The following is a 137,401-nucleotide window of genomic DNA, read 5'->3' on the forward strand; positions in this document are numbered from 1 at the left end:
CCCTTGTTTAAATTGTATTGCCCAATAAATATTACTTAAGATTAGTCTTTCCTTCAGACATTGTTCGAGATTTTCTATATGCATGATATAACTTTTTCTAATAATAAAATTGGTATCAATTTTTTACTTAGCATTTGCTGATACCAAAGTTTTCTTTTTGTAATCGCTGCTCGTCTGTCAAAGAACTAACGTCTACCAAAGTCATGTAATTCATCAGGGTAACCAAGATCAACCTCAATAAAGTAATCGACATCAACAGGTTTTTTATGTCAGAATATCAACATCATCAACCCATATAAAATTGCTTAAAGGGATTGGCCGGATCATTGCCTTTTCATTATTCATACACCTTATATGTGTTAAGACAGACAATGTAATTTCTTTGTTAGGATCAAATATTTTATATATTCCTTGTTTGCAACAGGATGTTTCTTTGTGATTACACGTATTCTGCCTTTTGTATCAGCCTCAATAAAGTTAAACATTCTTGCATCTGGTAGTAGCTCCATTGTGGTACCTGTTATTGATAACATAGCATCTCAAGACAATCAAAGTGCTATGTAGTAATATGGAGGATCTAATGTAAAATGTTTCATGAATTCCTCAAATATACCGGATAGCAGCAGCATATCAGTTGTTAGATATAAATCATGATAGTCCACAATTGCTCTACAAGCGATATTTTCCCAGATACATTTTGCTCGCTGATACACCTCATCAGTTATATTTTCATCGTTGAGCTTACTTTTAAAAAATCACTTCCTTTAAGGTTTCCAGCTAGCATGGCCAACGATGCTGTCATAAATTATAGTGAATCAATAAAACGTCAATTGCTAAACGTGAATGACATATTTTTCACTATTCTTCGGATTACACTTAATCTTATGTTTCGGTATATTTGGATCACCGAAAGCTTTTACTATAAAATGTGCATCATAACCTCTCAAATTTCGAAATATTTCAGGAATATAATCAGGAAATTTAAAATTGGTATTGAATTTGCTATGTGCCGCGCCTCTGAATATACCTGTCAAATGACAATGATCTCTAACGCGATCGTTTAGACCAAGAGTCTCATTACAAATATGACAAGTTTTATCTTCGTTAATATCTTTTATTTCATCGTTAGTCATCGGTAATATTGGCGTGACATACTTTAACTTTCTTTTAATTTTTTCGTGTTTTTCCAACAAGCTCAATAATAGCCATTGAGCTGGATTTTCACCATGATATAAGTTAATAGGAACACTTTATTGCTCATCATCACAAACTTTATAGGCAACACTACAAGGAATATGATCATGAATAACTTTTGTATGATCTGTTTTTACCTGATCAGCTTTACGACCAGCGCTTCAAAATCCGCATAGATCACAAAAGGTACGTGAGTTCATGACGATTTTTTTTAATTTTACAAACATGTTTTCGTCGTAGGATGGCATATATATTCGTTGTATATGTTTGGAATACCCTTTATGTTTGTAAAGTTCTACTTTATTTGTAAATCCATGCAGACACCTGAAGCAGAAAATTTTTATATTATTATCTTTGTTGATTTGAGATCCAACCAGCCGTGAAAAAATATTATATGAAGCAATAATGATCCTGATATAATACTACATTTATTACGCTTTCATCTGCGGAATCATTAATATTTAATGGATCAACATCAGACTTGTCAGATATTCAAAACACGTTGATTGTGATTTGATCATTCCGTCTTTCAGATTTTGGAACATCTTTAACCTATACAGGAAATTGGATTCCATTAAAATTTAGTTTATGAGCATGATCAACGTATTTTGATACTTTGTTGGAATTTTTATGAGCAGGAAATAACGCTGCTAATACTGACCACTGAAAACATCTATTTTTATTAAAAACTTTAGTGCAACTTCTGATGTTTTTGATCTTGTTTGGTAAATCTTTGTATATACCGGAACCCCGTAACGGAGTTTATTTTTGATGTATTGATATGCACAACATCGATTTGATTAATAATCCAACCATTACCCATATGTGTATATTCATCAATTTTGTTTCGCAATCTCATCATGCAGCTGGATAGATATTTGAGCTAGATCATCCCCGGCAAAGATTCATTTTGTTTTTGAGCTGATCCATGGTTCTGATGTTGCAAGATTTTTTGCATGACGCTAAGCATCATAACGATTAATTTTATGAAACCTAATTATTTTGATGTGACTAGGAACTTTATGCTTCTTTGAATCGCCATCTAGCTTCTGACATTATTAAAATGTATTGAGAAACCCATAGAACGCCCGCGGTCACATTTTATGTGAATGTCACGTTTCTTTCCTGATATTATATTTAAAACAACCATTTTATTATTTGTTTTACAATCGCTTTCGCCTCTTTTTGCGACCTACAGCCCTAGTAAGAGGTCATTGTTATATTTGATGTTTTGTCAAATCCATTCAAAGTTGAGTCCTTGATAACATATTTTATCATTTATATCTTCTTATCAGGCAAATCTTTAAATATGACTATAATTAAATTTGCCTATAGTATAATGACTGAAAATTTGGATGCCGTAAAATAAGGAATATTCTTTCCTGGAAACGATGGACAGCAGATATTTTTGTCTACTCTTCGCACAGATAGTAAATCAGAATTTACTATGGCACATAATTTTGTTTGGGAAATATTTCGCGGACCAATACCGGATGATACTATTGTAGCTCACGCTGATGGTAATAAGAAGAATAGTTGTATTCATAACTTTAGATTACAGTATCGTTACAGAACTCTAGCGATATTTACGAATTACGAGGCTGTAGCAGACGGTGCTATAAGGCATAGAAAGAAAAAGAGACCGATTTGTAATATCAATAATCAGGGATATTTTACACTAAGTATATCAGCCCCAGGATAAAAACAAGTTTGTTATAAATCACATCGTTTTGTATATGAATGTTTTGATGGTATGATACCTAATCGATTTGATATGGATCACTTTAATAACATTAAATGTGATAATAAAGTTGAGACGTTATATCTGCTAACACCGGGTGAAAATCAGATAAAAGAGTATACTCACAGATCATTCGAAGAAATATAAGTGATACCAATAAATTAAGACACTGGTGAGGAATTAGTTTGGCAGTCAATGATCGATGCTGTAAAATATGTTGGTATTATTTCTAGCTTAGTAAAAAAATTATTTGATGGGGTCTTTAGATCAGCTATCACAAAATACAAGAATAATGCTAAAATTAGAATATGTTCATTAGTGATTTCCTCCACTGTGGCAGAGGGGCCCCGAGTAGCCGAGTGGTCTAAAGCGCTCTCCGTTACGGATCACTGCCATCTCACCTCTGTCTGCGTGGGTTCGAGTCCAGGATTCGACCAATGTGGGCATGTGAGAAAGCTTGAGTAGCTACTCGTGAGTCGGTGGTTCTTTCTTTCTTTTCTTCTTTCTGAAGAACTCCAAAAGAAACAAATATCTATATGTAATTTCTGATCTTTTATGAAACTTAGGTTTTTTTTATTGTTTTTTTAGTCAATTTTTCATTTTATTGTGCAAATATATAGCAAAAATCATTGGGGTTTTTTGGTCGGATTTCTTATTTATTGAGGGCAAAAACCCGAGCGTTTCTTTAATTGATTTTCTGACTTTTTAGAAATAATCTTTGGAGTTCATGATCTTAAATAGGAGAAAATCAATCCAAAATCTTTTTTTTGTCCAAGAAAACCCAGAAATTTTCCAAGAACTTTTAAATTTTTCTCATTGAGTCATTTAGAGAAGATTTCGGGATTTTACCCTCAAAGTATAAAGAAATCCGTCCAAAAAGCAGCTACTGCAGAAACTGCAATAATGCTTAAAAAAATATGTTTATTTGGATAAGTTATATATATATATATATATATATATATATATATATATATATATATATATATATATATATATAATGTTACCAGCAATAGATTTTTACACTAGACGAAAATCATTTTATTTTGCTAATAAGTATGTGGATACTCTTGCGTCTCTTGCTTTTAAGAAATGGAAAATATATAACGCTCCCATACCAGATTTCTCGCGGTAAGATTATGAAAAATCCAAGAACATTATTATCCTTGACACTAAAAATGGAAATATTATTTTGGATGACGAAGATACTTTTATAGATATAAAAGCACTCATCTCTACACTTCACACACAAGTAGATATTGTGTTAAGTATAACCTCGATACAAAATCTCAAGAAAAATTATCTTTCTCCTTGCGAGTGAAATTTTTTAATAACAGGCTGGAATATTTCATGAATTAGTGTATACCAGAAGGAAAAATCTTAAGTTTTCATTTTATATTGGCCAAAATAATTGACGCAATGGATTTACCTCCAGACAGAAAATCCGAGTTAATTTCATTTTGTAAACCTGTGAAATGCAAGAAAAGTTTAACAACTTACGAGAATGAATATATTATGGAAAAGAACCTTACTTCGTATAACTGATATTGAAACTACACAGGTATTGTTCGCTTCACTAATCATATCCATATCACAAGAACACTAAGCTTAATGAATGTTTCGCAAAGTATGTGTATGAGCTTCATCAAATACAACTAAAATGTTACAGTTATCTCCGATCACTTTAGGCATTTGTGTATATCGCTGAGTAACGTAAATATCGTCTGTATTTTTATGCCTGCCGTGGAAAATAATCTACCTGGATTTGATTATTTGTCCAGCATTATATCGTGGTATATTACAAGATTATAAATAAATATACCACCATCATCTACAGATGGAGTTTCATCAATATCGGTGATAAAATTAATAATATCCTCAACATTGTTATCCAAGAATTTTTCATTTTCATTAAAATCTTTGAATACATCGTAGTATCGCTGATCATCAACTGACGGAGCCACCAAATACAACTTATCCCACTTTAACCATCTCATTACCAGATGAAGCAGCACTTGCGTCTTACCAGACCCAGATTAACCTGTGATAATTACTGTCATATAATTTAGTAGCGCTGGATGATGTTTGACTGTCTCTTGTTTTCGTGTCACTGGAAAATCAATGATATCCATGTTGTATAAATATAATAAATTATATGAATTTATATTGTGTCCGATGCAGAGCACCTACTCCCAGCAGTTGATTAACAATAATAATAACACAAAATAAAAAGCTTTGCCGTTGCAGGCAAATCTATGAAATGTGGTTTTAAAAAGAAAAAAATTCTCCGGACACAAAGTGTCTGGTGGTGATATCGCTGCTTCATTAGGAAATTGCCAGGAGCTATATGGACTAAATACCCAGGAGAAAAACACCTTCCAGGATATAAGTATTGCGGTCCTGGCACGCGACTTGATGTCCGACTTAATGAGCGAGATCAACCAAAACCTGGTGAATATCCAATAAATTCAATTGATCTATCATATCATGTTCATGATGGGGCTTATACAAATAATGATTTACAAGAAAGACATTGCATATTTGAAGTTGATTGATTGGTTAAATTCCATTAAAAATAAATCTATCAGAGAAATGCTTCCTAGCTTTTTAGTAAAATCTATAATAAAAAGTAAACTAGTATTAGGAGCCGGTAATTAATCAACCGAATATTGCAAGTAATTTCTACATTTGTAAACTAGTGTTTCGAAGTCGATTACATTCTAGACAGGTTAGCATAAGATTTTTTCTTGTATGATCGAGATTACTATTAAGTCTATCTACAGTAAACCCTCCTGGTATATTATTTAAATCATTGTTTTTCTAGACAAGGGCCACGATATTACTGTACTGTGTTAAAGCTCGCACAATGATTATTCTTTTGCTGTTTTAGTGTCATGATAAATTCAACATCAAGATCAGTCACATTTATTTTTTGTCACATCTTTTATAACTAACCAATTGTTTCTTCGTACATCATCAACAATAACTTCCTTGTTGTTATCTTTCTGAGTTTGATTATTATGTCCTACACCGTTTATGATAATCTTCGCAGCTGAGGTATTCTTCTGACTCGAGACACTGCGAGAAACTAAATTTGATCATTCTATGCAATCATCAACATTCCTGAAACAATATCATTTAAAACAAGATTTCGTTTGCTTCACTCTGTACCTGGAATTTCAACTTCAATATTTTGTCGTCCAGTATCATATGGTCGTTAAAACAATGGTGCAGGTAATTCTAGAAAATTTTCTTTATGTAACTGAAATAATTGTCATCGAAATGTATCACTAATTATTTATTCTACTTGCAACTATCAACTCATCTGCTATCCACATATTCCAAAACTCATTCATATGAGTTTCTGAAATTATCTCACGCATTATTTCACAGTGAATTTTATCTGATTGTAGTCTGATTCATTTCTTAAGCTCACTTAATTCTCTATCAAGCACTATATGATCATCAGTTATCTTCTTATAATAACATACGAATTATTTCAACCATTCGTGCGTAAACAATCTAACAAAATGTGGTGGGTGACCATGATCACCACACATTTTCACAGCAGTATTTTTTCTCAACAACCAAACAAGAAATAGTTTTAATGCCTCTAGCGACACTGTACATATTTCATCCCACATAATAATCATGGACTATATTTCTCACCCATTCGACCTGGAGTCCATATATATCCCTTCCATCGAAAGAAGCTGTGATAAGCATCAGATTTCTCTCCTTATTCGTTCATTTCTCTGCCGAGTCTATGTGTAGGGATTAATACGATTATATCTACATAGTTTGAAAAACTCCGAGGAAATAATTGGATCGCATGCTTTTCTTTACCAGAACATACCGCTCCATTGAGATAATACAATCTTATTTCTGGTCAAAGGATCATATAGCCATGGTGCAGATGACAATTTTGATATATGATTCCTTTTGTAATAGATATATTTGATTTCAACGTCGACAGATTCAGAATAACTAAGTATCTTTTCTTGTTTTATTCTCCATGCACCCCGTGATGCATCAGAGTCCGATATCTTGTTGTTCTAGCAATCTGTTGTCTTTATATATAAAACGAATTTGTGGTGACTCTAAAGCGGAATCAGAAAATCTGTTTATCATCCATGATATATTTATCGAAGCATACGCGAGTGTGGAAGGTCCTAAATGAGTCTACATCGTTGATTCACTATCAATATAACTCACAATTGTACCTAACTATGTTGCTTCCTATAACTTAACATTAATGCGACTTATAAATATGTTAATCTTCGTTGTATCGGTTGTTATTAAATCGAGTTCAGCATCATCTGATTTTTTTAATAAAATTTTTTATAATGTTTTTCTAATATCATGTTTTTGTAATAATATTATTATGTTTCTTATCTTATAGGTGTTGTCTAAAGTTGTAAAGCGCTTAGAGCTTCTAAAGATTAGGCGCTATACAAAGTCCTCGTTATTGTTATTATTATCCTCTCTAATTAATCTTGTACAAAGTCGTTTATGATCATATGATCCTCATTTGTAAATTTGCCAATTAATTTTCTGCCAAGATCTTTTGCGATTTTATTGTCGAAATATGTTATATCAGTATTTTCATCATCAGAATATTTCTTTTGCTGTGGTAACGAAACTTGTTTTTGCGGGCTATATAATTGCTTCCTTTACTATTAACAATAATATTTTTACATCAAGCATATATCGTAATAAAACTATTGGTTCCCACATATTTTTTTCTGAAAAAAGTTTGCCAAAGCAGACATAACAAATCGGATGGAGACTTTCGGCAAACTTAAATGACTTGATTCAAAAGCAAATCCAGTTAGCACAAAAATCTGGTAATGGTCCGTTTATTACAATTCTTGTCATTTCGTGTGTTTGATGACCGAATCTCTTACAATACTCAGAACATTCTCCCATTCCGAGAAAACGTCCAGGATATCATGCAACAATATTAACTGAAATAACATCTCTATAATCGTATTTAGTATTCCACAATCCGACGTGTCCATATTCGATACATCTGTTCTGGATATTTTTAAGTAATTCGAATCGATTTGGTTTCCATGAATTTTCCTTCTAAGCAAAATGATCAACAGCTGACGGAATGGAAAAACAATTACTTATTAATTATTCAGCATCCTTATGGGTATATTTTGAACGCAAGAAGCTTCATTTCTTCATGGACAGATTCCTTACAATAAATATCTCTATAGGTCGTACAAACTTATCATAGTTTGCATCATCCGAACTTTGAAACAGCCAATCGGATACAGGATCGGTTTCACTCATATTTCATGTTTTAAAAATGTTTAAGTCATATCACCATTATGTCTATGGCAGTTTATATAGATGTCTAGCACTGGGAAATCATGGCGCAGGCATGTAGCATCATGCCCGAGAGAGTCATATAATCATTCCTGACACCAGGCTGACCAGTTCGAGCAATAACCGAATCAATACATTTTATGTAGGAATGTTGCCAAGAACTATTTGTAAACAATAATCTTTTAGAAAAGTTTTATGATGGTATGGAAATTATTTCACAGTAATTAAAGCTTTACATTAATTAATATGAAACTACTACAAAATTGTTGCGTGCTCTCTTCAACAGAAAGTCGTTTCATCAAAATTATGTTTGGAATGTATTAAAGATATAAAGGGATTGTTATTATCTCCCAAAGAGTTCTATTTCACAGTCTTACCGATCTTTCCAAATTGTAAATTTCATCATTCAAAGGTATGTGTAAAGTTCTATGTGACCCACTGTTATGTGTTGGGGTGGGATGCTCCCAATATTTATTTGAAATACTGTGGAATTCCCACCCTGGCTCGTTTTTGTAGGAAGTGAAATTGGTGATAAAATGAGGTAAAACTCCGAGCCTTCTGTCAGCAATACCGACAATTAAATGATTAAGAACACAAAGGTGAAATTCAAAAGAATAATTTAATACAAATTAAACGATATTAATTTCTCACCCAATCTTCTTCCTTTCGACCATTTAACAACCTATTTCATCACAAGATTATAGTGTGAGATAGCTTTCTCCTGTACATGGTTTCTACTCATCTGTGCTCTACTCTGCTAATTCCTTTCCTCCTTCCGGCGTTCTCCGTACTACGATTCTTCCTATCCTCTTCCCCTTTTGTCTCCTTTTCACCTCCCCCTTCTCTCTCTCTTTCTCCAGCAACTAGGCTTGTTCTCATCCTACTGCCTTGTTCTATCCTGTCTCTCTGAGACTCGGGAATTGACTACCCGGTAGTTCTGTCCCCAAAAGCTTCCTACGAAAAACACAAGGACGTTAGCAATTGTGTTAGCCATCTCGCCTCACACTACATCAACAATCAATCAATCATCAGAAAAGGCTATATACATCTTTGGTTACGCATTCGTGCACATCGAAAAACCCACACGTTCTTATAGAAACAACGTTGCAATAAGAGCGGTATCCTACTTATACAGAAATCACTAAATTGTGTCACGTCAACAACAATATATATATATATATATATATATATATATATATATATATATATATATATATTCTTAATCTCATTATTCTCAACAATATCACAACAATCAGACGCATTTCTGTACATTACACTCCCACAAGTGTACACAAATATTCAAATATCTATATTATTTAAATTTACACACTGCAACCATTTCCAAAGTTACAATTTAATTCAACAAATGCAAAATCTAGAATATCACATAAATAAATACCCTAGTTTACCACGAAGTAACTAAATAGCGAATTACAATATTAATTCTGACGAGCGAGCAATCTACGTAATTAAAAAATACAAAGGTAATTCTACGTACTAACGATTCTAGTAAGTAAATATACATACTGCACATAATTACAATTACAATGCCGTAACATCCTGCAACAATCGCGCAAATAACTCATTGACCTTTACAAAGCTTTCTGTCCTTGAATGTACCAAGGTTTCTCACGCCAAATCACGAATGGCTCCCGGAGTTATTGCTACAACTTGTCAGCAGGATGCTTCACAATGACTAATTCGTTCCCATCCCAAATGACTGAAATTCTGGTTCGAATTGATGGCCCCACCCTTCCCCGGTTCCGATTGGATATCAATTCTACCCCAGTCGGTACAGTTAAAAGACGAACCTCATGCCATCTGGCAAAGCGGGAGATTTACAACAACAGCTCAAACAAAGCTTTTAACGTCTTCATGTTAGTTTTGACACCTAACGAAGAGAACTCTTGAACAAACACAAATCGCCAGGGCAGTGCAGGGTCGACATGCTTATGGCGCTAACCCCTTCCTTTGTTCCTGACTTAACGTAATCGCGGGCAGGCAAACGTGACAGTACGAATGTTATTTAAGGTATTTGCTGCAGAGAAAGAATACATGAAAGATATAATAGGTCTAAAGGATTTTCACTATTGCCCTATTTAGTTACATTTCACTGTTATGGAGATTATTCCAAGCTGTTGCATTATGCTTTCATGCCATATTTTTGGAATTTAGACCTAAAAAAAACTATTTTAAAGGTAGGAAACGTCTTAAGGGAAGATATTGCATATGATTAATATTTGGAAGATATTTAAAAGTCTAAAATGATTTCACTATTACCCCATAGACTTATATTTAACAGTTATGGGAGTTATTTTAAGTTTTTTGCACAATACATGCACACTATTTTTGGAAATTTGATCATATAATGACCATTGCAAAGGTAGGAAAGGCGTTCAAGGAAGTGATAACAAACAAAATGAATATTTTGGAAGATATAAAAGGTCTAAAGATCTTTACCAATTCAGTCCGAGAAAGATTGATTTAAAGGTAGGAAATAAATAAATTTAGATAAATATCTAGATAAGAAAAAGAATACAGATAGAGCTAGAGGTGCCAAAACAGATATGAACATGCATTATATATAGAGAGAAATGGAATAATTGAAAAACGTTTGGAAAAATATAGATTTTTAAGTGTGAGAGAGAGAAAGAGAAATTAATAATGGCGCAGATTTAAAACGGTTTCCCTTTGTCTCGTGCTCAATACGCTCCTGGTTAGTGGAAAAGAAAACAACTTACGCATGCAAAACAAATGCTTAACACAAACAAGTTGCGCCCAGTGGAAAAAACACTGAAGACTGAGAAAGGGAGGGAGATAAATGTTGGTAAAAGTAATTGAATTAAAAAATAAAACAACCAACAACAGAACTGTTTAATTTAGTTTTAATCATGATTCAATGCCTAACATTTTTCTTTATCTACTTTTCCAATTAAGATCCAACGATTATGCAGATTTACGTATATACAAAGAAAACTAAACAAAGTAAAAATGCATCCATCACCAATAATTTCCCCCTGATTTTGAATGTGGGGTGTTGTGACAACTAACGTATGCTTCAACGATTATAATCATCATCTAGTCATCTTCAGATAGGGATGAAAGCATTTGACAAACGAACTTTTGAGGATGAATTGAGAATACTTATTTGTATCCATTTAAGTGTTTGCCAAGCAGTATGTATGCATCAGTTTCCTACAAATATCGCATAAACAACACAACAAACAATATTTAGTGTGGATCCTACAGTTTGGACATATCAATCATAATTACAATCAAATTATTGCCTTGGTTAATCATTAAAGGCATTTGCCTTTTATTTCTAGACACAGGTCAAATAAATATCAGGGGTCATATTAATAATAACATATACCGCAGCAAAATAATTTGGCAAAAATGGCACACAAAAAACAATCTTAGGAAAGCCAACTGCTTCATGATTGCCCTAGGCAAGCAAAAGCCTCTGCGGGCGTCAATGTCGGAAAGTTCCAGATATGTACAGATGCTATGATTAAAATGTTGCTGATAGGTTAAGATATAAATATTTATTCCTTATTTGTTAACATTTGCATTAAATAGTAATTACTTGCATTATCATGTCTGCATGGTATAATGTGACAGAACATGACTACAAAATGGAAATTACAAATTATACATCACAGAGTGAGTAAATAATCTGTGGCAGGTTATGTAAAATAAGAATGGAGTGCTTATAAATACTAAATAAAGATGATTACATACCCTGGTGAGGTTGTATGCTATAACATTACAGAATATAAAGCATTACAAACTAAACATGAGTCCTTTTATATTTTACCCAGACAGCTGATAGCAATTAATATATCTTGGTCCCAATTTCTTACAGTTTTTCTGGACAATGGGCAAGTAACTTCAGCTTGACCAAGCTGAAATTGAGTTTAGTGAATTTGCAAATTCCCGAACATGTACACCATAACTGTCAACTTTTTAAACGTCAAGTAGGGATATTGTTTCAAAAATAGGAAGACCGATATACCAGGTCCAATACGAGTGAAATTCTCAAAGGACGCACATTTTCTGTTTGTGACGCACCTTACTTTACCTTACACTTTTTATCACCTACTCGACATTTACATTTTTAATTTCCACTATAATACCTTTCATCACATATTTTTCAAACGAACATCATTGTTCTCCAGTATATATCCTCGTGTGCAAATTTAAATCTTCATTCCTGCTAAATATTTTATGACATTCTCCAGAAATAAACTAGTTCGACGACGACTGGAGACAAATAAGAAATATCTTCTCGTCATTGATTATGTCAAACAGCAGCTAGAGCAACATCAGGAAGGTCAAGTGGAACTTACAGAAGGTACAGAACAGTTATTTAAACCGACTGTCAAACCAGCCCTTAAAATTAATGCAGCACCTGAGAAAACAGAAACAGCTCTTGAGTTATTGCCTTCGGATATTGCTGGCAATCTTCGAACACCGTCACCATCCCAGCAATCTTCTCAAACACAGCCACCACCACAAGGTAGAGCTAACATAATATATAAATTTACTAGGGAAGGTATTACAGCTATATGAGACAATGACCAAATATTTGATATTGCCGTGTTGGAATAGGATCGTAGAAGGCATTATATTACGCACGAACATCCTGACTGTCTAAAATTTGCTGTTTGGGTTAAAGATGCATATCGCGTTGCTTTTAATATTCAGTAAAAAAAATGGAAAGATAAGAAAGAGTCTTAAGATCTTTAACCAAGCTGTAGAGGAAAATGTTACAAAAGTAGATCAGAGAGGGAAAAACAGGAAGAAATGGAGTATCATCTTCAAAATGTTGATACAGAAAAGAAAACATCTGATGTAGAAACCAGATCTGAAACAAACAAATAAATAATATAAATGAAAAGCTGAGTCAATGACACCCCGACGATGACCTCCGGAACCACAACCCTATCCGCAAAACGAATCACTTGAAGAAACAATGTACCACTCGCGATGTTCCAAAGACATAGTGGTCGTTAGACACAAACCTTCCAGGTGATCCAACATAAACTTTGCCCCGAGAAAGTCCTCGCAGGTGTTGATGGATTAGAAGTTCTAATTGGTGGAAGGCGAGCCAGCAATAATTCCCCCGAAATCGTCAATATAGCAGCTGCTATTTGCCAACGTTTATTCACCGGTGGTGTTGATGACAAAACCGTCTATTGGGCGATTATCGATGAATTTACAGACAATTATTACATCGATTGATCAATTGAATTGCTGATAACAAAATAACATGATTATACTCCATCTATTGAAAAAGCAACTGCACTTGGTGCTCTTGGAACCGAATTAAAGAAAGAGACAGAACAGGGCTTAAAAACATCAACAACAAAAAAAAACTCGGTCTGAGACTAGCCGAAACCCCTCCGTGGTACGGCTGCGTTGCAAGATTGCCATAATCATACACCTAAAACTGTCAATATTTATTATTGATTTACTTCATGTAGTTCAGCGATTAGATATTTAAAGCTTCATAGGTGTTTTCATTATCAATTATCTATAAAAAAAAAATCTTGTTGAAACTGATCTCGATGGAAGTTCTGGTCCAGGCACTCACTTGGTTGCATACGCGGCTGATCCCTTTGGTATTTGTTATTTTGATTCCTGTGTATTAGCAACACCAAAATAATTTTTTGAATATATCCTTGGTGGGTCTATCGCTGATAGCATACCAAACTGGTCTTTAACATTATCAACGAAGACGCTGACGGATCCCCCATGTACCGTCCAGAGGTACTCGTTGCACTTAGCGACCTAAGCAAAAACATAGTCGTACGTGAATATACAAGCGGCCGTTTTAAACTGGTTAATAATTTGGTAGATATTTACGGAAGATCTCACGCCGTTAAACTCAAAGAGCCTGTCTCCGAAGACATTGATTTAACAAAATATGCAACACGAGATAAGCTTGCTAAACTTGTGAGACTCACCGGAGTTGACTCAGATGAAGTTATTTTTCTTCAGGATCAGCATGGACGGCTAAAACCAAGCAATATTAGGTGGGTCGATATTATCCTGGGAGGTTTTGGGTGAAGCGATATCATTATGGTATTTACTGATGGTGTATGAATTTGAGGCTCAAACATATCAGTCTGAGAGACATTTAAATGTGTTGCTAAAACCGGCGATACATTGACCGGTGAACTCAACATGAGCGGAAATAAAATTACTCTGCTGCGAGGGCCGGAATCAGATGATGACGCCGCAACGAAGAAGTACGTGACAACAACGACAAGGACCTAGTTAATAACAATCGTGTTGGATTAACCACGTTTATATCTGACTATAATAATTATGTACCTGCTTTTACGAATTTTCGCAGAAACAAAAATAGAGTCACTACTAAGTTTGTCTATTAAAATAATCGTTTTAAACACAATTGTAAAGGACGAAAATTTCTTCGAGCGGGGTGTTGCTGAAATAGAATATTTTAAGATATTAAAGGTCTGTATGTGTTGCAACTATTGCCCCAAATAGTTATATTTCACTATTGGTGTTATTCCGCATTAAATCTTTTATGAAAAAATAATATAATTATGCACAAAGTACAACGTGGACCAGCAATTGTCAGGGCGATAAATTCACGATTACCACGATAAAGAACTTACTCACGCGATTAGTACAACGAAAAAGAGAACCCCAACTGATGAAACCACAACCACAGCCAGTAAAATTGTCTAGCACCGAAGTGATGCCAGCAAGTGTCTTTAAATAATAAATCAAGCTGCAAATGAACAGTTAAAGGAATTAGCGGGTAAAGAAGCCCAGACTATAAGTGCAAATCTAATTGCAGGCAGCAAGTGTCTTTAAATAATAAATCAAGCTGCAAATGAACAGTTAAAGGAATTAGCAGGTAAAGAAGCCCAGACTATAAGTGCAAATCTAATTGCAGGTAATGGTCTACGTCGTCATCGTCACTGTCCCGTCGGTGTTGGCAAGTTTTTTTTTTGTTATAGCAATAAACATAATTATATATTAATCGAAGAACTATGACATACCCTTAATATTATCGATGAGAAAAATTAATGGAAGCGGCACAACAACTGCAAAATGAGATCACCTATAGAACTGTCTTAATCATGAAATACCAACGCCAGTGTGTGGTCATAGATGATATTTGTAGGCTTGCTGCGGAAACATCCGTTGTTCTTTGTGTGATCGGAACTATGGCAACGAGAACCATCATCGCTGCACCAATCGGAATTACTGTTCGATCATTGCCGATAAAAAACTGTCTCTGGTTGTGCGTAAAAGTAATCTCGATATGTTTATATTCACAAACCATATATATTTATAACTAGTTACAACAGTACAACGTAGTTTTAATATGATTTGTAAACTGTTGTCAGTGGTTGATGAAGATGGAAAAAATAGCATGGCTTAGTTACCGACTATATTGGCTGTAAAGAAAAACCACCGACAATTCAGGAATAAATAAATTAGCTGTCGGATAATGGGTTTACATACAATAAAATCAGAATAAAACATATTATGCAAGTACCAAATACAATATGAAAGGATCGTTTCATAATATCATCATGGCTGTTTTGTTGGCTTCTGATTTAGAATATTGCCTTCCTTCCACACCACTCTTCTTTGAAAGGTGCACATCCGAAGTAAGGCCAAGCTTCTTTGGCCGCATTATTATATTATTTTCATTTGTAAATGAATATAACTTGTGTTTCACATACATATGTGGCCTTTTACCATATGTAAATTTCATTGAATATAGAGGCATTGACCTATATCAACAAAATCGTCTGAAACGTTTCCATTATTAAGGCAATTATCTCTATTAGTATGACAAACCTACCAACGTTACCAATAAACAAGTCATTGTTATATAATCTTGTATTGATACTAACAATATGCGATCCATTAAACAAGAAATAATAATAATAATAGCAATGATAATAATAATAATAATAATAATAATAATAATAATAATAATAATGTATTGCTATTATTATTATTATTATTATTATTAATATTATCATCATAACTATTATTATTATTATTATTATTATTATAAAATCCTAACTCTGCACTTCTTTGCATTCAAGTGCTGACTATATTACGTTTATGCCATTTGGCTCTAGTTATTATGTTTTTTTACACGGACATATTAAACGCAAGTACAATGCTAATTAAAGGAAATGCAGATTATGTTTTGATTCAGGTCACTTAGCTCTGAATCCCTTTTAGCAGATATAGGTGTAATTTTTGGAAATTTTATAACACATGCCGTTTATTCATTTTATATCTCGCTTTATCCATCGAATTTCCATTGAAGATTATTGTATGAATTCCTAGAAAATGTTTTAACGTCAAATTCAATGAAGTTCAAGTCACCTATCTCATGCGCCCACTCTAAGTCACTTTTTGCAGTTATAGGTGTTATTTTGGTGGAATTGACTACGCTTACCTTTAAATGGCGTTTACTCACTTTGATTCGCTCCTTGTCTATCGAATTTCTGTGAAAGATTATTGTACAAATTACTCAGTAGTATAAGTGTTTGGGAGGTCTGGCTCACATAGACCACTGCGTGGTCTAGTAGAGTGAGTATCCCATTCAAATCTACTACTGTTTTGTGTTGGTTTTTTTGCTCACTGCGTGTCCTAATTCTACTCAGTTTCTGGCTCACTTGTTCTCGTCTCCCTTTTTAATGGGAGGGTTACTGTTTTAGAGATATGATTTTGTAATAAAATGTCTCTTCCGTGTTATCCCAGGAATGTATATAAATTGGGATTGAGTAAGGAGATCAAAGATGCATGGATGGAATTAAATGAGTACGAGTGATTAAAGCGTGGGAAGGAAGTGATAGCATACGCGAATAAGGACCTGATTTATGTGCCTGAGATGATTTACTGTGAAGAGAGTGAAGAGCAGGAGGAGGAATGGGTGAAACGTAATCATGGTCATTATCGTCTAGTGCAAATATACAATTAGCAGTATTGCATGAAAATAAGTTGAAGCGTTTTCACATGCAAAAGCCACAGAGGGACGAGTTTAATTACTGGTTGAATAAGGTGACTCATGTTCAGCTGGTAGGTCGTGCAAAATTTATAAGATTTGAGTATGTGTTTAAGCGTATCTTTGAGAAGATGGTTCTTCACGTTCATGTAAGACAATCTCTGGGAATAGCTTGATAGAGGAGTATGATAAGATTATTTCGGAGGCGCTATTGAAGCCAAGGAGGCGGTGGAGATTATTAACGTTTCAGAGCTCGATGAACTTGTTTAAGAACGTGTTCATGCTGAAGAACTTTATTAGAGGAATTGGAGGATGTATATTGATGTGTGTTTTTTATGGAGATTGGGAACTATGTTTTTATCTTGGAATCTCCGAATCCGAATTAGTTCAGTTTTTTTTCGAGATGTTGTTGAGGGTGTGATTATAAGTGGTTCAGCGCATAAGGGATAATCGTTATGAGCGTCGTGCAGACGTGTAGGATACTCTACATTGACTTGCACCAAATAGCCCGGCTCATTCTGATATCATGCTTGTCTTTACTGGGTGAATTTTCTCCGGTGATCCCCCAGTACAAGTTTTTCCCCTAAAATTTAAACTTGTTTTTAACCAACACTATATATATATATATATATATATATATATATATATATATATATATATATATACATATTTTGTGTCGCCAGTGACCATTTGAATATGAAGCTTAGTGTTGGACTCCTTTGAGTAGATAAATGAATTTTATTGTGCCTATTAGATGCCTGAGATCATAACTGTAATAGATAAGGAGATTAAGATGCCTAATAATATCAGGATTTATTGCACGTACATTTGTTTTTTCACCTCACTTTTAGAAGCATCATTACACGCACTTTTAATCCATTGCATTAAATCCTTTAGCTGTTCTAACCCTTGCATTTTAAAAGTATACCATATCCATTGGAAATAGAGCATTCTTAGCAGAGAGATAGACTAAGAATTGAGTGTACTGTATTTGACTATTATTTTGTGAATTACAGAAAATCTTAGCCATAATATTACTGTATTATCACGAAATTCCTTAATTAAATTAAATATTAATATTTCTGATTTCATTCTCCCCACATCCCATTTTAAAATAGATTAGTATATTTCTGACGGTATAAAAAGTTAAAACTTGTTCTGACAGAGGGGATTGTGTCCTATCCTTCTTTTCTTTGTGTGGATTGTATCCTACACCCGATAACATATGAGTTATTAAATATAATGTGTTGGTATATCATAAGCAATGAATATGTATCTGTGGTGCCAGGAGTGATATGGTTTCTCACATGTCAGAAAAATAGCAGTACAATTTTAGTTGTAAGTAGTGGGAATTTTTTACACTTAATCCCAATAATGCAATGTAAGGTGTACACCCTGATATTGATGTTGCATGGGTCTTTCTTACAAAATAAACAGTGTTGAGTAGTATGTTCCCTGACTGATAGATAATGAATACCATAGCCCCACCTATTAGCTAGATATTTTGCCCACTTCTAGGTTTAACCTCCGAAGTTACACTTTTGAGCGTCATGCACATGCTTATATAATGGTCTAATGAGCTTCCGAAAAAGCCGTCTCAATATTTTCAACAATGATCACGGGTTTGCAATGCCTTACCGAAAGCACATTGTAATTATTGCAAACGTAATGCAGGGATTTGATGCTGGACAATGATGCTATTCACAAATCCAATATGGATATCATAGTGACCATTTTGAGGACTTTGTCATCACTTCTTGTGCTAAATGGATTTCTTATTAACATGTGGATTTTACTAAAAACTTAAGGTGTCCAATGAAAATGGTGCCACTCAGGCCACCATAGTGACCAATTTAATGGTCATATCAGCATGGTGTTTTAACTGAAAGACTTATTGTGATCTCTAGTTGGTCAAAAATGACAATGATGCTGAACTGATGAGCCAAAAGGTCATTTGGAAATTCTTGCTCTACTCTTCAATGGAAAGTCATTTTGAGATGGGTATTCGTCAGGAATTCTTTGATGTCTAGTTAGTCCTGAATGAAAACAATGCAAACTGACTCACAGTATGACCACAATGCTGGCCATGTTGAAATTCTTGTTATCTCTGCTCCTTCTAAATGTATGCCTATATCAACATAGGGTTTTCACCAACAGACTTATGATACCTAGCTGTTTTTAAGTGCAAATGTTGCCTTTGGTAGATCCAAAATTAATGTTACATTGGCTGTCTTGAAAATGTTGCTGTCACTACACCCCCCCCCCCCCAGCAAGGATGGTTACATTGTGATCGGGATTTCACGAAAAGACTTTCAATGTTGTCTTGTTACAACTTTATGGTCTTCAATTAAATAAAAGAACAGATACAAAAATCATCAAGTTTTGTAAAATTCAAGAAATAATTTATTTCCTCTGAATAATAGGAACTTAACAGTATTGTGAATTAAATCCCAAATAGTCCTATAAATTCTATCACATTTCCAAAAGTGCAATGTTCCAAATGAATTCCAGTGGTGTTCCAAATAAATTCCAATCTTGCATGTTCTGATTTGTGAATGGTCTTGAATTTGCAAATTCGTGCAACCTAGAATATGTCCTCGAATAAATTCACAATAATCCTTAATGAGTGATTTTATCTTAAAATCAATGAAAACTTTGTAATTCCAATGAATACTGGTAATTAAAATAATAAATCTCCTCAGATAATAATTGAACACTTCTAAAAGACCAATTTCACTAAAAATGTTAAGATAGGAATAGTAATTCTGATTTAAACAACATTACATGTATGATGTGTACACATTCCTTCTTGACCTATGTTGCAATTAACCATTTTTGGGAAATAGTCTGTCATCTTAGTAGAATTTCCATCAAATTTGTAATAAAAAAACCCACAAAAATACCCCACATTAGCAAGCTGTTAAGAAAATGGCAGGTAGATCGTGTTTTTTCTGAGGGGAATACCAATGTCCTGAATTCACATCCAAGTTAACATGTTTACAAACAAAATTACATTATCTTAAAGTAAAAGCCCACAATAATGGCCAAAATTGCCATTTAATATGTTCTTTACAAAATGACCCATAAGTGTATAATCATTAAAAACATAATATAGTATACATAACAGTCTACTTAGTCTGTACCAAAAAAATGGTATTGTATTAAATTCCTGGAAATTCTTCTCACTCAGAAAAGCATCAATCCATTCTAGGGACTCTTGTTATTTTTATTGTAGTAAAAGTAGTATTTGTTGTTATAGTTGGGAGATTGTTATTGTTGATATTTTCTGGAATATGCCAATGAATTGTGTGCATGAAAATTATACGTTACTCAGGAGTTGCTCTTATTTTAGCATAGTATACTCCCAGCAAGAGAAAAAAAATACTTCGATCAAAAAACATAACTGAAATGCGTGCTGCACTACATATTTTTCCTTTGTATATCCAAGGACGAAATGGTGCAGTTTGGATCTTCCAATTCACCTGTTTTGAAAACAAATAAAAAGTGAGGGATTGTTCCTTAATTTATTTTGAAATATTTTTCCAATGATAAACTAGCTGCAATTGGAATTTTTTACATGATAATTAAGTGTTGGTAGGTTTAAAACAGTATATTGCTGCATTGATTGGCATCATCCTTTCATTTGTTAGAATCACAAATGTGGGCACGAAAACCTCAACCAGTAAGCTGTTTTTATAATTTTAATTTTATCATTGCCATATATATAACTTGGACAGTTTCAACATTTAAATTCAAACACTAATGAGTTTCGACATTTATTGAAATTCAAAGATTATTAAGTTTTGGCATGTCAAAAGTGTTTCATATAATAAAAAAATGGTAGCTAGTTGAAATGTTGGAAACAAGAAATAAATGGGGAAAAAATTGCATTGTTAATTATTTTACAAATTCCGTAGGGTGCAAAGTGGTCTAAAGCGCTCACTGTTATGGATCACTGCCATCTCACCTCTGTCTGTGTGGGTTTGAGTCTCAGACTCGGCCAGTGTGGGTATGTGAGAAAGCTTGCTGGTAGCTTCTGGTGGATTGGTGGTTCTTTCTGGGGTTTTCCCAGGTTCTTCCTCCACCATTTATACTGGCTGCCATGTATAGCCTATCTTGCGTTGAAAAATGACATTAACCCCTATAACAACAACAACAAATTCCATATGTCATTTCAGACTGCAGGAAAGACTTCCATGGGCCATCAGTTTGAGACCTCTGGACTAGATACATGTAAGCTGTACCTTCTAGTAATGCATGGCAACCTTAATGTTTCTTCTTATCGTTTTTATACAACAACCATGTAATAATATTATATGTGCACCTGTTTTCCAGATGTCAGTCTACTTGTTCTTTATTTTCTTAGGAATAAGTTAGGCTCCCTACAGTCTGTGGTTGCCAATCTATTTGATCAGCATGCCTTTGGGAAAAATCTGATTAATTTTAGGTATCAAAAGTTAGGGTGACTAGGACTGAAAGACTGAAGATGGTTATCTACATGCATACTCACTTCTTTAACCAAACCATGTAAATTACCCACATAGGAGATGAGAAAGACACTAATTGATTGAGAGAGAATGCCCCACATGTTACATGGCACTTTTGTTGGTTATTGTTATCTAGGATATGATTGACTGTGGTGACATTGCCCAGAGTGAGTAAATAACAATGTCAAGTATGAAATTAATGGATGGAATAACAGAGATCTGAGCAGAGATATAGAATAGAACAACACAAGACGCCCCACCCCGTATTTAAAAAATAACAGTTTAATCAAGTACATAAACAATATGAAATTGAACATGACATTTGAAAGATACTCTTTCTCTTAGAAATAGAATTTCAAAATTTATAAGAAATGCGGTTATCCATTCTGTTATACTGATATAACAAATTTGATCATAGAGTCGAGTGAACAATATAACTCATTGCTCAGAATGCCGGCATAAACTTTTTGTGTCTCCTTCCAAATTCAGTGTTTGTGTGAGGTCAGAGTCGATCTAATCCTTTTACTCTTTTCTATCCCTCCAGCCTCATTTGGGTCTTTCGCCATAACCTGGTTGTCTGTTCTCTTTCCCCATTGGTTTAAATATAGAGCTCTTTTCCCCTTATGCTTTCCAATACACGCTTCTTTTCTATAACTGAATGTCTACGTGTCCCTCTCTTCCAGACACCCATCCCATGGACAATGTTTTAATGAGAAAAGATACTTGCTCTTTTTCTTGGAGTGGGGGCATCCACTTCCTCAGAATAACTTGAACTGCCAAAATGTTTGGGGAAGAATATTTAAAACATTGAATTTTGTCATGGAAGCACGCTCCTCACTTAACTTAGAATAATTCTTTCTGGTCCGCCTTTATTAATAAATCTTCAGGAAAAACTAATTTTAGACACTTGTTTCCATATGACACTAGACTGCTCCAATGGCTTAATAGTTAGTGTCCGCCTCAGATGCAGGAGTTTGACAGATTGAACCCCAGTAGAGTCACACCAAAGACGTATAAAAATGTCTCTAACAGCTGTATTTCTAGGCGCTTAACATTAAGAGTTTAGTGTTATGACTGGTCAGCCTACTATATGTTGACTGGGTGGGACATCATGCTACATGTCTGCGGCATGATATCCTAGTGCTAGACATCACTATAAACTTCCATACTGCAGAAATGTAGCGATACGACTATAAAATTGTGCAAGCTACATTAAAATTCCAAAATCACACGCACATAATCCAAATGGCACAGAATTGTCTCTGCTTTGTCTCTACGTTGTGTTTCCCGCCACTTAACCACACGTTAATGTTGTCTCTTCTATATCTTCTGACCATTATTCCAGCAGGCCCTAATTAAAAATCAATCATGCCCTATCCCATCTTTCACAGGCAGTTATTTATTGCGGACCAAGCCTATACACTAAAGTTAATTGTTACATGTCACCTTCACTGCAACAAGATTCCACTTAGTTATGGTACAATAATCATCTTCCAAAATTCATACTTTTACATTGCTTTTGTAGTCAGGGTCATTGACCATTTAGGGAAATATAGTTTACTGACAATATCGTCTGATTTTTTGTTACCTACTATAAACCAGAGATTGTGGATGTCATGCATTTGAGACTGAAGACACCTATTGATTTGGGGGCAAAGATCCCCAAATACAGTTTCAACAAATTACTTTAAGTACTCTATAACCTAATTTGACCAAATTTTGTGGATGACTCACCATTTAGACAAGGAATACATCTATTGATTTTGTGGCTTTGAGTTCAAACTCCAAGGTTACATTGACTTAAAGAATATATATTACCTGTCTTGACACATTTGAACTTGAGATCTGCATCCCATACTCTGGTCAGAATTATTTGTTGGCTTGTATTTCATGCTATAAACAAAGAACTATTTTGATATTGGAGTCAAACGGGCACAGTTACTCCATGAAGAAAATTGGGTTGACTGTGTAAAAAAAAGGAAAACTTGATTTATTTCCATGACCAAAATTTTCATTTGATTGCATTTGAGTTGAGAAAGATGAGGTATTTGATAATATAGTAGCAGGTAACGACTTTTGAGGTGCCACCCACCATAATGAGGTAGGATGGCTGCTACTGATTCTTTGGGGAATGCATTGAATGATGCTCATAATTCTGAGAATGGATGTTTGGTGTACCATTTATGGTACTCATCTGGTGATAGCAAAACAAAATTTAAAGTTAAACCATGTATCCCAGAACATGATCAAGTGGATTATTCCTACCCACCACGCTTTATTGTTTGTCAGAAGCAAGATATTGCCTTTTAAGGAGTTACGAATGGTTTTGCATTTCTAATGAGAAAAAAGTAAAGTGTCGTATAATTTCAGCGATATTTCATAATTTAGAGATGCTTCCATGAAAACTTTTACAAAATATAGCACGGGACATCTGTCACATTGCCATAATTTGCATAATATCAGGATCATATGGAATTGAAACTAAGTCATGCAAAATATCTTGCCTACTCAGGATGTTGGAATAAAGGTCTAGTGTGATGTCTGGTGCAGGAAAATGAGGCTTCTTGCTGCAAATAAAATGGCTTGGCAGACTTTGGGTGATACAGTAACTACTGACAATTTCCAAAATTGGCCAGATAGGTTTGTTGTGTTTTTGCTGCTGTAAACAACATATTACATTATTAAGTCTTGTTTGCGATTTTAATTTATGTATTAAGATAATTATCACTTAGAGATAATCATGTTTACAAATGCTGAGTTAAGGGTCTGTTTCCTTTTTAAATGAAGAATGTTCTGGAAGCAACCTTGCAAACTAATGCATGACATACAAGCAAACCTAACAACTTCCTTACCTCCTACAACAGAAAAACTCGATAACTGCCTGCCTCATTGCTCGACAAACATGCCCCAGCTACCAAGTGCAGAGTATCAATTAAAAAGTGTTCTCCATGGTATAGCAGTGTTATGGACCAGCTTCGCACTGCTAAAAGAGACAGCCGTAAAACTGAAAGGCTTTTGGCTTTCCACCAGGCTCACTATTCATAAGCAAATCTATGAAGTAGCTAAGAAGAATGTAACAAATATAATCCATGCAGCGAAATCATGCCACTACACTACTAAAATCATGGAAAGTTCCAGCTGAAAAGAGCTCTTTGAGATTACTAACAAGCAAATGTCAAGGAACAAATCAACACCACTTCCAACTACCTTCTCTCCAGTCGACCTTCCGGACATGTTTGCAAATTTCTTCCATGACAAAGTACAAACCATTACAGACAAGCTTGACACCACAATTTCAATTGACTCATCGTCACCATACAGTTGGGATACAGAATTTGAGCGGCAACCATTAGCAGCATTTTTGAACCTGTCTCTATGGATTTCGTACGTACAATCCTGATGAAGAATGCACCAAAGTCATGTGAACTTGATCCAGTTCCAATATCATTGCTGCTTGAGTGCCTAGATCCAGTATAGCCTTCACTAACTGATGTTATTAATACCTCTCTGTCATTAGGGGAATTGCCATCATTTTTCAAAACTGTCATTGTAAAGCCTCTACTGAAGAAACCAACACTCGACCATAACGATTTAAAGAAGTACCGCCGAGTTTCTAGTCTCCCATTCATACAAAAAATCTTAGGAAAGGTTGTTCTATCCCAGTCTGTATCTGATCTGAATTCAAGCAGTTTCTTTTAGCAATGTACAATCTGTATATCGCCTATGCCACAGTACTGAAACTACTCTTCTAAAAGTAGTTAAGGACATTATCTCTGCTTTGGATAGCGGAAAGATTAGTCCTCACCCTTCTTGATTTGTCTGCAGCATTTGACACAACAGACCATGATATATTACTTCACCGACTCCAGCATGTATTTTGCATTCACGATAGAGCCTTACTGTGGCTCAAGTCCTACTTGGTCAACAGGACACAAATTGTGTCCGCAAATGGAATACACTCCAGCCCAGTTAATCTATGTTGTGGTGTTCCACAGGGGTCTGTTCTTGGACCTGTTCTCTTCATTCTATACACTCAGCCACTCTCAATTGTCATAGATCATCATCCAGTGTCTCACCAATTGTACGCTGATGACACCCAAATATACAAATCTAGCCATCTAACTGAAGTTGACGCTACCATCCAAGGTGTAGAGAGGTGCATTACTGATGTGAAATCATGGATGACATGTAACCAGCTGCAGATGAATGATGGTAAAACTGAGGCCATTCTGATCACAACACAAAGACTTTCTCATTCACATCCTTTATCTCAAACAATAAATATCAGCAACGCCACCATTAACATCACACAATCAATATGAAACCTAGGTGTTACTCTGGGCACTACTCTCACATTGCACCAACATGTCACAAACATATGCAAGGATGCGTATCTTGAGCTGAGACGCATCACCTCCATTCGCAAATATCTTTCCGTTGATGCCACTAAAACACTTGTCAATTCATTAGACTAGTACTTTCAAGACTGGACTATTGTAATTCAATTCTGTCTGGTTCATCTCAATATCTACTCCAGAAACTTCAAAAAAGTTCAAAACACAGCTGCTCGGATCATACTTAGTGTACCATGATCAGAGCACACCTCCCCGCTGCTCTGTACCCTACACTGGCTATCCATTCAATTCAGAGTCAAACACCAAATTTGTTCTCTGTGCTATGTTTCAGTGATGGACTCCAGTCCAACATGCCTATCTGACCTCACCCATGTGTACACACCAGCAAGATACTTATGCTCCTCTTCTGACAATCACATACTCATTATTCCCAATAAGAAAACAAAGTCATATGGACAGCGATCTTTTGCATACCAGGGCCCAGCAACATGTAATGAATTGCCCACTGAACATAGACACAAAGACACAGTGATCCCATTCAAAAGTGCTCTTAAAACAAACTTATTTCGAATGCAACAAGAAACTTAAAGACCTAAAAATGTTTCCTACCTTAAATATTTTCAGCATGTTCTTTTTTATTTATGTTTTCTAATTTTATGGTGTTTGTTTTTGTAGTCATATACAAAGTCCTCATTATTATTATCATTATTGTAGAGCTACATCTGGCGTCTTTTTTGTAACACCACCATTTTGGTGCATCTTAAATGACCATGATGCTGCAGAGCTCGGAAGTAGGGTACAGCCTCATCATGCCTACAGGCGGGATTAGGACTGAATGAGTTAAATATCTTCTGACTGGTTTTCCTACCATTTAACAAGTGTGACAATATTTAATCAGACTTTGACTGTTGTTATGACAGTATTTCATCAGACTTTGACTGTTGTTCAGCTTAATAACCATTAGGTTTTCAGAGGTCTCGCTAATATTTTAAAAGTAGGAGTCCCACCAGCAATTGTTGCAGTCCCCTCCCAGAAAACTATGCAAGTTACAAGAACTATTGGTTACCATTCAGTTAAATTTCTACATTCTTTATACACACTGACATAGCTCTTGTTTGTCCATCAGAGTGAGTTCTGAATTTTGTCAATCCAAGGAAGGTCTTAATCAAAGCACTAAGCTAGGCATCACACACTTCTTACACTTGGCTACTGTCCCATCCAAACTATCAGATCTAACAACTTATCACTCTCTGAAAATCATTACTATTTTGTCAGTTTGCCTTTGAACACCAAAATACTCATTCAAGTCTAAGTCTCAACATGTCTTGATTCCGAGGTCATGTGCACTCCTTATTCGGCTACACTCAGAAGTGAACACAGTAAAGAAAGCTAAAGTTGTTTATTTGATTCACTGTTATAAATGACCAAATATATATCTCTTCTTCTTTCTGCCTCTGAATTCAATCACTGTAAACTATCAGTACATTTTCCCACCCAGCTGCCAAAGCCATTCATCTTGCCACCCAGCTATTACAGCATGTTCATTATGTACTCTTATAATGGCGACATGTAAATGGGGGGAGTAGACTTTCAGCCACTAAATTATGTCATTGCGAATATCAGCATAGCTAACTCATCAACACTTTTCCTACACAGCATGTGGCTCAAGCATGACTGGTTTGCCTTTGAATTGTGCCACCCACCTATTAAATGCATGGAGAGGCTCCCGCCTAATTGATTTTCTGCATCCCCAATAAAAAATTGGTGTCCAAATATGCGTGATTAGAAATCTGTGTAATCATAATATTTATTTATTGTAAAACAGAAATGGCTACTAACGTCATGCTTAGTTGGTAAGCTTGAAGAAACGTAGCCATTTTATACATATTTTATATCCAGAATATATGAGTATACAAGACACATCTATGCTACACAGTAAGTTCAATTCAGAACTGAAAAAATAAATAGATACTTCAGACCAGAAGAATGACAAACAGAATAAAAGGATAATAAATCATCACACTTACCTGTATCGCATATGAAATGCTGCCATTTCCCGCATATATTACAAGACAAAGCAAGTTGGTGAGGCCAGACATGACTATTGTATTTTACACAAGGATAAATCACCATTGTCACAGTTAACACAATTCAGTTATTATTATACCAAAATATATCCAATCGAAATGTCACTATAAAAACTGTATTTACTATAAATTAATATATAATTTACACCCAAGTAATTCTATACCAAACATCTTTATTAAAGCTTAGGATACAAACTGGCATGTAATGAAAATTATCAGCTCATTTATACAAATTTACAGCAAGTGGTACATTATTTTTCATACCTATTTCTTTCCATTCAAATTAGCGTGCATTTATTAACTTAATAAAAGTCACTTTAGTTATAATAAACAGTTGAGATATTTTTGGCTATTTTGCGGTTTGTTTTGATTCTTGAAGACATCAATGAATAACTATGATTAGTGGACATGACTACTAGTAGTGTGCCAACTATTGTTAAAAAAAATTCTGAGTTTTTTTTAATACAAATTTAACTTTTGTGGTAAATTTGATTTCTTTTTACTCAAGTTAGTGTGCATTTATTAACTTAATAAAAGTGACTTTAAATATAATGAACTGTTGACATCTTTTTGGGTGACTTAACATTGTGCTGGTATCTTCTTTAATTGCAGAAATCAATGGATAATCATGTGATTAGTGGTGATAATGACCATTAGCAATGTGTTAATTATTCTTTTAAAATGAATTAATTAGGGTCAAAATGTCCTATGCCTGGGGTTAAAATGACTTGGGGTCTAAATTTCTTGGGAATATTCTTGGGGTCTAAATGTCTTGCTCCCTTTCTCAAGGAATTTTGCTCAGTAACTTGGCATTTCAAATTGGTGCACTAGTCATTGGCTCCAACTTTGAATAAGCCATTTCCCGAAAGGTAAATGCAGCAACGTGAAATTTCAAATTCTCATAGGCATTAATCATCGTTGTGTGTTTGTATGTGTGCTCTGTACTTAGAAATTACATAATATAAGAATAAAGAGTCTGTGTAAGTACTATTCTGCTATCTAATATTTCATATCAGTTTTTAAGTATATATATATATATATATATATATATATATATATATATATATATATATATATATAATTCTCCATCCACCCTGGGGAACTTCTCAAGATATGTTGGGGCAAGTTCTCCATGGGACGATTTTACAAAAGGCATTGGTTTTCCATGGGGTGCATTCTCCACATGCTTTATCTAAATTTCCACTACATACTACGAGGGGGGCCCCAAGTGGCCAAGTGGCCTATACACTACTAGGCCACACAAAGGCTCATAAAGCCTAACAAAGTCTGACCGAGTCATGTGAAGCTAACAAAGAAAAGACTACAATGTATTTACATCGTAATGATACTAATGAATAAAAGTCAGACCAATTAGTTTGAAATGATTGCTTTTATTTTAAAATAATTTGATTAAAACACATTAACAGAATACTATATCTTTGTTTTTATCATTGAATTACCAAACATATGTTGACAAGCATTTTACTTAAATTATTTTTCTTCTGTATGAATTCTCATGTGAAGTTTTAAATCTCCACTCTGAATAAACATTTTATCACACATTTTACACTTATATGGTTTTTCACCAGCGTGAATTCTCATGTGCAGCTTTAAATGTCCACTCCGATTAAACAGTTTATCACACACTTCACACTTGAATGGCTTTTCTCCAGTATGGATCATCATGTGCTGTTTTAAACTTCCACTGTGATTAAACATTTTATCACACATTTTACACTTGAATGGTTTTTCTCCAGTATGAGTTCTCATGTGCAATTTTAGAACTCCGCTATAAGTAAACATTTCGTCACACATTTCACACTTCAATGTTTTCTCTCCAGTATGAATCCTCATGTGGAGTTGTAAACATCCATACCGACTTAATATTTTATCGCAAACTTCACACTTATATTGTTTTTCTCCAGTATGAATCCTCATGTGAAGTTTTAAATCACAACTCTGAATAAATCTTTTATCACACACTTCACACTTATATGGTTTTTCATCAGTGTGAATCCTCATGTGCAGCTTTAAATGTCCACTTCGATTAAACATTTGATCACACACTTCACACTTGAATGGTTTTTCTCCGGTATGGATCATCATGTGCCGTTTTAAAGCTCCATTCTGATGAAATCTTTTATCACACACTCCACACTTAAACGGTTTTTCTCCTGTATGAATCCTCATGTGCTGCCATAAATGTCCACTCTGCTTAAAAATTGTATCACACACTTCACACTTGAATGGTTTTTCTCCGGTATGGATCATCATGTGCTGTTTTAAAGCTCCACTCTGATTAAACATTTTATCACACACTTCACACTTAAATGGCTTTTCTCCAGTGTGAATCCTCATGTGCTGCCGTAAAGTTCCACTCCTCTTAAATTTTTTATCACATACTTCACACTTGAATGGTTTTTCTCCTGTATGGATTATCGTGTGCTGTTTTAAAGCTCCACTCTCATTAAACATTTTATCACACACTTCACACTTAAATGGTTTTTCTCCAGTGTGAATCCTCGTGTGCTGCCGTAAATGTCCACTCCGCTTAAAAAATTTATCACACAGTTTACATTTGAATAGTTTTTCTCCGCTTTGGCTCATCATGTGCTGTTCTAAAACCACATTATAATTGAACATTTTATCACAATTTCACACTTGTATGGTTTTGTCTGGCTTTGTCGGGCTTAGCAGTATTTAGTAGGACCCTATGGTTTTTCTTCAATGTGCATCTTTATATTCAGTTTCAAATCTCTTTTGTGATTAAACATTCTTTTTCACACTTATATGGTTTTTCTCCAATACGCACCACCTTTAAATATCCACTCTTGACTAAACCTTTTATCACATACGACACCACACTTAAATTGTCTTTCACCATCATGTGTTTTCATCTGCAGCTTCAAATCTCACTCCTGTTCCAAGTCACACATTACATACTTAAATGGTTTTCTCCTGTATGTATCATCAGTTTCAAGTCTCCATTCTAATTAAACATTCCATCATACAGTTTACACTTAATATGGTTTTTCTCCATTCTTCTTCTCCTGCCGCTTTCAACTTTCTCTGATTAAATGATTTATCTCAACACTTCACACTTAGGCCATAGACTGTTTCTTCTGTAGTATCTAGCATTCTGTGCTGTAGTGTTCAACGTAGATCAAACACATTTTTCACTAGTATATATTCCATGTGCTCATTCAACTTTAAATGTTGCCGACATGACTGGTCAGTTTATAATAGGTATAGTAATCCGCCATGTCCGTCCTAGTTATGGAAGAGTTCATTTTCGATACAGGAGTATCGATCCTGATCGGAATCGTAGTATGCCAAGAACAAGAGGAGGAAAGAAATGAAGAAAGAAAAAATGGAAGAAAAAAAAATCTAAAGACGATGGCCTAAAAATTAATGTAATTAGTATTTCAATATAAAGAGATACATATTAATGTGCTTTGTATAATAATGATAATGATGATGGTGATAATAACAACAGCACTACTACTACCACTGATAATAATAATAATAATAATAAATAATTTCTTGTCTAATGGGTCCCAGATTGTATTATTTCGATACAAGGTTATATGATAGTGACAATCATTTATTGGTAACATGTGCCTTAGTTAGTTTTGAGGTCCGGAAGAGTCCATTTTCAAGCACCGATCCTAGTCGGAATTGTAGTTGGCCACTTGTTAACATAGTCTGTATCGACTTTAATTATCATTCTATTTACATTTAATATGTCCGTGTCAAGAAAAGATGAAAACTAATCCAAAGACATATGACCTAAAATTATTGTAATCAATATGTGAATATAAAGAAATAAGAGTAATGATCTTTGTATAATAAGAAATATTGACTTTTCGCCCATGGACGTTTCGGGCCAGGACATTCCGCTCCACTTCAATGGACATTTCGCCCCACGTGGTACATGCGCGCTTCGCCCCGTGGACATTTTGGCCCAGGACATTTGAACTCACATTAATGGGAATGTCTGACATTTATAGAAATTCATCAGCATTACACCATTGTCCTCATTTTACTTTACTTAACTATTAATATTTCATTTCATACCCCATAATCCTCTCTCTCTCTCTCTCTCTCTCTCTCTCTCTCTCTATCTCTCTCCATTTCATTTACATTCAGCGTGCCGTTAGATCAGACAATATTTTCCCCTTTTACTTTATTTATATAATGAAAGACTGATCGGAAAATTAATCTATCGTTTTCAGTGATCATTGTTTTCTATACTGCAGTAGTTTAATTTTCGCTGTTACGCAAACTGATGTAGATCCCTTTTTACCGTTTATAGGAAACTGACCTATCGCCACTTATCAATCAAGATGTTCGTTTACTCAATCAACGAGCGTAAATTAAGCATCAGCAGAAGGGGCGAGCAGCCTCTTATTGACTCAGCCGCAAATCGCAAAAATAAGCCTTCCTGGAAATCGCAAAAACTCTAATTGACTCACTCGCGAAGCGCAAAAATAAGCCTTCTTGACTTTTGAGGGGGGGGGGGATAATGGAGAACTCCTACCCGTCATTAAATATTCATATATTCAGATATGCAAATGTACCCGCTAAAACAATGGCTTTGATTGGTTGTACAATACATTCTCTCATAAACAATCCCATAAACCATCAATTATACTTCCTGCTTCCGCTTGAACCAAAATTCGTGTGGATACCTTTCAAATTTGAGCAATAACAATTATTAATTGCTGCATCTTAGCTACAATTTTCTTCGTTTATATATATTTAAAAATTATCAGACATACAGGTAATTATAACTGCTGACGCTTTCATTTATTTGACAGCTTATTTTAGTGCGCAAATTTAACAAACTAGTTTGTATAGACCATAGTCACGTTACCAACTGCTAGACCAATTTGAATTTTCGTTTCATTCTTTTATCAGTTTGACTTTATTTTCTCTTTTTGTGAATATTGGTTGAATTTATTTGATATTGTACTTACATAGCTAAGTGTTTTGTTCATTTATATGTTTTATTGTTTGATTGCTTCGTAAGAAGTTTAGCTTGCTTAGTTATTCACATACTACTATAGTCTGAGCAGCAGAGAGGGTGAACAGACCATAAAATTCCGACAAAACAAATAAAACAAACAAAAATAAATCATCTCGTAGAAAGGTCAAGATTTTTACAAATGAACTTTTCCTTGAGATGTTTTATTTCTGTAATGACCGATTGTACTAATAAAACCTCAGTTCGAAATAGTAGCTGAAAAAATAAAGTACTCTACGTGTTTATTTATTTTTGTTTATTTTTTTGACGACCAACGTTGGTAGGTACCCTCTCTGCTGCTATTAATTTACCACCATACCAAGTTTGATGAATATTTTTCAACGCGTTCTCGCTGTCGTTTTTCCTCATCTGTTTCATCTTCATCTGTTTCATCTTTATTTGTTCTATGTTTCAAGTAATATTCAAGTTCTGATGGTGGTTTTTCTATTTTTGGATTTATGTTCTTTCTGTGTTTATAATATATCATCAAACTTCTGTATCGATCTCCACCGCAATTTTTGCAAATCTGATATAATCCTCTAACGCCGTTGTTACATCCAACACAACTTCGTGGACCAGCATGAAGGTTTTTCTTTATAAGATAATTATGTTTCTTGCAATATTCTCCACGGCATTTTTTATTACATTTGTTAGTGGTTCCTTGACGCAGCCACGCACAGTTGTTCATTATCTGTTTAATTTAATTTAATTTTATCATCACCCCTGTTACCCAAATATTTTATCAAGACCCACACGATATCTTGTTCTTGGATCATTTAAATTTATTGTTATAAATCCATGCGGAGTAGCTTGCGCTCGTGAGAAGAAATTTTTGAATTTAATTATATCCATGTCACCACCAAACCAAGTTTGATGAATATTTCTAAGTGTGTGTGTGTCTACGCCATTAAACACAGCTAAAATGTTGCAGTTGTCTCTGATCACCTTCGGAATTTGTGTATATCGTTGAGTAACATAGATCACGTCTGTATTTTTATGTCTACCTCGGGAAAATATTCTGGCTGGATTTGATTGTTTATCTAGCATTACATCGTCGTATACAACTAAATTATTAATAAATCCATCTATGGAATCTACGGATGGTGCTTCATCAATATCGGTTATAAACTCTATAACATCATTACCCTCATCCAGTAATCGCGCGTTTTCATTGAAATCTTTAAGTACATCATAACATCGTTGATCATCAGCGGATGGTGCTACTAAATACAATTTATCCCATTTCAACCATCTCATTATCAGATTAAGTAATAATTGCGTCTTACCCGATCCAGATGGTCCTATGATAATCATTCTGATGGAATTTGGTAGCGCAGGATGGTGTTTAACTGGCTCTCGTTTTCTTGTTGCTGAGAAATCAATTATATCCATATATTTTATAACATGAATTTATATTGTTTACGTTGTAGAGTTAAAACTCCAACTACTGATTTAGCTACGGTTACAACAAAAAATAGAAAAATAGCGTACGGTGGAAAATGTTCTATATGCGGTAGAAAGAAATTTTCGTTTTTACCTAATAAGCGCGGTGGTGATATTGCTAATTTGATGTCAAAGTTTCCAGGTGCTCCATGGGCTAAATACAGTGGAGAAAAACATCTACCGGGATATAATTATTGCGGTCCTGGTACCAGACTTGATATCAGGCTCGATAATCAAGATCAACCAAAACCAGGCGAGGAACCAATAAACGCTATTGATCGAGCTTGTCATGCTCATGATGTAGCTTATAAAAGTCAAAATCTACAACATAGGCATATTGCAGATGTGAAATTAATTCATGCATTAAATTCTATAAAAAATAAAAATATTAGAGAATCATTAGCTAATTGGTTAGTAAGATCCTCGATGAAAGGTAAATTAGCGCTTGGGGCTGGTAATTAATAATGGAATCGATTTATTATTCACCAAGAGGATACTGGAGAGGCAAAGCAGCAATTGGTAAACTTGCTGATGCAGCAGCGGTTAAACATTCTACTGCTAAAACGTGGTTATCCAAACAAGCAATATGGCAAATTTATCTACCACGTCCTAAACGAATTCAGTACGCGTATTTCGATGTCAGTGTTCCTAATGAAGTTCTTCAAGCTGATATTCTGTTTTTACCTCATGATACTATGCGTAGAAAAACGTACAAATACGCGCTAACCGTAGTTGATGTTGCAAGTAGATATAAAGAAGCACAGCCGCTATCAGCGAAAACATCATCTGAAGTAGCCGATGCGTTTGAACGAATTTATCAACGAGGACTCGGACCACAAGGTGGTCTGCGATGGCCACAGCTACTACAGGTTGATCCTGGTAAGGAATTTCTTGGTCCAGTATCATCGCTGATGAAACGACATAATACCAAAATACGACGAGGTCATACTGCAATTCACCGTGATCAAGCAATTGTTGAGCGATTTAATCGAACACTTGCTGAGCGGTTATTTGGATATCAATACGCGAGGGAATTTATTCAGGATAAAAGATCTCGCGAATGGGTTGCAAGATTACCAAGCGTGATAGCTGCATTAAATAATGAGATCACACGAACAACCAACATGAAACCCATTAATGCAATTACAAAAAAAATATACCAACACAACGAAAAGATGTTGAAAAACAAAAAATATTAGGTGATGTCACAGTCAGATATTTATATGAGCCTGGTGAACTTGAAGGTGGTAAACGAAGAGCGACTGATCCTATTTGGAGTGTTACCACACACAAAATATCTACCGTGACAAGATCCTCAGGTAGACCTGCAATCTACAGATTAGATTCGGCTGCTCCTCACCGTGGATTTACACGTGAACAACTACAAATAATTTCCGCGGATACACAACTACCGCCAAAATCACTTCAGTGATTTCGATCACTTAACTAGCACTATCGCCAAGGGTGCCTGCACCCCGACGTCGATTACACTCAAGACAGGTTAACATGGTATTTTCTCGTGTATGACCGCGACTATTATCTTTTCTATCTACGGTAAATTGTCTTGAATCATTACTCGAATATCGCCATAACATTATACAATTACAACTGGCGCAATGATTATTCTGCTGCTGTTTTAACTCAATAATAAATTCAACATCAAGATCAAAGTCACGTTTATTTTTTTATCAGATTGTTTGTATCCGATTAATTTTTTTCTTATTATATCATCATCGATGATGTTAAATTTATCAACGATTTCAGGAATTATAATTCTACGTAATTGAGATATTTTTCTGACCCTCGATACCGCTAAATAAACTAAATTTGACCACTCGATGCGATCGTCTACAATCCAGACTCGTGTGTCAGAAATAGTTAATCCCTGAGACGAGTGGATCGTCATAGCGTATCCCAACACCCATGGAGATTTGTCAGCGTGTATTGCATCTTCGACCACACTGATATCAACGGCGACAATATCATTTAATACGAGATTTTGTTTTTCAGTCTGTCCTGGAATATCAACATTAATATTCTGTTTTCGTGTATCTGATGGTCTATAACACAACGGTACGGGTAATTCTGAGTATTTTTCTTTATGTAGTTGAAATAACTGTTGTTGTAAAGCGTCTCTGATTATTTTTCTACTTGCTACGATTAAATCGGTGGGTCTCCATAATTTCAAAAAATCACTCATTGATGTCTCTGAGATCACTCCACGTATTATTTCACACTGAATTTTGTTTGATTGTAATCTGATTAATTTTTTAAACTCCCTCAAATTTGCATCAAGAGCTCTATGATCATCATCTATTTCTTCGTAATAATCAACGAAATTTTTTAACCAATCATGTGGAGATGGTCCAACAAAAGGCGGCGGTTGACCATGATCGCCACACATTATTATAGCGGTATTTTTCGTCAACAACCAATCAAGAAACATTTTTAATGTATCCAATGACACCGTGCATATCTCATCCCAAATAATTATTTTAGGTATATATTTTTCTACCATCCGTTCAGGAGTCCATGTATCTCCGCGCCACCGAAAGAAACTATGATACGTACACGATTGTACTTGCCGCTGTTTCATCTCACGTGCAAGTCTATGTGTGGGTGTCAGCACGATAATATCTGAATTTCTAAAAACATTAACCGCTCGAGTCGTTTTGCCGCATCCACCAGGTCCATTGAGATATACTGTCTTATATCTAGTTATTGGATCACTCAACGATGGTGCTTTCGACATTTCTGATATTGTATTACCCTTACGATAAAAATCTCTCATTGGAACATCTGCTGATTCTGCATAATTGTGTAATAGTTCCTTTTTATTCTCCACGAACCCCATCGTTCATCATTACTTGTAAATTTCATAACAGGTTCTAAATATTTACTTGAAATATAAAATGAGTCTGTTGCGACTCTGACTGTGGTCTCAGGAAATCTATTAATCATCGATAATAAATTTATAGAAACATAAGCCAACATGGAAGATCTTAGATGAGTATATTGTGGGGAGACGTCATTTATGTAACTAACGATCGTACCCAATTTTGTTCCGTCGGATAAATAATCACTTTCTCGATTTACAAATATATTTTTCGCTGTTGTATCAGCAATTATAAAATCGTACTCGGCATCATCTAAAATTAATCGTGCGTGATGTCTTTTATAATCATATGCACCACCTTGAGTAAATTTACCTATAATTTTTCTACCGAGATCTTTTGCGGTTTTGAGTTTAATCTCGAGAATTTTAGGAGCTTCTTTGATAATATCATCTTCGGAAACATCAGGACATTTTTCCTTAAACTCGTTAATAACTTCAGAATCTGACATGGGCAACCAAACTTTGGTCTGTGCATGATATGATATAATTGCCTCACTGACCACCAACGATGTCAGTATCATACAATCTAGCATATATCGCAACAAAACTATAGGTGCCCAACGTTTTTCACAAAAATGTCTACCAAACCAAACATAACAAATCTTGTGAAGATTTTCGTTAAACTCGAATGATTCAATACAGGCGAATCCAGTCAGATCAAAATCAGGTAATGGTCCATTAATTGCCACTCGCGTCATCTCGTTTGTTGGGTGACCAAATCTTTCAAAGTACACAGAACAATCTCCGTATCCCAGAAAACTTCCTGGATAACATGCAACCACATCAACCGAAATAACATCATTGTAATTATATTTGGTATTCCATAATCCGCCATGTCCATATTCGACGCAACTTGCGCGTACGTCCTCGAGTAAATCAAATCGTGTTGGTTTCCATGAATTTCTTTCTCTGGCGAAATGAGCCGCAACAGATGGAACGGTAAAACAATTAGTTAGTAATTTGTCAGTATTTTCCGCGTGCTTGCACTCTAAAAACATCTCCGCAAGATTTTTCATCTCGTCATGGAGGGATTCTGTGCGATATATTTCACCGTTTGGTTTGACAAACTGATCAAATTCACCTTCTTCATTACTTTTAAATAACCATACCGATACAGGATCGTTTTTACTTATTTCTTTAATAAAATCAAACATACCTCCCCCAGGATTACCTGTGGGGTAAAATCTAACAGTTCGATCACGTGGAAATATTGTTACTGCACTAGTCCATGCGTGCGCGTTATGATCGATAATATTTATTGGAGCTCCTTTCGATTTATATTTAGATTCGTACAGAATTTCTCCCGTTATTGTCGCTACGGTTATTGGAAATTTTAATAGTTTTCCTAGTTCAGAAACATCTTTTATTGTAGAACCGGTATCCTTAACTGAATCAGCCCACGAGTTTATTTTTTCACGCCTTAAATCAGTTAATCCATTTCCACGCATCGCGTTTGTAAAATGTTCTATTACTCGCTCGGCTACACAATTTAACCTTGAAAATTTCATCGGCGCTAGTTTATCAACGTTGGGTTTTCTATTTATCTAATAGATTCCATAAATAACCGCTGTTACAGGATACGCTCGCTCATAATACGGTTTGTCAATACCCGTCAGTAGACCCGGTCTGGAATTTTTACTTAATATGACAGTTTTATTATTACCAAGGACAGGATCATATTTGTCACGGATAATCCAACTACCTGTTTCTGTTAATACAATAAATTTTACTCTGAAGAAATATTTTTGATTGCCCTCGTATTCAGCGATGTAGTTAATGATAGTTGCCGCTCGCTTGTCGTTCATTGTGGCGTCCGTGACTTTGTCAAGGCGTATGATCTTGAACGTTGACCATGTATAAGATGCACCATCCGTGTAAAATTCCTTCTTGGCGTCGTGAATTTTCGAGATCAGACTTTTATTTTTCGGATCAACCAAATCTCGCACTGGTAAGTCTGGAGATAATCTGTCGAGGTTGAATTTATATTTAACAGGCCTAGTTTGGGATAATCTCTCAAACTCGTTCATATAATTAAAACAAATATTTAAAATAAAAAATATTATATATACAATGTCTCAATGCAGATGGTTGATGATCGGCTCAGTAAATCGATGCAACAAATCCTGCAGAAAGGAATTTTGTTGGATGCACTTACAAAACATACGACGAGGAAGTCTAGGACCAATACCATGTCTGCGGTGTGGTATTGGAGTGCGAGGAAAAACAGAATTATGTGGAAAATGCGGTGGAAAACGGTTCAGAGAACTTAAAAGATATTATGACAAAAAAAATAATAGCGGTGAAAACGCTATAAAATCCGTGGAGGATTATATATCAAGATTTCAGACAAACAATGATTTAAACAAATAATATTATTATAATGGAGCAAAATAAATTTGTCCCACATCCTGTCATAACAAACTATGAATCAAATATTAATGGTATCATCAGACACTGCAAGTTGAAGAGACCAGTTGGTTGTATTAATAATCATGGTTATCTAAGGTTCACATGCGAGGGGGGAAAGAAAAATTATTTCTGTCATCGTTTCATCTACGAATGTTTCTTCGGAGTGATCAAAGACGGTCTTGTTATTGATCATATTGACGGGGATCCTCAAAATAACTCCCTGCACAACCTTCGAGTTGTCACACGAAGCGTGAACTCTGCATATGGTAATACAGGAAGATGTAAGACAATCGGAAAGAGGGCGGTAATTTCCACAAACACAGAAACTGGCGAAAAAATTATATTTCAGTCTATTCGTGCTGCTGCAAAATATTTTGATATTGACCCGCGTGTGGTAAAATACGTCGCAGAAAATATAACCAGATCTACTTTCTCGAAAAAATATAAACAGAAAATTACCTTTCAGTATCAATAATTATCATCACCACATTGAATTATATCATTATTTGGGGGGGGGCCAGTACTGTCTGATTGTATACTACTGAATTTTTGATTATATAAAAGGGAGATTACTTTGTAATATATAGTTTTCTTCGTAGATTTTTGATTTTTTATGATCGTAATTAGTCAGTTTAACTAATTACATCGTAATTAATTACTCGTAGAAGTATTATTTATTGTTTTTAAATATTTCCCATCATACAACATTACGAGAAATCATGATAATGTTATTGATCAGCAGGGAAGCTGTAATACAGGTACAGAATAGAAACCGTTGTTATGGTATAAATCGATCTGCAGGTGTGTTCATGCCACTGTTATTATTGATTCGCAGTCTGCTTAGGAAAAACGCTGTTTTATATTCAGAAACTGTTGTTATAATACAGAAACTGTTATTATTCAGAAACCGCTGTTTTAGTGTAAATATTGGTTCCTTGGCTATATATTAACTTCCGAAACATATGTTCGTAACAAGGTTTGATAGCTCAATCAGTATGGTATTGGACTGTGACGCTAGCGGTCCAGGATCGAATCCCCATGGCTGACAATTTGTCGGTGGTGTGCGCATAATTGCGATTTTTATAATAATGGGGGAACCGCAAAACCCCCCGCTCAGCAAAATTCAACCACAATATTGACTGGTGGTTGATACATTTTCGTATCACCCACTGGATTAATTATTGTGGGTGGGATTTTTGCTGAGCGTATATGTTTGTATTGTCCTTAGTTAAGTTATATGTTTGTGCCGTCCAATACATAATCTGAGCTCGCTAATACACTCGATAGGGGCTCTTCATTCATAATCTGAGCTCGCTAATACACTCGATAGGTGCTCTTCATTCATTGTATATATCCATTTCATTGTATATATCCATTTCCTTAATTAAGTTATATGTTTGTGCCGTCCAATGCATAATCTGAGCTCGCTAATACACTCGATAGGGGCTCTTCATTCATAATCTGAGCTCGCTAATACACTCGATAGGGGCTCTTCATTCATTGTATATGTTGTGCTGTCCTTGAAACATCCCGACGAACTCGCTAAAGACTCGATAGGGGTTCTAGGGATAATTTTTTTTATTTTAAAGATTTATATATTATATAATGAACCATGAAAATATCAATGATGCAATTGTTGCTATTAAAAAATTGAAAAAAGATGGAATTAATATATCTGATGAACTAAATCCTGAAAAAATAGTTTCTGACTTTGAGATTTTACAAGAACGTAAAAACCAGGGAACACACACACTATCATCTGAATACAAGCCCATGAAACGGATTCAGGCGGCAATGTTTCAGTCGCTAGCTACCGTAGAAGATGATCATGTGAAGGAGTTCGTTCCTCTCTCTGCCGCCGTAGAAAGAATTAAATCGTTATTATCCCACGAGTACGAGGCAAAGAAAACGATTAGTACTCGTATAAGACAATTAAGAAAAATTATGTCAGAGAGTAACTTCGTTACTGGTGAAACGATCCAAAGTAACCCCGTTACTGATGAAACGATCCAAAGTAACCCCGTTACTGGTGATAATGAAAATGAAAGTTTTGGTAACTGGGGTCCCTGTCAACGCTGACCACGTGTGGGCTAGAATTAAATTTTCAGAAAAAAAAATTTTTTTTTTGCAAGGTTGATTAATTTGTACCAAACATACAATTTGATTAATCTGTACTAGTAATAAAATATTTTTTTATTTATTTTTTTTAAGTTGATCGAATTTGAGCCTGATCTCTGTTACAAATGTTCTTCTAACTGTTAAGAAATCCTCGTGTGTAAAAACTCTCCATTACATAAAGATCTACGATTTCACATACAGATTTATCACAAGTTCTTCTCCACGTATGTCAATTAAGCGATTAAGGTGGTCTGTGAGCTTAAAATTTATTCGTGTTAACATATTATTGTGACACCGCAAATACACAGGATTAGTTGGTTCTTGCACGATTAAACTTCCAGGGGGGACTTGTGGTGTGAACGTGTACAGGATGTATCCTTGTTGAGCTTGATTTGATCTTCCGAGATCTATTTGATAGCTGCCATCGATTACGTCACAAACCAGATTGACCGCGACCGTCGGTGTTATATTAACGATTCCCAGAGATATGTGTCTTCCGCCGCCATGTGGATCATTATCATATCTAAGAACGGTTGGATATGGTGCTAGTTTTCTCCATGCATCGAGTATTTTAGGAAAAAACTCATCAATGACATCATTGACAGATTTTCTTAATTTATCCGGATTATAATCAGGAAACTTAAACGTTACAATATCAGCTTCGGGTATTTTGTATTTGGCTGCGAAAAATCTTCTATTATCACCTGATGATTCAAAAACCAGGTTTATGATTCTATTATGAAAATATTCAATAGTATCAGCTATATTATTTAAAATTTCCACTCGTTTAATAATTTCTTCACGCGTAGATGTCACATCGGACAAATATTCATGAAAAAGGATACGTAAATTAACCAGTTGTTCCTCATGATCTGAATTTACGATATGAATGACATTATTGATATTCAAATCGTAAAATGAATTACCGCCATCAACGTTGTGTAAGAGCCAATAGTACTCACCGGTTTTATCGACACGAAATTGATCCCGTTTATCCCATACAAGTTTTTCTATATTCCACCAGAAACTTGTATAATTCATTTTAATATTATGATGAAAACTTTTCGATGATGTAAAATCATCCCGAGTTGGTTCTGGTAGTCCTTCATAAACCGGAGGAATTTCAGGCCAACCTAGCACGGATCTGATTGAAGATTTATAAATATCAACGACGTAATCGGGAGAATGTATTTCAACCGTCGAGGACAGGGTCGGTTCATGAACATTAATTGATATTTTTGCTTCTTTTCCCGTTATTGATTTTATTCTACGTTGAAATTCCTCATTGATCTCTTCAATCTCGTAACTGCCAGTTGGTATTCCAACAACAACCCAGTCAGGTGTTCCATCGGGTTTATCTTTACTAGCAAACACAAGCGAATTATTTGCTGGTATACCATGAAATGATTTTGATCTGACATTTGGCCAGCTGTAATATGCTCGTAATTGCGCTAGTGCTATTTCTTTTACTGGAATTGCAGTAGGAAAATTAACACTAAATTCAGGATTAGACGAACTTACCGAGATCATCGTTATCTTTGGCGGAGTTGTGTTGGTCACGATCTGCTGGAGCAATTCTGTCATTATTAATACTTGTATCTTTAATACCGATACCTTCGTCGTATATTTTGGTCATCATTGAAAATTCGAAATCAGATATAATTCCATCACTGAGACTCGCTGATAACAACGAGGATAATTTCGAGTATGCTACCGTCGCTGTATGTAATTTTATTTTGTAATCGGATAATTTTTCGTTCGTGCAAGTACATATTTTTTTGTGATGATATTAAGCACACCTGCAATAGTTGTTGCTGCTGAAATACAAATAGTCACAGCTACTGGTGCCATCATTGTCAACGCTGATAATATGACATCGGTTTCAGCAACAACAGCGGATACTGAATAAACAATCACGTCGACGATAACTAATCGTCGTCGATATTTTTTTGCTTTTACTGTATATTGATCGACTTGATCTTTTAGCGCCGCCTGCCATTCACGCGCTTGATTGTACCTGTATTGTGCACCGTCCATATATATTTTTATGCAGTAACCAATTGAGGTATTTCAGCTACAAATTCCAAACACCACCAGTAAGATGTTGCGGTTAATTTCTTATCAGCTCTTCCAGAATAAATATTTCTTCGGTTCCGCTATTTAATATAACAGATACAACCCCGGAAAACCTGTCGGTGGAATGACGCCATGGAAACGTTGTAAATATTTCAAATTTTGCAGCACTAAACACAGACAGCCTGTACACGCCAGTGACTGTTGCGGTATATTTGATAGTATTATTTTGTTTGGACCATGTTGCAAATCCCGATGATACCGTGCATACGATGTTTCTGATATGCCCGGGAGTTATTCCAGCTGAAATTTTAATCAAATTGGTTTTGTTGACAATCTCAGGAATTCCTGCTACGATGTCTTGCTGTGTTCGTTTGATCGTGTCTAGGTCAGTTTTGATATCAGAAAGTTTCATGTTGATGACTGGAGGAGTGCCAAAGAACTTATCAATGGATTCGTCGGTTTTTTGAAAATTTTATCGAAGTCTTGTAAAAGCGGTTACGTGAACATCATACTCGGCCCGCAGCGTGGATAGTTTTCCATCCACGTTGTCGACGTATTTTTTTGTTGCTGCGTCTTCGTCAGATGTTGGATCTCTTAAAACTACTATTTTATTTCCGTTAATGCTGAGTTCACCCGTCATTGTGTCACCGGTGTTTTTCATACGATTAGCAACGCTTCTTGCAATTTCATTTCTAATTGTTGCTAATGATACACTTGAATCTCTGATTTTGCCGCTATCAGTAAACACGGGAATATTATCCGTAACTGAACCAAGTACTCGTCGAACTATATCATCCCATTTGATATTGCTGGTTTTTAGTTTACCATATCGATCTTGAAAAATAACAACTTCATCTGGGTCAACTCCAGCCAGGTTCATAATATCAGCAAGGTCATCTTTAGTCGCATACTTTGACAGATCAACGTCGCCGGGTTTTTTCTTAACGCGTGAAGATCTTCTTCCGTAGATGTCAACCATTATAATAAGACCCGTTGTTTAAAACGCTTTACGCGCAACAAATCGGTTACTTGTGTAATCATGCACAACTTTATGTGGTGGTTTGGATGATTTTGATATAGCGTCGAGTACATTAATTACTTCACGGCCACATATTGGCGGATCTGTCATTGTTTGTGTGGGTAGCGTTGAATACCAAACTCTGGTTGTTGCGTGAAGTGGTGTGACATACTTGATAAATTCAACAGGTGGAGCTAACCCGTACGAATCAAAATAAACGATTCCACGTGGATCAACCGCGTATGATACCCAATGAGTACCGGGTCCGGAACGTTCGTCAAGATTAATAATACCTGTTTCGAGTTTGTTTGGTTGTTTCGGTAATTGATCTCGCATAAAAACACATCTAAAGGCTTTTATTTTAAATTTTTTAGCAGCATTAAGTAAATCAAAATTTGATGCTGGAACGTCTAACGAAGTGATCCTGGAAGCCTTAGGCCTCTCCCCCAACGAGATCCTGGCAATCTTAAGCCGCGTCCCTTTTTTTTGTATCCATTTCCTGTTGCTTTCTTTAGTGCCATTTCAGCAGCTGTTCCAACTGCACCTAACGCGGCTGCTTTTGCTACGGCTGGAGCAGCTGCAGCTATTAATGCCGGAATGGCCGCGAGAAGTGGAAATATACCACCTGTTTTAACCATGTCTTTGATGGCGCTTGGAGAGAGATGGAATTGATCTCCAGTTTTTGATTCTAGGGCTTTATTGAAATGTTTAATCTGATTATTTGTCAACGATAATTTGTTTGGACCACCACTAATCTGATCTCGTTTTAGTGATATTTTAGTTCCGCATTTGTTGCCGGTTTTTGATTGAAGCTTTTTTACCTGACCGGGAGTCAGAGTAACATTAACATGACTATACGACATTTTTTATACAAATAATATTTTTTCTGAATAATTAAAGATTTTCCACTGGTGCATCAACGACTATCATTCGACCACTACCACCTTCAAGTAACATGGCTTTATCGCTAAGTATGACCGCGATTGCTCTGTAATCAACACCACCGGTATTTAATGTTGCTTTGAGATGTATATCAACGACAGATTGTTTTGATAGATCAAAATGCTCCAGCGAGAAATAATAAATCGGGTACAAGTTTTTAAAATCTAGTTGTGATATTTGCAACCCAGTATCAACATTTTGATCACGTCCCATAAATGACATCAAACGATGATATGCATGTCCTATATGATTTTGTGCGTAATTTAGTTGTATATTCTCTGTTGGTTCCTGTTGTCCGTTTATCCGTAAGGAAATATTTGTGATACCTAGTTGGTCAAATATCATATGAGAGTGAGTTTGTGAGTTTAAACGATTAGTTTCCTGAAAAGCAGTAAAAATATGTCGTGGTGCAGAAACACCCTGTTGTGATGCTATATGCCATGTAAACTGACCGTTAACGTTAGTTTGCATACAATCCGTGCTTGTTGTTAACCATGACAACAAGGATTTACCACCTGCATCCATGAAAGAAATCAATTTTTGTTCTTCTGCGATCGTTGGAGTCATTACCGGCATCCACAGTGAAAGTTTCGATAATATTACTTTACCAGCATCACCAGCGGGTCTCCACAGAGCATCATTATCATCGTTCTTTCTTACAAGAACAACCGTGTGTCTAGCTCCAAAAATAACCTTTTAAACATTCCTGCAAAATCCAAAAATATGCGATAGTGGAATTGTACATGGAAAACCTCTATTGCCTCCTAGCAACATATTTCTACGTGCTGCAAATCCCAAGTTGAAATTTTCATTAGAACCATGAACTACTGGCCACACAGGAGCATCAGCGGTATTGGTATCGTTTCTTGGTCGTCTTATATTATACGGATCGCTTTCAGGGTGATTGGAGTTATCTTTCACAAACATCATTGTGGGACCTGCTGATCTTGTATAATCATCAGAATATCTTGCCAACCCTATTATTGTTGTAGCAACGTCGACATCATTCTGAATTGATTCAATATTTTTTCCATCAATCATATATGTGGCGCTACTAAATAATGCCATGATCCCGTTGTTTACAAAACCAATTTTTACTGGATCTGCGTAATTAGTATTATCCGTTTTTATAATTGTACCTTCTACCTCAAGAAAGGCATCAGCGGGTAAAAAATATCTACTTGTGTCACGAACTTGTAGTTCAATTCTTCCACGTTGATCTGGTTGTTTTGCGTCATAGGAATAAAATTGATAATCACGTACCGATTCATCCTTAAGGACGGATGCTTCCATGTCAAATGCTGTGTCGGATACGCGCTTGAACATTTTATTATAATTATTTTTCGTCTAACACGTTGATTACCGCGTTCGGGAAATTCCACTTCGGGAAGTTCCACTTCCGGATATCAAACTTGAGATATTATTTCCAGATTCACCGAGTCCTTGATCTGCTAACGCTGCTAGTTTTTGATTTGCAGCTTGATTTATTATTTTACTGACATCTGCAGGCATCACTTCAGTACTTGGTAATTTTACCGGTTGTTGTTTTCGTCGCAATAATCGTGCTAGTCTTTCTTTGATCGCCGAGAACGCCTTACCAGCAACATTGACAATTGCACCAGGAGCTTTATCACGAACAATATCAATAGCCTTCATCGATAATTGTTTTGCAACAGGTGCTACTTTTGGAGCTATCCTTGTAAATAATCCCTGAATAACATCACCAAGTCCATCTCCGTAAGTAGCTTTATAGATTGGTAATCGTGAGTTTACCGCTCTGACCTGTGCAGGTTTGCGATGATTATTATGTATTATCATCTTATTTTTATTTACCATTTATCTAACAACTAGTCATCAACAAGTTCATCGATAAGTTCTCGGTAAACTCCGATATCCATAATACCACCTTGAAATAATCGCCGACAAATATCAGCTGCTTCATTAATTATTTCTGGTGAATTATTTCCGGCACGTTTTCCTCCTATGAGAACTTCTAACCGTGACACGTCATTGATGATATTATCAGGACATAAACCAGATCCTGTTTTAGGTTCATCTTGAGGTGTTTTAAATACTGGTGGTTTCATTACCGGAGTAAGTACTTCAGTGGTGACCGGGGGTGAGCCAGGTGAGTCACTTCCTCGAAATCCAGGTGGTGTATCTATCGGTGTAAATGTTATTTCCGGTACAGAAATTATACGTAAAGGTGAAGGAATTTTCTTCAAGGAGGGTGATTTTTTAAGTGACTCTTTAGCCCTTTTAATTTCCGACTTCAACCTTTGCTGCGGCGAAGAAGATTGCTGTTGTTCTATTTGTTGCAGAGGTGGAGGAAGCTGATACTGGGAGAATTCTCCCTGTTCTGGTTGTTCCAGTCTCTCTCTGTAAAGACTTTTTTACTTCTTCATTAAGTCTTTTGAATTCTGAACCTCTAGCTTGTTTTTTGGTGTAATATACGCGATATATCCATTTAATGAAATTATCATCACTTGTTTTTTCATGAAGAGGTTTTAAAATATCAGATTTATCAGATATATTATTTATCTCAGGTAATTTTTCTCTTTCAGTATTTCTAATAATATCAACAAATCCTTCGTTAAATCTTGCAATTAATTTTAAGTTTTCTGCTGCTGATTTGGATTCAGATGCAAGTTTTTTTCTCACATCGGCGACTTCAGTACGAAGTTCTCCAATACTTTCAAGTATTTCCTCACCAACAGGTGGAGGCTGAGCTGCAGCTATGCCAGTTGGAAGGTCTCGTAAAATCTTCTTTGCCTGTTTAGTTCTTCTTGCTATTTTTTCTGATACCGGAAGAAGATCTTCTTTGATGACAGTTGTAACTTTCTCAGTAGCTGCAGTGACGGGCTTAAATAGCTTTTTAGTTTCTTCTTCATACTCAACTTGTGCTTCTTGCTGCGCTTGCAGATTTTTTCTGAATGAGTCTCTGACAGGAAGAAATTTTTTAATTGCTTCTAATCGTTCTCGAGCTGTTCTTGCAGTATGAGATTCCGAATGTACCATTTTATTATAACATAATGATTTAATTAATATCAGCAGAAGAGGTGTAAATTAAATTAAACAGATAATGAACAACTGTGCGTGGCTGCGTCAAGGAACCACTAACAAATGTAATAAAAAATACCGTGGAGAATATTGCAAGAAACATAATTATCTTATAAAGAAAAACCTTCATGCTGGTCCACGAAGTTGTGTTGGATGTAACAACGGCGTTAGAGGATTATATCAGATTTGCAAAAATTGCGGTGGAGATCGATACAGAAGTTTGATGATATATTATAAACACAGAAAGAACATAAATCCAAAAATAGAAAAACCACCATCAGAACTTGAATATTACTTGAAACATAGAACAAATAAAGATGAAACAGATGAAGATGAAACAGATGAGGAAAAACGACAGCGAGAACGCGTTGAAAAATATTCATCAAACTTGGTATGGTGGTAAATTAATAGCAGCAGAGAGGGTACCTACCAACGTTGGTCGTCAAAAAAATAAACAAAAATAAATAAACACGTAGAGTACTTTATTTTTTCAGCTACTATTTCGAACTGAGGTTTTATTAGTACAATCGGTCATTACAGAAATAAAACATATCAAGGAAAAGTTCATTTGTAAAAATCTTGACCTTTCTACGAGATGATTTATTTTTGTTTGTTTTATTTGTTTTGTCGGAATTTTATGGTCTGTTCACCCTCTCTGCTGCTGTTTGTCTCTACATCCCCGTTTGTTTTTGTACCCCCCCCCCATTTCTAAAACTAGAACGTTTAATGTGATAAAAAGTGCATAGAACTGAGTCAATTGAATCATTTATAATTTATAACCTGACTGACCAGAATGGCCCTAATGCTGGCATCCCCTGCACCATTTCATGCTTAACGGACTTCCATACTAACACAGTGCCATATTGCATACACTATAGGCTAGTTTATTTCCGTCAGACAACATAATGACGTAGTTCATCCTGTTCGGTAACTGCTGAATAATTGCGTAAGTAACATAACGTTGAGAATTTGGAATTATACCCCTCTGCATATTTGAATATAGAAATTAAACTGCTTGTTAAATCCACATGAAAAGTAAATTTGTAGTTGTCATTATTTTCCTTTGCTTGATTTGACACTGTAAATATCGGAAGCAGACGACATATGTATGTACATCTGTAGTCGTGATACACCCCTTTACTGAAAATGGACTTGTCCAGAAACTGGAAATGGATCCGAGTATAACCGTCTATTACACTGAAAACTTCCGTTCAGCATGAGACGCGCATATGATGACAAAGATATTTCCACTCTACTCAGGGTCAGGTTAGAAACAATAAATCAATGAATGAATTGACTAAGTTCCTTGCATTTTTTATCACATTAAAGGTTTCCCATTATTTAAATCGGTCTTATTAGTTATATTCATTTGATAAGTGTTCACGCGTTTCTACTCCAAGATAGTAGTTTGTTTTCTGAAGTGTTTATGATTAACTTCATTTTGATTACACTTGATATAGGGTGAAAAATTCGTATAATTTCATGTTTATGTCATTGCTATTTTCTTTTTAGAAAGACATTTACTTCTTTTAAAGGGGCCGAGTGGTCTAAAGTACTGTTTGTTACTGATCACTGCCAACTCACCTCTGTCTGCGTGGGTTCGAGTCTAGGATTCGGCTAACATGGGTATGTGAGAAAGCTTGCCAGTAGCTTCTTATGGGTTGGTGGTTCTTCCAGGGATTTTTCCGGGTTCTTCTCCACCATTAATACTGGCCGCCATGCATAGCCTATTGTGTGCTGAAATATGGCGTTAAACCCCACAACAACAACAACAACTTGTTTTAAATAGTTGATATTCATTTTATATTCATTGTATATTTTACATAGCTGTTGCATACTTGCCAGAACGTCGATCATTTTCATTGCATGTGATTCAAAGTTGAAGCAACTCTGTGGTATTCTGAATCATCCCAACTTATTCCTGTTGTGTATTCCTGGTGCAAAATTGGTTGTAGATATCACCATATTTAAATCCAAAGTGTTAGACATTGTCCAAGCCCAAAAACCTGACCTGCTGATTCTTTACATAGGTTCCAATGATGTTGGAAAAGATGTGAACATTATTTACAAGGTATTTTTACTTGTTAGTTTTACTTTAGAAACATTTGTAATTATTTGTGCCCAATATTTGCAGCAGAACTATTATAAATTTGTATTGTATATTTAATTTATTATATCGATTTTACAGAGTAGAACTGGCTAGTGATGAATTCCAAATAATCTCTCTAATTATAATAAGACCATCATAATTTTCAAGAATATTTTTGCATGTTTAGCATTTATATTGTCTAGTCGTCCTACAGTCTAAGACATGGACCCTAATTGTTATGTTTTGGGGTCGAGGTCTTACTGTCGAATTAATGGTGCTTGTGTAGCATGTTTTGGTGTCACCTAGCATCATAATGAGAAGTCAGATTTCAGAAATATCTCATTTTTACAGCCCATATCAACACTTTTCTACAAATTAAAGTCATAATGTTTTAGCGAGATTGTTCTTACTCTGATGCTCTTTTTCTAATAAATTCAAATTTTCCCACAATCATGTGGACCTATTTTCAAGTTATGTTGACCTACATTTCATTTGCCTGGAATGTGATTTATGCCGGGAACGCCATAATTGGATTAAGTTGAAGTATGTTTCTTTAACAAAATGAATAAAAACATACAAATATAGAAGAAAGTGTTTCAATAGCTTTATTTCATTCAAGATTCTTGTCATACTTTTAACCGATTTTGGTATTCTCGGCTTCCAACAAGCTACGTTTATTAACTAACAACCCACCAAATACAACAAATATACAGGCTTAACATCACGAGGAGGGTAACATTAATTAGGTAATATATACATGACTTTATGAGAAAATTTGTACCATTGCATAAAATTTTTACATTGCTACAACAAATTTTAATAGTATGCATTGTTCCTAAATCTTGCCATATGATGTCAAAATGGGATAGTTATTTTTGCTTAGAGCTTGTTAGTTGAACAAAATAACCCTGGTAGCAGATGTTTCAATGTTAGGATCATTTTGTTTATATTTCCAAATACCAGCAGTTACCATGGTGATTTTCTGAAATTGTCAGATTTATTAGTCACATTTTAGTTTAGTTAATTCTTTCTGTGCATTTCTTTCAGTTGTTACAGAGACTTTATTCATCAGCTGCCGGAAACGAATCCCACACTGTTGGTCAATGTTTGGAATTCTGCCTCGAACCACCATTAACTTTAAATCTTTGCATTGAAACTCGACTGTTTTACCAGACTTACAAAGAGGATGTGCTGCACTAGATGATGGCATTTTTAAGCCGAGAATGTGATAAGTGCCATTGTGTTGACTATAACCCATTGTTTGATCGAAGTATGCATTTAGCACTTGATGGACTCAATGCAAACAGAAATGGTGCATATGTATTGAAAACAGTATTGGAGTCATTTGTTGTTTGTGTGGACATGGTGCAGATAAATAGCGCTGATTTTTTTATCCTCGGACCTGTGCCACCCATATGTCTTATGCAGATGTAGTAAAGCAGTTTCCATCCAGAGAGAAACTTAAGTTGATGGATTACAAGGATAAGGTGATTAACATAAATTATAGTTTTTACTTAAAACTTGCTTTTAACATGAATAAGGTCACGCAGTCATATCAGTCTATATTCTTTAAAGTTCTTTGGTATTTATTTCATTTTAAATTTTTCTTTGAATGGCATCTCCGTTACAGCAATTTGTCCATGTTAAATCATAATATTGTACCCCTACTTGTTTTTTAAAAAGTCCGAACTCATGTTTTGTTTTTTTTAAGAGACAGGTAAAATTATTAATGTACTTATTATTTATTTAAGAGTAATTGGACTGACCAAAGTACGGATAATTTGTTTATGTATATTGATAATGTTTTATAATTATGATATCCATGTTCTGCTTTATGGTTAATAGTCACAGGTTAGGTTAGGCCTACCACAGGCTTGTCCAGGCTCAGACTTTTGAATGATGTCTGGATTTTCACAAAGATTTCATGGAATTATTCATATGAAACATGATTTATATGATCATGTCATATCTACACCCACCCATAAATTTTAAAAGTTATTGACACATCTATTGTTCATAGATCAAAATTATTATACTCTAGCTTTATCTGTGCAGTAACATTCTTTGCTATAGCTATCTAATGCCTAATAGTTGTGCACTAATATGATATGTCTTCGGCATGTGTTAGACATCACTGCAGACCATGGGTGCACAAACCCTGGCCAGATGGCCGAATCTGGCCCACAAACTTGTTCTGTCTCTGGCATGTGAACAGTAATAATATTAAAGAAATGTGTCTGTGGCCCTCAAGTGGTCTTAGAAAATGCAATCTGGCCCTTGGCCAAAAATGGTTGTGCACCCCTGCTATAGACTATGACAAGGAAACCTTATACATGTAGTTATGTAACTGATACATTGATAAAGCTTCATTAAAAATCAAATAAAACAAGTAAACATCTTTCTCCGATGACTCGAATTGCTATCTGTCAGTTACAATACAAATGATGATATAAACCATGCCACTTTTTAATGTTAATGTAATCTCAGAATGTGCATGTTAATTTACAGTAAAATTATCCATTCATCAGTATATAATAAAATCATTAAGTGTGGCATATCTTTATTCACAGTACAAAAGCTCAGTATGTTCCTACCATCTATAATGGCATTATTTCTAAAATTACTATTTATTATTCAGTCATAACAAAATGTGTTCATCATTAACCAAATTGGTTTCTTTTTTATTTCAATTCATTTTAAGAATGTACACACGTTAGAAAAGAAATTTGTTATATTGTTACTACTAACAATATTTTTTGTAATTAAAAAAACATTTGCCTGGCCTGCAAAAGTCTAAAACAACTAAAAAGAATATATACAACACTCGTGCGATGGGAATTTTCAATTTTTAACAAAGGTACACAAATCGTATTGGGGTTCCTGTGGGTATTTATGAAAGCCAGTGGGTTTCAAAATTTTGTGAGTACTTAACTTATTTTTACTTCATTTGTACATATAATATTCAAACAATGTTGTTTACTGCTCTAATAACTGATTTATATTTTGCCCAAAATTTACATGAAACCTAAAAATTACAATATTTGGCCATCTTAGAAATTAAGGTTTGGTACTGTACATCTAATCTATTATGCAAGGCCATGCCTGCTATATTTTCCAATTATAGAGTATATAATCAATCTTGCAACTTAGTTAAAACATATATTAACTTATTCTGTAGATGACAAAACTGAATCTGTTCACTCATACAAAAACAAAATGTGCCCACTGATTATGTATTTGATTCAAGTTTGACTAATGTGCATGTGTTCATTAATACATACATTGTGTGTGTGTGTGTGTGTGTGTGTGTGTTATTACAGACTATTGGAACCTGGGTAAATGCAGCTTAAGTTTACATAAGTTGTTACTGTTTAATATTGTTATTTTTCTTGTCTTTTCCCTTTTTCCATGTGATATTTTTACATGAGCGGAAAAATAATCATCAGTGATGCTATTGTTGGCTGATAGTAATTTACTGACATCTGTATAGCTACTTTGCTATGTTATGATTACTAAGTCATCTGAGAATTGTTAACTGTTAGCGATTATTTACTGAACATAGACTGAGAATGGCCTATTCATTTCTGTATGTGAAAAACTGACATTGCCAGCAATATGAATCTATCTTACACTTTTTACATAAACAGCATATTTGCAAAATGTTAATAATAATGGAAATTACATTTTTATGTATCTTTATTTCACAATAATTTTTTGATATTAGAGTGAATATTCTTCACCAGATTCCACCCCTTACAGCCCATGTGTGCAGCCATCATTATAATATTGTTCTCATATTCCTTTTTTCTTTCCCGTGAAAGGCATGCACTTAATTTTACAGTTATGATTCCAGTGACACATTTACATGGTCTTTTATTTAACTGTAGCAGGTTTCCTTTTCTTATGTGTCAAGAATTAATGCTGATACTTTGAGAAATTTGTTTCTATTAAAAATTAATTCTCAGAAGATAACCATTTAAATGCTTTTGCAGATATATACTTTGTTATGCAGGTTAGAGCAGCATGAGATTTTAGTGAATGTCATTGAGGATGTTGCTGTAATTTTGTTGATTTTTAAGAAGCAATTTTAAGGTTTTTATATTTGTCTACATTGAAAAGTGTGACTCAATTACTGTCAGATATTTCTTTTCTCATTCATGTATCTTTGAATATAATAATAGTGCACTGAAACTTTAGAAAATGTGAATCACATGCTACTGTCAGCACAAATTGGTGAAATCACAGAAAAAAATTAATCAAGTGAGGCTATGAAAATATTTTGTCTAGAAAATCTACTGTGGCAGATAACAGTATTTTGGTCCTTATGAAGACCTTAATCATGATTATAGTAACTTTGTAATGACAATATTAACTGATTCGTTGTTACAATTGTACTTATTTGGCTGAAATATTTTATGTACTGGGTAACATATTAAAATAAACTTGTGCATAGTAACAGTGACAACAAGTTATGTTTGTTGGTTGCTAAACACTATTGAAGAAATGTATTTCAGCAGTGGCATGTGAAGCTGGAAGAGAAACTCTCAAAACCACCTACTGCATTAGTCATAAATAAAAAACAATTATTTCTGGTAACCTAACCATGTTAATGGTTACTTACCATGAATTTCTTTATGGTTAAGTTGTGAAAACCTGACCATTGGTGAATGATAACCCAACCCAACCCCCCTCCCATTATACACCCAGTTTTCTGTATTCACTGTTACATTTTTAAGGCCATCTTGATTATTATATGAGTAATTTGTGGAGAACAATTGAATGTTCAGAATATATTTTGTTTTCCACTTCTGTATTTACTGTTCTCTGGAACATACATGATATTTAAGGTTTAGTAGCAATGACAATAATTACTTATTTAAACATTTTAATTTTTTATGTTTTATCACTTTTGCAGGAACAGTTTTCTTTCCATTTTATTGAAGAATGGGAACAAGCTTTACCTCTAGGACAGTTATCAAAAATAACTACTGATCTGCATTTTTATGTCCAGTGCCATTGGTGAGATATTACAATAATTGTCATTAGAAATGCGCCTTGAAATTAACAGATAAATGTTTTTGGTTCACTGATATTTCTATCTATGACCTAATTTCCATGATCCATATTTTATGGTATAGTTAAACTTATGATTTTCTTATTTTTCTGTGATTTAGTTTTACCTTTATTAAACACGATATTTTCCATTGGTACACCAGCCTTGAATCACACTTCTGGACTTTTAAAATGCATATTTTCCAGATTGACAATAGCAGAACATTATTTTTTATTACATCTTACTGAAAACTGACCTAACTTATGGAAAAAATCAACTATGATACTGACACCTTGTTAGGGTTGGCAGGTCTGCTTCCTGATGTATCCATTTTACTTCCCCACCATTAAGACTGTCAGCCATATACGACCATTTAAGTGTCAACATTGGTATTAAAACCTCAATTCCACCACCATTACATCATTGCTTTGGTACCTAGGGAAAGTTTTTAATATTGTCAATACTAACATTAACTCAGTTTATGTATTTAAAAAAAAAATCAGCGAAAGTCCCTTTGATTTTATTTGAGTAGGAAAATAATGCCAATGTTGGCTGATAGTAATTTACTAATGGCTGTGACGCTGCTTTGTTACAACATGATTACTAAGTCATTGAGAACCGTTAACGCTTATTGATTATATACTGAATATAGATACCAACATACATTGATAATGGCTTATTTGTTTCTGCTAGGAGAAAACTGAAAGTGCCAGTAATATCAGTGTATATTATAGTTTGTTCATAAACTGCATATATATTTGCAAAATGTTTATAATAATGGAAAGTACATTTGTATGCATATTTGTTAAAATTAATTTCTTTTATAGATCAACATAAATATTCTCCAAATTCCATCCATTACAGCCCATGGGTGTATCCTTATCATATTGTTAGTGTTTTCTTAGTTTTCAATTGTTTTTTCTTTCTTGAAAGACATGTTTATTTTGACATTTATAATTCCACCAGAGACACGTTTATATGGTCTCTTTTTTTAACAGGTGTCTTTTTCTTTTGTATCAGGTTTGCTGATACTTTGAGTAATTTCATTCTGTTCGGGTTTTTTTGTAAGGAAGATATCTTTTTAAATGTGTACACTGATGTATACCTTTTTATGCTGATTCGATCAATATGAGATAATAGTGAATATTGGTGTTTATTCCTGTAATATCATAAACAGCTATTCATAATATATACAAGGGAATTGTTCAGTGTCAGTGTATGATTGTATCAGTCAGAAAGTTATTTTTTGAACCAACAATTTAAGAAAAGACTTGATTATAATTTGGGGTATTATAGTTTATTGTTGCAACTACTGTGAAAGTAATCTCTGTTCTGAAAATGAAATTAAGGATAATGTGGTAATTAGAATGGTAGTTAATAAAAAAATTATTTGGATGTATTAAACTTTTACATCTGACCATATTAATGTTGACATTATCTTTTGTTGTTACCGGTTGCCATCATTTCTTACCATCATTTAATTTTTTTTAAGGATCAACACATTCATGCTGCCTTTATGAACCAGTAGCCAAAAATGAAAGATTATTCCAGAGAATTGCCCCTGCAAAGGTACGTAGAAAATATAAAGTTTGATCTGTATTTCCTTATCCTATATTGTGTTGTGACTACTGCTTTTACAGTTGACCAGTAAAGGTAAACTCTTATCTTTAGATGTGATCAATTTTTCAACCACTATTCTAGAAATATAGTAAATAATAAACTGTTATTTAAAATAATACAGCTTGGTTATCATTTATGTCCTTTTCCTTTTGTAGTAACATTATAACTGTTGAAACTGCTCTTTCACTGTAGGTATTCAGCTGTTCTGAGTGTCCTGTGAAATTTACTAAGGAAGACTTCCTTTCGAACCATTACCTGTCCAGACATGTTCCTCATATAAGGGAAATGGAGAAGATTATGCGCATGTTTCTTAAGCATTTATGCCAAACTCTGAAATACCTGTTCAGAATTTAACCCAGTTAATTTTCTTATTGGCAACATAAATGCATTAAAATTTATGTATTATATATTTGGTGTTTTTAACTTGGAAATATGTGATATGAAGTTGTATTGGTTGCATTTTCCAGTATAGGTTCACAGGTATTGTTTTTTCCTAGAGTACTATATTAGCTCTCTTTTTGTCCTTAGGTTATGGCAGTCATCACCACTTTCAAATGAGAAAAACTTGTACTTTTTTTCCCCTTGAACATAACTACATCACATTGTACATTTTTAAAATTAAGTTATAAGACATGTGCTGGTTACAGACACAGTTCACGTTATTTCTTTGTCTATAGTGATCCAAACTGTATTTGCCTTTATGAGATGAATATTTCAAAATGCCACCAGTGTCCATACACTACTTATGAATGCTATACAAATGCAGTGCTCAGGAATCTGAGTAGCAAACTGCAGAATTTATTTCAAAGATACAGCTTCTATGAGAAAACTGGATACAGGATGACAACACAGAAGTTATATCTCCCGTGTCCAATTCTTTAGTGCAGGAAACCTCATTACATCCACCAGTTGTTAGCAATACAATTGTGAAAGAAAATGTGATTTATCAGAAGTTACCATTGCAAAAACTGTGTTTACAACCAATTTGGAAAAATCACATAAAGCCATTTGCATTGAATATGACATGATCACTCACTTAATAGAGTGCCATTTCATGGATTCAAAAAAAAAAGCAGCTTCAAGTGTTTGAGGATGCTGCTATCAATGTATCCACTTTTCCAAATTGTTTAGTGTAGAGGGGGACTTTTCATATTTACTTCTACTTAAAATAGAAGTGGACAGCAGTGAAGTACCTATTTATTATATATGAAATAATAATTTAAAGTTGAAGAAAATGCGTCAAATTTTGTTTTTGGAATTTTAGTTAATGCAACATTTTTAAACTCTGATAATCATGTATACAGTGCACATTAATACCTTCTTATCATCCTTTATTTGAAATTGTATTTGTGCACATATTAGGATCCCTTATGTTAACCAAATATTTCTGGATTTAGATAGATTTATTTGTGATTGTGATAATATCTTCCTTATGTGTATAGTATACAAGTTTTTTGGGTTTTAACACTCTAGCCAAGGGGTGGGCAAACTACGGCCTGAGGCCCACCAAGGGTTTTTGTGCGGCCTAGGAACAAGTCATCATTCGCACTGACTCTGTTTATGTTACTCTGTTTATTAAATAAATGTGCTTCTTTTGAAGTTTAAGTTTAAGTTTTCAAATATTAACAACATATTAACAACTGAAAATTAATTATGATGTTATTTAGAAAAACCTTTTGTTTTTGCTATTTCAAATATTAATTATTTTACTTAATGAACTATGCGCCCCTCGACAGGGTGTAAAGTTGTATATGTGGCACTTGCACTGGAATGTTTGTCCACCTCTGCTCTAGCCATATTGAAGAGTAGAATACTCTTGTCACTGTTTAATTATAATAGCATCACATTTCCTTGTATGCCCATTTGATAGTTTTATTAATATTTGTTTTCTTTATTATTATTTTCCATACAAAGGTAGCCATAGTTATGGGATCCATCCCACAGACTAGTAGTTCAACAATAGTACATAGTATTATATTATATTTCTAAATGCAGTAGCAAAATAATATGGCACAGAGAGAGAACAGGGGTGCAGAACTTTTGTCAAAAACACGTTGACAATGGGCAAGTAAATTAAAAAGTTGACTTGTCTGTATAAATGACCCTCTTGTCTTTGTTTTCATAGTGGAAGGCAGGACTGTTAAAAAGTTTACTTTTATTAAGCTGCACCATATAAATGCATGCAGTTGAGATCTGTGACAGGTGAAACACACCAGATATTTCATTTTCTCTTAGTTTTGTACTTTTATTATTAGGGTCTACAACTTTAACAAGAATGCATTCCCAGTCTCTAACTGCTGCAGAATCGATAGTAGCATCTGAAAGGACAAATAAGAATTTAGCTCTATATATTATATCCTCGACTTTTGTCAGTAGGTCATCAGATTTACAGGTTTTTTATTTGTACCTCACCAAAATTTTATCGTCTGCAAAAGATTTTCTCAGCCTTGCTATAGTATATGCTGTGTTAAACAGAGTCTTGTAAAGCTCAGTTTGGCTCACATTGTATTTATTGATCACTCTATCTAAATCACCCACATCTTCTTTATCAGATTTGACTTTTTCACTAAAACATTTTAATTGACATGTATTGTGCTTTGCACTTTTTGGTTTGTTAACAGTGCATCTTTCCTTGTGATAACCTGTTCTGCAAACAATCCGCTGGTTTTCGTTGGTATCAGAGCCATCTCTTACATGCATTGCAAGCTGCAATTGTTTGATCTTTGTGGGTATCGTGCCACAGAAACTTCTGCAGCCAAGAATCGTTGAAGTTCTATTTCTTTATTTATCATATTCCATGCTATAGTCCAGTTTAGTTTTAAGCTTTTTTTAATTGTAACATTTTATTCAACTTTTCTTCATCTTGCACATGCTTTATAAGAAAACAATCCATCCAGATGCATTCTGTGGAAAAGTTAACATAATCGCACATAAAATGGTTTCAAAGAATCAATTGAATGGTTCAAAATAGCAGATTCCTTGGGGGAAACTCTATCCTCCAGTCAGTGAAATTTGTTCTTGTGTAAAACAGCACTGTCTGCTTCCATTGTTTGTATCTACAAAACTTGTGGCTGCTTTCAGCCCTAATCAATACATATCAGTAAATAGACAATGCACTGGTATTGTACATGCTGGTAAGAATGAATGACATTTGACCGTGTCATATCAGAGACTTATAAAAATGGTACTAGCAGCTGCCTCACTTGGAACTTAGCATTAAGAGGTTAGTGTTAGGACTGATTGACCTGGTGACAGAATAATGTGACTGGGTAGGGCATGATGCTACATATCTGCAGCATGATGCCCCAGTGCTTGTCATCACTGCAAACTGTCACACTGAAGATATAGCGATTTGACTGAAACATTGCTAATGATGAGTTAAAAATTTAAAACACATACACTTAATGTCTTTTCTTCATTTATTTTCATGATTGTTAACTGACACAACATTTGTGGTATTAGTCAACAAAAAACTTAGTAGAGAGTCAGAAATCATTTCATTTCTTTGATGTATTAAGTTTGATAGCTGTTCCAATTAAGAATATTTCCATATATTGGACAGTTTGTTTTCCTTTTATTTATTATTTTCTCACACCAATACTAATTCTAGAGTGACTGCAAGTCAATTCATACTGGACATGATGACATAGTTAATGGTTCTCACTGCTCGGCTCCTTAAAATGCATTTAGTTCATCATGATATATAGTCAGTAATTATTTTGTTAACCCCAAACTTTTATTTACATTTCTATCCCATCAATAAATGGGTCTTGATTTTGCTCTGTTATATGATGTCCACGTGAAATTGACCAGAGCTATTTGCGCTTCGAATATTGACCCACTAATGTTTCTTTTTCATATTATCAGCTGTCGTCTGAAGTATCATTTTATAGTGAAACTCATCATACGTCTTCGTGAGATGAACATTTATAAAACTTTATTTTCAATATTTGTATTTGAACCGCTCTATTGATGTTACCACTGTTGAAAATTGTTAATGTTTCCTAAATTCTTTTATGCTGTTCTTGTGGCTGGGAATACATAATAAAAGTTTCAAATGGCTATTAGTTTGTTTTTCTCACCCATGCGACAGAAAAATCTAGCTGTTTTGCTAAACTTACTTTTCTTATCTCAGTCTAGTCGTCTCAGTCAAGGTGTCTATGCACTCAGAACTACTTTTTAAAAAAGAAACCCTTGTTGTCTGCTGCTGTGCCTGATGTAGTTGTTCTAAAATCAAACAACAAAAATATATAACAAAAAACATAGTAACTTATGTCAATCCATCTTTGAGAACACACCATACAAAAACATTGTGAGAAAGAGACAGTGATACACATGCATACAATGTCGAGATTTTTGATATTATGCTAGTTTGTTCCACACAGCATAGTAAATTTTATCCCATATGCAGGCATTGCTCAGTACATTTTCAGGTCAGTGTCATTAAATGTAGCAAAAGCTACCTAACTAGTTTTAGATACTTCGTGTGAAACAATATACTGTTTGCAACAATTAATGACACTGACATGACAATTTACTGTGCTACAGATGGGACAAAATTCTCATTGCTGTGTGAAATGAACTATGACAGAAAACACTGATCTGTGCACACAGACTATAGACCTATACACTTCATAGCCTCCCAACTCTCTTAACAACTACAGAAAACTTAGTAACAGCCAGAAATGTGTTATGTCAAACAAGCTTTATTCTAATTTTGTTAAGCATATCCATTGTGCCCCAGTTGAATCAAAAATATACTTACAATATTTAACGACAAATATTGCACTTACCAGCCAGAATGAATCATTTATCCATCGGCACATAGCCTCTACTACTACAAAAGAAGTGTGGGCCCAGTATCGTTCCATTATTTACAACGTAATTTTCTAAATCAGATCTGATGAAAATGAAAAATTCTCTTGTAATAAATATTAGTTATTTCTTGTTAATTTCATATAACATTCATATATTAAATGTAATAATACTTCAATATTATGCAACGTTTTATGTTGTTTTTGTGGGTTATTTTGGCTCATGCATAACTACTGTGTACTTAGATGACACGGTCACGCCACAGTCCTCGTACACGTTTGTATTAATGCACCACGCAAATATTTGCACGTAAACTATTTTTCAAAAGTGAGAAGTTATTTTTTACTTTAAAGGAAATTATTGGGTGAGAAAAAGAATCTTCGTTGGGTTTTGGACCGAGACTAGGAAATCCCCCTCGGCAAGCCTCGTGGGGAGACAATGTAACCCCTTGACAGGGATTGCCTTGTCTCGGTCCAAACACCAACATAGATTCTATGTCTCTTTCTCACTCTGTCTCCATATGTATGTCTCATGCTCTCTCTCTATATATATATGTCTATTTTTCTCTCTATCTCTTGCTCTGTCTCTCTTGTTCAATCGAGTGAGAGGCTCCCTCTTGCTCTGTCCCACTTATTCTTTCTATCCGTCTTCCCCCTGTATAACTTTGTCTTAGGCTTTCTCTGCTTTTCTTGCTTGATATCTCTTGTTCTGTCTCACTCGCTTTCTCACGCTCTCGTTTTCTCTCTTTCTGTCTCTCGTGCTCTGCGTCTCACTTCTCTGCACCTGTCTCTCGCTCGCTGTCTTTCACTCGTTCTTTTGCTCTGTCTCACGCTTTCTTTCGCTCTGTCTCTCGCTGTCTCGCTCACTGTATCTCTCTGCTCTTCTGTTATCTATATTTTGAGCGTCTGTGTACTGTATGCTATGTCCTGTTATTTCTAGTGTATGTGCACATTGGTTTTGGATTTTTCTTTATACGTATGACCCAGAAAAACATAGTTGACACCAACTCTTCACTAATTCTGTTGCTCCTAGGTAAATACGAGTTCACGCCTTACAAGTGATAAGGTGCGTTAACAAACACCGCAAGCACGTACGTTCAGCAAATGACTATCATCCATCCTGTACTCGTATTCTTCATTAGCGACTGTGACCCGCCCCCCCCCCCCCCGGTCATATAAACGCCGGTCACTTCTCTAGCCCGATGGCTACAAAGAACAGTTTTCAATTCAACAGACGGGTAATCTCAAAGTCTAAGCCACTGTATACTAATCATTTACAAATCCTCCGATAAGTAATTATTTACATTTACTACTATCCATACAATAAACATCCGATCAATTATATATATATATATATATATATATATATATATATATATATATATATATATATATATACATATATATATATATTAAAGTAACCGATACAAAAAAATTCTTGACAACATCGTATTCCTGAGTCCTGAGAGTGTTGACGATGTTAGCAGAAGACAACATTTAATGGTCATTACCTGTATGTTACATATTTTGCAATAGGAATTATCATCTGCAGATTAATTGAAATTTTATAAAACAAAAACTTTGCATACGTGTAACTGGTGTGAACACCACCAAGCAAGTCTAGTACTTGACGTGTCATCAATACCAGGGATACATCTTAGTTCCATATGATTAACTATGATTACAGACTTAACATTTATCCAGCATAGGAAACCTCTTATGACAAAATCGACATGTGTATCGTAGAACTCCGTTGATCCGTCCGCCCAAAACAGCTCCAAACACTCATTTCACATTATATGGGGGCTGTGTACATACAAACAGACGAACCATTTTTAATTAGGCCTCGCCAAGGCTGATTTAGCAAAACAAACCACATGACAAAATTCCACGAGTTACCGAAATATTGATGTTACTTCACAGATAACCCTAACCTTAACTCGAAATGACAAAATCCATTTTCCTACACAACCTCTGGACTGATTTTCATGAAGCAATTACCTATCTATCAGGCTCGATGAGACATGTATCGTATTGAAAACTGCATCCAGATTACCCTATCCGTTCGTAGGCTATTGACAGAAAACTGTAACCCTAACCCTAACCAATGCTACATCGATGGGAAATCACAAGAATCCGAATTTCTCCCAAACTACTAAAAACAATTTTCATGAACCAAGTTCCGATCTTTCGGGCTCTATGAGACACGTATTGCTGTAAAAGGTGCATCCAAATCATATTGTCATTGCGTTATTACTAGAAGCACATAACCCTAACACTAAACCTTAACCCTAAGTCACAAGAATCCGATCTTCTAACGAATGCATCGACCGGTTCTCACCAATGAGGTATTGTTGGATTACTCTCATGAAGACGCACCTTTGGACATAGGTATCATAGAATTCCGACGATCCGTCCGCTACCTTAGTACCAAACACTCGTTTCACATTATGGGGGCGTTGTAGGTCGCAGACATGCAGACGAACCATCCTTATGTTTGTCTCAACAAGGCAGATCTAGCAAAGCAAACCGCATGTTAAAATTCCAAGGCGGTTTCGAGATAATCAGAAAATATTGATGTGGCAACTTGGCCATTTTACCTCCAGCAGACCGTCTTCCGGTGCTAGTTTGCAAGACGGGCTTGATTGCAATTTATGTCGTACATGGTATGTTTTGTCACTCGAATCCAAATAACTCCATAAGCTCTCAAGCTACCGTCATAGGCTAGGTGTCTCAGCATGCGTATTTACTGGGCTCATCTGGTCGGTCCAATGTCAGCAAGCAATTCAAAGGGGTTACCAAAATATTCACCGAAAAAGATGAAATTCATCTAAAAATGACTTAGTCAAAATTTTATTGGAAAGGTTATAACTTAGTCAAAAAATCAAGCTCTCTATCTCATCAAAGTATTAATAGATTTATCTCCTTAGGATCCGTCGTTGGATACAGGTATCATAAAACTCCGATGATCCGTCTGCTCACTACAATACCAAACACTCATTTCGCATTATAACGGGTGCTGCAGGTCGCAGAAAGACATACGCACATCTTTACATAGGTTTACCCAAGGCAGATCAAGCAAAGCAAACCGCTTGAAAAATTCCCAAGATCTTGGGAAAATAGTTACTTCATGGGTAACCCTAAATCCTAACACAACATGACAAAAAATTAAAATTTTTGCTCCAAAATCTCTTGACCGATTTTCATGAACCAAGTACCTATATATCGAGCTCCCTGCGACACGTATTGCAGTGAAAAGACCATAAAAATCGCTGGGTCCATTCTTACGTATCATCATAAAACTGCATCACTAACCCTAACCTATGATAATCATAAGGGAAATCACAAGAATCGAATTTTCTCCCAAAGCACTTGGCCGATTTTCATGAAAGAAATGCCTATCTATCGGGCTCTATGACACACGTACTGCAGCAAAAAGCGCATTAAAATTGCCGGGTCCATTCGTACGTTATACCAGAAAACCGTAACCCTAACCATAACCTATATAAACATAAGGGAAATCACAAAAATTCAATTTTCTCATAAACCACTAGACCAGTTTTCATGAACGAAATATCTATCTATCGGACTCCATGAGACAAGTATTTCAGTGAATACGGTATCCAAAATGGTACTCTCTGTTCGTACGTTATACCTGAAAACCGTAACCCTAACCATAACCTATCTAAACATATCGGAAATCACAAGAATTAAATTTTCTCATAAACCACTCGACCAATTTTCATGAACGAAATACCTTTTTATCGGACTCCATGAGACATGTATTTCAGTGAATACGGTATCCAAAATGGTACTCTGTACGTACGTTACTACCGAAAAACCGTAACCCTAACCCTGTCACAAGAACACAATTTTCTCACAAATGCCTCAACTGATTTTCATCAGCGATGTATCACTGGATTCATCTCCTCAATATGCATTTTTCCATTATAAATTCTCTACTTGATTATTTCGATTCAAGTCTCTCTGCTTTTACCCCAATACATAGTTTTTAACAAATATCAAAAAGGTGCAAAATACTCTTTATTTTGTCAATGATAACCTATCAGTGAGTACTTATCTTCTATGCGCGGCATCCTTCACAGGCTTCTTGTTATATCAAGGATTAAATAAAAAATGACTCCTCTGTTACAACATTTTCTATGTGTCAAACCCTAAGTACATTGTTGAGTTCATCGTGTATACACACTTTCTAGGCACTTGCACTCATCTCCTGTATTCATATCATCATTATTCCCAATGTTAGATTAAAATACATTGGAAAGCATCCTTATGATTACCAGGGCCCAAATTTATGGAATAGTCTGCCTCTTCAACTTAATCATAATGTACCTGCAACACAATTCAAGAAAGCTCAGAAAACAACTTTTCTGCAGTGAATCGACTTGTGCTATTTTTCACCTGTATTCTTTTTTTAATGCATTTTTGTCACAGTATGTGGTATTTTCCATTCATACATTTATCCAGACTAAAAAAATATTTGGATTTCAATTATTATTATTAGTAGTAGTAGTACTTGTGCATACTAGTTACCACTGTCTGTGTAGGTTTGAGTCTCGGATTCAGACAATGTGGGTATGGCAGAAAACTTGCCAGTATTTTTTTCTTGGGTTGGTGGTTCTTTCCAGGGTTTTGCATTGTATGTGTCCTTTACATGCTACACTGTTACCATATTTTGTGCACAATAAAATTTTATGGTGTTTAACAAGCTCTTAAAAGAACTAATTGGCATCTTATGTTAAATTTCTATTTAGATTAAAAGAGATTTTTATTATTGGAAGATGATTTATGCATCCTTTCAAAACCTCTTCTCTGCTTAACCACTAATGTCATTATTAGAACAATGGTAGCTCACCATGAAGTGTATTAAGTATTTTGAAGGAAAGATGTAAGCCTTCTTCTTTAAGTCAATGCAAACACTGATGGGACTGAACTTTGGCCACATGTGTCCCAGTTAAATATTAACGTTTTACGCAGATGCTGTAAGAAATATTTAAGAATCTGTCTTCCCTGAATCATGTGGACGTTTATGGCAAATTTGTTCCATTAGATGTGTTACATCACACAAACATGGCATTAGTTCTATGAAACATTTAGTTTGTTGAATAAATCCTCAAGCCTCTATCAGTTAACAAATAACCACAATTGCTTGTTCAGCTTGACTGATATTAATGTCATTGTCATTCACTTAGTCAACAAATATTTTCTCAATCTTAAATCTGTTAGCATGTAGATTGCTTTCATGTTTCAGTCATTCTCCTGTTCTCACCATGAAAGTAAGTCAGCATATATACATTGTTTGAAGCGGCTGAAATAGACGTATTTTCCTCAATACAGGACCCGCACTTGGGAGAAGTAGACAGTTACGGTTTCGTAGTTTCAACTCAGGGGTGGGGTTGGGAAAAGAGTGTGCTGTTCTTTTAGCCATTTCTACATTTGTAACTGTACTGAACTGGAGAGGAAAAAAACCAAATGCAATTATTCTCTGTGAATTTAGCATGGCATTTTTTTTTATAGTCATGCATGCCAACTACCAAACAAACATAATGCAAGAAATTATTCTGTCTATGAAGTGCTGGTTGGGGTGGGGTGGGAATAGAAACAATAATGGTAGAATGATATGCGAGAAGGTAAAGAAATCAGCTGAGGATCTCACTCCAATTAATTCAGAACCCTTTATGCACCATAATTCCTATGATACAAATGTAGGAATTGAATAGCGATGGAATATAATGACAGTTACCCAGGTTTCTGTGAGTTATTCGGGTTTCTTTAGCTTTATGGGCTTTACGTGTTGGCAATATTAATGAGAGTGTATAAACCCAGAGCTTGTGATGTCTTACAGCAATCAGCCACCAGGGGCCTGTTTATAGTGGTGTCAAGCACTGGGGCATCATGATGTAGACATGTGGCATGATATCCCTCTTGGTCACATTACCCTGACACTGGGCAACCAGACCACCAGGGCAGTCTGAGAAAATAGTAGTCTTGTAATATATATATATATATATATATATATATATATATATATATATATATATACATACATACACCTCGTGAAATGGAAAATAATTTAACGAAAGGAAAATAAAGATTTTGCCTTATCATATCCCATTATTAATTTTATGTCTTGGCCTGTGCACTTTATATATAGGGACTAATACTGATTTTAATTTTAATGATAAAAATACATTTGATAATTGTGAGAAGGTAATTGTGAGAAGACAGTAGATATACAATCTAGGACGGAAACAGAAGTCAAATAAAATAATTTCTTTTGATTCAATTATTTCCCTATTTGAAGAAACGAATTGTGCATGCTTAGAATTATGACAATGTGTGGCCTAGAAGTATGGTCTTATATGCATGCAAGTAATAAAAGAAATGTATGATGTTAAATGATTTATTAATTTTGTTTATTTCACACAGAAACATTAAAGACCACAACATCTGAATACAAAATGAATTTGAAATCATGCAATAAAAAAGACATTGCCATTTTTTCATTTCTTTCCTTAATACTTATTACAAGGCCTCTTAACATGTGAAACAAGTCTTTATTTAAATGCAAAACCTCAAGCACCAAAAATGCAACTTCTTAGTATATAAATTTTAATTATAGTTACAACGAAATTAATGGTGTTTACAAATGACAATATAACTTATACACTCGTCAGAAGCTGTCCAGGTGTGTAAATTCTTGAAAAACGTTTGGGACACAATGGGGGTCAATGGAGGTGGGAGACTGGTAAAAAGATTTTGAAAAGCAGGACATCTTTTATGTATAGCATCTTACCTATCTGAAAACATTATTAAAGCATATACTGAATAAAATGGTAGCAAATTATGAAGAATGCAGTACAACTTGTCATTCATTTAAATCATTGTTCTAGACCTAAAGGACAGACATGGTAGGCATTTGTAGGCTGGGAAAAAGCCTTTCAGTGTCCAGGAAAGCCAAATAATGGTGGCTGTGACAAAAAGCCAATTCTAAATATTTCTAATGGTAAAATTGGAGTACAGCTTCTGCATTTATTGGGTATGCATTTTTTAAAGCTTAATATCTCAATTATTCATTTGCAAACACTCAGTGTAACTTTGACTACATTACTGTGTTGAGATTTAAAGTCTATAAAGCAATTAAAAGCCAAATACTGTATACTTACTGAAAAGAAAATTTACACTTACAAGGAATATACTTCAGTAATTTTCATCTGCACCCACATATTTTGTTTGCAGAGGTACATTGTAACATTATTTAAAAAGTTCAGGTGAAACACTTAACATGTATACTGTACTCTTACATTAAAGAACGGTACAATTTGCAATTGCAAATGACTTGCAGTCACAATTAGACAATTAGAAAATCTCAGTGACAATGTTTGGACTGAATACAGAAAATATATACATTTCAAAACATGTTAAACTAGGTAAGTAAATTATGAAACAGCAGTGTACATGTTTATACACAATGGATTTTTGTTACCAAAAGAACAATTTTTCTGGGAAATTCATCAGACTAAATTTTCACCACAAAACATTGGTCATTTGGATGTCGTTTTTCTAGAAAATCAATAAATGAAATTTATGGTATCCAAAAGTGGTTTACTGTTGCAAAGGCAACATTCTATCATGCATGTACATATTGTTCACTTTGTTACTTGACAGGAGGAACACATCCACTACCCACCGTTTCGTGCCCATAGGCAACTACTTTCTGCCCAGATAGCCACCAAAATATTTTATGTGAATACTCTTTGGACAACAATTATTGCCCATGGTTTGATGCCAGTTCATGTTTCATATAGTTATGAACATATATACATATTTAGTGCTTTAAGCCAATTACTGACACAAGTACAAGATATAAAGCATGCACACATGATAATCTAGTTATTTAAATAGTGGAGCTCCCCCCACCAAGATTCATTCAATTTTAGCTTATTTACTACATGTTCCATACTTTTTTAAGCTTTGCTTTTAGGGCTGTTCCATTTGAACATACATAGTACCCAGGGAAGGCAGTTTTAAAAAAATATATGTACATTGATTTCACAGATTTCATATTTAAATGATAAGAAAATTCTATACTGCATCAATGGGTGAGTATCCCACTTTGAAAGTGCCTTCCTGGGTCCCATGTATGATTTAATGGAATAGCAACTAATCTGGCTGCCATCATTTAAGTTTAATCAGCAATCAGAAGTAATCTGTAATATGCTTTTTAAATTTCTTTTATTTTTTTACCAAGCTGAAATAATAAGCAACATCTTAACCATTACTCAATAACACAATCATGTAAAATACAGTTGGAGCAGATGCCTTTGCTAAACAACAAAGGTAAACAATAATGAAAAGTGGAGCTCTTTTAATTGCTCTTGCAACAGAGCAAAATTTTAACATGAGTAAACCAGTACTGATTTGTATGAGTAAAATCATGGAAACAGCAGAAAGTCTGGTCAGAAATGTACACCCCTTTCAGTATTACTGTATGCTGAGTTAAGCAATACAAATAATATGTTTACTAATAATTGGTGATTCTTGATAATTTGTGCTGTTGAAGACTGACAAATTCTGCTTGTGCTCTGACAGACGAGGCAGAGGTTGCATTCTCTGTGTAAATCTGCAATCTGTAGTAGGTACATGGATTTCAGTGGAGCATAACCTTGTTCTTCTCAATCACGAGAATGACATTCATCACTGGATCTAAAAGATAAACCTACAATATTTAATGACAAATAATGCACTTAGCAGCCAGAAGGAATCATTAATCCATAAGCAACTTTCACTGTATTACTTGCAATATTTCCAAGACAGAAGAATACATTTTCAAAGAATCCGTGAACTTGAACGTTTTAGCACATGTTTATCCACTAGGGTCCGCATTTGGAGGGTCTTTTATACGTAGGGGTAATTTTACAATTAATACTATGGACAACATAAGTATGTCACAAACAGTTTCATCTCCTATAAAGAAAAGGAGAGTTAAATACGATAGTGACACAGATCTCTAATTACCAATGAATAATCTAAAGCAAGATATTACTCTTCGTTACAGCTTGTACTAAGTTTAACTACAGTAGAGCTGAGTAGCCAGTATCGTTTCATTATTTACAATATAACTTTTCAAAATTGAAACTGATGAAAATGAAAGTTTCTTGTAATAAATATTAGTTATTTATTGTCAATTTCATATAACATCCATATATTAAATGTAATAATACCTGATTACTATGTGACGTTTTATGTTATTTTTCTTTGCTCATGCTAATAACCTGTGTAACTGGGATGCAATGGTCACACCACAGCCTTCATTAACATATTTGCATTAATGAGCCACATGTAAACATTTGCACATGAACTATATTACACTAGTGAAGAGTGGCTGAGTGGTCTAAAGCGCTCTCCATTACGGATCACTGCCATCTCACCTCTGTGTGTGTGGGTTCGAGTCTCGGATTCAGCCAATGTGGGTATGCGGGAAAGCTTGCCAGTAGCTTCTCGTGGGTCGGTGGTTCTTTCTATGGGTTTTCCCTGGTTCTTCCTCCACCATTAATACTGGCCGCCATGTATAGCCTATCATGTGCTGAAAAATGGCGTTAAACCCTACAACAAAAACAACAACAACAACACTAGTGAAGAGTTCTTTTTGCTTTAAAGGAAAATATTGGGTGAGATAAATAATATACGTTGGGGTTTGGACTCCCCAATGTAACCCTTTGACTGCGATTTACTTGTCTTGATTAAAACCATAACATAGATTTTATATGTATTTCCCAGAAAGGAGGAATAGACAGGTGAAAATAATGAGAACGAAGTAAGAATTATTTTTATTTAGCAAACAGAAAATGAATTTCTTTTTTACTGAATTTCTATGAAGGAATGAATCAATTTAAAAGATTTTTTCCATATCATTCCAGAATAGTTTTCCTTTTAAAAATATCGTATTTAAAAAAAGTTATGGCAATTAACATTTCAGATGAAATGTTACTATTAGGAATTGTTATGTTAATAGATTTAGGTGTGGATCTCATCAAGAAAAGGAAAAACATTTTTTTCTGCAGTATAATTGCAGCAACTTTTTTTCTTCACTTTTGGAAACATTTTGGTGAAATCTTTAACAGTTATAGAGCTTAGTGAACTGTATCAAAGTGTGTTGAAAAATCAATTTTATGCTGCCAAATAATAATATAAAGATCATGAAATTAATATGTCACTCTTTAAATGACTAGCAAACAATTCATACAGTGACAATAGTATTAATATTTGTACGTAAGAGCATGGAAGCATTATGGCAGTTTCACTTTCATTTAGCTATGCAACTCAATCAACAGTTTGTTATTCATAAATACTTATAGCTACCATATTTACCGTATATGTTGAGACACCATAAATTAATTCTGAATGTACATTTTTGTGCACTGTATGTTCTGGGACACATTGTTTCTTTTCCAGTCTTAAGTTGTGGGCACGTTTTAAATCATTTGAAAATTACATGTCGGAAAATGCACTCCAACTTAAATTTTTATTTAAAAAATTATAGAACTGTACTTTTGTTTAATCCATTGCAGCATCATCTCAACAACCCAACCCTTCTCCTGCACATATATGATCCATTCCTTCAGTGCATGAATATCTTTTTAGTTTTGTCATACAGTGAAAATGTATTGTTGGACACAACACATCTCCTAATAAGCGGAAACTGCATGGACTAGAGTCATTTTATTTAAGATCTGCACCAGTCATGCTAATTCTCACACTTTCAACCACCACCTTATTGACAGTCCATCCAGGAATGAGATCAAACCACACTGGAATTTCATCCATGTTAATGATCATATTGTCTGCAAAATCATCTACTCTTCTGGGCTTCATGAATTCATCAAATGATTTTATTTTCTCCAAATCATCTAGGTGACCCTAGATCATCGATGTCCATGCATGAAGTACTATATTATGTCACTTTAGAAATTGTTTCATTATTTCAATTTATTTCCAAAATTCCTGTGAAAACTGGTCAAATAGAAGTAAAGTAGTTTCCTTATGTGGGCCGACTTTGTGTGTGTGTGTGTGTGTGTGTGTGTGCGTGTGTGTGTATGTGTTATATATATATATATATATATATATATATATATATATATATATATATATATAAAATCAGAACACTTAAAAGAATCCAAAGTCGGCTTGCTTTGGAAAAAATAACCTTTATATTGATATCCTTTAAAAAATAATCGGCTTAAAAGTATCAAAAGTTGGCTTCCAAGGTCAGCTTGCTTTGCAACAAAAAAATAACCTTTGTCTTCAATATCCTGCTGGCAAAATGACAAATAATGATTTTTATTTGCAAGATACTGCCATATAATTGAACTGGATATAATTTGAATTTGATTTGACTTGAATTTTTTTATATACGTAGCTTTACCAATTTTTCAGTCATATCGCTACGATGTCTGCAATGTGGCAGTTTATAGTGATGTTAACACTGGGGCATCATGCCGCAGACATGTAGCATGATGTCCCACCCAGTCACATTATCCTGACACCAGGCCGACCAGTCCTAACACTAACCTCTTAATGCTGAGCGCCAAGCGAGGCAGGAACTGGATATAATACAATCCTGGTTATTTTGTACATAACACTGTGTCATGGGTGAATGGCACATACCTTCAAGCAATCATTCATGTCTCTGCTGCATATTTGGAGTGTGTGGATACATTTTCTTTAATGCTCATGATGGAAAAAAGAGAGGACTAAGTGATAACAATACAATGCTAATTGATAACAATACAATGTTAATTTCTTTCATTTTATTATCAAATAAGTGTTTTGTTTATCAATTTTAATGCAACATGGGGGTACAAATTAAACACAAATTTATTTCATTTTTTAAGTTTTGGAACATATGACCTAGGTGTAAAAAAGTTTCACCATAAGTTCTAGTACATGAAAAAATTTGTATCCAATATATACAGTTATTATTAATAGGCAAGTAGCACTAATTTATAGTAATATTGATAGACAATGAAGCCTCTACACTAACAATAATGTATAAGTTCAAAATAGATCATCCATTTATTAGAACCACCATAATTTTCTCTCTAAATTGCTGCGAAATGTAGTAGATTGTTCATATGTTAGTTTAATTATCTGATTATATAATACAGAGAAAAAAATATCTCATAAATATATACCTTGAAATGAAGCAACATTGAACACTGATAAACTGAACTAATTTTTTTCAGCAGCTTAAACTATACAAATTGATGTTAAAATAGTAAACTAAGTCAAAGTACTGTCAACAATGCTCATTACATTGCTATTGAGACAAATGATGCCTCTAACTTGTATAATCTAAATTCAGATCAAAACTTGCTTTAACTGCATTCAAATACATGAAATTGGAGTATTATCCATACAACTGAACCGGAATGATTGCAGTGAAAGTGTGTAGTATCCAGTGTGCTCAAGAAACAAAAATCTTAACATCCAAATCAACATTTGTCGGGGGCCCCTGAGTGGCCGAGTGGTCTAAAGCACTCTCCGTTACAGATCACTGCCATCTCACCTCTGTCTGCGTGGGTTCGAGTATCAGATTCGGCCAATGTGGGTATGTGAGAAAGTTTTCCGGGGATTTCCCGGGTTCTTCCTCCACCATTAATACTGGCCGCCATGTATAGCCTATCGTGTGCTGAAAAATGGCATTAAACCGTACAACAACAACATCAACAACATTCGTCATTCTGATTAACTTACCCAAAAAATCTAATGTAATCTGGTAACGCAGCATTTCCCTTTACCTTTGATGATGTAATCCTTCTGGAATTGCCCACTGCCTTTATTGGATCACTGAACAAATGAAAGAAAAAGAAACATTTTGCATTAGATGTCTGAACACCTTGTATACCACTGATGGAAACAAAAAGGAATCAAAACATACCAATCTTACATAATTTATTTCACCAACAGAAAGCAGAGGTCACATTTAATTGCATAAAGTGGTACTAAGTCTATTTGTAACTATCAGAAAATCTAGGTGATTAATATTTACATCTGAGTTAACATTAAGTCAGTACTCAGAATTTAGTACCTACCTTTCTTAACGTATACCCCCCCCACTGGCTCAACAGTGTAATCATATTGTTTGTTTATTGACTGGTCTGTGTGTGAGACTTGGATTTTTAACGTAGCTTTAACAATTTTTCAGTCATATCGCTACAATGTCTGCAGTGTGGCAGTTTAAAGTGATGTCTAGCACTGGGGCATCATGATACAGACATGTAGCATGATGTCCCACCCAGTCACATTATCCTGACACCAGGCATACCAGTCCTAACATTAACCTCCTAATGCTGAGCGCCAAGCGAGGCAGATGTTAGTACCATTTTTGCAAGTCTTTATTATTACTCGGCTGGGGATCGAACACACGGATTCCCGCATCCGAGGCGGACGCTCTAACCACTAGGCCACGAAGCGGTTTGTTTACTGACTGGAAGGCATTTTAGTTACTCTTTGTAACAGTGTCGCTTAGTACAGTTGTCTAAGTTAGAAGCTGTGCACAGTCAGTGATAAAGCATCTTTCTGAATCAAAGCTGTGTTGCTACATGAAGTTTTATCACAATACTTTGTGCTTTGATTTCATCTGGGACTTATTACAATATTATCTATTTCTAAGCTTTCTGGACATAGGACGAAAGAGTTCTTTGTCTCTGGTAGAATTAACACATGATATATTTTCTTGACTGGCAATTGTAAGATTATTTGTTAGATGTTAATATTTTGGGATACATCATACAAAGTTGTTTTTCAGTTTGGCCAGTGCCTGTGAACTCTCTCTCTCTCTCTCTCTCTCTCTCTCTCTCTCTCTCTCTCTGTGTACTTATTACCTACAATGTAAAATTGCTTTCACTCCGAACTTTAGGGAAAAGTTTGCTCTACTTGTGATACAGAGACTATCAATATACTAGAACAGCAGTAGTTAAAAGCAACAACGGTTTATAAACATTCAAGCTCATCAGCTTACCCATCATGTAAAGCTGAGTATTAAATGATACTAAATCATCACTACGAATATCCCACCCAATAAAGATTAAAATTAATACTACATATAATAATACAATACGTGTGCAATAACTTATATTTACATGCGAACAATTCAAAGTGAAATATCTAAGACATAATGGAATTAATGTGTTTAATCTAGAAAAATTATTAATTGTTGCTCACAGAAGGTTAAACCATTTAGTGTATTGAAGTAATCACAAAAATATTGCACATTTTTCATGTTAATGTTAAAAATAATACATAATTCAAGATGCCGATCCATAGCTTAAGGAACGGAAAATGTACCATTTTTTATGACAAATTAAAATGTTCCCACTCTATTACAAAATATATTATATTTCCCTTTCACACATTAATGTATAGCATATATGTTATGAGATGTGGCAGACAACTTTAGATAGCTTTTTATGTCTCATGCAGAATATGGGATAGTCAGTCACACCCATACTTCTAGTATGGATGCTTATACAAGTAATCTATGATATATCAAATGGAAAATATACCTTTGTAGCATCACATTTCTCAGCTTGTCCTTAGCCGCTGACTCATCTACACACCTTTATCAGAGGAATGGTCATGTGAAAATCTTTTCGACTATCAGATGATAAGGCCCATTAAAAAAGTCCATATAATTACCAAAATCAGCTGAAATCTACACTAATCTGCAAACAAAGTTAACAAAAAAAAAGAGAAAAAAGTTACAATGAAGAATTATATTTCAAGCACAAATGAACTATAATGACATTATGGTCAGCTATTAAAACATTTCATCGATCCAACAACTTTACCCATGAACAGTTACGCTGGCAATAATAATATTCTGATATGATGTTAAGGGTTGTCCATAAAGCACGTATGCAAACAATTGGTGATATTTTTTTACCCCTTTCCCATTACTCATTGCAAATCATACATTTTGTATCCACCCTTGTGTAAGTACATTGCTGAGTCACCACCCCCTTTCCAAGAATAGATGGGACAATTGAATTTTAAAAGATGAAGTTATTAGTAGTCATTAAAAATAAGCAGCGGTTTAAATTAATGCCATGTAAAACAAACTTTGAAAATGAAAGCAGGAAAGTATTGACATTAACTATAATAGTGATACAAAGGTTGAATTTTACAGAAGTCGTAACCAATGCTTTTCTACATGAAATGTAAATATTTATATCTAATAATAGTTTTAAACAAGTGACAGCAGCTAATTTTTAGTTGACCTTAACTTTAATAGTCAAATATCAGACAGTGACTAAAATTTTTATATCAACTTTGGAAAATTGGAATATTATCAGCCTTATCATCATTTGGAATGACTGGACCTCAAATTTTTATCATCAGCTTCGATATCATCAAAATCATGAACCATAACAGTTCTTTTCTCAGGTGACAATTTTTGTAAGGTGTGTGCGATCATGTGACATTTCATGATGGCTTAGGATGAGTAATTAATTTAAGACATGCTTCTGAATCTCACTTTTATAAAAGTAAAGGACAATAGGTGTCAGAAAGGCAATCAATGTGCCTATCGAAGTACAATACTGTCCCAGTCTGGCAAGGTATGGCTTCACAAATTCGCATGAGGCACCAGGGTCTGGAATGCATAGTCTGTCGGAATCATGAGATAAAATAACTGATCATGCCAGAAAATGAAGAGGAAAAAATTTCTGCAAAGTGCACCATGTGCAATAAAAGTACAACATATCACACTTCATAATTCTAAGCAGATATTGACTCTGCCTGACATGGCATACCAGCCACTTTGCATCTAACTCATCTGCTAGTTATGTTTCTGACTTGACTAGTCTTCATAAACATCACAGTTATCAAGGAATATTGACCCCTATCGCTGCAGAACATACTTAGCAGTTACCCTGCCACATACACAGGTTAATGCTTTTTGAAATTTTTTCAACACCTCCCACCTCCACTCAATGAATACATACTTTATGCTCGACCTATTAGTGTCACAGAAAAAATAAAGTGACAGAATGAACTAATCATGTCACTATCACAAAATTTACCAGTACATACATTATATAATATACAGGTGACCGCCCCAGTGGCCTAGTGGTTAGAGCGTCCGCCTCGGATGTGGAAGGTTGTGGATTCAAACCACAACTGAGTCATACCAAAGGCTTCAAAAAATGGTAATAACAGCTGCCTTGCTTGGTGCTCAGTATCAAGAGGTTATTGTTAGGACTGGTCGGCCTGGTGTCAGGATAATGTGACTGGGTCGAAGATGATGCTGCATGTCTGGGAATGATAAACCAGTGCCAGACATCATTATAAGCTGTCACTGCAGACATTACAGTGATATGACTTAAACTGTTTTAAAGCTATGTTAAAAATCTAAATCACATACTATAATATACAGGCAAATGTACATTTATATGGACAAGGTATTCGTAAAACTCGAACAGTACTGATTGTTATTGTCACCAGATATGGATATGCACTGACAAAGTTATCATTCAACTTAATGCATCTGTTGAACAGACTTCTGATGTTAATGATCAGCTGACTGTAAAATATCAATATGATTACCATCAAGGTTGTAAAATGTTTGTTTTAGGAGATTTTTGGATGGATTTTGGTACGTATAGGATATGGGAAGATATGGACCAGAATATAGACCCAGCAAAGTCTTTACAACTTCTAAGGTAACATACGTTTGAGTGATGAAGCTGCATAATGTATATTTATCATTTAAGCAGACCAAAAAGGGTCTTAAAACTTGTGTAGTTATGTCACAAAATTTATGAGACTCAGTCAATTCAGTTTTTGATTTAAAATGATTAAAATTCGAATTATTTGTTTCCTTTTGTTTTGATTTTCTGTTGTCTACTATACATGAGTGCTTTGATATTTCAGGTCATAAAGTCTGCAATCAGCAAGTAAGTTAATAAAAACAATGACCCTCAAGATATAATTTAAGTCTGTTGTTGTCATCTGTATTAAAATGAATTTATTTTCCACTATAAATCAGATGGCTGTGGGAAACAAACAATAAACAGACGTTATGTAAAGTCCTAGTTGTGAAAGGGGAGTTACTCTGATATTGCAGTAAGACCAGCAACAAAAAATATAATCTGATAATGGCATATACTTGTATTAATGTTGGAAATTTAATGTATCATTGTGTTGCACAAAGTGTAATCAACTTGAAAAATGGATGCTACTTCTATGGTACTCATTATGCCACCTGTGCCCTACAGCAAGAGAAACTTATAAGAAAGAATTAAAGAAATGCATTTGTAAATAACCACCCACAATGACTAGAGTTGCTCTGTGATTGTTGCTGAGAATGAACAATCAATATGAGGATGAAAGTACATATCAACCTAAGACTGTTTGAACAACAACCGGTGTTCCAATGGAAAGTAATAAATCGTGTACAATGCAGCTTTCAAGTCAACGCCTGTTAAATGCGAAAGCCACCAAAAAACGACATTAACATGCTTCACATTTTGATTCTTATTTGCTACCATAGATTCGATCTCCTAGTCCTTGACCATCACAGTAATCATATGATCTAACTCTTGTATAACATTATCAGACAACAAACAGGCTAAACATTTTGTTAAAGTGATATAAATTTTAAGAAGATATTGATTCTATCTGAGAACATAGGTTAAGGATATTATTTTGAAACAGTAGTATTCATGGGTTTACTTATCAAATAGTGTACGTGTCAGCTATCCTGACATTTTCCCAAAATAAACTGGTGATTTAGAACTAGTAACCTATGGTCATGTGGTACATATAAGTACACAATATGTGGTGCAATAGATAAAATAAATACCGAAAAGGTAAAAAATATCGAGATACCACAGAACCAGTATCGTCGGAAGCTAGGCCACACCATATTGGTTTTTCCACAGGGGCTCGTATCGTTACTTACAACTGACCTGTCATACATGTACTTATACGATATTTATGTTGTCCAAATATCAAAAATGGGGAGGCAAGGGTCACAGGAAACTCGGACTAATGTACTATATAATAACTACAATATAGCACATGTATAACAGGTCCATTGTAAACAACAATACGAGCCCCTGTGGGTTTTTCAATGATTTTTTTTTTACCAGTCCTCGAAAATTAATAACGGTAATAAACTTAGAAGTGTTTTATTCGGAAAAAAATGTAATTGCCAGTACCCAAATAAAATGTAACTTATTTCTTAGTAACGCTGTCAGTATACATACTACTACGAGTCCTGCCGTGCAGATAAAATAATGCGATCTTATTACTAAACCACGAAAACTGATAACGGTCATAAATGGGTATGAGGCGTACTGTTTCGTTTAATTTCAGTTCTAATTTAAAAACATGTCTATTGAAAAATATAAACGTACAAAGAATTCATAGATACGGTTATAATAATAATAATAATAATAATAAAACTAAAACTACTATTTTGTTGTTGAGTTTAATTATAGTAGCATTCGCACAATTGTGCATGTGCCACTTTTTTCTGACTGCACCGCAGCCTGCTAGTTGTTCCTGGGGAAGGGGATGGTGCCACCTCCCCCAGGCTTTTATGGATTCAAGGAACCCTGATAGTTTGGCAACTACTAGCGAAATAACCTTGCAATTCAACCAATCCACGAAAATTGATAACGCCACCAATGGCGGTCTAATTTCAAATAGTACTTAAAAAATTGTAATAGCAAACAAAATAAAATGCAATTACCAGCTCTGAAATGAAATGTACAATGAATTATTAATAACGGTTAAAGTATATACACTACCGGTCTGATAACATAATACTAAATTTCTAGCAGCACAAGTCTCAACGTCAATGTTATTTCCTAAAAACCACAATGTCCAATGAAAACCATCGTTTCAACAAAGTCATTTGCATATTTGCATAAATGAATATGACTGGTAGGATTTCTCCATTATCCCAAGTGTTTGTACAGAAAAAATCGCAAAAAAAAAAAAAAAAAAAATAATTCTCGGAGGTGACTGTGGTGCCAATACAGCACCCGCGTTACTGCTACTATCCAATTTTTTTTTATCAAGACCTATACGATAACGCAATCGTGGGTCATGTAAATTTATTGTTATAAATCCATGCGGGGTGGACTGAGTCTGACTAAATAAATTTCTAAACTTAATTATGTTCATATCTCCTCTGCACCAAGTATGATGAATATTTCTCAAAGTATGTGTATCAACACCATTAAAGACAGCTAAAATATTGCAGTTATCTCAGATCAGTTTTGATATTTGTTTATTTCGCTGAGTAACACGTATTGCAACTGTGTTTGTCTGTCTACCGCGTGAAAATATTCTAGCAGGATTTGATTTCTTATCCAGCATTACATCGTCGTATACAACTAAATTATCAATAAATCCATCAATATCATCTACAGACGGGGCTTTATTAATATCAGTAATAAATTCAATAACATTATCACCGTTTTCATCCAACAACTTTGCGTTTTCATTAAAGTCTTTAAGTACATTGTAGAATCGCTGATCATCTACAGACGGAACTACTAAATACAACGTGTCCCATTTGAGCCATCTCATTATCAAATGAAGCAGCAGTTGCTTTTAACCACCTCCAGATGGACCTATTATGATCATTCGGACAGAATTTGGTAGCGCTGGATGATGTTTGACCGGTTCTTGCTTTCGTGTCGCCGAAAAATCAATTACATCCATGATGTAGAAATATAATAAATAATATGGATTTATATTGTGTAAAATGCAGGATGCGTACTCCCTATTACAACACAAAATAACTAATCATCGGTTACGGGTAAGTGTGAACAATGTGGTACAAAGAAATTTTAATTTATTTCTAACCCAAACAGTATTTAAAACAAGGGAGGTGATATTGCCGCCCAGTTAACACAGTTACCAGGAACACCATGGGATAAGTACCAAGGAGAAAAACACCTTCCAGGATATAATTACTGTGGTCCTGGTACCAGACATGATATCAGACTCGATAGGCAAAACCAGTTAAGACCTGGTGAGTATCCAGTAAACGCTATTGGTAAAGCGAGTCACGCTCATGATATAGCTCATAAAAGTAAAGATCTCCGGCAGCGACATATCGCAGATGTAAAATTAATTAATGGGCTAAATTCCATATAAAACAAAAAATCTTTCAAAGAATCATTAGCTAATTGGTTGGTGAGATCTTCGATGAAAGGTAAACTAGCATTATGAGCTGGCAAGTAATCATCCGATTATTATCATAATTGAGTCCAAGGGGATATTGGAAAAGTAGAGCAGCGATTAGTAACCTCGCTGAAGCAGCAAATGTTATACGTGCTGCTGCTGAAAAATGGTTAGCACGACAGGCAATATGGCAAATTATCAATCACGGCCTACAACAATTCAGTACGCATATTTTGATGTTAGCATCCCTAATGAAGTTCATCAGGCTGATATGTTATTTTTACCACACGATACTATCAAAAGTGGAAGACGTCGATTAACATATAAATACGAGTTAACTGTCGTTGATGTTGCAAGTAGATATAAAGGAGCAGAGCCACTATCAACAAAGACAGCAATTGAAGTAGCTTCTGCATTTGAACGAATTTATCGACGTGGTGGTCTACGATGGCCACAGCTGCTACGAGTTGATCCTGGCAAAGAATTTCAGGTGAAGTATCATCGTTGATGAAGCAACATAACGTCAAAATACGAGGAGGACATACTGCAATTCATCGTGATCAGTCAATCGTTGAACGATGTAATCGAACGCATGCTGAGAGATTGTTTGGATATCAGTATGCGAAGGAAATAATTCATGACAAAAGATCTCGCGAGTGGGTTGCAAGATTACCAAGTGTGATAGCTGCATTAAATAATGAAATTATTCGAAGAACTGCCACGAAACCCATCAATGCAATTACAAAAAAAAAAAAAAAAAAAAAAACAAACAAAAAAAATAACAAACATATGCCCGTACAACGACGTGATTTTACAAAACAACTAGTATTAGGTAATACGACTGTAAGATATTTATAGGAATCTGGTAAATTTGAAGATGGTAAAAAAAGAGCGACTGGTCCTATCTGGAGTATTAAAGCACTTAAAATCTTCAGCGTGGCAAGTTCCACAGGTAGACCCGCAATCTGCAGATTAGATTCAACTGCTCCTGAACGTGGATTTACATGTGAACAATTACAAATAATTCCTGAATACCCAAACTTACCACCACGATCACTTATCTATCACCCCTACTTCGATTACACTCAAGGCAGGTTAGCATCATATTTTCACGTGCATGACCAGGACTACTATCTTTTCTATCCGAGGTAAATTCTCTTGGATCAGTATTTAAATATCGCCAGAACATTACTGTATTACAACTTGCACAATGATTATTCTGCTGTTATCTCAGTGATATGATAAATTCAATATTGAGATCGAAGTCTCTCTTTTTTTTGTCACTTTGTTGATAAGCAGCTAATTTTTCCTTACCATATGGCTGTCAGTAACATCATCAATGTTTTCTGTCTATGATAATTCTCCGCAGTTGAGATATTCGTCTGACTTGAGACACTGCGAGATAAACTACGTTTGACCATCCGACACGATGATCAACAATCCAAACTCGCGTATCAGAAATAGTTAACCCCTGAGATGAGTGAATTGTCACTGCGTATCCTAACGTCGACGAAGATTTGTCAATGGATAACGCGTTCTCAGCAACATTGACAGGAACCAACGTATATCAATGTTGATATTCTGTCGTCGTGTATCAGCTTGTCTATAACACAATAGAGAACGGAGTTCTGAATACTTTTTTTTATGCAACTGAAATAACCGCTCTTGAAGTGTATCACGGACTATCTTTCTACTTGCCACTATTAAATCATTTGGTCTCCACATTTGCAAAAACATCCTTCATAGAAGTTTCTGAAATTATTTCACGCATTAGTTCACACTGAAAATTATTTTTGGTTGCAGTCTGATTAATTTCTTAAACTCCTTTAATTCTGGATCTATATATATCATCAATTACTTCTTCATAATAATCTACAAAATTCTTTAGCCATTCGTGTGGAGATGGCCCAACAAAGGGCGGTGGTTGATCATGATCGCAGCACATGATCACAGCTGTATTTTTCAGTAACAGCCAATTTGTAATGCATCCTTAGATACAGTGCATACTTCATCCCAAAGAGTGATCCATGGAATATATTTCTCGCCCATTCGGTGAGGAGTCCATGCGTCTCCCTTCCATCTAAAAAAGCTATTAAAGTACATGATCGCACTTCTCGTTGTTTCATTTCTCTTGCGAGTCTTTGTGTAAGTGTTAAAACAACCATATCATCCGAACTCTGTCTAAATAATTCGATCGCTCGAGATGTTTTACCAGAACCTCCCGATCCGTTTAGATAGACCGCCTTGTGTCTGGATACTGGATCATACACAGACGGTGCAGATGATAATTCTGATATCTGATTATTTTTGTAATGAATATCTTTGATTTCAACAACTGCGGGTTCAGAATAATTATATAACATTTCTTGTTTTATCCTTCATTTACCACACGATGCATCAGTGGTTATAAATTGTGTCAGTAATTCTGAATATTTTCTTTCGATACAAAGCACATCCGTTGCAACTCTGACTGCAGTGGTGGGGAACCTATTTATCATCGATAATACATTTATCGAAACATAAGCGAGCATTGAGGATATTAAATGAGTAAACTGAGGTGACTCACCATCAATATAACCAACAACTGTACCTAATCGTGTTCCGTTAGACAAGTAAGCGTTTTTGCGATTTACAAATATATTTCTCTTCGTTGCATCAGCAATTAAAAAATCGAGTTCAACATCGTCTATGATCAATCGTGTATAATGTCGTTTAGGGTCATATGCCCTGCCTTGAGTAAATTTACCGATTATTCTTCTACCGAGATCTTTTGCGGTTTTATTTTCATCAACAGAACTCTGTTGTGGTGGTAACCAAACTTCGGTCTAGGGACGGTATGATATAATTCACTTACAATCAACGATATCAATATCGCTGAAACGAGCATATATCGCAATAAAACTATTGGTGCCCAACGTTTTTCTGAAAAGTGCCTACCAAACCAAACATAAAAGATCGGATGAAGACCCTTAGCAAACTCAAATGATACGATACGAGCGAATACAGTCAGGGTAAAATCGGGTAGTGGTCCGTTTATCGATACTCTTGTCATCTCGTTTGTGGGGTGTCCATATCTTTTAAAATATCCGGAACATTCTCGTAACCAAGAAAACTTCCCGGATAACACGCGATCATAACAATCGAGATAACTTCGTTGCGGTCATACTTAGTATTCCACAATCCACCGTGTCCGTATTCATAGCAACTTAATTTCACGTCTTCGAGAAATTTAAATCGTGTTGGCTTCCACGAATTTTTCTCTCTTGCAATGTGAGCAGCAACTGACGGAACGGTGAAACAATTATTCAGTAATTGTTCAGTAATCTCTGTTGAATATTTCTGCCCAAGATTTTTCATTTCTTCAGGAAGAGACTCTTTACGATGTATTTTGCCGTTAGGTCGTACAAATTGATCATATTTTCGTCATCTGAACTCTTAAATAGTCATAATGATACAGGATCGTTTTTACTTCTTTCGTGAATAAAATCAAACATATTTCCTCCAGAGTCTTTCCCTGGGTAAAATCTTACAGTCCGATCTCGTGTAGATATTGTTACTGCCCTAGTCCACGCGTGCGCATTATGATCAATAATTTCAATTGGAGCTCCCTTCGACTCATTCTTTGATTCGTATAAAATCTCTTCGGTAATAGTTTTTAATTTTATTCGAAATTTTAATTTACTTCCTAACTCGGCGAAATCATTTATTGTAGCTCCGGTATCCTTAACTAAATCAACCCATTTGTTTATTTTTTCACGTCGTAGATTAGTTAACCCATTTCTACGCATCGCGTTTGTAAAATGTTCGATTGTTCGTTCGGCTACACAATTTAGTCTTGACGAAGTCAACGATGACAATCTCATTAGCGCAAGATCATTAATGTTGGGGTTATTATTTAGCTAATAAATTCCATATATAACCGAGATCATAGGATACGCTCGACCGAAATATGGTCTGTCAATACCAGCCAACACTGAGGGGAAGAGTATTACAGTCATAGATTCATATACGAGACTTTTCACGGGGTGGTAAAATCAACGGATATAACTATGCCGCGGATATTTAACGTGGTTGATAGAGTTATCGTTGTCCATTGATTTTATCAAGGGGAGATAGACTTCACAATACTTGTAAATAAAGATTTTTATGTCATTGTAGCCGCCGCGATCATACAATTTAAATGTCTAAGTGATAATTGACATAACACATTAAAGACAACTTTTCACTTACATTTCTTCTCCTTTCTCCATGGAATGATGCGATCGTTTCATCTTGACTGCAAAAAGTCAAATGACTACATTTTAAATGATATGGGTCCCAATATCAATGTCAGACCAGTGTCTTCCTTATATAAAGGGTCAGTGACTTCCCTTCCAGTTATTATTTCACTCTCAAATCTACCAGAACTATGGAAGAGTCAACACATATCGAACTTCTGATAAGAGCTTTGCAAGGTATCATATGAAAGTCTTCTTGAGGCAAGCCGACGGACTACTCACTCTCCTTTCTAGATATAAGTCAAGATACTTGTTATATCTGCAAGAAGAAAGTGCATTGGGCTACATAATGTCCAGAGAGTCAAAGAAGCAAAACAGATGTCAAAAGAGACAAAAGTCAAGATACATGTTATCATTTTCAAGAAAAAGGACCATGGTCTTCAGAATGCCCTAAGAAACAACAGGAGCAAGAGAAAGAGAGGAGTTCCGAACAGGAAGAAGAGGCACCCTCCCAAAAGGAAGAACCCAGACACGTCCAGAGAGAGAAGAAGAAAAGAAAAAAAAACGTGAAGAAGGGAGAAAATCCATTAAATCCCAATTAAAATCTGTCAATTCTGGAAGTAGAAGCGCTTTGACGTTTGTAGCCACTACTATGCCGACGCCGTTCATCTCTATGGCCTGTGCATCCAAATTCATCATCTTCTTAGTTTCCATCATGTTTGAAAACTATGTCACTGTGCACAGAAGGCTAGGGCATCTATATAGGGAATGTGATGTCACGGACGTATCTCTTCGAACTGAAAGAGAGACTGCGCTGTGACTGAATTTTGTAATACGTACTGGGATTGGTGAAAAAACTCAATCCTTTTCGATGCGCTCTGCCACTATAAATAACCCCGGACGGCGGATCACTTCATTCCCTTCACCTATTCTAGTGGACTAATATCGAATCATCTACTCTCGCATCGTCAATGCTGTTCTATACGGACTTACCCATGTATGTCAAATAATCATGGACAATCATCCGGATCACCAATACAAGCATTTGGAAAAGAAGGATCTATGTGGAGAGACAAGGCCGTTTAATGGGAGTCATCATCTACGGTCCCGAAGTCAGAATAAGTTTTAGGAAGAGAAGACCTAAGTGATGCCCTCTACGTTGACAAAATGGTCTTAACAAACAACAACAACAAAAAAGGGCCCTTTTTTGTGCCACTCGTGTGCCTCTAAAAGATTAGCTTTCTTGCCTAACACATTTTAGTCAATTTTATATTTTATCTTTGCCTCCAAAAACATTTACTCTCTTGCCTAAAAAATTAGTTTAGTCGGTTTTATAGTTTAGGTTTTGATAGACTGATGTTCATCAGTCTATGTATGTATTATGACTATGTTTACTTAGAGTATGACGTAGTCAAGTAAGACCCTTGCAACATTGTTACCCATTTCCAGTACCATGACGTCACCTTACCTGTTCCAGTCCTATTAAACCCAACTTGCCGTTGTCCATAAACGGCCCCAATATTTCCCATGTTAAATTCACATTGTCCATAAACAGTCCCAATCGGGTCTGAAAAACCTTGTCCATAAACAGCCCCAAGTGGGTTTGTAATTTTCCCTTTGTCTGTAAACATCCACACCCTCTTCACTACTAATCGTTCTACCTTAAATATTTTCAGCATGTTCTTTTTATGTTTTCTTAATTTATGGTGTTTGTTTTTGTAATCATAGCATTATATATGTTTTTATGTTATAGGTGTTCTCTAATGTTGTAAAGCGCTTAGAGCTTCTAAAGATTAGGCGCAATACAAAGTCCTCATTATTACTATTATTATTGCAGAGCTATATCTGGCATCTTTCTTGTAATACCACCATTTTGGTGCATCTTAAATGACCATGATGCTGCAGAGCTCATAAGTAGGTTACAGCCTCATCACACCTACAAGCGGGATTGGGGCTGAAAGAGTTAAATATCTTCTGATTGGTTATCCTACCATTTAACAAGTGTGACAGACTTTGACTGTGTTGTGACAGTATTTCATCAGACTTTGACTGTGTTGTGACAGTATTTCATCAGACTTTGACTGTGTTGTGACAGTATTTCATCAGACTTTCACTGTTGTTCAGCTTAATAACCATTAGGTTTTGAGAGGTCTAGCAGATATTTTAAAAATAGAAGTCCCACCAGCAATTGTTGCAGTCCCCTCCCAGAAAACTATGCAAATTACAAGAACTATTGGTTACCATTCAGTTAAATTTCTACATTCTTTATACACACTGACATAGCTCTTGTTTGTCCATCAGAGTGAGTCTGAATTTTGGCAATCAAAGGAAGGTCTTAATGAAAGCACTAAGCTAGGCATCACACACTTCTTACACTTGGCTACTGTCCCATCCAAACTATCAGTTCTAACAACTTGTCACTCTCCTGAAAATTACTACTATCTTTGTCAGTTTGCCTTTGAACACCAAAATACTCATTCAAGTCTAAGTCTCAACATGTCTTGATTCCGAGGTAATGTGCACTCCTTATTCGGCTACACTCAGAAATGAACACAGTAAAGAAAGCTAAAGTTGTTTATTTGATACACTGTTATAAATGACCAAATATATATCCTTCTTCTTTCTGCCTCTGAATTCAATCACTGTAAACTATCAGTACATTTTCCCACCCAGCTGCCAGTCAAAGCCATTCATCTTGCCACCCAGCTATTACAGCATGTTCATTATGTACTCTTATAATGGCGACATGTAAATGGGGGGAGTAGACTTTGAGCCACTAAATTATGTCATTGTGAATATCAGCATAGCTAACTCATCAACACTTTTCCTACACAGCATGTGGCTCAAGCATGACTGGTTTGCCTTTGAATTTTGCTGCCCACCTATTAAATGCATGCAAAGGCTCCTGCCTAATTGTTTTTCTGCATCCCCAATAAAAAATTTGTATCCAAATATGCATGATTAGGCGCTTCTGAAATCTCTGTGTAATTATAATATTTATTTATTGTAAAGCAGAAATGGCTACTAACGTCATGCTTAATTGGTAAGCTTGAAGAAACATAACCATTTTATACATATTTTATATCTAAAATATATGAGTATAAAAGACATCTATGCTACTCAGTAAGTTCAATTCAGCACTAAATATATAAATAGATACTTCAGACCAGAATAATGACAGACAGAATAAAAGGATAATAAATCATCACACTTACCTATATCGCATATGAAATGCTGCCATTTCCCGCATATATTACAAGACAAAGCAAGTTGGCGAGGCCAGACATGACTATTGTATTTTACACAAGGATAAATCACCATTGTCACAGTTAACACAGTTCAGTTATTATTATACCAAAATATATCCAAGCGAAATGTCACTAAAAACTGTATTTACTATAAATTAATATATAATTTACACCCAAGTAATTGTATACCAAACATATTTATTAAAGCTTAGGATAAACCTGGCATGTAATGAAAATTATCAGCTCATTTATACAAATTTACAACAAGTGGTACATTATTTTTCATACCTATTTCATACCTATTTCTTTTCATTCAAATTAGTGTGCATTTATTAACTTAATAAAAGTCACAGCTGAGATATTTTTGGCTATTTTGCGGTTTGTTTTAATTCTTGAAGACATCAATGAATAACTGTGATTAGTGGACATGAATACCAGTAGTGTGCCATTTATTGTTTAAAAATTTCTGAGTTTTTTTTAATACAAATTTAAATTCTGTGGTAAATTTGATTTCTTTTTATTCAAGTTAGTGTGCATTTATTAGCTTAATAAAAGTGACTTTGATTTAATTAACTGCTGACATCTTTTTGGGCAACTTAGCATTGTGCTGGTATCTTCTTTAATTGCAGACTTGGGGTCTAAATTTCTTGGGAATATTCTTGGGTTCTAAATGTCTTGCTCCCTTTCTCAAGAAATTGTGCTCAGTAACTTGGCATTTCAAATTGTTGCACCATTTCTTGAGAAATTGCAATGGTTGTTGGCTCCAATTTGGAATAGGCCATTTCCCGAAAACTAAATGCAGCAACTTGGAATTTCAAATTATGATAGGTATTAATTGCCGTAGTGTGTTTGTAGGTGTGTTGTGTACTTTGAAATTACATTATGTATAAGAATAAAGAGTCTGTGTAATTACTAATCTGTTATTTAATTATTTCATATTAGTTTTTAAGAATATATATATATATATATATATATATATATATATATATATATATATATATATATATATATAAATATAATTCTTCATCCACCCTGGGGCAATTTCTCAATATACGTTGGGGCAAGTTCTCTATGGGGCAATTTCACAAAAGGTATTGGTTCTAAATGGGGTGTGTTCTCCATGTGCTTCATCTAAAGTTCCACTACATACTACTAGGCCTAACCAAGCCACACAAAGTCTGATTTAGTCTAACATAGTCTGACTACTACATACTACTAGGCCTAACCAAGCCACACAAAGTCTGATGAAGTCTAACATAGTCTGACTAATACATACTACTAGGCCTAACAAAGCCACACAAAGTCTGATGAAGTCTAACATAGTCTGACTAAAACATACTACTAGGCCTAACAAAGCCACACAAAGTCTGATAAAGTCTAACATAGTCTGACTACTACATACTACTAGGCTTAACAAAGCCACACAAAGTCTGATTTAGTCTAACATAGTCTGACTACTACATACTACTAGGTCTATCCAAGCCACACAAAGTCTGATGAAGTCTAACATAGTCTGACTAATACATACTACTAGGCCTAACAAAGCCACACAAAGTCTGATGAAGTCTAATATAGTCTGACTACTACATACTACTAGGCCTAACAAAGCCACACAAAGTCTGATAAAGTCTAACATAGTCTAACCAAGTCATGTGAAGTTAACAAAGAAAAGATTACAATGTATTTACATCGTAATGATACTAATGAACAAAAGTCAGACCAAATCAGTTTGAAATGATTGCTTTTATTTTAAAATAATTGGATTAAAACACGTTTAAAAAATACTATATCTTTGGGGTTTTTCATTAAGTTCCCAAACATATGTTGCCAACCATTTTACTTATACAATCTTTCTTCTGTATGAATCCTCATGTGAAGTTTTAAATCTCCACTTTGAGTAAACATTTTATCACACATTTCGCACTTATATGGTTTTTCACCAGTGTGAATTCTCATGTGCAGCTTTAAATGTCCATTCCGATTAAATATTTTATCACACACTTCACACTTGAATGGTTTTTCCTCGGTATGGATCATCATGTGCTGTTTTAAAGGTCCACTCTGAGTAAACATTTTATCACACACTTTACACTTGAATGGTTTTTCTCCAGTATGAATCCTCATGTGCAATTTTAGGACTCCACTATAATTAAACATTTTATCACACATTTTACACTTGAACGTTTTCTCTCCATTATGAATTCTCATGTGAAGTTTTAAATATCCATACCGACTGAATATTTTATCACAAACTTCACACTTAAATGGTTTTTCTCCAGTATGAATCCTAATGTGAAGATTTAAATCACCATTCTGACTAAACAATTTATCACACATTTCACACTTATATGGTTTTTCACCAGTGTGAATCCTCACATGCAACTTTAAATGTCCATTCCGATTAAACATTTTATCACACACCTCACACTTGAATGGTTTTTCTCCAGTATGGATCATCATATGCTGTTTTAAAGCTCCACTCTGATTAAACATTTTATCACACACTTCACACTTAAATGGCTTTTCTCCAGTGTGAATCCTCATGTGCTGCCGTAAAGTTCCAGTCCCCTTAAATTTTTTATCACATACTTCACACTTGAATGGTTTTTCTCCTGTATGGATCATCATGTGCTGTTTTAAAGCTCCACTCTGATTAAACATTTTATCACACACCTCACATTTAAATGGCTTTTCTCCAGTGTGAATCCTCATGTGCTGCCGTAAATGTCCACTCCGCTTAAACAATTTATCACACACTTTACACTTTAATAGTTTTTCTCCACTTTGGCTCATCGTGTGCTGTTCTAAAACGCCATTATAATTAAACATTTTATCACTATTTCACACTTATATGGTTTTTCTTCAATATGCATCTTTATATTCAGTTTCAAATCTCCATTCTGATTAAACAGTCTATTTCCCACTTATACGGTTTTTCTCCAATATCACATATGACACCAAACTTAAATTGTCTTTCACCATTATGGGTTTTCATCTGCAACTTCAAATCTCACTCCTGTTCCAAGTCACACATTACAAACTTAAATGGTTTTCTCCTGGATCACGTGGATGTATCATCAGTTTTAGATCTCCATTCTGACTAAACATTCCATCATACAGTTTTCACTTATATGGTTTTTCTCCATTCTTCTTCTCCTCCCGCTTTAAACGTCCTCTCTGATTAAATGAAGTATCTCAACACTTCACACTTAGGCCATGAACAGTTTTTTTCTCTGTAGTATCTAGCATTCTGTGCTTCTGTAGTGTTCAACGTAGATCAAACACATTTTACACTTTAGGATTAAATGATCATGATTGGGTATTTATGGATGTGTAAATTTTACCAAATCACTCACAAAATCAAGTCTGAAGGCCTTATGTAAACTTTGTGAGTGATTAGGTAAAATGTACCAATCGATACATACCCAGCCATGATCATTTAATCCTTATAATTCCGACTTACTTCGTTTCTAACATCAGATCAGCGGATTTAAACAACGAAACATTCACTTTTATGTACATCGAAGCTTTCTGTCATTAGCCTCTTAACTGCGATAGAATACATAGCCCTATCTTCGCCAGCCAAGATTCATCGATCGACTCTTTATACTGTGATATGGGGTAGAATGTCATAGCGAGTCATGCTAGTGATATACTGTTAAAATCATCATTTTAATATATAAAAAATGGTTGTTGCGGTTAAACTTTTTTTTTAAATTATGCTTGCGTGTGGCACGTGTTGTTATAACAACGTCGTTGTGTCTTTCTACACATTTCGATTTTTCAAAAGCAAAATCGTGTATATTTTTAGTGACATCTCTTAGTTGACATATGACACTGACCTTTAATAACCGCTGCTGTAACATTCTGTCGAGGTGAAATGCAATAATTTCCAACGATTAGCTTCTAAAACCTTAATTATGCCTTCTTCGGCAAAAAGGGTGATTATTGGAATGCAGGAAGGTCTGTGCAATTACATTGTTTTAACTTCTAGTGGTCGATTTTAAGCTGTGGCTTGTCATTTTAATCAGAAATCACAGGAGTGGGTGGGTGGAGCTTGTTGTTATTATTATTAGGGCGCAAGGCGTTGATATGGATAAAACTTCAAAGCAAATGATCTGGTAACAGGAAACCAATAGTCCGCAGAATTTATCGATGTGTAAAAAATTTCAGATCAGTGTCACGTGACTGTTTACATCCAATCAAAACGCAGAAAACGCAGTCAATTTATATAAAAAAATGGAACTATTATAGGATTAAATGATCAAGGCTGGGTATTTATCGATGTGTAAATTTTACCTGATCACTCACAAAGTAAATAAAGCCCAAAGAATTGATCGATGTGTAAAAAATTTCAGATCAATATCACGTGACCGTTTACATCCAATCAAAACATAGAAAACGCAGTCAATTCATAAAAATTGGAATCATTAGCATATATTCCATGTGCTCATTCAACTTTAAATGTTACGGACATGACCGGTCAGTTTATAATAAGCCTAGTAATCCGTCAAGTCCGTACTAGTTATGGAAGAGTCCATTTTCGATACAGGAGTATCGATCCTGATCGGAATTGTAGTGTGCCAAGAGGAAGAGGGAAAGATAAAAAATATAAAAAAAATGGTAGAAAAATCATCTAAAGACAATGGCCTAAAAATAATGTAATTAGTATTTCAATATAATGAGATACATAGTAATGTGCTTTGTAAGTAGTTAAGTGGGGCACCCTAGGGACAATGGGACTTAGCATTAAAAAGACCCCTGGGCAACTCTAGGGACAATGGAAATTTAACATGGAGAAAAATCGTGGGCAACTCTAGGGACAATGGGAATTTAACATAGAGTTTGGGTCTGTCTAGGGACAAGGGAAATTAACATGGGAATAGAGTTTGGGCTTGACTAGGGACAAGGGGAATTGAATATGGGATTTTTTTTTAAAAAAAAGTTTTTTTAAATTTAAATTTAAATTTAAATTGAAAAAAGGGTAGGCAATTGAAAGGCTATCTCTTTTTCGAGAAATATGGCTGGCCCTGAAAAGGGCCTTTGGGTTTTTCTTCTTCTTCTTCTGCTTCTAATTTCTTCTTTTCCTCCACCAACTTCTTATTTTCTCTCCTACACTCTTTCTCTTCTTTTCTTTCTTTTTTTCTCCTCCTCTTCTTTCTTCTTGTCTTCCTCCTCTTCTCATTTTCTTCTTCTTTTTCAATTTTTTCGTTCCATTTGCGTATTCTTATCCTTTCCTCTTCATCCTCCTTCTCCTCCTTTATCTCTTTCATGACACTACATATCTTGTCCTTTATCTTTCTTAAATTATTAATTTCCATCTTTACACGATGGGGACTATAGGAATAGTGGTCTTCAACTAGTCTTATTAACATCTGCTCCATCATTCCTAAATTGTCTACAACGTCTTGCAATGTTTGCATCTTGTCCATTTGGTTAGAAGCCATCTTCTTTGTAGAATGGTTCGAATGACGAACGTGGTGGGTTCTTATAGTGAAAGCGCGGACGTGAAGGAAAACATCCCCCTAAAAACGTAAAATTGATCTTACCTAGATCATGACGGAACAACGCGCGGACGTGAAGGAAAACATCCCCCTACTTTCTCATTTCATATAATGAAACCAAAACCATACTCTCCACATACGCTAAGAAACAATAAATAAACCCATAATCTACTATTCACACAAACATACCTGAGCTCTTACAAACACTAATACACAAACACATACCCTCACATTTTTTAAAAAAAGAGTCAGTGTTTATATTCACACTACTCTACTTACACACATTGGCAAATTAATAGTTATTTCTTTTCTAGAGTATTGGGTAGCCCTGAAAAGGGCTGTTTTTTTTTTTTTTTTTGAACTCCAGATGCACCTATCTAATGGTTGCACCTTCCTGGCCTGGCGCCACACACGCATCTTCTTCCCCAGTCTCCTTTCACCTTTCTTCTGGGGAGCGCAGAGGGAGGATGATTCGCTTCAACACCCCAATCCTCTGTCTCGGGAATATTGTACGACATCATCTCTTCTAATTTCTTTTCCTCCTCTTCCCTCTGTCTTCTCTCCTCCTCTTCGTTCTTCATTCTTTCCTCTTCTACTATAGCCTCCGCGGCCAGTTCATTTAACAGGCGCCTGACATATTCCAGATGTATCTGGAGTTCAAGAAGTTTGCTTATTTTGCTATTCATTCTTGTGTTGATCAATCAACAAGGGTAGCTAGACTGCCCAGCGAGTTTCAATTTATAGTGAAAGCGCGGACGTGATGGAAAACATCCCCCTAAAAACATAAAATTGATCTTACCTAGATCATGACCCAAAACAACAACGCGCCGACCTAAAAGAAACACTCACTCACTTTTTTATGCTACCCATCACAATTTTAAAAATTTTTATTAACCACTTCAATAGACTATCCACATACGCAAAGCAATCCAATCTAACATCAAATATACACCTCAAACACCAAAAAAGACATCATTTTAATCTACTATCCATACCAACGTACTTGAGCACTTACAAACACAAACACACTAACACACAAACACATGCCCTCACATTTTTTTAAAAAAGAGTTAGTGTTTATTTTCACACTACTCTACCTACACACATTGGCAAATTTATTGTTATTTCTTTTCTAGAGTATTGGGGTAGCCCTGAAAAGGGCTGGTTTTTTTTTTGTTTGCTATGGCATTCTTTTTTAGTTTCTAAGAATGCGATGTCCTCTGAGGATAGACTTTCTGGCGATAGGTCTGCTTCTTCGGAAAGAGAAGAAGAACTCTTTGGTGTCGATACGACAATCGACAAAGCCTCTGTCAGCTTCAGGTTGCTGCTGCTGTTGTTGTTGCTGCTGTTGCTGCTGTCTCTGAAGTCTGTACTTCTCTGTCCATTCTTCTTTTTCCCTGTTCATTTCTTCTCTGAAGAGCTCTTCTATCAGGTCTTCAGTGACTTTTAACATTCTCACATTCTCTATTTCTTCTGGCTTCGGTATCAGACTGTGTCTGACCCTATGTAAATTCACGTAGGCGTCGTTGAGCTTAGCTAGTTTGGAGCACATCTTCGTAGGAGGATGAGTCGACAATGGATGGTTAGACTGGAAACAACCCCGGTTCTTAAAGTCAAAGCGCGGACGTGAAGGAAAACATCCCCCACACGGTTTTCGAGCCGCAACGTTCAGTGAGTGTCATGAGAGGGATAGTAAGAAATGAAAGAGCATCAATCCAACATTCTTATACCTAAACAAAAGACAAAGGCATTTTTTTCAAAAAACTATTTTTTATTCAAAAATCACTTAACACTAACCAACAACAACTATAACATTTTTAACAATAAGCCAACAATATAACATCAAACGTTTTTTTCAAATTACAAACATTTTTTCTCAATTGACAATCTACTTTGAACAGGGCTGACAACGTTGTGAATGAAATTGTGATTTCCACTGTTGGAAATCATTAGGCCATTGATGGACACTACGTTTCCTAGCTTGAGACAAAAGATAAGCATAATGGTCACAAAACCATCGATCTACTTTCACATCGTTTCTAGTAGAAGAACGAGGATCAAAATGAGTCACTAAATGTTCTAAGGAATAGCCCAGGCTGCGATGATGCAGAAAATACACACAGTACTGTCCACACACCAAGGAATCTGTGCCTTGTAATTTCACATTATTGAATCGGGTGGTTTGAGCATTTCTTCTCATAAAGTCGATGATATCGTCTTCCAAAGGGGGCAATCCGTACGAATCGAAATATTCCACACATCCTTCTTGAGGAAAGTAGACGGCTACCCAGTGGGTTCCTGGGAGATGACTGTCGTCCGTGTTGATCGCGTAAGCTTGATGGTCTTTAGGTTTGCGATGAGGGAGTTCATCTTTAGCACAGACGACAGGATTCCAAGAAGCCGTATACGAACTGTGGTTCAAAAGGTAATAAAGTTCCCAGGTATCCATTGATTTGTTTGTGTGGTTTTCTTCTTCTTCACAGGTAATAATAAGTCATCAATTCGATCCTGAATTTTTGCTTGAAAATGTCTGACAAATAACCGTTTCTTCGTTTCGTCTCCTCACTCTGATTCAGGAGAGCTTCGATACGATGGATCTCTTGAGTGGTTAATGGTGGACAAGAATGTTCACGCAAGTCTTTATACCACTGATGCAACACGACTTTGTTCGAGATGAGACTCCAAGCATCGTCCAGATACTCGTCCAATTTTTCTTCTTGACTCAGCATCAGACATTTATCGTGTTGAATTTGACTGGGATGATCGTTTTGACATCCATAACAATTTTTCTTGATCAATTCCGTCATTTTTTCCACCAAGTGTTTGGCAAAACAGGAGACTAAATGGGCTTCTTGTTCTGGCCATCTTGACTTCATCATGATAACTTCTTCTTTTTCCATGGTCTCCTCACATTTCATGTCCAAAGTTTCTCCACTAGGTAAAGAGGGATAACAGTCTTCCATGGTTTCTAGTAATCTAGAATGACTTCTCTCAAACTGTTGATTTCTATGGTATTATCGAATTCGGCATACAGGATGACGTTCACTGTGTTATCTGCGCGTAAAGCTTCTGCAAACTGAAGTTCCACACGAATCTGACCCGATTTTATAGGGTGAAAATGTCCCTCGTCGCTGCCTTGGTCAGGAGTGAAATCGAAAGCCCACAAAGCATAGCCTCCTTCATAATCCTCGTACGTAATGCCGTGACTGGTGTTGGTTCCTAACTGTCCGGTGGCTTCGTACAGGGACAAGTACGATCTCAAGTAATTCTTCTCGGGCTCAAATTTAGGCTCGAAAGGTCGGGTACACAAGGTCTTGCCGTCGCGAGTGACTTCAATCTTGGACACTTTGTAATGTTGAAACTCAAAAGGATTTTCGTTGTAGGCTCCGTTGAAGGCTGAATTCTTGACGATACCAACAATCAAACGTTTGGGTAACTGTCCTTGGAACAGATGATCTTCGATCATGGATCGCTGTCCCTTGGGAATGGTGAAGGTTTTCACTTCCACGCATCGTATGGGATACTTGGCGGTCGTTCTGCTCAACGTCTGACTGATGTCGTTTCCCACTTTAGGCAACACTTCCACACGACGCACGTAGAGTCTGGCTTCTTGGATGACGGTTTTGTAAGTGACATCACGAGCAGCCATCAAATGGAAAGCGGCACTGCTGCGATTCAGTCTCAAGCGGATATCCACCCCGTTCAGCAAATACTTTTCTTGCAACCACATGTCCAAATGCAAACGATCCATCAGTTCTAAAGTGCGACTTTGCTTGATTTTCAGTCTTCGAGCTATATATCCCGCATTGTGAGGATTGTCATCTTGTGGTGCAATAGCTAGGTCGTTAAACGTGTTTTTACCCGCTGTGTCAGGTTTCCATACCACGCAAGCATCCAGATGAGTGTTCTTGGCTTCTTTTCCGTACGTCAAGAGATTTTCCAGGTACGCTCGGTAAGGGTAAGTATCCATGCTGCTGTTGACCAGTTTGTTATTCAAGTACAAGTCCACTTCGCTAAACAAAGAATACATGAAATTATTGACGGGAGCTACTGCTTCATCAGCGTCTAGGTCAGCGTTGGGTGGTTCGATCACTTTCGCTTTCAAGTATAGGTAACTGCTATTCAGATCGATGTAATCTTCGGGCTGTCCTTTGATTTCAAACTCGATGGGAGCGGAATCGGTCAATGAGGAGACCGGGTGAAATTCCACCCACTGGGATTCTTGCATGGTCATCATGGTGGGGGGCATGGCAAACATATCCAGTTCCGTCTTGGAACAAGCACAAGACTCTCGGTGCATCATTTTGTTCTGTTCTTTCTCAATAATCGAAAACGTCTAAGTCTCGAACGGTTCTTCTTTTCTTGGCCTTTCTAGCTTGAAGTCTGGTGAAAGGGTGTTTTCTTCTTCGTCGTCTCTTTCTGCCTTGTCCTTGCTGAATGCCTGACTCGGTAGCGTGCAGGGCATTTATAGGTGTGTCTCGTCGGCCTAAAATGTCTTTGCCCGTTTGCAGCAAGACATTTTTGCCTGCCCTCATGAAGGCTTCTTTAGGGCTTTGTTTGTCGATGATGACATTTTGGAGAAATTCTTTGCCTTGCGTCAGTGCCGCGTTTTTCAAGGCGTGCAATACGCGTGTCACCATCGGTTTCAACACTGGGGCCACCGAACCAAAGGCCGATTTTAACATATCTCCTAAACCGTGTCCTCGCTGTCGTGCAACCCCTCGGTACACTGGATACATGACTTACGAGTCGTGAGAGAACCGTTTTCGAAAATGGAGTTTCACCGTGACTTTTCCTTTGGTGAATGGAATATTTTGTCCCAGATCTCCTTTTATAGCAATGTTGACCGTGTCCAAATACGACTTGCTGACAGGCAAATAGTGAGGATGGACAAATTCGCGGTGGACGTGGTAAGTGTTTCCACCTTCCTGGTCACTGGTCGTGGTACTATCCACTTTGAAAGGAATGACACGCAGTAATGGCACGGAGGTGTGTCCCACCACGTTGTACTCCACCACATCGGAGTACACAAAGATCAAATTCAGTCCTTGGTTCAGTTCTACCGGGTTTCCAAAAGCTCTGTAAAAATCCATATTACTGTTTATCTTTGGGCTCCAATTGTTTGTGACCATTGTTGGATGTCCACCCAAAATTTCAAACAAACGACCATTGAACCTGAGGGACAATATTTGGGTTTCCTGAAATTTCATCAGTAAGATACGAGCCACTTTATGGTATTCCAGGGTGACACTTTTTTTTATTCTGTTCAGGGCTTTGCCAAAGGCTAACTCGAACCTGGAAGCAATGGTGTCCACCAAATGTTGGCCACTAAAATAAAACCCTGCCGGAATTTTCAAGGTCTAGATACTGAACGCTGGATTGCTGGCTGGTTTTGTGATCCCTGAAAACCCGATTTCATTCATGGCTTCTTGTAATTGTTGGTTCAGGATTTCGACCTCAAAAAAGTTTTCAGTTTCAGTGATGTTTTGGATTTGTGTAGGGTGAATCATTTCTCCCAAAGCCACTTCCCAATGGGCTTCGTGATCTAACTGGATGGCATGAGGTAATTTGGCCGTGTAACAGCACAACATGTTGTTGGGAAACACCTCCATGGAACTGTCACTGGGTAAGGTTAAGTAAAATTGGTTTTGGTGACTCATAATTCCAGAGTTCTGTGGCTGTCCGAGGGGTTGTTACTGGACGTCAGAGGCGTGTCTCCGTCTAAAATGGGGTTCTGATTGTGGTTGGAGTGGTGACTGACACTGGCACTGGACACAAGGTTCCCGTGGTTCCGGTTCGAGGAGAATTTCAGGGAGGGATTAGGAAGCAGGTAACCGATGCAACTGCTCAATAAAATTGTCCACAATTGTTTGTCTCCTTGTTGCAAACTCAAATTGGCGATGGCTGCCCCGATGACACAATACACCACGAAGATTTGGCAGAAAAAGACGATTTGCGTTTTAGGCACACGTTCTCCACACCACACCCACAAGGGTTGTTTTTGTAAATCTTGCACAGAAAAACTAGGTGAAGGAGGAGTGGTCGACGTAGCTGCGTCTGCTGTGTGAAAGGGCATGATGGTCATTCTTTTTATAGTCGATGACTTGCGAAGCGTCGATCCAAGAATCAAAACTGGGTGGATATCCTTTCCAACGTACTTTGACTTCTTTGACACGTCGTTTGCCCACTTTACGGGTTCTGCGTTCGAGAATGCTTTCGATGTCGTACACGTCGTCTTCTTTTTTGGTGACACGTTGTAACTCGGGCAAATAAAACGTTCCTTTGAGCACTTCTCCGTTCATGTCTTCCAATTTATAGACGGCAGGATGACGGCCATGCACTCGTCCAGTGACGCGAAACAATTCGGTCGTCCAGTTGGGTAAGTAACCTTTGTCGAAAGTGCGTTTGGTTTTGCCAATGCGCACCCAATCTCCTACGGTCAACTCTCCACTTTTCTTGGGGACAGCCCTCGTCGGAGACGTACCAAACAGACGTTCAAACACCAGCACTTCGTTGTCGTGAGTCACGTCTTACGGGGCACGTCCGATGCTTCGATGGTAAGATTGGTTGTACGCTTGCACCAGGTGCGGTAAGATGTCGATGTACTTCAGAGTGTGGTGATGCGTAAAATATTTCCACATGCGTTCTTTCAAAGTGCGTTTGAAACGTTCCACAATGCTGGCTTTGGTTTCGGGATTCTTGGTAGTAAAAAAATGAATGTCACGTTTCTTTAATTCTTTTTGGAAAGCTTGGTTCAGAAATTCGGTGCCTTTGTCCGTTTGCCATCGAAGAGGGTGACGACCGCTTTGTTTCAACACCCGTTGCAGGGCTCGCACTAACTCGCTGCTGGATTTGGAAGTCAAGGGCACGACCCAGGCAAATTTGGAAAAGACGTCGATGACACAAAACAAATATTTGTAGCCACGATTGTAGCTGGCCAAATGAGAGACATCGGCTAAATCGGCTTGCCATTGATGATCGATGCCTTCCACTCGGGTGCGACTTCTGGCAAACTTGCGTCGAATGGGTTTGTGTAAAGTGTAGGTAGCTTGTTCTTGTAACCATCGTTGCACTTGAGGTAAACGGAGACTTTTCAGTCGCGTTTTAGCAGCACGATACAATTTTTGAACTCCTGCGTAACCTGCAGGATGGGAGGGATCGTAGTAAATGCTGGCTAAGACTTTTTCCATTTTTTTTTGGTGTGTTAATATGTCACCCACTCTTCGGTGATGCTACTTTGGGTGGGACGAAAGGGTGGTTTGGAAACGGATTTACCTGTCCGATGGGCTACGGGAGTAGAAGTCGAAGGTAGTGGTGGTGGTGGAGGTGGCAATGGAATGGCTCAGGTTTTCTTTTCTTTTTTTCACTTCTGGTTTCCCTTCTTTCTTTTTCACTTCTGTCAAAGGAGGAGTGGACATCATCTTTTTAACCCAAGCTTTCATTTCTTCTCGTTGAGGTGTGGGGGACGGGGTCAACAAGGATGCTGCAATCTTACTCGAAATGGGAGCTGCTGACGGTGTTTGAAACACTTCTCGCATCTCTTCTTCCTCAGGCCTTCGTGGGGTAGCATCTCTGGTGACCCCTGGGGATGGTAGTAGTGGTGGTGGTGGTGGTGGTGGTAGTGATGATGGTGCTGGACTTTTCATCAAGGTCTTAAAATCTTTTAGAGTGGGTAGAGCTGTTTCGTCTAAAGCTTTCTGGTGAAAGAGTTGCAGTCGTTGCAAGAGTTGACCGTACTTTTGCGATTTTTCTGTTTCGGACAAATCTTGGCGATCCATCAAGGACTGCAATTCGTGTTGTAACTGGGACATCTCGCTCAAATTGGGATTGGGAGGTAAATGCGGGGTGCGTTGTTCTTGCCACCGATGGTATTCCATCCATCGTTTGTAAGGCACTAAAGCTAGTTTTCGTCTTTCCATGGGGTTGTCAGGGGTCGATTCTGAGATCTTGGGACTTCCGAAGGCCTTTTTATCTTGCTCCCACCAGTCCTCCCAACATGGTTCCCAAGACTCCTTTCAGTATGGGACCTAACAAGAGAGGCAAAATGCCTCCACGTTGGACCAACATCTTCTTTTTTTGACGAATGGGAATTTTCTTTTGAACCATTTTCCGAAGAACGTGACGATGTTTGCCTAAGCATTGTTTCTGGTGTTTGGTCAAAGGGATCGTGCCTTTCAAAACGTTCAAACAACATTCGCACACGGTATCGATGACCTCTTTGGAGGCCGATTGAATGAGTTATTTTAGTAGGGGTGGAGAAGCTTTGGACAGGACAGATAACATGTCCCCATGTTTGACTAAACGTGGTGGCAGTCCTTTCCTTTTCTTTCCTTGGGGTTTTCTGGAGGGTGACATCTTTGAGTCTTCAGGAGCACCAAAAAACACTGATACCCTACTTGGTCACAGGCCTTTGTTATACTGGAACGCGTCACCACTGATTGTCTTTACGCCGTATCAGTTTGAGGACAGGCATGACACGTCGTGCAGGGGTACGCAACGGACTAAATCGAGCCAGTTCTTGCTTGGACAAATCCAGTAAACTTTGTAACATGCCCGATCTTTCATGGACTTTGATTTTGGGAGAAGGTACTTTGTGAGCAGCAGTCACTGCCGCTAAATTGGAGGGTCCTGCTACTGGGGAAGTTCTTTTGGGGGTCATCAACGGAGAAGTTCTTGGTGTGATCAACGTCTCCAAGTACTCTTTAGTTCTGGGTGTCATTAACGGAGAAGTGGATAAACGTGAGGCTGTCGGAGACGCAGTCACCGCTGTGGCAGGTCGTGGTTTGCGAGTGTAAGGTTGCGTCCTGGCCAAAGTGCCTCTCTTGCGACTAGTTTTCTTCTGTGGACTTTTCTTTTTCTGGGGACTTTTTTCTGTTTCTTTTTCTGGGGGCTTCTTTTCTTTTTCCGGGGTGGTGTCTGGTAAGAGGAGGGTCCTGCCACTGGAGAAGTTCTCCTTGGGGACCTGGTCTTTTTCTTTTTCTTCTTGGGGCTTCGTTGGACTTTTGTCTTGGGGATAACTTTGGGGGCATTAGGATCCCATCTTAAGAGTGAGCGAATGATGACCCCTCCTAGAGTACCGCTCCCTCCAGGTTTCAAAATGATTTGTTTTTTGGTTTGAGTGTCGATGCGGGGATCGGCCAGTTGGACCAAAGCGACTTTGTTTCGATCGAAAAAGCGTTTGGTTTGATGAGGAATCTGAATGATTCCTTGGAGTATTTGACGTGCCGTCACCGTGAACCATCGTAAGACTTCTTTGAGACTAGCTTCTAAGACACGAGCTCGTGTTTGTGGATTTTTTTCTCGACTGATGCCATACAAGGCACGAATCAATTTGACGGGAAGACGCGACTGAAGGGACGTCATGTTCACACTGTGTGAGACAGACGAAAAGGGTCTGAGGTTTTTATAGATTTTTTATGTGGCGTGAAATCAAGTCGAGGACGGAGACGTGTACAGGACAGGTCCTCCGTCTTGGCACCAGTGGTGAAACAAGTGGGTACGAAATCGCAAATCCTCGGGAGTCGTAGGTTTCAAATCGACGAGTAAATAGGCGTGTGGCGTTTGAGTGGCATCGTCGTACGCCTGTGTCAGCCAAGGCGTTCCTAACTGTTTGGCTAAGACTTGCACTTGCGATTTATCTCGAGGGCTTTTAAACAAGACCACGTAATGCGCATTGAGACTGATGGTGCGATGGGCTTTACTTTGTTGAAACAAATTTTGGGTGATGTAAACGACACTGGCATTACGGTGATGCCCTTTGCGCGTGAACCACAATTTAATTTCTTCTTCGTCTTCTCCTAACATGTCGTCGAAAATGACCAAATGGGTTTGACGGGAGTCAGAGACGATGCTGTCGTCTTCTTTAGGAATGCCTTCCACAAACACGATGGAATCGCCTTGACTTTCTCGCAAGAGGTTGTACGCCGATTGCCACTCTTTGTAACACCACACGATCCGTTGAGGTGGCCGATCGATCAAATGATGTTTATGTTCGATCAAACGTTTGACGAATTCGGTTTTGCCTGAACCGCTAGGTCCAGCAATGAGCATGTTAAAGGGATGGCGAAGATACAAGGCCTCCCAACTTGCACGATCTAAGTGTTCGTCGATGACTTTGACAGTAGAGGAAGAGGGAGCAGAGACAGCAGAGGTAGCCATGGTGTGAGAAATGTCACTTGTGACACGAAAACAAACAAGACAAGAGTTTATATACTTTTTCAGAACACGTTTATTGAATGTTTTTTTTTCAAACATGAATACGAAAGACAAAAATACATAAAAGCCAAAGGCTTAAGTACAAGGATAAAAGGCACATGATAACCATTAACGTGGAATAAAAACAAGTGTCTGTAAAACAACATGTTTTGGGTAATGTTCTAACCAGTTCTATAGTAGGGGGTAAGGTCACACAAGTGTCCTCCCGAAAAGGTCTTTCAGGTCTGTCCACGACAGTCCTGTCCTGGGTGACGGGTTCTTCTGGCACCGTCACTAACACGGGTTGAAAAGTAACTTTTTTCCTTGAACAACTCTTGTGCATACTGGGCCACTTCTTGGGCCCAAGCCTCAAAACCCCATTCTTTCCAGGCACGGACATCTGTCCAATGGGGATGTAAGTCACAAGCTACACACACATCGTCATACACGTCTTGGGTAGCTAAAAGTTGACGAATCTTTTTTTCCTGTTGAGGTCGAGAAGTATCCAGATGAAAACGCAAGGCTTTGAGCATAAGAAGTTTTTCGTGACCATTTAAAGCCATTGAGGTGGTAAGTACTGATCGTAAAGAGTCCACAAAGAATCGGCTGGTAAACGAAATCCCAGAAAACAAGTCACTAAGACACACACCACTTGTCGTCCCCAATTGAATGGATAAAATTCTTGTAATAATCGATGGTAATGATCCACGGTTTGAATATGGTCATTGAGTACCTTCCACGGAATCTGTTGAATGATATGTGACATAATCCGTGGCATGGCAACTTGATTTTATAGTGTCTTTGTTTCGGAAGCAATAAAGGTAATTTCTAACCAAACACGTTCGTTCTCCAGTAGGGAATTTAAATGTTACATACTGTAACTGAAACGTCAGAGTTTGTCTAGATGTTTCGTCTTTTTCTAAGCAGATTCCATGTAACAAATGTTGGTAATCCTTTAACTCGTCTTCCTCAATACGTTGCAGTAAGTGAATCTCGAAGTAACCAAAATTACGAACGTCTGGTCCATCATCATCATTCACAAACTGAAAGTGTTCAACAAGGTCTGACCACTGAAAAAATTTCTGACGAATCAGTCCTCTTATACCATTCAGGTACCAGTGGTTAAAGATCTGGTGACGTAACGGATGCAATTGTTCTTTACGTTTCACTTGTATTTTCACCAGCTCTCGGTAAATCCTTTCTCTCAACTCCTCAGGCAAGCCCAAAATGTTCTCTTGTAAAGTATCCATAAGTATATACACTGTTTTTGGAATCGTTGGGTGGTGGCCAATAGCCTCGTTTAACTTTGTGCCTAATGTAATATCCACTCATAATCAGTCTTCTTGTACTTTGGAACAGAGCATAATTTAAAAACGGATGAATCACTTTGCGTTTGCGTTTCACTTGTATTTTGATTAGTTCTCGGTAAATGCGTTCTCTCAACTCCACAGGCAAAGCACGAATGTTCTCTAGCAAAGTATCCATGAATAGGTCATACTAAATCCTCTTTGGTCTGACACAAGAAATGTACTCTTTACACAAACATGGTTTTACTTCAGTGTCGAATTTAAATCGTTTAGTCACTAATCTACACATTACAATTCGTTCAGAAGTTTCCTCTTTCACTAAGTTGACATTGTGTTCAAGATGTTGGTAATTCGTTAACTCTTCCTCTGGAATTCGATGCAGTACGTTTACAATGATGTAGGTAGAATCGTCCATAACAAACCAATCCTTTTTAAAACTAGAGGATCGTTGATCAATGTCTGTCCGATGGAACACTTTCAATTGAATCAATCCTTGTATAGCCTTCAGGTACCAGTGGTTCAAACACCGGTGACGTAACGGATGCAATTGTTCTTTACGTTTCACTTGTATTTTGACCAGCTCTCGGTAAATGCGTTCTCTCAACTCCACAGGCAAAGCACGAATGTTCTCTTGTAAAGTATCCATCAACAGATTATTATGGTAAGAAGTTACTTCAATGTCTCGGTCCCACTAAGGGTAAGTAATGACAATTCGGTGACCATCGAGCATGTTCTACGTAGGCCGAATCTTGCGGTTCCCAGTGGTGAAGTGACACACCGCAACTGAAGCACTTGACTTTATCTCCTTCGCCCAAGTAGAAAAATCCGGCTCTGGCTAATTCTTCGGGGGTCGGGCCTCCCAGATACTTAGGCCATTTTCCTTTGAACGATTGAAGACGATCTTCAAAGTCGCAGTATTCCGACAAACGCACAGGAAACGAATATTCGTCTTTCACAGGTTCGTTTCGATGAGGGTTGAGTGACATGGGTAGGAGTTTGCTCAGGGCTGGATGACATCCGTAGGGGGGTAGACGTGAAGGTGAACATTCCCCTTTAAACCCGGTAAAATGTCTAAGAGGACGAGCGGTATCGCTTTCGCATCCCTCAGGTTTGACACGCACAGCATCACTTTCCATGATAGGGTAGGGACACTAAAGTTCCCATGATGCTTTACGGCATCGCTCAGGTCGCAAGGTACAGCATCGTACCCATCGCAAGGCTCACAATCGCATTCCACTTCCGAAGCCTCACACTTGAATTGTGCCTTTCTAAACAACTTGTTCTGTGTTTCTCTGAAAGTATTCATCTTGTTCGATCGGTCTTGGTAGTCACAATGAACTATCGATCTTGACCATAGCCCCCTTTTCATACTAGTCGCAATGCAGTCTCCAGCTTGTACATCTTTCCTTTTTTACGTTTATTATGTCCTGTTCTGGAAGGTAGCGTCTCTAAGGTACCGTCAACATTGTACCGTAGTGTGATGGGTGGAAAGGCCATTGAAAGGTAAGGGCAGTGCGGAGACCATCGAGTATGTTCCAGAATAGCTGACTCTTTATAGATACATAGATCCATTCGTAACTTCAGTCCGCAAGCGAAACACTGTACCTCGTATCCCAATCCTGACTCAGGTCCCAAGTAGACAAAAACTGTTCTAGCTAAAACATGCGAAGAAGGTAATCCTTCCCTATCCGAAGGCCATTTCTGAAACGTGTCCAATCGACGGGCACAATCACAATAGTCAGGTAAGAAGACTGGAAAATGGTAGGGTTTGAACTTGGAGTTCTCATCGGGTTTCTCACTCGATTCTTGCTATGGCGAAGTCATCTTTCTGGTAGGATAACTATCCTCTTACAACCAATGTTTTATACCAACGTGTCCATACGGTAAGGTGAAATGATTGGGAAGTCGAACTCGCTTCTGGTACACGATTTGATAGACTTTTTCCAAGGGTCGACTGACGATGTGGTGAGTGGGTAAACGTACAATCTTGTTCGGTTGATAGGTGGTCACTTTAAAGTTTCCATCCTCTCCCGATTGCAAGGCTTCTTTCGATACCCCAAAGTTGACCACTCGACTGGTACGATGATTCAGAGTCAGTCCTTTCACTTTGCACGTCGTGTGCACTTCTTCTTGTTTGTCCCGGTATTCGTAGCCGTAATTTTTGGGACCACCACTGACGAAACTTAGAATCTTGTCGTCGGGATGCTCGTCTGTCCAGGCTCCTAAACGGTCTCCTTCGATGTCAGGGTGATGTTGAATCGGGTGATGGATGCAGATGCAATTGTCCGTGTCAAAGTACAGGACGCGTTCTTCTAACAGTTCTAAAGCTTCGTACAATTTTAAGCGAGCATGGGCTGTCACGTAAGCCGCAATGATGACATTTCCAAAAGGGTCGTCTTGTACAAAGTCCAGATCTTCTTCGTAATTGACCAAGATCAAATCCTCTCGAACGACGACCACGTGTTTCATGTATTTGGTTTTGTCGTGAATCATCTGGAAGTAGCGGGAAGGTTGTGTCAAATATTCCGTCTTGGGTAAACACGGTCGTTGTGCCATTTTACCCCACAAGCAATTTAACATCACTTTGGCAAACGATCGCCTGCCTTCGTTTTTCTCGATGTGGTCTAAAGTGATGCCTTCTTGTTCGTAGTATTTCTCTTTGAATTTTATTTGGTCTTCGGGAGTGTGACACCAGGAAGGATAGCCGCTGGCTTCTTGCTTCAGTTTCAAAAAGGCATCCACGTAGTCGGCGAAAATGCCTTTCTGAGTAGGGTCACCCTTGTGGTATTGTTGTGTCTTAGGAAAGTGACAAATTTCGTACACTTCTAACAATTTGTATCCCATGTCCAGAGCTTTGAACAATTCTACGCTGACCCAGGTTCCCGTCAAGGCACGTTCTTCCTGGCTGTGCTGACAAGGTTGGTCTTGGTTGCACGTTTCGGCACAAGTACGGCACAAGGGAAACATCAGTTTGCCTTGACAATGGTGAGGTAAGACGGCATGATTTAGGTTCGTGGGAGGCAAAACTTTACACTTGATCAAGCCTTCGTATTGTCGAATGTTTTTCAGGTCGATGTGTTCCGTGAACAATTGCGAGTGCCCTACAGGAAAGCGACAATATTTGCACACGTAGGGATACAGCGAACACACGTCCAAGTATTTGATTTCTTCTCTTTTCTCTTCGTCGGCTTGGTACAGCAAACAGGTGGCATTGGTCCTTCCTCCGTACAAACTATCCCTCGGGTTCAGCGGGTCCATAAACTGGTAACTTTCCACGAGGCGTTTAAACTCGGGATCGGTTTTCATACGGTGATCGTACTCGTGTTCCCACATTTCCACCACTTGGTATCCTTCCTGTTCTAACTTTAGGCGTCGCTGACAAGTGTCCTGGTACAAGTCTTCCATGGTTCGTTGTAAAAACTGATTTTTAGAGTTACGGTCAGGGTAACAGACGGGACATCCGTGAAATAAGCAACCGTTAAATTCGTATACGATCTTGGGGTTAACTAAGTCCCAGCCATCGACCGAATACGTTCCAATGGTCTTTTCACCCCCTCCGTTGCGAGCATGCTGAATCCACTTGTCTTCCTTGTCGCACAAGTAATGTAACCAACGTAGGGCTTTGACCGAGTATTGACGTTTGACAAAGTGGGTCGTTTGAGGGCTGATGACAGCCACGGTGTTTTCAGGCATGAATCGTTGTCGATACACTAAGGAGCACGCTTTGGCAATGGTGCAAGCTTCTTTCAAAGGATCGACCCCTCCGTGTTCCATGAACAGTTCTCGAAATTTTCCACAGCAACGCCGTAAAATGTCCACGTCGGAACGACAATACTTTAACATTTCTTCCTGAAAGTCGAAAGGGTCCGAGGCGTGAGCCTGGTACCAAGCGTAGAAAGCTTCTCGTTGCCGGTCTCTTGCATGCATTCGAAATCGGAAAAGATGAAATTGCCTTTCTTCTTGTGACCGTCCTCTTTCTCTGGTGGGGGTTGGTATTTTTGCACGTAGCATTGGTGTTCCAAGTCCACGATGTGGTGACAAATGTGACATTTTTTCTTTCCTGAACATACGTGTGCCTTGGCATTATTGGTAAGTATGTCTTGTCCACACGTAGGGCACAATCTTAGCAGTTGACAAGCACATTTCTGCTGTGAACCTTGTGTTTTCAAATCTTGTTGGTAACAGGTAGGGCTGACAAACGTGCGCAGACAAGTTGAACAAGGCACTGGTTCTTCGCTCAGACAGGGTGGAGAGGCCAAACATCCTGAGCATTTCCATCCACAATGTTTGTGTTGCTCTCAATTGTTAAAACCATAATCACATTTCTCACAATAATAACTGTATCCCTGGAATCCGGTGATACTGGTAATGGTATCGAAATGTTCATCGTGATAATAGACATGAATGTATTTTCGGTCCTTAAAATGTTGGCGCATTTCTTGAAGGTGCACTTTCAAGGTGTATCGTGGAGCTAGGGCATCTTGCAATTTTTGCATCTCAGAAATGCCACAGGGTGTGTCTTTGGACAGTCCGGCTTGTTGTAACAGGAGTTCTCCTTCGTTTCGTTGTTTGGTTCGGTTCGATTTTAGAATGTTCTCCCAGGTTCTTTTCCATTCTACCGTGTCGTTCTTGTTGGCATAGGTTCGTCCCACCACGATGGCACGGGCTAAACACATCTGGTCTTGAGGGTTGTTAATTCGGACGAGACTTGTTTTGGTGTTGCGAAGGTCGTCCACCAATAACATCTTTTTGCGTCCTGTCCCTTGAGGAAGAGAGACGTGGGCCATTTTCAGTGTGGCTTTACCATCGGTGATGTCAAACTGGTCATTAGATTGTTGTACATGTTGAATCTTGTCCATGATTTTGGAAGGGGTTAGTTCTGCGGGTCTGCTAAACTCGATCCAAACAGGGGATTTCAAACCGTCGTGATCTATGGATAGTGTCAAGCGATCGTCTTCTTTGGGTTGACATTGTCGCTTGAGTGCGGTGAGCAAAGAATCCCACATCTCGGTGATAAACCCTTCTGCTTTCTCCAATGGTACGTCGGCCTTGAAATCTTTAAACTTCACCGTGTAGGTGTAAGCCGTGGTTCTAAATTTTCTAGAGGAGCGCTTTTCCGTCTCTCGAATGGAATAGTATTTTTCAGGGTTGACTAAGGGTGACGAACTTGGTTTAGCGGTTTCAAATTCTGGTTCACTCATGTCCTCTTCAAAATCACGGGCATGAATTTGTGCCAAGATTTCAGCTCTGGTACGAGGCGATAGATCACGTTTCTGCCTCTTACTTTCTTCTTCTTTCTTCTCGAATGAATGGGATCGTTTCATCTTGAGTGCAAAACGTCAAATGACTCAAGTGTAAACACCATAAACTAATTTATAGTCATGGCAGACCAGCGTATATAAAAGGGTGAGTGTCTTGTCCTTTCACTATTCATTTCACTCTCAAGCCGAGCACAACGATGGAAGAGACTAACCAAATCGAACGTTTCGTCAGAGCTTTGCGAGGTTTCATTAGAAAATTCTCTTCAGACCAGCCGACGGACTACTCTCCTTCCTTTCGAGATAAAAGTCAAGATACTTGCTATATCTGTCAGAAGAAAGGGCATTGGTCTTCAGAGTGTCCAGACCGTCAAAAAAGAAAAAAAAACAGGGGCTAAAAAAGACAAAAGTAAAGATACCTGTTATTATTGTAAAGAAAAAGGACATTGGTCTCCAGATTGCCCAAAAAAGAAACAAGAGGAATCAGAAAAAAAGAGGAATTCTTCAGAAGAAGAGAGGGATTCTTCAGAGGAAGAGAGGGATTCTTCAGAGGAAGAAGAGGAAGAAAGGAGACAATTCTATTTACAAGAGGCAAAGACACAGGAGAAGAAAAGAAGAAGGGAAGAAAATGAGGAGAAAGAAGAGGAAAAGACGGTGAAGAAATTCAAAAAACAGAGAGACTAAACAAGGAGAAAGAAGAAGTCAATGAACTTTTTATTAAAGTGTTGTGTTGTGAATTGTGAATTGGATTGTAAAAATGGATAAAAGAATAAATTAATGATATAAGGTAAGTATCTTTGAGTTTTGATTTTAAAATAAGAACGTACACTCACGCACTCATACACAGAAACGTACTATAAGGGTAAAATTGGTGGGGTTTTTTTTGAGTTATTGGCAAATTGAAATTGCATTTCTTTTCGAGAAATGTGGGTGGCCCTGAAAAGGGCCTTTTTTTCTTTATGGTGTAGGGGTGAGTTTAAGCAATCAACTTTAACTGTCTTAAGCCTTTGCCACGGCCAAGGCCTACTTCTAGACTGCGTAATGTTGATGATGATGTTGATTGGGTTGAAATCACTAAGGGTGGTACGGTTGGCTTAGTCACAGGGTTAACGTGTTTAGCTCGGGAAGGTCGTATTCTCTTCAGTCGTGATAAAGAAGTCTGATACATTTGTTTCAGACTTCTTAACTCCGCTAAAATGTCCAACAGTACCGTGACCGTTTGATTTTCACCCTCTTGTTTCTTTGCTGCTACTTCTTCTTGCTGTTGTTGCTGTTGTTTTTTTCTTACCTCTTCTTCTTGCTGCTGTTGCTGTAGGAGAAAAGCTTGTTCCGCTTCCTTTTGTCGTTGTATAAATTTCTCCAATTCTTCTTTCTGTCTCTGTCTAAAATTCTCCACTTGCGGTAATGAAGAAGGTAACGCAGGTTCCGGAACAAATTCTTGCGAGGAGAGAAAATCCACAAAATCCCAAATCACCTCTTCTGAAAGTAAGTCCGGGTTCCCTTGGACAGTCTCCCCTGTTGGTGCACCCCAATGGATCGTTTTCTGAGTTTCCGTCATGTTGAATCACTGTCGCATAGATTGACTGCACACAAGCGCTAACGAATCTATATAGACCACGTGACGTCACAGACTGTTCTCTTCGGATTGGATGCGAGCTGACTGAATTTTGTAACGCGTGTTTGGATTGGTGAATGAACTCAATCCGTTTCAATCCTACCTGTACCTATAAATAAGCGCAGTTCACTGCATTGATTCACCTGTTCTCGTCGCTTCAAGATGTGGACCACAGTTGAGTCATCCACCCTTGTGTCTTCCATGATGTTTAGGACGGACATGCTCATGTATGTCCGTTCCAAGTGGACCGTTGTCCACAGGACAAACACCAGCCTGTGGATACGTAGGATCTACGTTGAAAGACAAGGATGCCTGAAAAGAGTGCTGATTTACGGACCAACAGTGAGACGTAGCCTAAGGACAAGAAGAAGACCAATGCGGTGCCATTTATGTTAATGAATACATTAACATAAACCCAAAGGCCCTTTTCAGGGCCAGCCATATTTCTCGAAAAAGAGATAGCCTTTCAATTACCTACCCTTTTTTAAATTTAAATTTAAATTTAAATTTAAAAAAATCTTTTAAAAAAAAAAAAAATCCCATATTCAATTCCCCTTGTCCCTAGACAAGCCCAAACTCTATTCCCATGTTAATTTCCCTTGTCCCTAGACAGACCCAAACTCTATGTTAAATTCCCATTGTCCCTAGAGTTGCCCACGATTTTTCTCCATGTTAAATTTCCATTGTCCCTAGAGTTGCCCAGGGGTCTTTTTAATGCTAAGTCCCATTGTCCCTAGGGTGTCCCACTTAACTACTTTTGTATAATAATAATAATAATGACAACAACAACAACGAATAATAAATCTAATGATAATTATTGTGTGATGTGTGTGTGATGTGTGATTTTTAACGTAGCTTAAACAATTTTTCAGTCATATCGCTACGATGTCTGCAGTGTGGCAGTTTATAGTGATGTCTAGCACTGGGACATTTAGGATGATGTCCCACCCAGTCACATTATCCTGACAAAAGGCCGACCAGTCCTAACACTACCTCTTTAATGCTGAGCGCCTAGCGAGTCAGCTGTTAGTACCATTTTATAAGTCTTTGGTATGACTCGGCCGGGGATCGAACCCACGACCTCCCGCATCCAAGGCAGACGCTCTAACCACTCGGCCACCGGTGCGGTATAATTCTTGTCTAATGGGTCTCAAATTGTATGTTTCGATACAAGGTTATGTGATAATGACAATCATTTATTGGTAACATCTGCCATGTTAGTTTTTAGTTCTGGAAGAGTCCATTTTCAAGCGCCGTTCCCTGTCGGAATCGTAGTTGGCCACTTGTTAATATAGTCTGCATCGTCTTAAATTATCATTCTATTCACATTTAATATGTCCGTGTCAACAAAGATGAAAACTAATTAAAAGACATATGGCCTAAAAATAACGTAATCAATATTTGAATATAAAGAAATAGAGAGTAATGATCTTTGTATGATGTGAAATATTGACTTTTCGCCCCATGGACATTTCGGGCCAGGACATATCGCTCCACTTCAATGGACATTTCGCCCCACATGGTACATGGACGCTTCGCCCCATGGACGTTTCTGCCTAGGACATATGAACCCACGTCAATGGGAATGTCTGACATTTGCTGAAATTTATCAGCATTACACCATTGCCCTCATTTTACTTGACGTAACTATTAATATTTAATTTCATACCCCAAATCTCTCTCTCTCTCTCTCTCTCTCGCTCTCGCTCTCTCTCTCTCTCTCTCTCTCCATTTCATTTCATTTACATTCAGCGTGCCGTTATATCAGACAACATTTTCTCCTTTAACTTTATTTATGAATACAAGACTGATCGGAAAATTAAACTATCGTGTTTAGTAATCATTGTTTACTATACTGCAGTACTTTAATTTTCACTGTTACGCAACTTAATGAAGACCCCTTTTTACTGTTTATAGGAAATTGACCAATCACGCTATCCATTACCCGGTCAACGAGCGTAAATTAGACACACCTCCGTGCACCATTTAGTTCCGCCATTTTCCTCCGAAAAGCTGATTGTCGTGATAATGAATTGGTTATTGTAAATATTTACAGATTGTGTCATGTTTTGTTGATTTTTTTAAATCGATATTGGTGAAAGTTGTTTGATCAATAATGGTGAAATACCGTTAAACGGGTGCTTTGTGATTCTAACAGTTTAATAACAGGACCGTGTGTATATATATATATATATATATATATATATATATATATATATATATATATATAGTTAGATTTATTGCTTTCCCGATACCTATAAAACAGTGATGATTAAAGATCTGTGGTCGCCCGCACATCATCGAAGCACGGACACATCTGATAGCAATTACAACGTGTTTCTTTGCACAAAAGTATGCGACAAGCATGACCCGCGGATTATTCAAAAGAAAATAATTTAAAAAAGGAAAATTGAAAATAAATATTTTTAAAATTATAGTGATATATGTACATTTTTGCTGTATACGAATCACTTTACACAGGATTGCATTATTTTCAAGTTTGAAAATTCACTTTTTAATGTTAATTATCCCCCAAATAGTTTCATCGTTTCGATTCCAGAGTGACTCTATACTTTCAGTCATCGAGCTGAATGAGGGGCGAGGAAGGAAAATTGTAATTAACAATAAAGAAATATAAAAACTGGTTTCAGATATATTTTTTCCAAATATTAAGCATGTATTTGCATGTTTAAATCAACACACATCACTAATCAAAATTACATCTCATGACAGAGTAGAACTGTCAAATTATGATGTGCAACAGTATACATCTCAACAGTAACTATCTATGATTTTCTTTTGTTTTAATTCATTTACCTCAACGAAGCATACAAAGCCTGCTAAAATTAATATTTATAAGACTGCATAATAAATACATCAGCATCTTTTGGAGTACGTTTCTTTTAACTGAATATGTTCTCTAACCGATTTAACAAAAATAAGATTTATTGAAGTAAAACATCAGTTGCTACTCTACGAACTTGAAATACAAATATAAATATTATCTACTGCAGTATAAATACAAATATAAATATTATCTACTGCAGTATTACTTGTGCAACTCGGTAATTTTTACATTTCGGTGATGGTCATTTGCAATAAAGGAGTTCGTGTTTTCTGTTTCGTCTGATTAACGATTCTGATATTATTGATACGTCCACAAGAGTTAAAAGGCATAATCATTTATTTGAGGAAATACTTGGTGCTAAGATGGATATATGCATGCTCATCATCATCATTATTTCCTTCCATGGATGATTACATGATATAAGAATAAATCATCGGAATAAAAATTCCAGTTTGGAAAGTAATACTCAGTCCAGCTTAACGATGCTATGTCTAACATGGGCCATACAATCTGGCACAAAATTTAAGCAAGGTGTTCGTGCTGATTTGGTGGTTTTCGTACTTCTCCCATAACTTGATAAGGCGACCCTGAACTTTTGTTGTCTTTTCTTATGATGTTGTCGTATCCTCCTAGTTTTTCTGTACTCGTTATAAAGTAATGAGAAGATAGGAAGGCAAAGTTCTCTTTCTTGCTCTCCTGTTCAGACGATTATGCCACCCTTCCATATCAGTATTGGTTCGGATGCTTCTACCATACACTGACCAGGAGTCAACATTCTATATGTCATTGTGAACCCAGCTGTCTTCCACATATCTTAGGAACGACAGCACACGCACTGCGTCTGGATCAATTATTCTTTGTAACTCTGCAAATGGTGGTGGTATGTCGTCTGCTGGTAATAGGGGAGCGCGAAAACCTTTCGCAGCAGTTTATACATATTGTCCTGTTCTGATAGAACCACTAAAATTGGAAAAGAAAATACATTTATTTGTAATGAACATTAAAAAGATTAGAGACGGAAAAAGATGGCTTGTTTGCCTCGTTAGAAATTTAAAGAATTATACATTTTCGTAACGGAATTAAGGTTTTGACTTCTCAAAATATCGAACTTCCCAAAAATGTACGATTTATAAGTGATTTTTAGCATTTCGAAAACTGTTTTGAACTAGCTATACAAATATAAAGAAATAGGAATTAGGCTAATGAATATTAACATCGCAGCTCAAAGGAGTGGACTGAAGGGCCTGTCCAAAATTAAATGTACATCCATGTATTTGCGGGGTTTCAAAAGCTGTTCTGTTCCCTTGCCAAAGACCTTTTTCGAAGTCAGCAACAAAAGACTTGACTTTCGTTTCAACCAATATGTCTTTGATTAAATGAAAAATCTAAAAGTGGCGGGGGAAAACAAAACTATATATGGATACAATGCTTTTTTAGTTTAGTTTAGTGTCTTTTATTCGCTTGTGTGTTTTCAAAGTTTCCATTATATTGCACAAATAATGCAAGAGGTCCTGCCGATATAGAATCGAATGTTATAGGCAAAATAATTAATCTAATTGCAAATTCGTTCATATCGCATTTAGATATGGACGTGTAAATTTTATACTAAATATATTGCAAATTTATTTCCTGGGCTAAAATACTGTTCATTATTTTACACATTATTTTATAAAAGTAATTTTCAAATTCTTCTTTCAGCCTCAGTACACACACACACACACACACACACACACACACACACACACACCTTTTTTAATGTCTCTTCTTCTTTCCTGACGTGATACATAAACACAGCTGTATCTGTTTCAAGTCAACACCGGATCTGACAAATTTATGTATTTATAGCAGTTGATAAAAAGGCTTCTTTACTACTTTGAATGTGCCATCAATATACCAGGCTTTGGCCATTCCGAATAACTCTAGCTTCTTGTTAGTGGCAAAGTTCAGGTGACGCTTCCTGCCAACGACGACATCACATTCTTAAGAACGGTTCAGTGATGGTCGAGTATTGTGTACTGTAATTGTGACCAATTTCCATAAGAACGGAGGGGGGGGGGGTTATGGGGTATGATAGAGAGAGAGAGGGGGGATTATGGGATATGAAATGAAATGTCCATTGATATGAGTCAAAATATCTTGGGCCGAAACGTCCATGTACCAGGTGAGGCATAATGCCCCTTGAAGTAGGCGAAATGTCCGTTGAAATGGGGCGAAATGTCCTGGGCTGAAACGTCCATGGGACGTTTACTACATTATTTTTTTTAATTGACGTTTGAAGACTAAAATAAATCCTAAATAGTTTCTAGCATATAAGTAGCTAGTATAAGAAGCCATTATGTCTATAGGGATTTCGTCTGCTATCAGACGACTTTCTATATACTACCAGTACATTATAATATTGCAACCAATTCAAATCCTCAATTTAATGATTGCAGAAGAAGAAGAAGAAGAAGAAGAAGAAAAGAAGAAGAAGATGATGATGATGATGATGATGATGAAGAAACAGAAAAAGAAGAAACAGTAGTAGAAGAATTGCTAAGCAAATGTTCTGTATGATTGATATTACGTACAATGTTCAATGCATTTTACGATGTCCGCCATCTTTGTTTTGGAGGCAATTTATGTATTGGAGGCACCTCATATTTTCACTATGTGGTGTATGAAAACGGTATCTCAAATTACTTGGACTGGAATTATTTCAAATTACCGGGATTCAAAAGGATTAATTCTGTCATATTTCAGGAAAATTCGTGTCCTCATGTAAAATTGTTAAACAGGGACAGTTTTTTGAAAACATTATTCAGCTATTAGAACCGGAGTGATAATTCTTGTTTCTACAAGGAACTGTAGAATTCAACAATGCAGATTTCACCATACGTCATCGTCTTCCATCTTGGTTTCTTCGTCAGGATTCGAACTTGAAATCGGTTGAACATTTTGTTATTAGGACTTCCAAAACGTTATTCGTGCATTATTCCAGGATTATTTTTGGATTTGATTCTGTAAAACCGTAAGTTCATATTTTTTTTCATTTTTACAGAATTTTTACAGGGAAATAAATTATTGTGTTTTTCAAAGCTTGTTGTATTCACTCTTTCTTATGTTACTGTTTATTCGAGCCTAAACAAGTAACATAAGACCAGGTAAAATCTTCAACCGGGTCCTCTTGGAGAGGATGGAGGCCGTCCACCCCCAGTTACGAGATAAGCAAACGGACTTCCAACAGAACAGATCGTGTATGAACCAAATAGCTGCTCTTCACATCATAGTCGAGCAATTGTTGGAGAGAAATTATTCGCTCTACATCATTTTTGTCGATTATGAGAAGGCATTCGACAGCGTGGACCGAGAAACACTCTGGAATCTTCTTCGCCACATGGCATCCCAACCAAGCTGGTGAACCTGATCAAGAACACTTACAACGGAATGTCAAGCAGAGTCATTCATGCAGGCAAGGCTGCTTGCTGTCGCCATTTCTCTTCCTTCTCGCCATTGACTGGATTATAAAGACATCCATCAATGTGCGGAGAAACAGGATCCAGTGGTCATTGTGTAGTCAACTTGAGGACCTGTACTTTGCCAATGACCTAGCACTATTGTCACATAGACAGCAGCAAATGCAGGAAAAGACCGACATACTGGCAGCCACATCAGCACAGGTTGGCTTCAACATCCACAAAGACAATACCTAGATCCTCAAGATCAATTATGTCAGTAACAACCCAGTCATACTGCAGGGAAGTCCCTTGAAGAGGTGGAGTCCTTCACGTATCTGGGCAGCATTATCAACCAGCAGGGTGGCATAGACGCAGACGTCAAGGCAAGGATCAGAAAGGCAAGAGCAGCTTTCATATTTTCAAGAACATCTAGAGCTCCAAAGAAATTTCCTTGACTACCAAGATCAGACAGTTCAACTCCAACGTGAAGTCAGTCCTACTGTATGGAGCAGAGACCTGGAGAACCATCACGTCAACCCGTAAATAGAGTTCAGACCTACATCAACAGCTGCCTAAGAAGAATTCTCCAGATCCACTGGCCAGACATCATCAGCAACACCAACCTGTGGCAGAGAACCTCCCAGCTTCCGGTAGAAGACGAGATCAAAAAGAGAAGGTTGGGTTGGATAGGACACAACCTTTACTCATTTTTAATTAGTTTTCAGACATGCTGTCTATGGACCATTTAAGTTTTTATAAGAGACATTTGGCTCAACCAAGGATTCATAAATTAATTATCTTGGGTATTGCTCAGGTTTTAAATATACATTGTCATCATCGTCTTTTTAAGTAGCAAGAATTAGTCTTCTTTAACCTCAGTCAAAAATGAAATTGAGGTTTGACATAATTCAGCCTGTTGACATAATTCAGCCTGTTAAATATTTGAAGTGAAATTTACAGCTGCCACATACTTTTTTAACAGTGACATCAGTCTGTCCAAGTTGCTGTATGAAGCATACTTGGCATTTAAAATATTAGTCATTTCAAAGACTATATTCAATCTAGGAAACATCACGAAGGGAGTTGTTGCAGGAAAAGAATATTTTTGAGCTATCAGAGGTCTAAAAATGCTGCTTCTATTGCCCCATATTGAAGAGTCATTGGGGTTATTCTAAGTTGTTGCATGATGCTTGCATGGCATGTTTTAGTCCTAAAAGCAGATTAAAAGTACAAAATTGTGTTGAAGGAAGTTGTTGCATAAAATGAATATTGGAAGATATTACAACTCTAGAATGACTGTTACTATTCCCCAGTAGGATCATATTTCACAGATATGGCGGTCAATCCAAGTACTTGCATGATGCCATCTTCAAAATTTACTCTTTCAAATATACCAAGAGAATGAAATAAGAATGTATTATTTTAAGGATATGGTACTTACAAGATTTCATCCAAACAAAATATTATTAGTAAAGGGTTATAACATTTTCACGGTTAGTGAAAAGTATGGTACTGTACATGTTTATACAAAGGGTTACATCTCTGAATGGTCAAAAAGAAATCTTGCATTGAGATAAAGGTGCTGTTATTATGTGTGGTACAATTTATAAACAAGAACTGTGATGATTTTTTAATAAGTTTATTTGTGTTCTTATTTACAGTTTTATAAAGATAAAAAGACACCAAATACTCATATTAGAAACTAATTGTGTGTGGACAAATCTGGATGATGACCTCAGCCTCCAAATGGGAGATGCCTTCAACACATGCTATCATGTGAATCAGTACTTGAAATAGATGAAGAAACTAATGTGCTTTATTAAATTATTCAATATATATCAATATACATGAATTATGTACAGTAATCTCTCTCTCTTCATTGCCCATGAAATATCATGCTTTTATAGGGAATACAAATCTAATTACAATCCAAATGAAGCAGCTAAAACAGTCTGAAAATCATTTATAACTGCAGTCACTTGTATGTCTCCCATGAGTAGTGTTTTCAATCTATCTCTTATTGTAAACTCCTCAAATTGTAGCACAGGACACTTCTAATTTTCCAATGAATAATGTTATTATAGCATCCCTCACTATACATCCCTATCAGTTATTGCACAGGCCACATGTATGGCTCAGATAAAATGTAATCATAACATCCCTCATTATAAAGTCCACTAACTGTAGCACAGGACACTTGCATGTCTCCAATACAAACATTATTGTAAAATTATTAATGATACGTATCAAATCTTTTTAAAAAAAAATGTTTTAACAAATATTTTGAAAAAAAAACAGTATTTATGTTGAAAATGATATTGAACAATAAAAAAGTCAGACCAAATCATATTTGAAATATTTAATATTATTTTAAAATGTGTTAATTTGAAGAAATAAATATGTGGAAAGAAAATGATATATATCTATGTACATCTCACTTGAAAAATTTTTAAAACTGTTAAAAATCCAAATCACACAAACACGTAACAATGAGTTACCAAACATATGTTGACAACGATGTTACTTAAATGGGTTTTCTCCGGTATGAATCCTCATGTGCAGTTTTAAATATCCACTCCGTCTGAACATTTTATTACACACTACACACTGATATGGTTTTTCTCCAGTATGTATCCTTTTGTGCAGTTTTAATTCTCCACTCTGACTAAACATTTTATCACACACTTCACACTTAAATGGTTTTTCTCCAGTATGCATTCTCATGTGCAGTTTTAAATATGAATTCATACTAAACAATTTATCACACACTTCACACTTGAATGGTTTTTCACCAGTATGTATCCTCATGTGCAATTTGAAATGTCCTCTCTGATTAAACATTTTATCACACACTTCACACTTGAATGGTTTCTCCCCAGTATGAATCCTCATGTGAATATTTAACTGTCGATTCTGACTGAACATTTTATCACAAACCTCACACTTAAACGGTTTTTCTCCAGTATGCATCCTCCTGTGAAATTTTAAAAGTTCACTTCGATTAAACATTCTATCACATACTTCACACTTAAATGGTTTTTCTCCAGTATGTATCTTCATATGACGTTTAAAATTTCCTTTATGAGTAAACATTTTATCACATATTTCACACATATATGACTTTTCTCCAGGATGAATCCTCATGTGAAGTTTTAAACTTCCATTATCACTAAATTCTGTATCACACAGTTTACATATAAATACATTTTCTCCGGTGTGCATCCGCACGTGAAGTTTTAGATGTCCACTCTGACTAAACATTTTATCACATATTTCACACTTATATGGTTTTTCTCCAGTATGCATCCTCGTGTGAAGTTTTAAATTTCCACCATGATTAAACATTTTATGACAAACTTTACACTTATATGGTTTTTCTCCAGTATGAATCCTCTTGTGAAGTTTTAAACTTCCACTTACACAAAATTTTGCATCACACACTTCACATTTAAATGGTTTTTCTCCAGTATGAATCCTCGTGTGAAGTTCTAAACTTCTACTTACACTAAATTTTCTATCACACACTTCACATTTAAATGGTTTTTCTCCAGTATGTATCCTCGTGTGAAGTTTTAAATTTCCGCTCTGACTAAAACTTTTATTACACATTTCACATTTATATGGTTTTTCTCCAGTATGCATCCTCATGTGAAGTTTTAAATTTCCACTCTGATTAAATATTTTATCACATACTTCACACTTGAATGTTTTTTCTCCAGGATGAATCCTCATGTGTACTTTTGAATCTCCGCTCAGATTAGACATTTTATCACAAAGTTAACACTTATATGTTTATTCTCCAGGATGTATTTGGCCTTAAACTTTCAAAATTTGCAAAAAGATGTTAGGGTACCATGGTCATATTCCGACCAGTAGGGTAATTCCGACCGTGGATGTACGCCCGGTTGTTTACAACAAAAATGTGTAAATTACTTGCCGTGTTCATTGTTTTCATTTGTGCACATGCGTATGCAAATTAGTAATGTTTCCAGGCGACGTTTGCATCGCATGACAAAATGACATAATCGCCTCATTATTCTCTCTTCAGCGTGAGGTAAAAAGCGGCATTCATAAGCAAATTTAATTCATGACCCCTAGTAAGGAATCAATCAGCCAAGATTTATTTAGCTTTCAATAACATAATAATTATGTTTTCGTAGCTTGAAAATAATGCTTAGTCTCGCTAAAAAAACGTAAAAATTGCACTAGTTTTATGACAAATAACAATAGTAGACAATGTTCAGATAGTGCTCGGATTTACCCCAGGTTCTATATTATAAGAGGGCACTTCCGACCAAGAACACAATCTTAAAGAAGACGTGGAATTATGATTAGTTTGTATTGAACTTCGAAGAAAACAACCCAGGAATAAATATGTAATTAAAAACAATAAATAAAAAATGCTACTTGTCTCCACAATTATCTTAATAACCACATTCGCAATTATCTTTAAACAACATAGCTTTCTATATGAAAAAATAAAAACAATTTAAAGCTTTAAAATCTGTCAAGATAAACAAAATCTTTTTATTTTATAAATGAAACCTATATATGTACGATCCTTATATGGTCGTCGGAATTACACATATCAGAGGTCAGAATAAGCCACAACATGGTCGGATTTACTCCCTGCGTATTTTATCAATGCAGTCATCGACTCTTGGTAATGGAAATGAACCTGTTTTAGTCACACTATTCACCTTTCTATAATCAGTGCACATGTGGAAAGTATTATCGAGTTTTGGAACATGTATACATGTTAAACTCCACTCACCTTTGCTCGGCTCTATGAAATCATTATCCAGCAAATACTGAATTTCTTTCCTCAGGCGTTCCTGTTTGAGAGGGTTCATCCTGTACGGGTGTTTAATCAGGATTTCCAATTTACAATTTCAACGTCATGGTAAATTTTGTTTGTTCATATATAAGTGCTCATATTCAGGTAATATCTGCTTAAGTTAATTTCTTTATTGTTGTTGGAAATGTGAAAGTTGCTGGTCAGGATTATTAATAATTTCTGAATTCCGTAGATTTGTTACTCCAAAATCAGTAATGTCCGATTGCATTCGTTCGCTTAAATCATCAGTGAGTGGGGCAGGTAAAACTAAATTGCATGATTGACCGGGCTATCTCTATCAACATAAACTTTTAATATACTTATGTGGCAAAGTTGTTTTTGTTTCGCCTACAAGGAGTATTTATGATATAATTAATTCATTTATTTTATTTTCAACTGTGTAAGGACCATAATACTTGGTCTGAAGAGGATAATTTTGTATGGACAAGATAGCCAGAACTCCATCACCAGGCTCAAAAATAATTTACTTTGTGTCTTGATCATACGTTTATTTCATTTTTGACTGACCAGAATGCAAATTAATTTTTGCCACCTCACAAGCCATTAACAAATTATAATTAAAATTCGAAAAATAATCGCAAAGATTAATTTCAGTATCTTCATGGTCTACGCACAGCATTTGCAAAAAAAAAACTAGTTGAAACTGACTTAATCCCAAAGATTCTTGAACTGATTCTCTAACAACAAAAAAAGAAAAAACAAAAGAAAGTAAATGAATGTTTTCATCCCAATCTTTTTCTGTATCGGAACAATATGAAAGAATCATAATTTTCAAAGTTTGATGAAATCTTTTTAAAGCCCCTTGGTGATAATGAGAAGATTTGAATTGTTGGATGCCTATTTCGTACATAACTTACTGCAATATTCCAGGCATAAAAGCTGACCCTTGATCAGATTGGACAGATCTGGGAAGGCCAAATTGAGTAAAAATCTGTATCAAAGTTTTTACTGTTGTTTTAGTTTTAATATTTCGCAAGGGAATTGCCTCTGGGAGTCTTGTTGGCGCACACATTATGGTCAACAAGTATTGGTTACTTGACTTAGTCTTAGGTAAGGGACCGACCCAATATACCATTATTCTGTCCCCATGATTTTTTCTTCTGGGCAAAATGAGCGACCATAGACGGAACAGTACAACAATTACACACAACTCATTCTATCACTTTGTTTTAGTCGGTATATTTTCGCGCAACTTATGTCAATGCTGTATGAAGAGATTCAGCATGATACAGATCGCCACACGGTCGCACAAACTGATTAAATCGTCGTTGCTCATCATCAGTGTAAAACAACCACACTGGATCAGTTTTACTGATCTTACGAATATACTCAAATATATCAACCAACCCCCCCCCCCCCCGTGTTAACACTGGGAACATATTTAACTCGTTTATCTCGTGGAAATGTTATTATACTTGATATCCAATAATGAACTTTATTGCCAATTGTTATAATCGGAGCTCCATGTTTTAATACTTAGCGCTGTACAAAATTCACCGGTTATTGTTTGAAGCGTTAAGAGAAATCTTAAGGTCTTTTCTAAACCAGAAATATCGCTAAGTGTGGCCCCAATTGATTGCACTTTAGCCTCCCATTGATTTATTTTGTCACGTCGTAACACTGTCAGAAATATCCCTCGTAACGCGTTCTAACGTGTTCTGCGATTCTTTGATCGAAACAATATAAAATGCCACCCCCACCACCCGTGGTCGTTAGTATCTCCCGCACTGGTGCAAGCGCGTTAAACTCAAGCTCATTTAACGGATAAATAGCATAAACCAATGCACTCATCGGATATGCTTTCTTGCAATAGGGATTGTCAAACCAGTTAACTTTTCTTGTCTAGAATTAATATTTATCACAGGCACCACCACACCCCCATTAGTGCCAGCACCAGCACCGTTCCGTGATTCACGAACAGGGTCACGTTTATAACGGATAATCCTTGTTATATCGTCGTTGTCTTCGACAACGGCAGCAATATATTTTCTTCTAAAAAAATATATTTCTCCTTCCTTTAAATAATCCTCGATTTTCCTTGATCGTTGGTCATTCACGGTAGCATCAATTTGGTGAATGGTTCTTGGAGTGGTGTCCTTGTCCAACGAAAAAGGTATAACTCTCAATGTTGACCACACATAAATTGACCCATCACGTTTAAACACGCTCTTGGCCTCGCGAATACGATCAAGTAATTTCAAACGACCACCAGCTGCTAGCGCGCAGCGTGGTCTCAAGCTGCGGTCCATGTATTTTGGACCCGTTGGGGGGATTGTTGTGAATCTGTCAAGATCGAACCGCCCGCTCTGACGACCAAGGACCCCAGGCCCGATCGCAGATAATCGTGTAATTTCCTCTATTATACAATTAAGGAAAATATATTGTATCTTTAAATTAAACTTCAGTTTGATTCATATACAAATGGCTCGAGCAAAGAATAATTGCAAATGGCTGCCCATTGTATCCCCCACTAATGTGCGTAGGAGTGTCAAAACACTTACTGTGCGTATCATTTGCAAAGTGTGCGAAGGACGAGTCAAGGACCAAAACCGTGTTTGCAATGTAACGGAGGGGTCCGAGGAGCTAAGATGTTGTGCGTAGCGTGTTGGGGTAGAAAATACAATGTTCTGAAACGGTATTATGATAGGAAGGAAAATGAAGTTGGCCAGGCCACCAATGATAACAACAACAATAAAAACACTACAGGATGCTGGCGATTGTAGCGATAGATTTTCAAATCATTGACTGCAACCTGTTTTTATGATGGTATCAAGGGTACTAGTATCAAGGGTACTAGCATAATTGTCACCAGAGTCCTTGATGTTGACATTCTTGATACCAGTATACAGCGACCCAAAGTAAAGTCGGCGATCCAGCACAACACTATTGGTTCGTTTGTTTGATTGCTTTTTTTCTTCTTCGATCGATCTTAATTAGACAAAGTAATACTTACTATACCAATGGAGCAAGGAAACAACAACGATAAAATTGCAACACAAACACTTCGACCACATCCTTTATTACACGAATCTATCTCGCACATAAAGACGCACTTCACTTCTAGTGTCTAAAGATAATCATTTTGGTTTGTGAGGCGAAAGTATATATGAGACAACGATTGGTTTTCCGTTTGAAAATATATTTGATTTACGAAAATACATTAATCAGGTGGTCGAGGGGAGCCTCGGGTTTAAAAATACACAATATAACCTTGGGATGCTTGTTTTGTTGTTTAAGGTCTGCCTGGTAGCTCCTTTACATATCATCAGGAATTAAATTGACCGAAATCGTGGACAATACCAGGGGGATATATGTCGTCCACCCCCGTTTGAGTCTTTATTGTGTTTCTCTATGATTCAATGATTTTACGATAGTATTCCTCGATGATATCGTTGAGGATTTTTTCCACCGCTCTTCAATGTTAATTCCTGGTTTTGTAAAAGTTGATAACAATGCCTCTGTAATCTTAAGTTTGTAGTTTCAATGTAAATCGTAGTTTTGTGTACGATAGCTCAGGGAACGTATTCGGAATCGTATAGTACCATATTTAGATGTTGTATCAGCGTAACGATTTCTTCCTTCAGATAATTGTTGGGATATTCATTTACGTAATTGGAAAAGAATTGTCGCAGCGTATCGGACCCTTGATTATACTCACTCACGCCACTGTCAAGAAATGGTCTAATATTTGCTTTAGAGTAACGCCCTTTTCTTTCTCCTTCAGTACCAACCAACATGGGAAGACGCGGAAGAAGTGCAGTACCAGTGACGTCACTAGAACGATTTTTAAAAATGTGTTTATTTATGAGCTACCCCGATAGATATAATAAATACTCGGGGTCTTTTAAAAGTACCGTCTCATTTGTATGATAGTCGGCGCGTTGTGGTTGTGGTAGTTATGTTGGTGCTGAGGGAACTACTTCTAGCCATCCTACAATATTTCGAATGGATGATTGATATATATCCCCAATAATTGGAGGTGGATATATATTCTCGCACTGTGATGGATTTAATTCGACGTTGAATTTCATCATTGATTTGTTCGATTTGATAACCGCCTATAGGGATACTACCAACAACACGCCAATCGGGGTTCCATGCGATTTATTTATATACGCAAATACCAGTGTATTATTTGCTGGCAATCCGCCAAATTATTTTGATCTAATATTAGGACAACTATTATAGAATCGCAATTGGGCCAGTGCTATATCAAGAGACCGACCGTTCGGGGCTTGAATCGGTGTAGGAAAATTGATATCTAATTCGAGGTTGGGGATCTCCCTAACTTTTTCTGATCGTATCAAATTTGCAGTCATCAATTATATAGCCGTTCAACGCTGACAATATCAGCGATGAGAATCTGGTGTACACATGTGTTACCGTAGATAGCAGCTCTGTGTACTCGTGTACGTCATCAGTTGCACATGCCGATAATTTATTGGCTATGCTATTAGCGATGACAGCAACCCTGTTGTAACATCCATACCGACTGCCACCACTGGGGCTATCACGATGGTAGCGTATTATGTGCCGATTAACGTCATCGTTCCAGCCATTACGGCTGATGGAGCTTACACAGCGACGTCAATAACCACAAAGAGTCTAAGCAGTTTTTTTGTTTGTTTTGCCGTATACGTGCCTATCTATCGCTCTACAATCGCTGCCAACCACGGGTTTGATCGAGTCTGTTAGTGGAATCGTAATTAGATAAAAAGGGGGGATGGGAACTATACCAGTGCTTGTACTCTAAGCAATTATTACTTTAGGTAATTATTACTTTAGGTCACCAGTGGAGGTACTGACGCTACAGATTCCAGACACCACCTGTAAGTGGTTGAGTTAATTTTTCTTCAGCTTTTTCAAGCATAAATGTTTTTTCTGTATTTTGAATTAACACGACTGACATAGCCCCTGAATATTCATTGGTTGAATGAAGCCATGGATACGCCATAAATAGCCTAAATGTTTCAGCACTAAACATGGACAGCTTGTACACGCAGGTATCCCAGCGGTATGTTTGAGGGTATTATCTTGTTGTAGCCATGTGGCGTATCCGGATGCTACTGTGTATATATACAACGCTGATCGGCGGAGTCGCATGCGGAACATTAATAGCTTTTATTTTCTCTTCGGTGGTTACGAGTTTAATGTTCGCCACCAATGGATTTCCAAAGAACTCAACGGCGTCTCTATTTATGCTTTTGCGAAACGTTGCAAACATAGTAGTATGGCCAGTATAATCTGATCTAAAATTAACTAATCCTTCATTAAGTACAATCAACGTATTTCTTATCGCATTGTCACTGTTAACGGCGTATACTTTTGTTGCAGTGTCATCGCCCGAGTCTGGTTCTCTCACATTAAAAAATTGCATTTCTATTCATATTGAGTTCGGCGATCATTGTGTCACCGGCCGATTTTACACCCGTGGAAACATTTTTGTAATTTCACTTTTGATAGCTGCGATTGATATAATAGAGTCTGTGACTTTTCCATCCTCAGTAAATACTGGAATATATCAGATGTGGTAGATATTATCAGCCAGTTTCACATTAGATGTCATTAGACCACCATGCTGGTCCTGAAGAAAACAAATTGATCTCGATCAACCCCAGTGATATGAATATTTAATTTAATTTAACTTGTCTGTTAGTTTTTTATATTTATTCTTTATTTTTGTGATATGCTATGCTGCGTAATTAAACACTGTATCTAATTGCCGACCTTGTTCCAAAATCAGTGACAGTTTTGGAAAACAACTTGGTTTCATTGTTTATATTTCTCAGGGTAAGAATCATTAAGTTGAGTCAGGGTCATATTTGGACTTCGTGATATCTATAATGTGCCAATTGGTAACAAACGTTTCTATTTCGTCCAGAAGAACGAACTTTTAAACTTCATCCGGGAATCATTTTTGCGTCTTAGTTAGTCGTATAATTGATGCTTTGATACAAGTTGTTCAGTTGGGCTTAAAACACATGACACAGTGAGTTGTATTATGGTGTGTCCAGTTCGGGCTGAATTTTCATCATATTATTGAATTCATTTGATTTTTTCCCTGGAAATACAAAAGTACTCCGATATAATTCTAGGACATAGACATTCACTGGAATTTATACTGAATTCAAATATGGAATAATAATTTCTGTGATTCAACAAGAAACTGTTTCCACATCTGCATTTTGTAGTTATTACAGACGCCATAGCCTTCTATCTTGACTTTCATCGGGTTTTGAACTGAGACTCACTTAGAATGTTTCATCAATATGACTTGTGTCTTTAATTCTTTGATTATTTTTGGATTTAAGTAAGTTCTTTTTCTCATTTTTTAAATACTTTGTATTCTAGGGAAATGAAAAAATTTCTTAATTTTTACAAACGCTTGTTGCCTTCACTCTTATATGTTCCATATTTTTAAGAGCATAGACTCGTAATAGAAAATTGGGCGCTCGTCCTTGGGATACGAACTTTGCTATAACATTTGAGAAAAATATGTTTTTGAAATATAAATTCCCCTAGTTTCCGAATTTTAAATCCCAAATATTATTTTCACATTTTAGAAATCTTTCATGAAATCAACAAGCTTTTTACAATGTCATCAAAAGTCGAGCGTATTTATTTCACAATCGTACACCGGAACAGTTAGACTTCTTGAAAAAAGATGAATTGTTCAACTTGCCAATGGGACATTGGACTTTATTACTACAGAATGAAATTTGTGGCAAATCCCGTGACATATTTGCATCCATGTCAGTACATAAGAGGAGTGCTTACTATAATCTGGTTAAGGAATGAATCTTAAAGGGTTATGAGTTTGTCCCTGAGGCTTATCGACAAATATGCAGGAATTATACCAAAAAAAAAAAAAAACAAGCTGGGTAAACTCATGTCGAATTTGCAAGAGATGAAGAGCAGTTATTTAATAGTCAGTGCTTAGCCAAGAAAGATAATCAATAATACGAACATCTCAGATAACTTGTATTACTTGAAGATTTCAAGAACTGTGGCCATGGCGATATTAAGAGTCATCTTGATGAGCATAAGTAGTGAATGGGGCCACCCTACGCACAATGGGAATTAGCATTACAGGGACCCCTGGGCCACTCTACGTACAATGGAAATTTAACATGGCGAAAAATCGTGGGCCACTCTACGTACAAGGGGAATTGAACATGGCGAAAAATCGTGGGTCACTCTACGTACAAGGGGAATTTAACATGGGGAATAGATCGTGGGGCTGTCTAGGGACAATGGGAAATTTAACATGCGGAATAGATCGTGGGACTGTCTAGGGACAATGGGAAATTTAACATTACGGAAACCCCTGGGGGATATAGCCTCAAGGGAATTTAACATATGGAAATTGAACATGGTGGATTTGTATAGCGTCAAGGGGAATTGAACATGGTGGGACTATCTAGGGACAATGATGGTAGAGGGTCAAACACAACAGAGACAGAAACATGCAAACACTAGTACAAGCGTGGGATTTATATATAAAGCGTTACCAAGACCTGAAATCTTGCTGGGGTGTTCAAAAATTTGCATAATTGTAATGATGCTATAAATAGCTATAATCAAGGAAACGCTCAACGACAAAATGGATGTGACCTAAAGTAACGTTAAAATGACGAAATTGTCCCAGAATTTAAAGGAAAATAAACATATCCACGAAAATTAAGTTACAATGGTTTAGACTAAAATGGATAAAATTAGTAACTACTTACAATATCAACTTCTGTGACGATCGTGGATAAATACCTATGTATCTATAATCAGCTGAAATTCCTATGAAATCCCACTATCTATTTATAGTTCCAACTTGTGGGATTTTCCTTTGGAAAATCCCACTATCTTTTTATAGCCTCAGCTTGAGTGACGTTCCTGTTTATGAATTCTAGTATATATGTATAGCTACAAAATGTGGAAATCCCCAAGTCGATATTTATAGTCTCAAAATTTCCAGCGTCAGTGACGTCACTGTACTGAACACTAGGGGATAAATGGCAACAGTGTTGCAAGTGGTTGACCTGAATACGCGCTACTGTAGGTAGGTAGGTAGAGTGTATCTGATAGGGACAAAGTGAGTTTTATAGGGACAAACAGAGACCAATACACACACACACACACACACGCACACAACATACGCGCCCAGACACACTCATACACACACACACACACACACACACACACACACACACAGAGGGAAGAGGAAAAAACAAACCCCAAATATACTATCCACACTCGGGAGGAAAAAAAAACAACCAAATATACGATCTACACAACGTACGCGAACACACACACACACACACACACACTATAAAATGGATAAAATTAGTAACTACTTACAATATCAACTTCTGTGATGATCGTGGATAAATACCTATGTATCTATAATCAGCTGAAATTCCTATGAAATCCCACTATCTATTTATAGCTCCAACTTGTGGGTTTTTCCTTTGGAAAATCCCACTATCTTTTTATAGCCTCAGCTTGAATGACGTTCCTGTTTATGAATTCTAGTATATATGTATAGCTACAAAATGTGGAAATCCCCAAGTCGATATTTATAGTCTCAAAATTTCCAGCGTCAGTGACGTCACTGTACTGAACACTAGGGGATAAATGGCAACAGTGTTGCAAGTGGCTGACCTGAATACGCGCTACTGTAGGTAGGTAGGTAGAGTGTATGTGATAGGGATAAAGTGAGTTTTATAGGGACAAACAGAGACCAATACACACACACACACACACACACACACACACACACACACACAGGGAAGAGGAAAAAAAAACAAACCCCAAATACACTATCAACACAGAGGGGAGATAATACAAACCCCAAATGAACTATCCACACAAACGTACGCGAACGCATACAAACCCCAAATATACTATCCACACAAGGTCGCTAACGCATACAAACCCCAAATATACTATCCAGACTCGGGAGGAAGAAAAAAACAAAAAAACAACCAAATATACGATCTACACAACTTACGCTAACACACACACACACACACACACACACACACCACAGAGAGAAGAAGAAAACCATTATACACTATCCACACGGAGGGAAGAAATAACCCTTTATATATATATATATATATATATATATATATATATATATATATATATATATATATACTACCAACAGAGAGTGAAGAAAATAACCCATTATATTCAATCAACACAGAGTGAAGAAGAAAAAGTTTTTTGAAAGCACTCGGGAGGAAGAAAAAAAACAAAAAAACAACCAAATATACGATCTACACAACTTACGCTAACACACACACACACACACACACACACGCACACCACAGAGAGAAGAAGAAAACCATTATACACTATCCACACGGAGGGAAGAAATAACCCTTTATATATATATATATATATATATATATATATATATATATATATATATATATATATATATATATATATATACTACCAACAGAGAGTGAAGAAAATAACCCATTATATTCAATCAACACAGAGTGAAGAAGAAAAAGTTTTTTGAAAGCACTCGGGAGGAAGAAAAAAAACAAAAAAACAACCAAATATACGATCTACACAACTTACGCTAACACACACACACACACACACACACACACGCACACCACAGAGAGAAGAAGAAAACCATTATACACTATCCACACGGAGGGAAGAAATAACCCTTTATATATATATATATATATATATATATATATATATATATATATATATATATATATATATATACTACCAACAGAGAGTGAAGAAAATAACCCATTATATTCAATCAACACAGAGTGAAGAAGAAAAAGTTTTTTGAAAGCACCTAAGCCCTCACCTGCAATGACCAACTCTGCCAAACACCTACACCCCACCCCACCCCCACTCCCAACACTACAAAACCCATTTAACCCGTTATTTTATGGCATCAGTGTGTGCTTTAGGAAACATCAAGACACAAAATGATGGATGAATAGACTGACTATTGTTTATGGACTTTATTTCTTTTTGATAGAAGATTTAAGGCTTTCTATTGTTGTAACGGTATTTATGTTGTTTAGTCTGTTGATGAAATTATCTATAGCAAAGTGCTTAAGATTTTTTCAGGTTTTTTTATTATTTCAAGCCCTACAAAAGGAGACCAAGTTTGTCTTCAAAGAGGATTGAAGCTCTAAATTACACGGGCGTGAAGGAAAACATCGTTGTGTTCATTCTAATCATGCTTGCCGTATCTCTTTGTGTTTTAGAAGTCATATTTCTTCTTAAGTAAATACACGCATCAATAGACAGACAGATTGGGTCATCATCCTTGAGTTTCACTGTACTTTCGGTTCTTTACTTCATACAAACCCCAAATTTATCAGTTTAAAAAAAAAAACAACAAACAAACAAAAAAAAAGATAACATGCCCCTCAGTACTGTAACACATCTGTTCTGACTCTACCGATGTGAGTGTGAGTGTTTATGTTAAAATGTTTAAGTGAGATATAAAAAAATGGTCAGCTTGAAAACGCGAACCAATACTGTGACGCTCAGTATTCTGATGTGGTAAGAAGAAATGGTACAACACACACAAAGAGGGCTTGTAAGTTCACATTTCAGTCTGTCTGCACTGTAATGGTAACAACGCAAGAACATAGGGATTATTATGCCACAGTCCTAGAACAAAACAATGCATCACCCGTTGTAAGCCATTTCATTGGCTATACTTATTTTCTTACCGCGTTCACTTCGAATTGACTTGAGTAGCTATTCACACAGTGACGAGAATGGCCATGCTTTACTGGGTCTATCCTATAGGCGATTTATATTAAAAAAATATTTTAAAAAATTAAACTAATGCACGAACAATGGTTCCATGGGCGATCCCATGGAAATTGTGTCCGTCTTATTACAAAATACATCAACATTTAATTTAACCGTGCAGATCGCTAGAACAAACCTCTGATCATATACATTTTGAAAAGTGTTGTGTGACACAGATCACCATTGTCGCTTGGTGTCTGCTTTCTTCTTCGAAAAGAGATCGTTTCGTCTTGACTATAAAAATTTAATTTGACTAAGTTTTACGCACTACTTGAACTCATACATTTCACATTGTAGGTGTAAGCCGTCGTTCTCAGTTTTCTGGAAGTTCGTTTTTGCGTTTCTCAGATGTGATACTATTTTTTATGGACCGAACGAAATTTCTTTTGGCGTGAATCAGGACTCGTGGTTTTGTTGCATAAATGGAGAGCATTGATGAAAGCTCAGTTATGTCGTCTTCGAAATCGCTGACACGGATCTGAGCTAACACTTCAGGTTTTGTGTGAGGCGATACGGTACATCATTGCCTTTTACTTCCTCAATGAAATCGTTTCATCTTATTGCAAAATTACATTTGACTAGGTTTCATACGCAGCAGGTCCCTGTATATAAGGAGAGTGTCTTAGCGTCAGAGTATTCATCCCACTCTCAAACGATCAAGAAGATGGAAGAGTCAGCACAGATCGACCTGCTGGTCAAATATTTGCTAAAAGTCATACGAAAGCATAATTCACAGGCGAAAGTGGCAACAAAACTTACTCTTTTGGTCGTTGATTTGATGAGAGTCATACGAAAGTGTGTGCTAATGAAGTTTGCTATATCTGCAAAGGTAAATGGGTATTTGTCTCCAAAATACCTGCTTCGTCTAAGAAAGAGAGACAAAAGTCAAGATACCTAATATCGTTGTCAGGAGAAAGGACACTGGAATTCAGAGTGCCCTACGAGAAAAGAGAAGAAACAGAAACAAGACGAAACAGAGAAGAGGGATTCAGAAGAAGAAGAAATTGAAGATGATGAAGAACTTGCGCCAGTAAAGACATGGAAATGGAAAAATTGACAATGTGAGCCGATGCGTTGGCCCTGATGTGAAATTTCATACTACCTTCTA

General features: G+C 36.4%; 1 protein-coding gene, 2 long non-coding RNA genes and 1 pseudogene across 3 annotated transcripts; 1 reads left to right on the plus strand and 3 right to left on the minus strand.

Moving 5' to 3' along the window:
- Positions 1-29,693: 29,693 nt before the first annotated feature.
- Positions 29,694-93,854, minus strand: LOC149789775 (uncharacterized; annotated as a pseudogene).
- LOC149789776 (uncharacterized) lies at positions 52,680-58,494 on the plus strand. Its single transcript, XR_016423721.1, has 4 exons — positions 52,680-52,775; positions 56,204-56,307; positions 57,834-57,910; positions 58,154-58,494. It is a non-coding gene; the product is annotated as an uncharacterized LOC149789776 (long non-coding RNA).
- Positions 71,331-77,467, minus strand: LOC149789777 (uncharacterized). The gene is made up of 3 exons (XR_016423722.1): positions 77,364-77,467; positions 75,553-75,645; positions 71,331-71,502 (listed from the first exon to the last, which is right to left on the minus strand). It is a non-coding gene; the product is annotated as an uncharacterized LOC149789777 (long non-coding RNA).
- Positions 93,855-122,282: 28,428 nt separating the features above from the next.
- LOC149789778 (uncharacterized) lies at positions 122,283-124,562 on the minus strand. Its single transcript, XM_089971779.1, has one exon. It carries the CDS (start codon positions 124,392-124,394, stop codon positions 123,150-123,152), a length of 1,245 nt encoding a protein of 414 aa, XP_089827905.1. The 5' UTR covers positions 124,395-124,562; the 3' UTR covers positions 122,283-123,149.
- Positions 124,563-137,401: the final 12,839 nt, after the last annotated feature.

Source organism: Sinohyriopsis cumingii, chromosome 10, assembly GCF_028554795.1.
Source record: "Sinohyriopsis cumingii isolate HCF-2022 chromosome 10, ASM2855479v2, whole genome shotgun sequence".
In the NCBI taxonomy this organism is placed as follows: Eukaryota; Metazoa; Mollusca; class Bivalvia; order Unionida; family Unionidae; genus Sinohyriopsis; species Sinohyriopsis cumingii.

Coding starts and splice junctions, on each gene's coding strand:
- LOC149789778 (XM_089971779.1), bottom strand. CDS start 124,394: ATGTCTAATCTGAGCGGAGATTCAAAAGTACACATGAGGATTCATCCT.